Source organism: Amblyomma maculatum, chromosome 1 (assembly GCF_055883805.1).
Source record: "Amblyomma maculatum isolate TAMU_Amacu chromosome 1, ASM5588380v1, whole genome shotgun sequence".
In the NCBI taxonomy this organism is placed as follows: domain Eukaryota; kingdom Metazoa; phylum Arthropoda; class Arachnida; order Ixodida; family Ixodidae; genus Amblyomma; species Amblyomma maculatum.
In genome coordinates, this window is record NC_139344.1 from 238,445,079 (window position 1) to 238,569,822 (window position 124,744).

At 46.1% G+C, this 124,744-nt stretch overlaps 2 protein-coding genes and 1 pseudogene across 2 annotated transcripts; 2 read left to right on the forward strand and 1 right to left on the reverse strand.

The window, feature by feature from the left end:
* The first annotated feature begins 7,595 nt into the window (after positions 1-7,595).
* LOC146205998 (nuclear pore complex protein Nup50-like) lies at positions 7,596-8,759 on the forward strand. Its single transcript, XM_084608362.1, has one exon. The coding sequence runs from the start codon at positions 7,596-7,598 to the stop codon at positions 8,757-8,759; it is 1,164 nt and encodes a 387-aa protein (XP_084464488.1).
* Positions 8,760-26,645: 17,886 nt separating this feature from the next.
* LOC146205999 (vesicle-fusing ATPase 1-like) lies at positions 26,646-93,969 on the forward strand. The gene is made up of 21 exons (XM_084590637.1): positions 26,646-26,767; positions 27,015-27,214; positions 32,204-32,295; positions 34,871-34,967; positions 42,925-43,043; positions 60,083-60,170; positions 60,481-60,538; positions 65,266-65,324; positions 67,408-67,496; positions 67,610-67,752; positions 68,043-68,242; positions 68,322-68,396; positions 68,477-68,830; positions 69,230-69,325; positions 69,389-69,545; positions 71,281-71,414; positions 74,089-74,155; positions 74,293-74,372; positions 74,839-75,035; positions 80,646-80,697; positions 91,499-93,969. Exons 2-21 carry the CDS (start codon positions 27,197-27,199, stop codon positions 91,568-91,570), a joined length of 2,247 nt encoding a protein of 748 aa, XP_084446763.1. The 5' UTR covers positions 26,646-26,767; positions 27,015-27,196; the 3' UTR covers positions 91,571-93,969.
* LOC146206000 (uncharacterized) lies at positions 46,151-47,592 on the reverse strand (annotated as a pseudogene).
* Positions 93,970-124,744: the final 30,775 nt, after the last annotated feature.

Here is a 124,744-nt window from a genome sequence, read left to right on the forward strand (position 1 = left end):
TTAGCGACGAAGCCGAGTGGTCTTGTTTGTCGTAAAGTCGTGAATTCCCACGGAGGGGGGTCAGCCATTGGTGGTGTTCGAACTGCCACTTCGTTGTACAAGGATGCTATGGGCATAACGTACTTTCGCTTCATATCCCTTGTTGCCTCTCGTTGTTCAATTAATTCTGTCAACGTATTTATCTGTACAAACTCTTGGAGAATAAGGGATAGGGGTAAGTTTTGGTAAGGCCGTGATAGTGCGCATTGCGTTTCTATTTATTGTTTCCAATTTCGCCCACTGCCGCCTCGTGAGCCTTTGGAATTGGGCCTGGTATAGTATCCTAGGCTGTAACACTGATTGTACAAGACGTCTTGCCATGTCCGCTCGAGCTCCTCTTCCCCTAGATGAAATGCGTTTTATCAAGTTTAAGGAAGTCGCAGCTACTTTTTTCACCTTATGAAGCCATTGTGTTCCTTTGTCGGATTTGTGAATTTCTAGGCCAAGAACTCTCAACTCGTCCACCTCTTCCAATGCCTGATTTCCAATCTTTAGGGTGACTCTTTGCGTTGCCAATTGTTTTCTTCCATTCTTGTTGGCAACATGAATGTAACTGGACTTTTGAGGTGATAATTCCAGACCTGCATCTTGGACGTACTCATCTATGGTATTTAAAGCCTCTTGCAGATACCGATTCTGTTTCTCAAGTTGTTTATGAACAGACCAAATCGTGACATCATCTGCGTATATCATGAACCGCACTTCTGGTATTTTAGCTAATTTCCACGCCAATGGGATCAGTGCGATATACGCTTAATATACGCTACACAGCGATGTTCGTATCGCTTTTTCAGAGGTGGAAGACGCTGGGAAGACGAAGGAACATGTTCATTTGGCGGTGGAAATAGCTGCAGCATTTAATCTGGGAACGTAAGGAAATGGAAACACGCGCGTCGAGAGCGTAAGCACTGCATTCGACATAAGGAAGCAAGAAAATGTCGGGTCAAAATATCCCTCATGTATCTGCTGTAGGACACGCTGGGACGAAACACACGAGCGCTCACTGCCATAACATTTGAACACTCCACGCGTGTACGCTTTAAAGGGCAACTCCGGAGGTTTTTTTTTTTGAGATTCGAATATTCTTGTAACATTTTTACTCTTGGTTCTCCTCTCCGTCCTAACGCATTCTAAAAATTTGGGTGCCGTACGATCATCCGTTCGCGTGCAACACGACTTTAAAATATGCCATTTTCATGGCTTAAGCTGAAACTATTTCTGCGGGCAACACTGAGTTTCGGATACCGGCGTTACTGTCCACTTCCCGCGTGATTATGAAATTGTGAGGCTTATATTAAACTACCTCAGACATTTTATGCAGTGCGTCATTATTTCCATACTTTATTTTTACCATCCGACGCACGTACGAGTGTTTTTCTAATACTGAGTGTGACGTCACCATTTCGTCAACTGGGACGTCTTTTCTGGCCGTGAAAGCAGTTTCGGTTCCGATTTGCTGTTTTTCCTTTTTAAATATACTTTTAATTGGAATTTCGAAAAACGGTTTTTTGTGTTGGAGTCAGGACGTGCCGAGGAATGTAATTCAAGCAAAAACATTAAATGATGAAAAAAACACCGGAGTGGCCCTTTAAGAGGTGACGGTCGCTCCAAGAAGCGTGTATCTCCCTTGGCGAGAGCACACCGCGCGCGGGAAGGAGAGATGAAAAAAAGTAAGAGAAGGAGAAGGAGGCGACGCCGCTCCGAGCAAGGCCTATCTCCGCGCCCCAGTGCTCTGCCGGTCACCTGGTTTTTCCCCGCGGCACACCCCTCGTCGCCTCCACGTTTGCGGCGCGCCTCGGTGATGGACCGGGCTCGTGGCTACTTCGGCGGCCCACTGCAGCTCCTTCGGGGGCGCAGTCCTACTGGCCACTGCCAGTCTCCCGCGGACTTCATTGTTCGTGGGCCCTGACGCACCCGCGTCCCCTGTGAATGACGACCAACCCATGTCGCCCTGGATGGTTTTGATAGGGACGTGTTTGAGTATCTCGAGTGCCATTCGGCCGGCCTCCCTCTGGCGCATCTCCTAAAATTCTCTCGTACTCGCCGAGAGACATCACGGCATTGGTGAAGCTCAGGTCAGAGACCGCCACCATCTTCCAGAGTGCCCTTGTGACCTCGTAACGGTTATAGGTTCACAAGGCCCGTTGGCCTAACATGCATCTCGTGCGAGCGGCTTTTGCTCTGAGGAACCTCTCATGTGCCGTTAAATAATCTGCTCCCGCACTCAGTCGGATGCCAAGGTACTTGCTCACGTTAGTTTTTGACACTGCATTGCCCCTGAGATCCCACACTCGATCTGGTTGATGGTTGGGAGGCCTGCACATCATAGCCACACACTTGGCTGAGCTAAAGCGCAGACCAAGCCGTCTCATTTCCACACTGTATATGTCAAGCAAGCGCTGCAACTACTCGGGGGATCTTGTCAACAGTACGAAATCGTCGGCATATACTAAAGCTGGGATCCGATGAACTACCTACGCTGCTTCCTCGCTGTGCTCCAAGGTGTAGCCACATCCCAACTCTGCCAGCCTGTGTCTCACCCCACTCACATACAGCATGGACAGCAGTGGGGAGAGCGGGCATCCTTGCCGCAGGCCTTGATGCATCCCCATGGGCGCCGTCACCCCATTGTTTCACTCCACCACTGCTGATGTAGCTGCATAAATGGCCTGAAAGAGTTCGATATCTTGCGCCGCCAGCCCCATTTCCTGCAGCATGATCCACAGGAGGTCCCATTTTACACAGTCATACGCCTTTGGTATGTCCAGAAATGCCACATAAAAAGGTGAACTGTACCTCGTAGCCATTTCTATACACTGTGTAAGGACGAATAGATTGTCCTCTATCGGGCGACCGGTGCGGAAACGTATTTGCAGCTCCCCCAGGGCTCCTTGTTTCTCTGCCCAGGCTCTGGAGTCTGGCCTTGATGACCAACATTGCCACCCTGTACAGTACTGGAGTGACAGCAATGAGTCTGTAGTTTTTTTTTTTTTTCAAACACAAAAAAAAAAACCAACACAAGGAACATTGCAACAAGCATTTGGATCCCTAGCTCACAGGCTAGTTGGGATCCATGCACATAATGTTCAAAAGAAATTATTTAGTAGACAGCACAGACATTTGGCAAAATTTTAAAAGGAGTAAAAGAGCCACAACCTATTGTAATAGTACGACTTTAGCAGTGCAGAGAAGTTGGTATTTTGCTTTATTTCTATAGGGATTTCCTTTCATATTGTGGTCCCTACAAACAGAAGAGTTAGCCAGATCCCTCCTGTCCCCCGCACCCTTGCACTCAGGTTTCACCTTCACGATCTTCCAGTCATCTGGAATGTCTGCTTCTATCAGCACCAGTGCCAGCGGACCCCACAGGCGAGCCTGGACCAGAGGTCCCAAAGCCCTCACCATGCTCATGGGTATCCCGTCACATCCTGCGGCTATTCCCGCGTCTACCCTCTTCATGGCTCGCTCTTTCTCCTGATGAAGCCCAGCCTCTTCTGTGCCTGTTAGTGTGCCCCTGAACAGAGGACACTGATCGTGTTCAGTGGGAACTGTCATACCCTGTGCCTGTAGGGGGACCTGCAGCCATTCGTGAGGACGTTTGAGATGGCGATGGGGCCCCACCCTTTGAAACGGCCGATCACAGTCCGATGCTAGATCTGGCCCAAAAAGAGACGCAAAGGGGGAAAAAGAAGGTGGAATTATACACTGCGTGAGAAAGCGCTGCCAACAGCCCCAGGTTCACGAGCTGTCATCACATTCCACTTTCGCCCGTCACTACCAGATTTACACTAGCGGCGAGCGCACTGTGAAGACGCGAGAAGCGATCGCTCCGTTCTTCCATCATACTTTGCTCGGATCCGCCAGGGGATGGCGCGGCGCTGCAATTTGTGGTAAGATGGGCGCCGCGGTACAACATGTGGGGCACCGTGCAGAGTACAGAACACTATAAACCGCTTTACCAAGAGCAAACAGGAGAGGGGGAAAATACACTCTAATCAGATTCCTTGCGCCGGCCCATTGTTGCCAGTACCGAGTGGGCTGTGCATTCGCTCGCTTTATTCATAGTATAGCGGCCTTGCACCTCGGTATATTGTCGTTTGAGAAACCTAGATAGCTTCATTAGCGCCCCTTTTAGTGGTAATGTCATCGGGACAGCAATGCGTGATCGTGGACTGCACAAACAATCAAAGAAATCGCAAGATGATTGCCGAGAGCGTATGCGGGAAGCATGCATCGACAGTTCGAGTTCGGCTGTGATATATTTCTGCTTCACCGCTTTCCAGTCTATCCTGATTTATTTCGCCCATGAACGTTTTATGTAAGCCAGATAGACATAGCACCGATGATGAACTCACGAATATGAGGCCCATTTCACTTCCTCCGCCGTAGTAACCACGCGCGCCGGGCAGGCCGTGCCTCCCGCAAGCCCTCCGCGCCAACGATATACGGTGGATCTCTCCCGCCTGCGCAAGAGCGTGCTAAACTCTGTTCTTCAATCAAACAATAAGCCGACAGCAAAAAAAAAATCTTTCTTGCGGATTTCTGACCCATACTGTGTTATTGATAATTGCAATACAAATAAGTTACGTAACACATTGCCGCTGGTGCGGCGCGCGGCTCTCGTCTGCACGCTGGCTCCGCTGCTAATGCGTCACCGAAATATACATCTTTCTTTTACTGATACAATGGTATCGGCAGTAATGCAGTTCCATGAGAGACCATTTACTCTAGCGTTGAACAATTACAAATTGCGCCGTCGGATGTGCCTTCGATGCGAAACAATGTAGGCCTAGCGACGACTAGGGAGTAGCGCTCGACGAGAGCATGCCGTAATCCTCCACGCCAGCGGGCGGTGCCACTTTCGTAAACGCTGCTGTATGTGATACTAATTTGTCGTCTTCGTTCATGATGCAGTTTAGAGCGCACGTTTTTCGACGTTTTGCTCAACAACACGTCGTGCAAACGATGCTGCTGCGACGTACGGGACGGGGGTATGCGATGTTGCGCCGCGGGACGAACGCCAAGGCTGCATAAAAACGTCGACGGATGGTACTTTAGACACTACTTCTTTTATGTGCTGGTCTTGAACCGTGGTTTAACTTGAAAGTATACTTTGCTGAAGCAGGACAGCTCGATCGTATATCGAAATGGGTCGCTCTTCACGTTAAATCAATGCGGCTGTCACCCGTTAATAATTAGGGGGTATTATTAACGATGCGCCCTTAACGGTGCGCACACTCCCAGACACCCTTAGAGTGAGTGGGGGTAGCTGTGCCGGTCGCAAAGGAGATGCCCTCGACCTGCGTGGCAAGCTCAGCCGGAATTCAACTACCTTGTGGTGACAGAAGGGGGTGGTCGTTTGGTGCCCAGCGGTCGCCGGTTCAAACCAGAGAAAGGATCGGAGTCAGAAGTAACAAACAAAACACAATTTATGCACAGCAAGAGACGATACAAAGGAATACACAAGATCACTTGAAATACATAGACGAGAGGTTCACAGAATACAAACGCTAAGCATGCAATTACACAGGTATCCAATAACGTAGAGGCTTTACAACAGATGAAACACGAGAGAGTACATAAACAAACACCAAATTGTTCACCGGGCACTGTTGCAGTCCGACGCCTCAAGAGTCACGATGTGGCCGCCATACGAGACGAGCGCCGCTCCCTTGAAAGTCCGTGGGCTTGCCAGCAGCGGGTGATCCCCGGGAGTCCAGCCGAAGCACAGGCGAACACGTCGCAAACACTGACGAACTGTCTGACTGACTGACTCATCAGACGGCGCGGTCTCTTTAAATAGGGCGCGCCGCGTCTGTTTGTTAGCACGCGTCAAAGCTAGCGCGCACGCACACTTAGCTTCGCTGGTTATAGCGCTCTCTCTTCCTCCTGTCGAGCCGCGCGTCGCCATTGGCCAGGTCCCATAGAACATGCTGGAAATTTCTGGCTGATTCCAGTCCCCGGGCAATGGGAAAGAGGGTGACGGCAACGCGTACAAAGCTACGCGCTCTCCCGCGCGGGGAAGGGGCTTTTCTCTACATGCTTTCCACGCGACGCCGCGCGGGCCTCGCGCCGTGCCGACTTGATGAATATGTGCGCCGATTTCGTGACAGCGGCGATAACTGGAAAGCATCTTTCGTAGTAGCTGCCCGTACGGTTCATTCACTGTCAGTTTATGTATGCAGTTACCATTGAGACTATAAAATATAATTGAAAATACATGTATGGTGAAAGATCCAACCGATATACCTTCACTGCGGAAGTGGAACGCAGTCCTTCGCAGCACCGCGAAACAGCGCTTTTACACTGCCGCACCGCAGCATCAGCACGTACAGCACAGCCCAAGATGGCGTCAAGAGGAGCCGCAGCGGACTTTCCCAGTTTGGTTCATACGGGGCACCACCATCAAACTAAGATGGCTGCGCCCAGGCATCGAAACTAAAAAGGTCTATAAAAGGAGTAACTTGGATGGATGGATGGATGGATGGATGGATGGATGGATGGATGGATGGATGGATGGATGGAATATAGGAGCATCCCCTTTTAAACGGGGTGGTAGCAGTAGCTATCATGCTCATTTTTCTCCGTATATCTTAATTATTGATTTAAATTGGTTAACTAAACCATCATTCTATTTATTAAATTTTTGTTTTTACATTACTAGCATTATGTCACTTCTCTGCTTTTAAGCCACCAACTTGCAGTGCGACGCGCGCGCCCCTCGCGGCGGGAAGGAGATTTTCGTAGTTGCCCGTGCGCCCGGCCGTGCAGCGGAGACGCGGCGGATCTGCTATGCGTGGGGCACATTCGCCGTTCGTTCTTTCAATTCGCGGCATTCTATGGTCACAAATGTATTGCTAGATTTCAGTCCCTTGGTGCTGCTGTTGCACACATTTTCACTGGTCTGATAAAATATTTTCACGTCGCTGAATAAGCTTTACGAAGCGAAGCGACGCTAAGATTGGATCGCTGCCGTCCAACGAGCAGTGAGCTGGCAATCATGCTAGGGTATGGCCGCATCCAAATTTACCGCGAAGCATTTTTCCCGAAAGAGGACACACTACCTTCACCTGCATTAGCATCCTTTCTCGACCCGCAAAAAAAAAAAAATGTTTGAAGAAATTGGGCAACGCATAAGCATCAGCGCTATCTGCATGGCATGCCGATAAATAGAATGCACGTCTACTGGGACCGCCGTGCGCACCCAGTGGGCCGCGCTCGTGGATGCAGTTGTTCATTGCATAATTTTTATTTAGGCTGTCCTGTGGTAGTATATATCCCTGTCTACGATAGCTTTCATAAGCACCAGTGCAATGCAGAGAGTAATCAACGGGAATGGAGTGTTTTAATTGCGCATTTATTATTTCTTGCGCTTAGTTTCGCGAATTTGGCTTGGCAACTTTCTTTTTTTGCTTTTGTGGCATGCCATCGTGGTCTCGGAGCAAAAGAAGACGACAGCCCCAGCACGCCTGCCAAGCTCGCGCAGTTGCAGCTCGCGGCAACAGGACTGAATGCCGGCGAACTGCGCCGAGGAACACTTGGAAGACAGGTAGAGCATGGCTAAACGGCTGAAAGACAAGGAGCTGAACCGGGACAACTGGGAGGACGAAGAAGAGCACAAGGAGCGCGGCCAGTTTAAGACAGTGGACAAGAAGGAGCTGGGGCGCAGAGTGATTAAGACGACCAGGCGGGCAAACCCGAATGCCGCATCATCCAGCGCTTTTGGAGCTACACAGGCTGCGAAGTCAACTAGTTCCATGGCTTTTAGCACTGCACAAGCCATATCGCCAACTAGTTCCACCACCCTGGCCAATGGTTCGGCGACGACAACACCTCATAGCAAGGAGGCACAGAAAACTGGCTCTGTTTTCTTCAGAAAACTCTCGAGTTTAAATAAGTGCTTCATCAACTGGTGTGAGAAGCACTTCGACTCCAATTCATGCTGCGACTTCACACCTGTTTTCCAAGACTACAAACGGCATCTGGAAGACATTCTAAGTCGCTACGATTCCAAGTATGAATCCACAGCAAGTGTAAGCGCACCTCTTGCAATGAACTTCAATCCTTCAGTCCCAGGTACCACTGGCAACTTCTCGCCTTTTCAGCCAACAAAAGCTCATGCAAGCTCGGCCACTCAGTCTTCAGATTTCTCCAAGGTCGACGCTGGCTCTCGCGGTACGAGTGAGATCAAGACATTCTCGTTTGGCATTTTTACAGCAAGCTCAGGTACATCTGCCTTTCCGCTCTGGGCCATGCCTTCGTTCACATTGGCAGCGATGGCTCCTGCATCCACACAGAAGGACTCAAATGGCCCGTATGAGGAACGGTATGTACCACCAAAGAAGCAGATTACCACAGTTGAAGAAAAGGATGCAGTCTACACCAAAAGGTGTAAGCTGTTTCAAAAGAAGGATGGTAGCTACGCTGATAGAGGAGTCGGTATCCTTTATATCAAGCCTCAAAAGGATAAACACCAGCTGCTGATCAGGGCTGATACCAGGCTTGGTAACATCCTATTGAACATAATGCTGGCTCCCATGTTACCAGTATGTCGTCTGGGCAAGAACAATGTGGCTCTGGTGTGCATACTGAACCCGCCTGTTAATCCTGAAGCGGACGCTTCAAGCCCAACCACAATGCTGCTTCGGGTGCGCACCGCACAAGACGCGGATGAACTCAAGAGTGCCCTGGACCGTTACAAAGGCCAGGCGGCAAGCTGAGTGCAGCAGACCGAGTAGAACTTTTTTCTTTAGACCTACCGCTTCCCCGGATACAAACATTCATGCCAGGTGGCTATCTGCCTGGTCTGTTGCCTCACCATCGAAAGTATGTGCAAATGGCAAGCGCACTGTTGACTGCCATGCGAATAGCAAGTGCACCTTTCACTGGCTAATAAAAAAGGCCTGTGGTTCCTCCGGTGTGGTGTTACTCCGTCTCAGCTCGTTCCTTCTTTCCTTCCATACCTTTTCCTTCCACGCTTATTCCGCTACTTCCCTTCTCCTCCTGGGCGGTTTCCATTGTCCGTCCCCCAGTCTGACGTTTTAAAGCCATTCCATGCGCTTTATTCATTTAGTTGTGTTAATGACATTTCGATTCTACTGAGCTGTTCAAGCTCGAATTATGAGCTGTTTCTCATGCCATACTGCTCAATCGAGACAGTAGTAAAAAATAAGCAAAAAAATAAACGTCATTTTGTTTACTCATTCTTGGACGCTCTGAACAGATCTTGCATTCATTACACGCCATCCTGCTCCAAACAAGTGGTCGAGCGGCTGGCTGCCACCCGTTACCCTCCCCTGTCAAAACTTAATTTTGTGGCAGAGGACTTGAAAGTACCATTAAAGAGGCAATAAGGATCGTAAAAAAAAACACGAAAGAAAACTAGCATTCACATCGGGATTTGAGGCAGGACGTTCTTTCAACGAAAGAGAAAATTAGGCATGCTACAATTCTGACATGTGACAGAGAGGAAGACATGCATTTGTATTAGAAACTGTAGATCGCTTGTTGTGCCATGCTGTAAGGGAGTTTCCATTCTCATAGCTGTGTCGCTGTATCAGCAACGGCGGGCCATCTGCCATCCTTTCCTTTATTGTGAAGCAAAGTGGCAACCGCCTCACCAGAAAACAGCTAAAGCTCTTCAAAAGCCGTCTGCATAATATAAGTGCCTGCGGCATTTTCAGGTCCCGGTAGTCCCGTTCTCGAGTTTTCAGGCTTGTCGCTTTTTTTTAGGCTTTTTTTCTCTCCTTCGACAGCAGCTTCATTCATTCCTATTCGTCTCCCATACTTGTTCCATCCTTCTCGGCCGCTCGATTCCCAGCAGCTTTCTTTTTTTTTCTCTCAGCCACCCCAGTTTGGGGCGTTCGAAGTTGGCCTTTGTGAAGCTGTACTCCACTTGGAAGGAGGGGTGTTCACCACAAATGTGTTTGTATTTTTCTACATTGTTACCATGTTTTTTACGCCCCCCCCCCCCCCTCCCACCACCTTCGTTTTTTGCTCGGCCTTTTCCAACTGCGCGAGCTTCTCCTGTCGTCTTCCATTTCGCGTGTTTCCACTTCCAGCCTAGAAATAAACGCCCAGCGGACGGCCAGGGCTCGTCCCTGTCTATGTCTTGTGTCGTGTGGCTCTCGCCTTGTTTGTGCTTCGCTACATCGCTCCAGCTGGCTGAAACTGCCACCATTTCGCTGCGCAGGCCGTCTTTTTCAAGCGCGCGGCCGCGCGGGCCACTACGAAAATGTTCCGGCGCTCACTCGTGGCGCTGCCTGTTCGCCGCGAGTGCTGCCCCCTGGTTTTCAGCACGGGGCACGCATGCAAGCATTAGACCAAATGAGTGCCATGCCAGCGAGCAAATATGTGATAACAACTTTATTCTTCCACCAGATAAGGAGGCCCCCCAATCCCCGCCCCCGCCCCAGCACGTAGGGGACGTGAGCAGGGACCACCGCGATCAGAAGCAGGCAAACAGGTCTTGGTTCTTCGCGGCTTCTTCCACCAGGCGGATGGCTTGTTGCTGTGGAGCAGGGACCTCGCTCCGCAGGAGGGCTTCCCAAGCTTCTCTACAATTTATATTTGCTTTAGTCCCTGGGGAGCTAGCCCATTCCCAGATTATATGGTCGAGGGTCTCTCTCTTCCCACAGTGCTTGCATCTATCGTTTTTCCTATCGTCCATCTGGACATAATATGCCCAGACCGGGTTTGCAAAGTTCCCAGATTGCAGGCGCCGCCATGCGACTGACTCCCTATTGTTTAGACTTTTATCCGGTGGTGGCACCAGTCTTCTGCATAACCTGTAATTTTCAAGAATCTTCTGGACGAGCGTCTGCAAAATTATATATGGCCTGCAGATATCGACACGCTTGACGCGGCGAAGAATTCAGCCAATCGTCGTAGACTGCTCCCTTAGGCGCATTTGATGATGACATTCTTAGTAGAACGAACTGAAAAAGCGCTATGATCAAGCTGTCCCAAACTAGTTGTTTATACGTGTGCCGATCGAATTTGTACGCGACGCGAGAAATCGAGCTACGATTGTTGTTCACTCGTACTTATCCGTAGGTGTTCCGTGCCTTAGGAAAGTTAGTGGAAGGCAGTTGATACCAAAAAAAAAAAAATATCGCACAACAAAAACTGACGAGACTATATATAAATTGTCGACGGCACTTTCAATGCGTTTTGCGTAGATTGGAAATGCATCGAATCTCTGGCTCCGAGCGCTGGAGCACGAAGGAAATACATGAAATGATTCGCCACTGTGCTGACATGCGCTTCAGAACGGCTGCAGAATCGGTTTGCCGTTTTTTTTTTCTTTTTCGCGGTGTTACGATCATTTTGCTAACGGGTTTCCATAGCGTGAGCAGGGGGCGTCGGCTACTGGACCTCTTTGGCGCGTTGCATGGCTTTGTCGCTAGGTGCCGCATGGATTGCTGGAACAGAGTTATTTAGAAGCAGCTACTAAGAAGCCGGAAAAAAAAGGAAGAAGTAAGGAAGAATGAAAATCTCAGAGCGAAGGACACAGATAACCGAAAGCAAGAGCCAATAGTTGGGAGAGGGAGGGAGAAGGCCCAGGTGCTTATCGCCGGAGATTCTAACATGAGCAGGTGCAAGCGAGATATCTTGGAACGTGTAAAGGGTGATAAGCGAGTGTTAGTTGGAGCCTTCCCAGGGAGCACAATGAGGGCAGTGCTGAAAGAGAGTAAAAATAGGCTGTTGAAAAATTCCGCGGGGCTAAACGATGCCCTAATTGGTGACGCTGCAGGAGTGGTGGAAAGTTAAGCTAAGGGATTTGACGATATCAGGGCGATAACACAGCAAGCGCAGATAGTTGTATGCACAGTACCGGAGGTGCTAGGATCGAACGGAAAGCTGGAAAAGGACGTGGTCACAGTTAATCAGGACATAAGAAAGTTAAGCCTGGAGAAGTGTTTCGAAGTGGTTGAGGTAAACAGGGAGGTGCATAAAGCAGGTTTTGGTAGGGCTTTTCAGCGAGATGGCATTCATTTTAACACAAGGGTGGGAGCAGAGATCGGCTGGCGCCTGGCAGGCAGGGCTGTAGCTTTTTTAGGGGGTCCGCGAGGACTCCGTGCTCAGAGGTAGTTAGAAGTGAAGCAGAAGAAAGTGTAATAACGGAGGCTGAGCCCCAAAAAATGGCATGGAGGAGGTCGAGAAAGAAAAGTACAAAAAAGAAATTTAACACTAGGATCAGCTACATAAACATGCAAGGAGGTAGAAAAAGAGCGAAATGACTAGAGATAGAATAGCAGTTGAAGGATGACAAAATAGGTGTGTACGCTCTTTGCGAGACTCATCTCAGGGATCTGGAAGATCCGCCGTTGATAGAAGGCTACGTCTGGGAAGGGTGCAACAGAACGAGAACGAAAAAAAAAAGGTGGAGGGGTAGGTATGTTAATACACCAGGGAACAAATTGGCAAAGAATTAAATCATCTTGTAAAGAACATATCTGGGTATCAGGAACAATTGTCGGCATAAGGCCATGGCTAGGGGTAGTTTATTTAGGAACAGGACACCAATGCAGGCAAGAAAACAAGGATCTTGTTGAATGTCTCAGTGACGATATAAGCTAGTTTGGAGACGGGGCCAATACTATTCTGCTGGGGGACATTAACGGCCACATCGACGATCTGGATGGATACACGGATTGTAACGGGAAGCTAATGCTAGATTTCTGTGAGCGACACGATCTAGTTATAGTAAATAGAGAAACAAAATGTGAAGGCCAAATGACGTGGGAATTCCGCAACAGGCAGACGACCATTGACTACTGTCTAATGTCGCAGGAAATTTATAGAAAGGTCACAAAAATGGAAATAGACGAAGAAGGGGAGTGTAGTCTGGGAAGTGATCATAAACGTATTAGTCTGCAGATGGGGCCCTTGATGAAAAGAGAAATGGAACTTAGACAAAAAGCAAACGCAAAATTAAACGACGATCAAATAGCGCGGATAGCAGCAGACATAGAGGGAGCAATAGAGAAAAGCCCCATGGAAGACTGGGATTATGAGCAGGTATAGAACTACTCATAAGGAGGAAAATTAGGGAGGTTAAAGTAGCAAACCGCTGGAATGGAAAGAGGAAGCCACGGAGCTAGTGGAATAAGGAAATCAGGGAAGCTATTGAACAACGACGGGCTGCTTCAAAGGAACACCGAGTGGCAAAGAAAGCACAGGTATCTCAGGAGGAAATCGACAAAAAATGGGAATCATATCGACAAAAGGAACTTGAGGTACAGGCCCTCGTCCAAAGTAAAATAAGGCAGTCCACCGATCGCTGGATGGCTGACATACACGATGCCTATAGAGGCGGAACAAGAAAGTTCTGGAACCATATAAGCTGGCTAGGAAAGAAGAATCAAAGAAAGCAGGATCGGATTCAAGATAACGAGGGAAATTGTTTAAAGGGAGACAACGCAGTGAACTACATTACATCAATTATAGCCGAGTCATTTAAGAGCGACGATAGGGTAATCTCCGCAAATCAGGAAGCAACACAAGGTAGCAGAATACAAAGCAGCTTAGAACTGGCCAATCTAAACTGGAAAAAAAGCAGAAAAAATATTCCTAAAAACACATCTACAGGAACAAATGGAATTCCGATCAAGCTGATTAATGAACTTGGTCCAAAAAGTAAGGAAACGTTGTTAAAAGCTCTAGAAACAGTCATAACGAATAAACAAATTCCGGACAGCTGGTGGCAAAGTAAAATGAATTTGATTTATACAAGGAAAGGAGAAAGGATCGATACACAAAAACTCCTACAGGCCGATTACCATAACATATCTGTTATGTACAGGTTGTCCATGCAGGCGGTGAAATTAAAGGTGCAAGCATGGGTGGAAAGTAACAAGATACTCGGAGAACTTCAGAACGGCTTTAGAAATGGTAGGCGTTTAGATGATAGCCTGTTCGTGCTTACCCAATGCATCGAAATATCTAAAGTGGAAAATAGACCTTTGCATTTGGCCTTCCTGGACATAGACGGGGCGTACGACAACGTAAACAGGAAACTCCTGTGGAACATATTAAAAGAAGAAGGTATCGGTTATGAGATAAAAGGAAATATACCGGGATAACAAAGTAGAAATTACATGAGAAGGGATAAGAAGTACGGAAGATGTCAAAGTATGCAAAGGATTAAGACAAGGCTGTCCTCTATCACCGCTGCTGTTCATGCTTTATATGATAAACCTGGAACGGAGGATACAAGACATTAACCGAGTTTTTTTTTTTTTTCCTTGCGTTCTCGATGGTCGTTTGATGATTTCCCCTATCTTTCTCCCCATCCTTCTTTCCCTTTGGAAACTTCGCCTATATAAGATCACTCGTGGGTTTCAATAAATTCAGTTGTGAGTAGCGCCTTTGTCCCGTCCTCTGTCTTGTGGTGTGTTTATTTCGGCGCAGTTTTTCACAATAGAAATATGAACCAACTAGCCCAAGAAACGGTATTAAAGACAGTAACCTAGGTTTTAACCTGTCATATAGATTAGGTGGAAAGGCGGTAGAGCAGCGCCTCCCCGGTTTGATGTATGCAGACGATATTGTGCTGCTAGCTGAGAGCCTGGAAGAATTGCACACTCTAGTTAAGTTTTGCGGAGACGAAGGGGACGCTCTAGGCTTCAGTTTTAGCGCAGTTAAGTCGGGTCTGATGATTTTCAACGGCTCAACTGATCAGGGTCTTACAATACAAGGCCATGAAATACCCAGAGTAGCAGAATATAAATATCTGGGGGTATGGGTAAACGAAGGATTGGCATACATTGGAAAGCATGAGCAATCACCTAAGGCCAAAGGGCGAAGGAATGCCGGGATAATGAAGCATAGGGCATTGTGAGGATATAACAGGTATGGGGTTTTGAGGGGTATTTGGAAAGGAAATATGGTGCCCGGACTTACTTTTTACTTTCGGAAATGCGGTTTTGTGCCTAAAATCAGAGGTACAGTCGACATTAGAAATAAATCAGAGAGCCGTTGGACGATTAGCACTAGGTGCCCACGGCAAAACCACAAATGAGGCGGTACAGGTAGCTATGGGTTGGGCATCTTTCGAAGTACGGGAAGCTCAGAGTAAAATATTATATGAGGAACGCCTGAGGAAATTGGACAGTAACAGATGGGCAGCTAAAGTATTTAAATACCTGTACTTAAAAAGCGTTGACTCACAATGAAGGAAAAGAACTAGGAAACTAACTAGTAAGTATGCTAGTCACAAGGACGGAGAAATAAAGAGCATTAAGCAACAGGTGAAAAAATTCGATGGATAAGAAACAGAGTGTGGAATTATACCGAGAATGGAAAATGCAGATCAGGAAGGAAGCTTTCTTTGATAACTCAAGAGACAGTGCTCTACTTTTTGAAGCTAGATCAGGGTGCCTTAGAACACGCAGCTACAAAAAGAAATTTAACAATTAAGGTGGCACATGTGCTGTATGTGGTATCTCCAGTGAAACAATTGACCATATTATACTCGAATGTAATGGTATCCATCCGGAAGTTGATGCAGGCGCAGTCACTGTTCCTGAAGCTGTGGGGTTTAGAGATACCAGAGGCCGGGTAAATAAACCGGTGGTGGAAACTAGCAAAAAACGACTGGAAGATTGGTGGCTTAAAAGCAGAGAAGTGACATAATGTTAGTAGTTTAGAAACAAAAATTTAATAAATAGAATGACGGTTTAGTTAACCAATCTAAATCAATAATTAAGATATAGGGAGAAAAATGAGCATGATAGCTACTGCTACAACCCCGTTTCAAAGCTCTCCATCGAGACCGGCCGTGCGTGGCATGAAGGGAGGAAAAACTAGGAGGGAGCGTGACGTCACGCGGCCAATTTTTGCAACCATCCATCTGGCGGAAGAGGCCGCAACAAGCCAAAGGCTACTAAAAGGGGCTTTAAGGATTACCTCCTAGCCTTTAATCCGCGGGCGCACGACTCCCCGTCTTCCCCGGGGGCGGAGATGAGCACGCCCATTTCCGATGGAAATAAAAGTTGTGCAACCAACCAACCAACCAACCAACCAATTTGCAAGCCAAGCGCCGAGAAAGCCGTTCCCTCAACCGTTTTTTCGCTCTCCTAGTCTGTACCTATGTTTTGATGTCGGTACGTTTTAAACCGCGCGTCTGCCTCGGCGCGGGCACGCGGCTGTCTGCTGAGACGAGCATGGGTTATCGCGTCGATTCCCCGATGCTGCGCGCACGACCACGGCCGGTCTCCAGGGAGATCGCGCTTCTCTTCTCTTACGCCTCTGCAATGGGGTCTGTTTCCATCGCCCCACTGCTGCCGCTACAGCCGTTCATGCGCAAAGGAAACGCGCGCTCGCTCTTAGCTCCGCCCGCGTCAGTTGCAACCAGCAGGTCCTGACATATCGCCCCTTATGGTTCATACAAAGGCCGTAATCACCATCGAACATTTATCGTGTACGAGGAACAAAATACAGTCAACAATCCGCTCGCGCGCCTTCGTCAGTGCGGCCGTGCATGGTCGAATGAAGCTTCGGGTACAATTCAACATTTCTTGCTCCTAAGTTTTGTACAAAAATAAATTTACCAGGCTATGCAATGTGCCTTTGAATGTTGTAAGCAGGTGTAGCGCTACCTGACGTGAGTGCATGGTGAACTGTTGGGTGGAGATTCTGTCAACCGCTGCCGTTTTCGTTTAGGTCAAAAGAGGCACCGGCGAAAATTCATGGCGCGTCTCAGATTCAGAGTAAAGAACGAAAATTTACTCACGTTAAATTTCACTTGTCTAGTGGAGTGGGCTGTTCGAGCTTCGTTCAAAACATATCAGTTGGTTGAAAGACCGAAGATGTATATGTATCCTCGCGACTACTTTTAATCAAGGAAATGGGCAAAAACAGTTAAGCAGAATTGAAAAGAGCGGCAAACAATAAAAAAAATTATCCTTCAAAGTTACACATTGCACTACATATTCATCAAAATGCGACCTGCGTCTAGAAAGAAAATTCAGTCTCAAAATCTTCCTGCACGGCTTGTGCACATAAGGAGTTGGCCTCTCGTTAATATTCTCGAGGATATTGTCCTCGTAGAAGGGTGTAGTACCACCTGGGGCTGCTTCTTTCGCTATTTTCAAGAGTAGCGCAAGCGTCACACCCGAAGTTGATTAACTTAGTATATCCATCGACGTAAGGTAAACCGGAATATGTGACTGGGAAATGGGATGGTAGGAGATGCCATCACTTCCTTCAGTTCCTCGGTTACTGATTGTGGCATAGCAGAAATGATTTTTTGGGGAATCGACGCAAGGTGCCTTGATTTTGCTCTCAGAGGAAACGTCCGTCTTGACAATGTAGTTAAGTACCGCTAGCTGCTACGGCCCTCGCATCTAGCATATATGTTGTTCCCTTCCGCACATTAACCTTACTTTCCGAAGAGAGCCTCAATGGGTCGCTGTATAGGGCTTGAAATGAGTCTTCAGTGAGAGTGTCCTTTTTTTAACGCTTTAGAAGTTTCTTGCATACTTTCGATATAGCAGGTGAACTCATTTGTAAGCCCTGCATTGAGTATCACCTTCATCATTTATTGGCCTCTTTTTACCACTTCCAGCACAAGTGGAGTAATGAATATCAAACCATTTTGATTATTTTCATAATAAGCTTGATATTATGTAGAAATTTCATTAAAACAACGTTTATTTGCAAATTTAAAATAATGTTTACAATACCACACATTAGCTAATATATGAATTGTAATAACATTTAAAACTCAACCCTACAGCGTTTACTTTGACTGTTATACTAATACTTTATATCATGCAAGCATTTTGCAATACATTACATTTTTATGAATTATTTACATCTTCGGTGCTACATGGATGGTTTCGCATCTAGCGCTGAAAGACGGTTTTGCTGTTGCAGACGAGTTGCTGTCATGTTAGCCTTGAAGAAGCTTCGATATGATTACTGCTCTTTCAGTTTTTTTTTGTTCCCATTCTTGTACAGGCTTGGGAAAATTTCGGATTAAAATGGACAAAAATAGCTACTATGCCGCAATGTATGTCATGCTTGTCGAACGTTTGCTGAACGACAGTGTTTTTTATGTCCGTTCCCGTGTGTAGTACGTTGACGACATGCCACTGCAGCATCTACCTTCTGTGTTCTTTCATTTCGGGGCTGCACTCACCACGAAACTCGCGAGCGACAGCGCGAAACCAGGCAAAAGTCACCCGCCGCCGCTGAAGCAGACGCGGAGCGAACAGTGAGCAGGTCGCGCTCCTTGCGGCGGCGGAGAGCATAACTCAAGGAGAAACGTTCCCATTGTTCCCTCGGCGATTGAAAAGGCCGCTCTCCCTCTAGACCGGCCGTGGCACGACCATAGAGAAAGGGATTGGGTAAAGAGTGGACACTCGGCGAAGTCTGGCCCCAGGAAATGACGCATGAATGATAACGCTAGTAACAGCTTCACGCACGACGGAATGGATGGCGCTACCAGCATTTGTCGCGCCGCACGCGCGGGTGCTGCAGTGCCGGCAATGGTGCCGGCAAGTGCCGACAAGGCGGCACAGACCGAAGCAGACTGCGGGAGGGTAGGGCCGTCTACGCGGGCTGCGTGTTCGTGAGGTCTGACTGCGGCTTCCTCGGCCTTCGAAGCGGAACTACTGCAGTTTGTCAGGACGGCAAGGTGAGGAACGTTATTTTGGTTTAAAACGTTGCATTTCGAGCAGTTTATGCTGACCGCGCCGGCCGGTTCCTTGAATTGCACAGCTCGTGAACAGGCGCCGGTCGGCCAGTTCGTGATACCCCGGCAGCTTCCAGCAAAGGCAAGGTAATATATTTTTTCTATTGGCAAATTCTGCATTTCAAGCAGTTTAGCTGAGCACTCGTGGCGCGGTTGTGAAAAGGCTCGTTAATGGCGCAACAAGGGCTCGCCCGGTACTGCACAGTTAGATAAGAGCGAACCCACGCCTGAAGTTCTTTGCTTGGTTTGCCCAGTGGTTACTTTTGCGTGGTTTCTCGTTGAGTTTTACGTGTGTCACCCGTTAATAATTAGAGGGTATTATTAACGATGCGCCCTTAACAGTGCGCACACTCCCAGACACCCTTAGAGTGAGTGGGGGTAGTTGTTCCGGTCGCGAAGGAGATGCCCTCGACCTGCGTGGCAAGCTCAGCCGGAATTCAACTACCTTGTAGTGACAGAAGGGGGTGGCCGTTTGGTGCCCACCTGTCGCCGGTTCAAATCAGAGTAAGGATTGGAGTCAGAAGTAACAAACAAAACACAATTTATGCACAGCAAGAGACGATACAAAGGAATACACAAGAACACTTGAAATGCACAGACGAGAGGTTCACAGAATACAAACGCTAAGCATGCAACTACAGAGGTATTCAATAACACAGAGGCTTTACAACAGATCAAACACGAGAGAGTCACATAAACAAACACCAAATTATTCACCGGGCACTGTTGCAGTCCGACGCCTCGAGTCACGATGTGGCCGCCATGCAAGACGAGCGCCGCTCTCTCGCAGGTCCGTAGGCTTGCCAGCAGCGGGTGATCCCCGGGAGTCCAGTTGTCGCACTTGCAAACACGCCGCAACCACTGACTGACTGACTGACTACACAAGCGGCGCGGTCTCTTTAAATAGGGCGCGCCGCGTCTGTCTGTTAACACGCGCCAAAGCTAGCGCGCACACACACTTAGCTTGCTGGTTAGAGCGCTCTCCCTCCCGCCGAGCTGCGCGTCGTCATTGGCTAGGTCCCGTAGAATGTTTTAGAGACGTCTGGCGTTTTCGGGACTGATGAATCACCTTCATTGCCGGGTGGTGAGAAAGATGGCGACGCGTACAAGCTACGCGCTCTCTCGCGCGGGGGAGGAGGTTTTTCTCGAATCTTGTGGAAGGTACCATGCGGCGACGCGCGGGCCTCGCGCTGCGCCGGCTTAGTAAAAATGTGCGCCGATTTCGTGACAACGTGTTGGGGTGTTTTTTATGGCCTTCACCAGTGCGCAATCTCTTTTAGGTGATGTGTTGGCCGGGTGGAATCTGAACATCGAGAGTAGGCTAATGTGTTAAAGACGAGCGTTTCTGCGTTGTATGTATATATACGGGACCGTTATTGTTAAGACGGTAGAAAAAAAAAGTACCGCGCAAAGTCTGGAGAACCGGCAACTTTTGTGTCGAGGATCGTCATCTGCACCGAAAAACCCGCGTGGAATGCGCTTTAAAAAAAGGTAATAGGAAAGGAAACGCCGAGGTGCTTCTAAACAGCTTGATACTAAAGAAGTGGCCCGCCGATAATTCTGTCCTCTCCGTTTCTGAAAACGTGCATTCCACCCGCGCATTTATTTTCAGTGCACCTAACGCGCATTGTGGTATCCCCTGTGTTGTTGCCGCCAGGTATCAAATATTTTTATGGAATGAAACGCGTAGTCGGCTGTCAATGCAGCTTTTAAAACCAAAGACTAACATCGGGAAATGGAGCAATGCTTGGAAATTACTGGTAGGAATCTTCGCCGTGTAGCTTGATTTGTGTATTTTACGTGGGTATGCATGCGAGGTTCGATAAATAATTGGCCAATATTCGTAACTTTATTCCTTTACAGATTCCTTGTATTTAATGTTTACTCAGTGTCAGTAAAAAGTGTATCATGATGACATATATTTCTACTGTAAATTTTCCAGCTGGTGCCAGGATTCGGCAGTCTCTGTTGTGTGCCCTGATGAGACAATTGCTGCATACGTGCAAGAGGTCCGGACCAATATCCCGCATTCCAGGAGTCGATAGGTTTGAGCTTTCACTTTCGGCTAGCCATTTTACGTGATTTAATGTGCACATCAGGTATTTCTACGATATAATTGTTATTTAACATAAAATTGTGTTAATAGGCATGAAATAAATGTCCCAATTGTTTCCTGAAATGTTAATATCAGTACATATTTTCACATTTCAACGAATTGACCATTTGAGAATATTGCAAGCTAAGCTTAATTGGTTTCTATTTACCGTCCCAGAGAGACCCAGGCTATAAAGACGCGCATAATAGATGAACCATTCTTATATTTACACTGTTGAGCATTCTGGCAATGTATTTGAACGAGTGCTAGTTAAACTGTCATTGTAAAATGAATACAAGGCACTTTGTGACATGAGTCAATGTTTTCCAGCTTATTTCCGACTTACAGAATATTTGTGATTAGGAACCCTTCAAGTTTTCTGAAAAAGGTGATGCTTAGGATGAAAGACGTAACCATCTCCTGGAATTTGCTGCCAAGGTCATATCCAAAAACACATGATTGTATGGGGAAGGGTGCGCATTTCAGCTAAAAGCAATGTGTCTGTGGCATAATACCCAAGACTACTTGAAGTATATTTCTTTGAAATCTGTGTTTAAAATAAAATACATAGTATTGTGAGGGAGCCGCGAATATATTTTGAGCATTGTGTATATCTATTTTCTTGTGTATCATTTTCTATACTATGTATATATCTGCATGTAATGCTACATTTGTCTACCTATGTATTGTTTCTTGTGTAATTTTTTTTCTTTTTTATAATGTACACGTGGGCTGGTGTATCCTACGTTTTCTCTCTTCCTGGTTGCTTTCGTGCAGCAAACGGTCAGAATTGTATCTGTTTGTTATTGTATGGAGCAAAATAAATGTTCATTTCACAGAGCTCCTGGCATCTTTCCTACAATACCGCTGTTTGACAAAGGCTTTAACGCAGCTGCGTTGATGGCCAGTCAGCAGTAATTGTCACCTAATTTTATATTTCATCGCTTATAATAAATAGAAAAATAATACCACACCGTACAGAATAGAAATGTGCCAACAGGGCGCGGCAGTACGGCAAGCGCTTGCTAGCGTTCAAACTGCGCGCCGTGGCGCACGCGAGTTTCAGCATTCAAACTGCGCGCCTTGAACGAAAGCAGATGTGCGTCCAGCATTAGTCGCTTGGTGCGCTACAGTCAATTGGGCCGCTGGGCCCTATGGAAGTGTCCGTTCTTTACCCTATCCCTTTCTCTATGGCACGACCACTGATCTGTGGGCACGACAAACCCCGCTCGGCGCCGATTCGCGCATGCGCAATGCGCAGCGGTAGTAGATATATATCACCGCACGCTATCACGTGATCTAATTACGTGAGGCCGACTCGCTGCCTTTTATTTTTTATGACTAGGCTTCAAGAGTATTGCCGCGCGCTCCCTCCTAGTTTTTCCTTCCTCCATGGTGCGTGAGACTTGGCCAATATTCGGAGAGAGAGAAATAATAAATCAGAGAAAAGGGTTATTTTAGAGAGTGAGCGGGGATGTAGTGACCGTGCTGTGGCATGGCCGGACTCGAGGATGATGATAAGCTCTTTATTTACTCCCAAAGAAGGGGAACCAGCCGAAAGACTGGTTGCACTGCTTAGAGAAGGTCAGTAGGGATCCCTTGGGACTCTGCGGCCTCCAATGCGCGCAAAATGAGCTGGCGCTGTTGGGCGAGCTCGGTGGTACGCAGGAGGGACTCCCACGCATCCACTGTAGCTGTATTGTCTGCGTTGTGTCGTGTACATGTCCACACCATGTGAATGACTGTGGCCGGTTGTGAGCAGCGTTTGCAACTAGGTGCAATAAGATTTGGGAACATTTTGCTATATAGCCATGGGTTTGGAAATGTCCGTTTGTATTTTGCTCCAATGCACGGCCTCGCGCCGGGATTGTTCCCGGTGTGCAGGGGGTTATAGACACCGTTCGAGCCGATAATGCTGGAGGATGTCCGTGTATGTAACAAGGCGTAAATGAGTGCCTTGGGGAGTGTCAGAGGAAGCGACAGGCGGAGGAGGGTGCTCCGCCCGGTAGCTGAGTTCTCGGGCTAGAGCATGCGCCTGTGCGTTCCCGCTGAGCGCCTCATGGGCTGGGGCCCATATGAGAAGACGAGGTGTAGACGGTAAGGGGAGAGATCAGAGGATAGTGTGCGCCTGTCGGGATATACGACCTGCATCGAAGTTATGAATTGCCTGTCGGGAACCGCTAACGACTACTTTGGTGGAGGGGTCGGTCAGAGCTAACGCGATGGCAACCTCTTCCGCGGTGGTAACAGTTGCGGCGTTGAGGACGCTGCAGGCGTTGTGCCAGTTTCGGTGCAGTGCCAATGCAACCGCAACCATAGCGGGGCGAAGGGGGTGGTGGGAGGCATCTGTGTATGTAACGTCGGGGCGACCGGTAAAACGTTTGTGGAGTTGCCGGGCTCGGTCGGCTCTGCGCTCTGTATGATACTCTGGATGCATACGTTTGGGAAGCGGAGGTATACGAAGACTGAGTCTCTGCTCAGGCGTGAGGTCCATATACGTAGAAGTCGCCCTCGAGGGGTGATTCCTACCTGGCTCAGTACTGCACGGCCCGCATGTGTCAGTGAGAGGCGCTCATATTGGGAAGTTAGAGTCGCTTCAATCAGCTCGTCGACTGTGTTGGAGATACTGAGGGTCATCAGTTTGGTGGTGGAAGTGGACATGAGTAGACCCAATGCTGTCTTGTATGCCTTGCGTAGTGATGCATCCACTCGCTCCCGATCCGTTCGCGTGAGGCGAAGGTAAGGGGCAACGTAGGCAGTGCGCGTACAAACGAAGGCTTGTACGAGACGCAAAAGGTTGGATTCGCGCATGCCCTTATGATTGTTGGCGACTCTCTTGAGCACGGCTGATCTGGATTACAGATTGATCTATTCGCTGAAGAGTAGTGGCGTTTCCTCCATTATCTTGTAGATGAAGGCCCAGGATACGGATTCGGTCGGTACGGGGTATGGGGGTGCCCTGTACTTGCAGATTGAAGGATGCCGGAGGTGATCTGGGGAGTCTACTCGGGTTGGGACAATAATGTATTCAGACTTGGTAGCCGAGCAGGATAGGCCGGCTGTGGCCAGATCGATGGCTGTCTGCAGAGTCTCCTCGATCTGGCCGTCACTGCCGTGTGTAATCCACAGAGTGAGGTCGTCGGCGTATAGGCTGTGGTGCAAGTGGGGGATATCTGCCAAAAGATTGGGTAGTGCAATATTGAACAGGAGTGGGGAAAGCACTGAGCCTTGGGGTGTACCCCGGCTTCCAGGAGAGATGATAGAAGGATCTCCTGAGCTGGTGTCAAGTTGCACTGTGCGGTTCGTGAGAAAGTTGCGTATATATGCATACGTTCGTTGTCCCACCCCTAGGGTCTGGAGGTTCTGCAGAATGGCTTCGTGCCGGACATTGTCAAAGGCCTTCGCGACATCTAGACCAACTATGACTTTGGTGCCCAAAGTGCTGTGTGTCGGCACCTGATGCTTGAGCAAGAGCATGATGTCTGGGGCCGCAAGGTGTGGTCGAAAACCAAACATTGTGTCTGGAAGTAAGTGATGTTCTTCTAGGTAACGAAGAAGACGGGTCTGAATTACATGCTACAATAGTTTTCCCACGCAGGACGTGAGAGAAATGGGGCGGAGGTTCGAGAGAGTAGGTGGTTTGCCCGGCTTGGGGATGAGCACGAGGTTGGCGCATTTCCACTCTTGCGGGATGGCTCCCCGCTCCCAGCATGTTTGCAGAAAGTCTGTGAGCGCATGAATCGAGGCGTCGTCGAGGTTCCGAAGCATACGGTTAGATATCCGGTTCGGCCCTGCAGCTGAGTTTGTCTTGAGACGATTGAGCTCGGCTCGTACCTCCGGTAAAGTGATGGGAGCATCTAAACGGACGTTTCCCTTCCCCTGATAAGGAGGGAGAGCTTTCACCGGTCCTGGGCGGATGTAGGTGTCTACTAGCTCTTGTTTGAGGGCGTCTGAGGTGTCGGGAAATTGGTGGAAGATACGCTGGAGTTGCTGGCGAGCTTGGAACTTGCTCCCTTCAGGGTCCAGGAGGTGACGGAGTAGTTTCCAGGTGCTTCTGGTGTTAGGAGCCTTATCCACCTGGTCCCATATATTGTGCCAGTTTTGGCGTGTAAGCTCTATGGCATAGTTCTCGATGTTTGTATGGACTCGGGCGAGCCGTCGTCGAAGATTCCGATCCCACTTGCGAGTTTGCATCAGGGCCTCCAGCTTGCGCTTGCGGTCCCACAGTTGGGCATATATCTGTCGCAGTTTGGTACGGAGGCTTCCACAGCTACTTCATAAGTGACATCTGCAACTTGTTTGAGGATGTCGGCTGACCAAGCGGCGATGTCTGTGATAGGTTGGGAAGAGCCTTGCTCTTTTTGCTTGGCGCGAAAGCAGTCCCAGTTGACCACTTTAGCTGGTCGCGTACGTTGTCGAGTAGGCTCCTGAATAACAATCTCCAGAACGTAGTGGTCGCTTCCGAATGTTTCCCGAGTATTGCACCAGGTAGCTGCAATCCCCGGTCCCGTAAAGGCGAGATCCGGGGTTGTGTCCCGCGAGACGCCCGTTCTTCTCCAAGTGCGTTGTGAGATGGAGTGTGTGCCAATCGTCCCAAAGCAATCGGCCTCTAAGCGTGTCATAGTGGTAACCCCATGCTTGATGCGGAGCGTTGAAATCACCGAGAATAATTAAAGGTTGCCCTCGCGCTAGCTGCTGTACTCGGAGGAAAAGTGGCCCGAAGACGGCCTTGCGTGATCGGGGTGGGCTATAGACGTTGAGCACGAAAAGGCATTGCCTGGTCGCACGATAGGGTCGGGGGATAATTTCGAGAAGGACATGGTCTGGAAAAGTGGAGTCTAGCTCATTTAAAATAACCGTAAGGTTTCGCCTAACTAGAATAGCCACCTGGGAGTTTGCTCTTCCCGATGTGTATGTCCGATATCCACCCAATTTCGCGTGTTTCCCTGCTTCTTGAAGGGCAAATATTTCTGGGGGGTCGCTCGCGGTAAGGAAATGCTGAAGGACCGCGCTCTTGCGCGCGAACCCCCTGCAGTTCCATTGCCAGATGGTAGTGTTACCCGAGCGAGTCGCCATGATTAGGTTGGGAGAAGTTCGGAGTGGAGGTCGTTGGGCGATTTGGCGTCTGAACCGGGAGCGGGGTCTCGTCTTCATGTTTGCAGAGGGAGTCGATTGCATTACCAATTTCTAGTTGTAGAGCAAATTGAGAGCTGAGGGTGCGAAAGGAGTTCTCAATATGTTTCTCCAGCGATTGGATACGGCTTTGAAAGCAGACGCCCTGTGTTTCGAGGCGCGCTATCTGTGCGTGTACGTTTTCCGTTTGTGTATCGCTCGCGGCAAGAGCCCTACGTTTGTGGGCAGCACCAGCTGATTACAACACGCCAGCCGCTGGGACCGCCAATGTTCCGGCAGCAATCAACGCAGTTTCAGGGACAGCTCGGACTCCTTCCCACCCCTCGGGCCCAATGCCTCAAGGCTATCATCTCGGACGCCGTCCAGAACGCGGCCAGGTACGCCTGCAGTCGTCCAGCAGCAGCAGCAACCTGCTCCACCGGGGCAGCTTCAGGGCCCGGCTCCGCCAAGACCGCCACCGACTCCACCTCAAGCGGTGAGTACGCTAGGAGGGACTCCCACCTCTCACGCACTCGAACAAGCCATTACACACCTCACCGGCCGTCGTAACACAACTGGTTCAGTCGAAACTATCGAGAAACGCTTAGACGCTCCTCCTCCTACTTCCCCCGGACTCGAGGGAGAGCGCGCGAAGCGCTCTCTCTTGAGACCAGCCGACCGGCCGTGGCTGTGGTGCGAATGCGGCGCTATGGTCCTATGGTGGCTCCATCTGCGGGCGGTTCACGCAACGTGGTGGGAGTAGGAGCAGAGTAGGGATTAGTGGCTGCGGCTGCTGCGGTATGTGTATTGGTGGACGGGTGAGGATTTTTGCTTTTATTCTGAAATTTCGATTGTTGGTTAAAGTTGTTATGGCGTAAAATATAGCTTTAATCTGTACATGAGGTGAGCGCAAAGTGCTGAAGAAATTTGGTGCAATATTGGCTTGTGCCTACCTGCAAAGAACAGCATTCAGCAAATGTGTGCCGTTGCAAGTCTACGTTGCATGTTACTTGCGCACGCTGCTAATTACCATACCAGTGTTCATAGCGACGGCATTTTTGACAGGCGTCCCTGAAGGAAATCTGAAGCGTCTAAGCGCTGCGTGAGCCATAGCCACTCGCCGTTCTGCGTGTGCTGTACGGGCTCTGCTCGGCCACCACCGACTCAAGCCAGCGGATCTTTACATCTACTAAACCAGCCTAACTTTCGTGTGGGCAGCTGCATCCCCGCCACTTCACTTCAGCCCAATGATGTCAGCGACAAAAGTAAGATTGGCTTGCGGCCGCAACATCCACGTCACTGTCTAGTTAGTATTTAATGAAAATTCATTGCCAGCTGTCTCGGAAACCTGTTTCAGTGCGCTGGGCGCACATGTAGCCGGGACATAATTTGCTCGAAAGGTAGTTGACGCACGACAGTGAAAATATTCCTTGTACCCTGTGTTTTGCTTTGCGCACTGGATTGAAAACGTAACGCTCAAGCGATTGATTGGAACGGGGGGAGGGGTTGCAAGACCCTAGCCCACTGCTTGTCAGCGCATGACGTTGCTTCACGAGTAAAGTAACTTGATAATTGTGAACGTTCCGAAGTTCACAGTTTATGCCTCTGTTTGGCAGTAGCTTTCAGGAACTTGCAATTAGACTTGTCTTCAGGTACGTGTGGAAACTGGCAGATCGATACTGTCGGCAGCAGTTGACCCCTTGGAAAGCGGCACGCGGTAATCAAGCGAAATTGGTTTTGTTTACATTCACTTTGACATCTTTTGCTTGGTTATTCATGTGTACGTGTGATATATGTTGTAATAAATAAGCCAATGCGATGAAAATTTATCCGCGTTTTGCAAGGCCCAGGACGAAAAAGCGAGCGCAGCAGCTTTTGCATCGTGCTCCGCGGAATTCACTACTGACAGTATGCAGTTACAAGATCTCGTTGACGCTTTCATCGTTATTTCAGGAATGTAATAGCAGACTTTCTATTTATGCTTTCCAGTTAAGGACTGCAGTGCTCGAATTATACCATACTATAACTCATCGTTTGCTTAAATACCACATATTGAAATTAACTGGCACCTGTGGACCAGTTATCAGCTGTCATTCAATGAACTTAGCCATGTTAATGTGGAGACTCGGTTTATAAGAGCTTCGAGACGCCTGAATTGTGTTGAGGCAACCTAGTGTGTAAAGCTTTTGCTGACTTTACATTGATGCCAGCTCATCAAGCACTGGTGCCTTTTTAGGGCTTCTTTCGTGATGTATTTGTAGTATCAGCTTCAAAATTTTAAATAGTAGGAGTTTGCAATGTGCCCTGTTGAGATATTCAGTCTGTACTGCATTTTTATTGGCTATTGCTTGTTTTGCATAAAAGTTGCTTATTAAAACTTATGGGAATGATAATATTTATGTATAACACCTTTCATTTCATCAAATTGTATCCAGCATAATGACATTTTTACATGGGTTAGCTCCACTACGGCACTCCTTTTTTGGCGCATTGGACCAACCTCAACACCAGAAGTGTTTAATCAGATGGTGCCATCATCAGGTGGTTCAGCATTATCCCAGCACTTACTCACAATAGTGCAAACATTCTGAAGGCAATGCATGCTGATAGAAAAAGGAAGGAAATCCAAATCCACTTTATTTCCAACCTACAAGTTGGGGGTCCCCCAGGGAAAAAGCTGTCACAGACAGCTTGAGTGGCCCTGGGGGCCTACAGGCAGCATCTCGCAGTGGATTTTACAGCACAATCAAAAATGGATATGTACATGAGATCAAAAGCTAAAGAATTATACACACATCAGGTATCAGAAATGACTATGAGCATCGCAGTAATATTCATTGCCTCATCATAAAATTTGTTAATTCATGTCTAAATGTGTTAAGCGTGGCTGTAAAGTCAATGTAGGCTTTAAGTTTATTATAAAGTGATGGTATGCGGTAGTCAAGAGTGGCCCGGCCATAATTTGTTTGTGTATGTGGCACTGGTTTTAGTTCCCTACGTAAGCTGTAGGCATGCAAGGGACGGTGCGTATCATTGGAAAGGTTATGTTTATGCATATAGCGAGACAGTTTGTAATCATATAATTTAGTTGCTTTAAGCATATTATGTTTAGTAAACAAAGGATCAGTAGATAGCTGGCTAGGGTTTCCACAAAAGTTTTCAAGAATTCGTAGCACCTTTTTTGTAGTCGCTCAAGTTTATTATAGTTATGGATGGTTGTAACTCCCCAAACTAAAATGCAATATGAAAGACGAGAGCTGAAATTAGCAAAATATATTGCTTTTTTGAGCCTCACTGAAAGTAATTCTCTCAGCTTATAGAGAGAGCCAACTGTTTTACTTAATTCTACCGCCAGCTTACTAACATGCGTGTTCCACGACATGGTTTCCTCAAACCAGACGCCTAAAAATTTTTCTGAAGTTGCACGCTGGCAACACTGTACCTTGAAAGTTTAGGACTAGTTAAGGACACATGTCATCAAAAAGTTATGGTTAAGTGCTTTTCATGCCGAGAAATGCAGTTCCTTATGGTCAAATAAATTGACAGAGCGCTCAGCTACGTATCTTGATTTAATAATCTCTGCACCTTGATTGGGGTTGCAGGCATAGGTGTGCACAGAGGGGGTGCCAAGTTCGTCCCCATACCTTCACTCCGTCAGATCTGTACCTTAAAAATATGCAGGGTTATGGTCATGCACATTTTTTAACTATACTGGCGGCCGACGAGTCATGCTGTTGTGATCCAAGCTACCTTTTCCTCTAGCCGGGGATTCAACTAAGAAACCGTTGTGAGAACCGCATCGTCAAGTAATCTTCAATTCTGCATCCGTGACGAAGCTTGTTTTGTTTCTTGAGTGCAAAATATTTTGTATGCGTTGCTGTTCCATTACATCAGTACTAAATGTTTTATAGCCATTCCTCATCTTCGCGCTGTGTATTGGCTGTAGGTGCCTTGAGGATGGGGGGGGCATTGCGGTGAAACTTCCTCCTAATACAGAGCCCTGCGCACGCCTGTGGTTTCAGGCAATCAGTTCACAGGTCAAAGAAATACACCGACATATTCAAGCATGAGTCTCAAGGTGCCTAAAGCCCGGCATATTGTGACAGTGCTCTCTAAGCTTGCCATTAGATCAGTGCCTAGTTTGTCCAATGTTTGGTGTCGATGAAGTGATTACTCTTAGAGCGCCATTGGGAGACAGGACCCGAACCAAATGTTTTATTTTTCTACCTCTGAGGCAACCACGGAACCCGAGCGTTCTCGGCATATGGCTTCTGTCCCCTCTTTTTCCACCGCTCTCGACATCTAGAGAGAGTGCTATACAATTCGAAACACTGATCAAGACATGAGGGGTCATTGAAACTGGAGAGTGGGTATGAGCACCTCATTTGCTGGTTTTACGGGCTGTGTCATTTTTTTTTTAGGGGGGGGGGGGGGGGGGGCTATAAAGTGTTTTCTGTTTTGTTTCTGGTGCTGGTTGTGGTGTTATTTTTGTGTATTATTGGCTGGAAGCTCAGTAAACTGGAAGAAGTTCTGTGCCTTACACTTTTGTGTTTGCTTTTGGTGCTCCTGTTTTGGTAGTCCTGTTATTAATAGTGTTCTGCAACAAGGCCGTCTATATTCAATTTTTTTTGTGTGTGAAAGTGTGCATAAATAAGGGTGTGACTCTCTTAAAGTAGTAAGCATGCCAGCTTTTTGTTCGTTTTTTTTTAATAGTCTGTGAAACTTTTGTGTGCATAGATCACCACCTGAAATTTGCATAGGCATCTGCTATGTAATTTGCAGTTTCTTTATGTTGTTTCAGTTAAAGCTGCCAAACAGTGGCTATGATGTCACAGTTGTGTTACATAATGTGTTAACACAGCATCGAGATCTCATGAAATGCACCAAAAACATGATGCATTTATGCTTTTAATTCACTCCAACTTTTATGCTAGCCTGCCCCAGCAATATGAATGACAACTAATTATAAAGCAGCTATTATATCATAATTTTTCTATGCATCACATGGCCTCATTATTGTCTCAACTTGTCTGTGCTGTCATAGTTCATAGTTGCCATCAGGCTGCTGAAACCAAATATGAAACATGGAAGATTTAATAACAGTATATTATACAGCAGGCTTAGGGAAATTTCACATGATGATTCATGCTTAGTTGTGTCTTTTGCGTCAGTAAAAGAAAAAGATTGGTGTCCCTACTTCTTTAATTCTTGAGCAGATTTTAGAAAAATTCACCTGGTCTTGGCTAACACTTAGTTTTGGATGCAGAATAAATGAAATCGCTTCTTTGAATATTATAGAATAAATGCTGCATGTACTGCCAGTTCACGTCAGGAATTGATTAGAATTGGGACAAAAATGGCATTTCTATGTAAGCAGCTAGCCTCCTTTCTCCTGTGTATTTAGCTGATGAAGGTGGTGTTAAAAGCTGATGAGCACACTTTTTTTCTGCAGCCTCATGTATCAGTTTGACATTCAGAAGCAGCTTCACTTCACAAATAGACTTTGTAGGGCATAAGCTACTCATTGTTCTTTCATGGCAGTACGCAGAGGGGTTGCCATAGTCCTCATGGATATCATATTAACTGTTTGTGCTACGAAAATATTTGGGAGGTCCATATAAAAGTCCTGTAATACATATCAAGAACATGGATTAGACTTGTGCTGCAAGCTGAGTGCATGGTTCTGCAACCTTACAGTAGTGAATTAACATTTTTTCATCTGACTGTGCTAGTAAGTAAAGACAAAGCTTCAGTGTGTTAACTTTGTGCAAGGCATTTCATGAAAATATGGCTAGGCCTTTAAAATGCCTTCAGAATGACATCAGGAGAACTGCTGCATAGTGAATTATGAGGAATTTATGTTTTCCACTGTACACATTTTCATTGTGTACAAAAACTGTTGATACGGCCTCAATCTTAATACTTACTGGGCTCATAACTTCGTGTTTCTGTTAAGGCAATACATGGGGTTAAAGACTTGGTGGCTGTTGCAGAGGATAAAAGATACTTTATGTATGAGAAATCCACAGTGTGTGCACAAATCCACCACTTATTTCTTACACCCCATGGGCCTGCAAGGTGGGCGAAAATTCCAGGAAATTGTTTTTTCATTAGCATTTGCATTGTCATGAACTTGGGTTGTATTGCTCATGATTTACATTTTTTTTTCTTGTGAAGCGTAAAAGTTAGAATTGAGTTGTATAATTGTAAATATTATTGCACAGTAACCTTTTCTCTTTTTTCTTCTCATCTAGCAAATGAAGGTAGACCGTTGTCCCACTGAAGAGTTTTCACTGTCAAACTGTGCAGCTGTAAACCCAGTGGACTTCTCGGAAGACAAAGTCCGGTAATATGACAATCAGTGCATTTTTTTATAATTTAGCATGAGTTAGTATTTTCTGCATGTATTTTTTGGTTGTATCATTCTAAAGATTTCCTTTCACCTGCTGTAGTGGCTCAGTAGTGTCAGCGTGTTTGAATGCTGAGCCCGAGGACGTGGGTTCAACTTCAGCCGCCATGGCCACATTTCAGTGGAGGCAGGCGTTAGGTTTACAGTGCAGTCAGTGCATGTTAAAGAACGGTTAGAAATAATCCAGTGCCTTCCACTAGATGGACAGAATAAAAATTCCTCGAGTAAACCGAATTTGTGTACTCTGCTCGTATTTTTAATGTCATGCAAGCACAAGCTGCTTTTTTAGTCTCTCTCTTGGCATGTATTGATGTGAAAGGGGAGGTAGCAACAGTTATGCGTGTGCCAAGCACATGCCAATGCGACCATTGCATTCTAGTTTTTTCTGTTCAATAAATGCTGTGCATGGCTGCTGTGTGGCTGTCTAAATTTATAATAATGATTTTTTAAGTTGGCTGCGTGGTGGCACCCATCTCAAAATGCTGTGCTCACGTTGGTGAGTGTACACGCCTGTGATGCATGGAGTGTGAGGCATGACAGCTAGCAACTGGGCTAATGCACAACTCCCAGCATGAGGTCTGGTGAACTCTGTAGCCCGACTGCTCAGTCGGCCTCTTCCCAACAGAAAAACTAGTTCACTTTATGCAGGGTCCTGCACAGGAGCTGGCTAGGCTTGCCAGAGGTTAACCAGCTTATGTGTGAAATAGAATAGAACCTGCATTTTTTGGCAAATTGTAGTTAGGTTTTAGCCAATCCTCATTAGCTACATGTAGTTAACAGGACTTTGTGTCACATGAAGCAGATAGACCTTTAAGAGGTTAGTCAATGAAACATACCAAGTAGGCTTCACTTGCATACCAAGGAAGCCAACAGTCAACGAAACCAAAAAGAGCATAGGGGGAATGTTTCAGTTTCTTAATTTATGGTGTGGGTGGTCAGTGACAAATTAGTTTAGTAGTATAAGCAACTCCTGGCTGAAAGACGACTTCCATATGTTGCCTACAGTGCTCTGCTAACTGAGTTGTAGCAACTAACCCACCTCCTACTTTCGGGGGTATTTACGTTGTATGCAACATAACCTTTAGGATGTTCACCAGCATCATCCTTGTCAGTAGTGGCAGTCCCTGAACGTCACCATGAGTTTCATATGGAATGTGATCGAATATTGAAGGTGGCAGTTATGTTTCAGTCATAAATTGATTACACAACTAATTTACCATTGATTCACAGCATAAGATAATCAAATAGAAACTTGGGTTCCTTAATATGTATGTCATAATAAGTCCTCATTTTCCTATCCTTGTCTGCTCAACTAGACTTCACTGTTATGTGCTGTGTATGCTGCCTCCTACACTAGGCTATTTAGCTGCTGTTCTCCATTATTTGACACTAGCCGGTCAGCTGGCCAACTCTTGTGTGGCGTTAAAATTGCGCAATAAAGAATTGAAATTGATGTTAAAAACTGGAGGCATGAGGTAATAGCTTCCACGAATGTGTTGGCTTCAGGCATTTGTAAGCTAACCATGTAGGTCTGGAAGCCACTATACTCTTAGCTTCTACCCCACTGTCTACTAATCAGATGAAGTACTGAGCGTGTGCACTTGCTCACTCCAGTTCTACAGCTTCATGCTGTGATAACCTCCTTACTGAGTCAGCGAACTTTGCTCAAGTAATACTGTTAAAGATATGGGTAATATTATGCCACTGCGCATTTTTTTGCTTCAAATTTGCCTTGTTTTTTTTTTTTTCAGTTGTCGGGTCATATATGCTTTCCATGAATTGATAGCTTACTACCCAGTGTGTGTATGATTGAGATGAAAAGATGTTAGTGTGAACAAGTGAAGCAGCTCAGCTGGACTTTTTTTAATGTTGAACTAAAATTTGTAGTAAATATCTTCAGCAGATGATGTGTTACATGTTTACATGTTTTGATGTGTTACATGTTTTTGCCAATTCAGAGCTATAAACAAGCAGCAGACGGAACACAAATAAAAACACTCTCAGAACTCTGCCATAAAACATACTTCCCAGAGGGGTTACTTTGCATGAAGCAGAACAGCCAGCGCTCCAGTGCTCTCTCCAGCACCATGACTGATGTGCATGCTTGTTCCAATTTTCATTCTGCTTCCCCTTGGCTGCGCTGCACGGGGAAGCTGATGCTCACATAGTATTATTAAGACTCTGGAAGGCTGTATATATTAGTAGGGCCTTATTGTTGGTAAGTTGCTATTAATGGAATATTTTCACTAATTAACTGTCCCTTACATTCTTAATTGGTGATTTCACTTATGTTGTCATTAGGCAATATCCTTAGTCATATTGTTGGTAAATTTTCTTCAGCTACTTATGGCACTAAAATGCATTGCAAGGAAAAGGTCACAATCTCTTTGCACCATTCATGTGCAAGAGTTCTCAAAGAAGGGCATCTGAAGTGTGATGTTAGATGCTTTTACTGTTATGCTGGGTCCTTCATTATATGTTCACACATGGACATTTTTTGTTTCATCTGCAGGCATGTTGAAGTCACAACAACAAACCATAAGTTTGTGTTCACCATCAAGACCTCAGATAAGGTCAGACCAGGAAGTATGGGCTTTAGTTTGCCTATGGTGAGTAATTGCTTTAACTGTATCTTCTAGCTTCATTAAGGTAGAATATTATGGCTCTCTCTTAATGCTTTTAAACTGTGGTTGTTTTCAGAGCCACATGAGGCATAGACTTTAAGGTGACTGTTTACCGACTTAGTTGACTGTATTTTCTCTGTGGTAGTCTAAACCACCGTGCCCAAATGAATGAATATCCTGCTGCAGGGCTGACATATATGGTAAAATAATATAAAAGATAATTTTTCAATTTGGCAATGTCTCTGTTCTGTTGTGGTTGGTGCCTGTAAATCTCAACATTATGGAGACAGGACTGCCATGCTGCCTTGGTGGTAGGCAGTGACAATGATGACTGCTACAATAGCTGAGGTGAATATTTTTTATTAACTCTATGTACTCTAATGTGGAAAGATGGCTTTAAAGAAACCATCTGCAAAGACTGTTGGTATCTGTCATATGTGCCAGCAACCATTTTTTGTCAGTAGCGGTGCAGTTAATGGAAACATCACCGTCAGCATAGTGGCTGTCATTTTTTAAAAAACATTTTAAAGAATGATGAGAAAGCAGTTTTGAACCAGGCAGAAAATGGTGAAAGAAGAAATTGCAAGAGAAGAAATTTGAGGCACCTGAAGTGTCTGCCAACAAAAATAGCTGTGTATACTTTTCTCAGTCCTATTCATTCATTCATTCATTCTTTAAAAAAAAGAATATACAGTAGAACCCCGCTGATACGTTTTTCATGGGACCGTAAAAAAAAAACCGTAAGAGCCGGGAAACGTAAGAGCCGGGAAGTAGGACAAATTGAAAAATGACAGTAGTGGGCAACTGAATGCATTTATTGTCATGTTATCACTTGAAGAAGTCATGCAGCGTTGTCTGTCACATCTTTTTGCGTCCGGTGAGCACAACTCGCTTCTCCAAAAGTTGCAGTGCCATGTGGCTCTCGCGATCGTCGCAAAGTACTTTCTGAGAAGGTCCAATGCTGCCACAGCCGATGTAAACGTCGGTTCCGGCTGCGGCGCATCCTCCTCCTCCTCTTCCTCTTCGTCGCCACTGTTGTGCGCGTCTACACACTCGGCCACGATCTGGTCGATAGTCATCATCTCGGAGGTGGCAACAGCATCATCCACAGACATGTAATCGTTGTACACGATCCCGTTCGCGCCAACCGCTTCCATGGCCGTGTCCAGTTCGCAGTCCTCGGGGGTTCCGGGGTTGTCCACGGTTCCTGGTTCTGCTGCGCTGTCTGCGTCGCCGAAGCACTTCGCAAAGCAATTCCTGACCGTTGTGGCGGTGACAGCACTCCATGCCGTGGCCAGATAGTGCATGGCATCCAGGATCGTAATGCCAGTTGGCTGTTGCCCGCGGTCCACAGAGGCCAGGGATCGCTTCACGATGCATTTCCTGTAAAAATGCTTCACGTTTTTGATGATGCCAGCATCTAAGGGTTGAAGGTGGCTGGTCGTGTTGGCCGGAAGGTAAACCACCTTGATGTTCCGCAGCGACGTAGTGTCCTTAGGATGCGCGGAGCAGTTATCTAAAAAAAGGACGACTTTTCTGTCCTGACAGCCCATATTCGAGTCCATGTACGCGAGGAACTCGTCAAAAATTGCGCACGTCATCCAAGCCTTGCTGTTGTTCTTGTAGTGGCAGGGCAGGTAACGTATATTCTTTAGGCAACGTGGGTTTCGAAATTTGCCGATGACCCACGGCTTCATCATCTCGGAGCCATCCGAGTTGCAACACAACAAAACGGTGAGACGGTCTTTGCTGCATTTTCTGCCGTGGCAAGCCTCGCCTTTCAAGCTAAACGTCTTCGAGGGCTGTACTTTGAAAAAGAGGCCCGCTTCATTGGCCTCTTTTTCATCGCCCGCTTCATCGGCATTGAAAATGTCCCTAGGTTCGTAGCCTTCAATAATGCGCGCCACGGTCTCTTTCCAGCTGCCTACAGTAGCCACGTCCACGCTTGCGGCCTCCCCATTCACGGTTCGGTAGCAACTTCCGTGCCTTCGTTTAAATCGGTCGATCCAGCCGTTTGACGCACTGAAATCGACGATCCCGAGCTTGCCTGCTATCTCCAGTGCTTTTTCGCGTAAAATGGTGCCATCAAAATTAACACCTGCAGCTCTGGCTTGCTTGAACCATTTGTACACCGTCTCGTCAAGCTGCACGTGTTCCACACCGCGGGCTTGCTTGCTTTTGATGTCAAAGGACCAGGCATTTGCTTCGATCTCGTTTCTTTTCGAAACAATAGAGTTGAGAATGGATGGCGTAAGTCCCAGTTCCTTAGCGATGCACACCTGCTTCCGCGTTGGGTTTACATCCACAGTGCGGAGAATATTCAGTTTATCCTCCAAGGATAGCGCTTTGCGCTTTCTTGATGCCATCTTGCTGTATTTACGTGCTGAACGGTTGGCACGCGCCAGGTGGGCGATTGAGTGCGCTGGACGCGTGTGCACATGACCGCGGAACGAATTCACAGCCGGAAAATACACGCGGAAAGAGTCCTAAGCTCGGCAATCGTGAAGTCAGTCGCACACACACCAACCGCACAAAGGATGGAGCATGGAGTAATGAAAGACAGCAAGACGCAAAAAAAAAAGCGCAACTACTGCTGCTGATGATGATGACGCAGCCTGCCCAAGCGTCACTAGTGCCCTCTGTAGACACGACAGCAACGCTAGGCCAAGCCAGGCCAAGTCAATTCGCCGAAAAAGTAAACATGGCCGTCGCTGCTTGTTTTTCGGGTTGGCTTGGGGTGCGAGTTCACAACGTATCATGCGGGAACGTGTCCCAAGCTACGACGTAACAGCGGGGTTTCTAATACATGGAAGTCTATGAGAGTCATGCTGAGACTCGACCACAAGGACGTAGCAGCCGGGAAAACGCAGCACCCGGGAACGCAACAGCGTGGTTCTACTGTAATGTATCCACTCCAGGTGACATGGCTCGACTGCCATGGGCGCTACAAAGTTTGGACACTATGTAGTGCAGCTGTCGGCTCAGGCCTGACTTTCTTTTCCAATTGAAAATGCTAACACCTGTCAGAACTACAAGTTCTACCCATGTTATTGTCATCACAGGGAAAGATCTACAGAGATATTTCAATAATATTGTACCCTCCCCCGAGAGTACAATAACCCTTTGAGGCATGAAGGGCAGTAACAACAAATCATGGCCACCACACTAACAACAAACATTTTGAACCCTTGAACCTACTGCACAATCACCAGTAAATGAGCCCCGCAGGGGGAATCTGTTAAAGCAGATGTTTGTGCGTTCTGTGCGACACTACAAACCCTGAGCACCCACACTTAGCTGTGCAGGGCATTACCATGTCTGGGGAAAAGGGGATCCCGTTGGTTGGGCCCATGCCGAGTGTTTGGACCTTTAAGACCCCTCAGCGGAGGCAACACGTCACTTTGGCCCACGCATGTCATAGACTGCACCTCCGGGCTGACCCACCCAGGGGAAATCTGCAGTCGCCTTTTCCTGTCCTCCCCACCATCTTTCACTTTCCTATCTTCCTTATAACTGTCCTGTTGTCTCCTACCTTCTTCGTTTCTTCTTTCTTTCAGGCGGCTAGGGTTAACCTTGTGTGGCAAACCAACCTGAGTTTTGTCATAATCAGTTATAGTCACGGTGTATGGCTGGCGTTGGCAGGACTTATGTTCCTGCCACATCCTCTTGTTGGGCTCCATAGTGGGTGGCTGCCACCATGGCTGAAATTCAAACATTCTTTAATGGCTATCTTGCGTCTTTTGAATGGTCGCTCTCGGAAAGGGGGCGCACGATGAGACCATAAACTTTTTCAAGAAAAATGCCATGAACTTTCCACGTTTTCACGTGTTACACAGTGGACATGCTGAAAAAACTGCGAGACTGATCTCCCCTTTCATCGTCACAAAGAGCTTAACTCAAGCAATCTGAGATGGATACAAAGTAAAAAGCTGGCTAACGGCCACTTGGCTCTTCCATTAAGACCCAGTAACACTACTCCCGACAATAAAGTTATCTCTCTCTCTCTGGCCAACGGTGATCTCCTTCTCGAACTTCTCTACAACCACCAGTATGAGAAACTATCAGAAATTACATGTTTTGGGGAAATTCTATTAACTGTGACAGAGCATCGCTCGATGAATACTGTACGAGGAGTCATTTCCGACAATGACCTGAAGCATGTAACTGAAGAACTACTAGAAGAACTAAAAGATCAGAATGTGACCAATTTGTACACCGGAATAAAATCAGATGGAACAACACAGAAATTCTCACGAAACACATCGTCCTCACATTTTCATCCAGCATTTTGCCAGACTCTGTGGAAATAGGTACATTAAGCTCCAGCTTAGCCACTACATACCAAACTCTAGATGCTGCTTTAAATGCCAACGGTACGGCCACAGCTCTCGGAGCTGCCGGGGCCAAATGACATATGTGAAGTTTGCTTCACATGAACATGACTCGAAGAATTGTGATGTCCAACCATGTCTATGTATCAACTGTAAGGGAAATCATTTTGCTTACTCACGTACATGTCCATGATGGAATAAAGAAAGAGAGATTGTCACGATCAAAGTCAAAGAAAATCTAACTTATCGAGAAGCGCGGAAGCGAATTCCAGCAAAGAAACCTCACTACAACAGTCTACAAATGGCACCACAGCAGTCTTCAGCCCCTGTCCTGGTCGCACACACTGTGCCTGGATCAGGGTCACCTGTGCCCCCGGTAGCAGTAGCTAACGATGCTCCACCGCCTGATAAACAGGGCATGCGGACCTCCAGGTCCAGCGCATCTTCAGATGCGCTGGACACTAATCAAGGCAGTCCTACACTGTCGATATCAAAGACTGGGCTCCTTAGATAGACAAAAAAGAGAAGCCCCGAATCGAAGGGGCCTGAAAACAAAACCTAACCATGGCCCAACTCACCATATATAACACAATGGCTTTCATTCACTGGAATTGCAGGCGTTTTATACATAAGTGACGTAAAAGGCATACTAGCCACATACTCACCTGTAGCCTTGTGTTTTCAAGAAACAAACTTAGGATCCAAACTTAAGGACATACACAAAAACTACACAGTTTTCCACCGTGACTGAGAGCAGGCGGATAGACTCTCTTGTGGAATTGCTATAGTTGTAAAAAATGGAATAGCATCATGAGAATATGACCTTGAAACCAAACTAGAAGCTGTAGCGGCCATCATACACACATTCAAAACAATTACGCTCTGCTGTGTCTACTTACAGCCACATCTTAATGCCACAGTGCATGAACTAGAGAATCAATTGGACCTGCTACCAGAGCCATATTTATTACTAGGTGATTTTTATGCACACTCCAGTTTTTGGGGTAGTGACCGAACTGATACTAGAGGTCAAGTTATTGAGGATTTTATATTGTATAATAACACTTGTCTTCTAAACACCGGAAAATCCACCTATTGTTCCCCAGCTCAGGGAAAATGTACTGCATAGATTTATTTTTAGTTCACCCTCTGTTTTTATGCAGGTGTCCTAGACAATCCATATGGAAGCGACCATTTACCAGTACTGATCAACCTAACATCTTCACCTGAAATCATCCTAACAAAGCCACGAAACTGGAAACTACATTTAGCTGACTGGACAATATTCGAAGAAAAGGCCAGCCTTCACAGGGTATCCTGTGATGAGCTCACTATAGATGAAATTAATGAAGCTATCACAAACTGCATTATTACAGCAGTGCACCCCTCAATCTTCTTGACTGGCAAAACAATATCATGAAGTTCGGTACACGGCAGAATGTAAAGCAGCAAAAAAGAAACAAAACAGGGCCTGGGAAATTTTTCGGAGATATCCGACACAAGAAATCTGATCATGAAGGCAAAAACCAAAGCTCGATATACTATTCATTTCAAATCCGAAAAAGTTTCTAGCTCAACTCCATCGAAAGAAATGTGGCAGAAGGTTCAACAACTAAAGGGTAGCTTTTCACCATTCACAGTCCCCCTACTTACAGCTCCCGGTGTGCAGACAACTACTATAGAAGAACAGGCAAACATCTTGGGTGAATATTTTTCTGCAATATCTAGTTCACCACACTACACAAAATCCTTCCTAAAATACAAAAAGACAGCAGAGAAACCAAGACTACCGACAAATAGCAGTACAAATGAGGCCTTCAACAATCTATTTACACTCGAAGAGCTTCATGCAGTAGTTCTGCTGGTAAACGGACTCCCGCTGGCCCGGACGAAATTCATTATCAGACGCTAGCCCTCCTCTCCGAATCAGCCATAAAAGCACTAGTACTAAGTTTCTTTAACAAAGTCTGGGTGTCCGGAAACACGCATCTGACACACAATTTTACTTTCAGGAAAACAGATAAACCAAATTGTGAACACTGTGGCCATGAGCTTACAGTAAACCACATTTTATTCTCATGCAGAAAACTTGAAAAACTAAGGAAATATTTTAGACAGTTTTGCATTGAACATAAACCATTTCACCAACCTTGCTCCTAGGCAAGAATGCACTTGTCAGTATAGCCACTGTTTTAAGCTTTTTAGAAGAATCAACGCTTTTAAACAAGCTGTGATAACCTAACAATACCTGAATACTCCACCAAGAAAACAATGTACCCCATGCTTGGCGCATGATAGCCTTAGTTGCTTATGCACCATAAAACACAAAACAACACAACCAGTAAATGAGGATATATGAACAGTTAGGCCAACAGTGAAATGGTCATTATATCATGTGCAAGAATTGTGCTGGGTAAGGCAAGATGAATTGCAAGAACTACGGGATGGTAGTGTCTAAAATTGGCCAAAACCTGTAAAGGGCTGAAGGGAAGGTCATTAGAAAGGAGCATGTAAACAAGCTGGCGTTACAAGGAAGTGAACAGCCGCTGAGTGTCTTGCTCGAGAACGGATCTTTTACTTCAACTAAGGCAGACAAGCGTAGCTTAGATGATAAATGGCAGCCTTATCAAAACGAATGGAGTACGCATCTGAAGTAGGATAGGAGGTAAGGACACTAGAAAGCTCTCACATTACAGAGGACCTTAAGAAATGCCAGAACATGCTGCTATCATATCACAAAGGTGAGATGGAACTGACAGAACTTAGAAAATTGGCAGCCAGCGTTGTTAGAAGCCATATTTATGTAATGGGAGACAAAGATAGCCAATTCGGATTGACTTGTATGAAGTAGTTGAGGAATTGTGTTCTTATAGCCAGCAGTCAAGGGACTAATTCTTAAAATGGTGGTGCAGAAAGAAAAGGTAAATTTAGCTTTTAACTAAAGGTTGAGGAAAGTTTTTCAAATTATAAGAGCATGTGGCAAAGGAGGTGAAGGCAGAAGTATGATGCTCGAAACACTTGCAACCCTGTTCTTAAAGCCCTTTATGATATCAGACTTACAATATACATGAGAATGCTAACAGTTTACTAATGCATAAAATGGGGATACCTTAGACTTGAAAAAGCTTCAGACTTATTACTTACTGTCTGTTGCCAACAGGGCATTTGGTAGGCTTATAATTAATAGAATCAGAGCAGTGTCATGTTAGTACAAGCAACTGAGGGAGTAAGGCTGTTTCCGGGAATCGCACCCAACTCTAGGACTTTTTCATGTCATCAGTCACTTTACACGGGTATGTGCAGAATGTAAAAAGTCTCTGTATATCACCTTCATAGGTTACAATAAACACTCAGCCGAAAAATCTTCAGTTATGCAGAATTGTGTAACCAGAATGTGAAGGCTACATTTCGATATGCTAGGAAGCACACCAACATCAGTCCTCATTGGAGGGTTCAAAAAATAATAGATTGCATGTGAGTGCATTTAAAACTGCTTGCATTCTTGGTATGGTGTCGACTAAAATAGCCCCTGCCTTTTTTTAACCCTCTAGGGGCATGTGTTTCAAGGAATTGTGTGTGTTACAGGTGGTGTTTTTGCTCATCTTTTTCAGAGAAAATGGGCAGAGCTTTCAGTCAGTCAGATGGTCGATGTGCGGCCGTATGTGTTTGATCCAAACACTCAGTACATTGCAAAGATCACCCTTGAAGCTGACTTTCTTGAGAAGAAAAAGTAAGTACTGAATAGAGATGTCTAGTACTGATTCCTTTATTTGGGGGGGGGGGGGGGGGGGGAGCATAACCACATTTATTGGTTTAAATATTGCGAGCATGAGTGGAAGCCGCCACCCAGGTTACGTGCAGGGACGATAAAAAGACAACGCTGCATCTACCCGGTCCATTGTTTGAATTTCTTCTCCCCACGCCTGCACCTAGGTAGTGAAAAAAAGCACACTAAAGTCATCCCTGGTACAATATTGAATGACTCAAATGTGTTTTTGTTACCACCATGGTACAAGTGCTGCGCTGTGAGGAATTGGAATAGTGGAGCGCATGGGTGCCATGCTGTCCACGTTCTCCACTGGTCTGATTTCTTTTTGTGGGATAGTGTGTAAGTAGTACAACATTCTTGGCAGTCTATAAGAAGAGGTCCATGTCGCCACGGTGGTTCAGTGGTTATGGAGCTCGGCTGCTGAACCCAAGGTCACTGGATCAAATTCAGGCTGCGGCCGCTGCTTTTCGATGGAGGTGAAAAGCAAGCTGCCCCTGTACTGTGCCATATCAGTGCACGCTAAAGGATCCCAGGTGGTCAAAATTTCCAGAGCCCTCTACTACTGTATCCCTCATTGTCTGAGTCACTTTGGGACTATAAACCTCATAAACCAAACCAAACAAGAAGTGGAACAAGAAACAAGAACGCATACTTGTCCTCCAGCAAGCAGTGTCCTTTCTGCTGCAGTCATAGCCAGAAATACTTGTTGAGGTCATTGACTGGCTTGAAATGCAATGTAGGATCCGTGACATCGCAAGTAGCTTGTGCTGTTCCCGGGTGCTACCTAGTGAAAGCAGAACATCCCAAACAAACGCACTTGTGGTGCAGTATTGAGGAAAGTGGTAACATTGCAAGCATGATCCAAAGTAACGATGGAAAGAAGAGCTATGATGGTGAAGACCTGATGGAGCGCCTGCATGATTGGTGACAGCTCTGTTGGTAGCGTGGATGTCTGCACACTGGTGGGGTTGCCTGACGGTTGCAGGTTTCGTACAGCAAGGTTTCCTATAGTAACGCTGTACTCTAGCCTTAGTTCATTGTGTTCCGAGTTGATGTGATGTATGTAGGGTTTGCACAGTGTCAATGTCCAACTCGTTTGTAGGGATCTGCAGTTTGTGTTATGAGCTCAGTAATTTAACCGAGTTTAACACGCGTGACCCATCCCTTGGCATTATTTTTTGGGGTGTCGGTTACACTGCCATAAACTCTGCAATGTACATGGTTACTCAGAAGCCTTTGGGACCAAGAGTCAGCTTTTGAGTAGTATAGTTGGGCACTTACTGCACCCGCCAGAGGTTTTAAGCTTTGGAGGATGTCCTATATGTCCTATTACACTGAATTCCCTTTAAGATGAATTTGAAGAGACGAGGAGATTTGTTTATCACAAGTTCATATTACAGAAGCACCTTTAAAGGGTGTGTTCAGATAAGAACGAAAATTGAGGTCCCATTACCATTTTTTGTTTTCAATGAAATTTTTATGTGGTGGGCAAATGTCTCGACACAAAGGAATGAACCTTAGTTTTGCAAGATATGCAGTAGATTTCTCAGAAAAAAATGTATATTTGCCATTTCAAAAAGTTGCAAGTTAGGAGCCCGGTTGCATACACACTAAACATTTCTCGTGAATTATTTTTTTAGCGAATAAGTTTACGCAACTTTTACTAATAAAAACACTAAAAAGAAAGCATTTTGATTGAATATGTATTTTATTAAAAAATTGCGAACTTTGATTCAGGAGCAGTGCGCTTCCTGAAAGTCAGTTTCAGCCCTTTATTCTGGCATGATGCTCTTAAATTTTTCCGCTGAAACTTTTTGCCTGCAATATGGAAGTTATATTCTCTGTTTCAAGCAAAAATGCAGTTGTAAGACTGTAAAATTGTTTTCCATGGCGCTTCAAAATCTGCTGAGTTTCAAAAACGTCAAAAAACGAGCAAATTTGATTTGAATTTTAAAGAAAACATCCTCTTCGATTTTTTTTTTAATTTGTCAGAATAATCCCACATGCCTCGTAATTATAGGGCGCTGAAAAAGTGTTGCATTATATTTTTTGAAATTATAAAAATAAATACAAACTCAAGCTCATCATTGAATTCCTGGGAATTTCGTGGTTATACCCTTGGAAAGCTTAACTGCGAAAAGGTAAATAAATTCAGCGCAATGGAAATGAAAGCAGATTGCCTTTCGAACAGTTTACAAAGTCCTCATCAACCCCCTGGTTTATTTTTTGCGATTACAGTGTGTTACAATTGGAGCAAATTCGCTTTTTGGCATAATTTCTTAAGAACTGCTTAACGTCGCAAACGTGTCCGCACTGTGCAAGTTCTACATTGTATACGGCGTTTTGCTATGCAATAGATTATTTATTGATAGAGAATAACTGCAGTTTTAAAATCTTTTTTGAATCTGCGCAAATAACAGGAATCTAGGGGGATCTCGCCAAAAGTGTTAAATATAGCGTTTTTGTTTGCTATGCGTTCTAACCGATGCACGACCGCTCCAGCTTCCTGTCTCCTTCGCACATACAAGGTGGCCGTGTCTGAGATAGCTACTACGGCGATGGCCATAAGCGCTACCCACGGTTAGCGAAATCTGATATCTTCAGCGCTGTCGGTGACTGCTCACTCATATGGCAGTGTGCGCGACGACGGAACTGGAAGCAATCCTCTACCTCTCGCAAGTGTCTATCTTCCCCTCTTGCAATAAACATCAGTACCTACCTTTTCCACTCTTATGCTGAAAAAATAATTGTTAGAGTGAACCCAGCAGCTGTGTTAAAAGATTCCCCGATCACAGAGCTCCCATGCCCCCAACTTAACATTGAAGGAGTAGGTGACGTTTTGCGGCATCATTCTACCTCAAAAGCCGTCTGTTTTTCTACAAGCCCTTTTTTTATTAACGGTGGCGTTCCCTGTACACCTCATATAACTCGGGGTGCTGTGGTTCTGCAGGGCACTGCCACAGTAGAAAATTTCTTCTGAGGGGAACATTATATTTTCAAAATTCAAAAAGGGTTTAACTGGCGAGGCAAGTTACAGATATGATGTCACTTTGTGTGTAGATTCTAATTCAGAAAAATCCTGTAAGACAAAAAAAAAAATAGCAGTCATTGACATCGGTATTTGCATCAAATATTGTCCAGTGCAAAACCACAAACCAGATTGCAGTCTCTTCCAATCTGCATCTGCAGTGGGGGCCACATAAAAACTGTTGCCTTCAGTCGACTGCACATACTTCCTCATCTGAAGCTTCTGGACTCCAGGCACTTTCCTTGCTACTTTCCATTCTGCCTTCTTCTTTTCATGGAAATCTGTGAGCTCACTTTGTGCAAGCTCTAGAATATAGACGTTCTTAAGCGTTCCTTGAAGTGTGTCTATGAAGCTGCATGCCGTTTGTATGGCCTCATTCGCAGGCTTTCTCAAGTTGTGGTGCGTTGCTCGATGTTTAGCTAATCCACCGACGCCGTCGCAAGCCTTCTTGCCATAACCAGTGGCTGAAAACATCCATTTTATCTCTAGGCATTCATTGTGTTGTAGCTTATGAAACCGAAATTTATTCTTGGAAGTGAGCAGGAGCTCCATCGCTTACGTAGGTTACTTTGGTATAGACTGGTGCGTTGTCCTCAAGGTGGGCTTTGATCTTCGCCAGAGCCAAGCATGCATGTGCATGTGCATGGGACATGTCGTCGGAAATAACAGCGTAGTTTGATTTTCTGACGGGGCAACCCATGTAAAAACGGTAACTTGCTTTTTTTGCCAATGGTACGCTTGTACTGCGTTGGGAAGCACAACTGTCCAGTTCTCGGCAAAATCAAAATTCAAAACAATTTTCCCTTTCTCGCAGCCACGCTTTTCTTCGTGTATAGCTTTTGCTTGTACACATCGAACATGGTTGTGAGGAATCCATTTATTTGACATCCTTTGAAATCCTCTCATGAACGATGAGGCATTGGGTTTTCTTAACAAGTTCGCCAGAGGCCCAGTTAGCTATAAGCACCTCATCCAGCTATAAGCACCTCATCCTCATCGCTGATGCCAAATTTTCCGAAAGTGAAAATTTCATCTTGAGGCCACCGGTCACGATTTTTGAGGAAGCAAGATGTAGTAGGTTCCTGGCATACGCAGAGACTCTGTACATCTTCTGGAGAGAGGGAATTTACGAGGCACAACTGATAGTTCGCGCAACACGCACGAACACACACTTGCCACTGCGGAGCACACTTCACCCATTTAGGACGCAAGGATATGAATTTTGAGTCCAGCATTGGAGGTGGGGTGAGCTATCTTGCACAGGCGGTAAAATTCTCTCAATGACCGCGTCATGAAACGTTTTACTACCCATTCTTTCTGCCCGTTCTTCTGAATTCGCACATCTTTTTTGTCGGGACTTTGTCTGGAGCAATCGAGTTCATCCGTGGTGTAATATTCTAAAACCGCGGTTATGTCATCCTGCTGTAGCTTACACCTAGTGAATCTCTCAAAAGTAGACCACATGCCTTCCTGGTCTGCCATCTTCCTCGCTTTTTGAATTATGTACCTTGTTGCCTCAGGTACTATGACCTGTACATCTTTCACAGTCAGGGCGGATGGTAGTAGTGTCAGCAGCTGGCAACGTTCTTGAAATGATGAACGTCGGTTGTAGGCAGCACGAAGGTTGCTTTCCCAGCTACTACAATTCACACACTCATCTACTGGTACAACAGAAGTCCCGGGGACATTATATGCTGCCTGTATCTCTGATCCGATTTCCCTTACCACCACTCTTGTCACCTCTCGCTGCTTTCGCTTTGCATAGGAAAGTATAAGACGCTTCTTCACAGTGCTCGGTGGTTTAAAGGGTGAAATTTCGGAAGAAAGACCGACACTGGCTTTTCCACAATTTCCTGCTCTGGGCGGAATTCTTCGCCTACTTCCATTCCGTCTCTTTGCATGTTATCTATGTCTTCCTTGTAGCGGCGGTAGCAGTTCTGACAGATTACGTCTCTTTCTTCGGGAAGAAGGACTTTTCTGAGAGCCGCAACATCGAGATCCACTACACTGCGAAAATTTCGTCCACTTTCAATTTTCTTCTTGTGTCTCTGACTAGTCAGTGCAAAACATTCGCCTCGGATAGTTCTTCATGGTGCGAAACACTCGCCTCTTTTGAAGTGTCTTCCGAATAATAGCTGTTAGCAGACACAGGTCCCAGGGCACATTTTTTTGTCAGACTTCATTGGCCATGAACCGACAACACTGTCGTTGTATAAGCCGTATGCAGTACGTATGAGCTGATGGTCCAAGCACTCTCACGGAAGAAGCTCTACAGCGTGCAGAGAAGCCTGAGTGAAAAAGCGACATCATCGAATTAGAAGCCCGATAACATCCGCTCACAGGTAGATTGGGCTACGTGTTAGGCCATAGCTGAAACAGATATGTTAAGCGTTTGGAAACGAGGTATTTTGCAACTGAGAACGATGGGATCGAGCTTAACTCCCCACGCGGCGGCGGCAAAAGGGGTGCTGTCACAGCCGGGATCGCGCCGGGGGTTATACGCCATGCGCAGCGCCTATAGGGGCGCCACTGAAAGCCGCGTAGCGGCGGCCATCGGAACCCGAGGCGGGCTTCATGCGGCAAGCGTGGCCATAGTACGCATGTACGATCTGCCTTTGTGCGCGTCTCGCGGGAACTTCCGCGGCGGCAGTGTGCACAAGGGGATAGCCCTTTATAATAGTGGACATGTGTTTGATATCACGGCCGTCTGAAACTACATCGCCTCCATATGCATCAAGTGTCTCCTGCAGACTGGCGTCGACAAGGTTATGTAAGAAGTGGAGCTCATTTAGAGTGGCCCGCTTTCATTACAACGCCACGCTAATTCGTTCATTCCTTGACCTATGAACCAATGCTCTTTCTTTGCTTAATGGTACACGCTTGCTTCGTTTACATGCAATAAATTGCTACAGCAAAGTAGTCAGCGTCGTCGAAACTGCGAGCAGTTTCATGCCGGTGCTACCGCAGGAAAAGCCAGCGAGCTTGCAAACCAGCATTCTGAGCATCAGAAAAATAGCGCATATTGGGCTCTTGTAGCAATAGTTAAGATTTTTCATGCTTGCGCTTTAACACTGCCTGTGCAGGATGGAGTTCACCTATTCCATCGTCAAAAAGGCAGATCGCTTAGATAATTTCATGGGGGTGTGAGATATCAGCAGAGGCAATATCTGAAAAGCTGCATCACAGGTTAGCCAAGAGCATATTAGATTTAAATTTTACATCCTATTTTATATTGTAGTATCATCTTCATTTCATTTGTACAGTTGAATCCCGCCACAACGAATACCGCCACAGGCACATCCTCGAAGCACAAAAAGGTGACGCGGCCCCTCCATGAAGAGTTGGACAAAGCAGTGCATGCGTGGTTTGTGGAAGCACGAGCCAGCAACGTCCCCCTGTCCGGAAGCATCGTCCAGCAGAAAGCCTTGAACTATGCATGCCTACTTGGCATTGATGATTTTAAAGCCAGCATTGGCTGGCTAAACCGTTTCAAGGCCCGCCATAACATCGTTGGAAAAGTGTTGTGCGGCGAGTCAATGTCAGCAGACGTGGACGGAGCAGCTGCTTGGAAGGCGAGTAACATGGCCGGAATTTTAAGCAACTTCGCGCCTGCAGACATTTACAACGCCGACGAGACCGGGCTATTCTACGAGATGTTGCCGGCTAGGACGCTCGACTTCAAGGGGCAGCGCTGTCACGGCGGCAAACACAGCAAAAAACGCATCACAGTGCTGCTTTGCACAAACATGGATGGCTCGGACAAGCGTCCGCCGTTAGTCATAGGCAAAAGTGCCAAGCCGCGCTGTTTTAAGGGAACTCGTAGCCTACCTGTGCAGTACAAGGCGAACAACAAGTCATGGATGACCCGCGCTATTTTCACCGAGTGGATGATGGCATTCGACCGCGACATGAAGCGGCAGGGCCGTAAAGTTTGCTTGCTTTTGGACAATTGTTCAGCGCATCACTCCGACGAAGTCAAGCTCACTAACACGGAGCTGAGGTTTTTCCCTCCCAATTGCACGTCTGTCTTACAGCCTCTCGATCAGGGCGTGATTCTTAGCCTGAAGCGCGCTTACCGCGGGAGGTTAATTCAGCGGCTGCTTTTTAACACTGAAACCGGCCGAGACACGAAGGTGGACTTGTACGTGGCACTGCAGATTATGTCTGCTGCCTGGAGCACACTGGGGCGCTCAGTAATTGTGAACTGTTTCAGGCACGCCGGATTTGCCGAAGGTCGACCCGTACACTCTGCTGGCCTAACACCAGGCGTTACAGACGACGACGAAGAGGCGTCACCGGCTCCGGGGATCGCGGCCGCCTGGAAAACGCTGGGAGAAATAGGAACCGTGCCGCCTAATCTCGAGCTCGACGAATACATCGGCGCTGACGCTTGTGTTGTTGTTCACGAAGATGTGAGTGATGAGCAGATCATAAAAGCTGCCCGGAATGATAAGGACTCTTCCGATGAAGAAGACGACGACGTACAGGAAGCGCCGGCTGCGGCAACCGCCGTACAGGTGATGGACGCTTTTGATGTCATCAGGAATTTCGTTGCTGTCCGAGACGACGATGTTGCAATGGGTTTGCTGACCGAGTGCGAAAATCGTGTGACGGCGTTGCTCGCCGTGAAGCGTAAGCAAACCAAGCTTACAGATTTTTGGCATTAAACGCCTTTGCTGCTGCTTGGGCAATTCTTTCTGCGTTTCACGTCAAATTTTTGCGATAACGAAGTTCCGCGAGAACGAATTTTTTTTCGTGCACCGTGAATTTCGTTATAGCGGGATTCTATCACCCTCGCGCCCAACTGCAGAATTACAGCGCTCCCTATAACAAGCTCTAGAACCTTTAGACTGAATATCAAATGCAGCGACATGTTATGTTTTCGTAATCTTGCCAGCCAACAGGAACACTGGCTGCATATTGGAAAATGTCTGTTCAATAACCTGCTGCAGCGGCTCAGGCTACTGAGGAAGATCGAGTTATCAGGACCGAAGTTGACCGCGCCGCCAGCGTGTGAGTGAAGGGGAAACGCAAAATGCAACCGTGTACTGTGCAATGTCAATGCACACTAAAAATTGTCTGGCTAAGCATTTCATAAATCTAATGCGTATTATATATTCCCGGCAGCGGAGGCAGCCAAGTTTAAACAAGAAGTGTTCATGGAAGGTGCAATGACAAGCAGAAAACACTGAAAACGTAGTTATCGCTCAGCCCTGCCACACGGCAAATTTAATACCTTTTCCATTGAATGACGTTCATTCAAAGTGATATTTGTTTGCTGCTACACGAGAAAATATAATGGCATTCGATGAAAACGACATTAGGTATCGAATGTGTTCGTTATTCAATGACGTTAGGGAGAACTTTTAAAACAACAACAACATGAATTTTAATTCTCCGAACTGCACTCACTATGACACTGGTCGGAGAGCATCTCAATGCACAACCGCACTGCTCCGGAAACACTGAGTGTCTCTTCTACTTGAAGGGAGCACGCGCACGCGCACCCCTTTCGCGCGCCACCCACCGACCACAACACACGCGCACACAGCCGTACCCTGCGGGGAAGAATGGGTGATTCCAGTGCTTATACGTCCAACCCCCGGTGTCAGTGGGATGGCCCAGATGTCGTGCCGGGAAGACTGCAGTAGCGGAGGCGGCACCCGGAATATTCAACATCCTCCCCGCCGAATGAGCGCTAGCTCATTAATTTCTGGCTTCCAACGGGTACAAAAGTTTAATTGGGCGTCTTACTGTAGTGCCACCTGGCAAACGGATCATGCAGGAGCGCGTTCTTCCATCTCGCCCAGGAAACACTTCCGTAATGCGACCAGTCTTCCAAGTCTGTCGAGAGTGAAAATTGTCATGAAGCAGCACTAGGTCATTAACTTGTAGGTTACTTGAGGCTGTAGGTATGGAATGATGGTAGAACCTCAGTAAACGCAGGTATTCGGCTCTCCATCGTTTCCACAGGTTTACAGTCAGGCGCTGTTGGTATTTCCAACGACGAGTGAGCTCGCTAGTGTTGGCAGCTGTGGGATGTCCTCCACTGCAGGTTGGTAAGGCGGTCAGGCGCCTACCAACTAGAAAGTGTGCCGGCGTCTGTGGCTCCGGTTCTCCTGCATCAGAGGGAACCACGGTTAGGGGTCGCGTGTTAATCACAGCTTCTATATCCTCCAGAATGGTGCAGAGCTCTTCAAAGTTCACGTAGCTACATCCAAGCACTTTCTTTAGTGCGGTTTTTACAGATCGCACCATCCGCTCCCAAAAGCCTCCCCACCAAGCTGCCTTTTCCACAATGAATTTCCATTCAATCCCTTGATGAGGCAAATAGTCTTGAATATCTGAATTGCGCGACACATTCCATAGCTTCTTCAGTTCCGCTGTAGCCCGATAAAAGGTCTTTGCATTGTCAGAGTACACCGTGCCGCAGATACCGCGTCACGCTATGAAGCGGCGAAACGCCAAGAGGAAGCTATTCGTTGAGAGGTCGCTCACAATCTCTAGGTGTATTGCTCTGGTCACTGCGCAGGTCAGGAGCAAGATATAAGACTTTTTTATCTTGCCTTCTGTCTTCGTCAAAACGGGCCCCGCAAAGTCGAGACCTGTAACTGAAAAGGGAACTGATTCTGACACCCTGTCGTGTGGCAGTGACGCTACAGCCTCTGTGGCACTCTTGCGGTCCATTTTTCTGCATACCATACAACGGCCCAAGACTTTTTTCACGATCTGACGGCCTCGTATGATCCAAAACCTTTCGCGCAGTTGGGTCAGTGTGTCCAGGAATCCCGCATGTAGCAGTCGTTTGTGAGTGCTCTGGATCAAGAGATTGACGAAAGGGTGAGACGCAGGCAGAACGACTGGATGAGCAGTCTCATAGCTGAGGTTTGAGTGCTGTAGACGCCCTTTCAGCCGCAACAGTCCGGTGTCATCCAGAAACACGTTTAAACCTCTTAAGTTCTGAGGGTCCTTGAAAGTGACAGTCTTCGTATAAAATGCTGTTTACGTCGCCAAAAGCTTCTTGCTGAACCTCCTGGAGCAAACATTTCTGCGCCTGTTGGATTTCGAGTGCGCTGAGCGGGCTCTCAAGTCGATTTTTTTTTCGATCACAGTTGTGAACAAAGCACCGCACCCAAGCTGTGACTCGTTGTAGGCGATTCAGATTGCTGAAGCGCTTAATTTCCATCACCGGCAGAGGTGCTTGTACTGAAACATGGCTGACCGCTAGTTTTTTACTCTTCCTTTCTTCGTCGGTTCTCTTGGTCGAAATATCAGCCGGCGGGTTAGGTCAGGTTGTTGGGGACCCTTCAAGCCATTTGGGCCCTTTCCATCATTTTTCACACCTCTTGAGCGCGTCTGCAGAAATTCCCTGAGTTAGGATGTCTGCTGGGTTGCTGATCCCTGGGCTGTGTCTCCAGTCGCTTGGGTTTGTTTTCTCTTGGATCTCTCTGACTCTGTTGGCTACAAAAGGTTTCCACTGAACGGCTGATCCCTTCACCCAATATAGAGCAATCATGGAATCTGTCCACAGTGTGACCTTGTCAATATTCAGTGCTAAGGATTCCTTGAGGTATGTGACCATTCGAGCGCCGATCAAGGCACCGAGAAGCTCTAGCCGTGGTAGGGATAGTGTCTTGAGCGGTGCCACACGAGTTTTGGCCACGACAATGGAAACCGTTGTTTTCTTGTAGCTCTCCCATCTCAGGTATGCAACTGCTCCATAGGCTTGGGGGCTTGCGTCAGTGAATATGTGAAGTTCGGTTTTGCTGTTTGGTTGGTTATCATACCGACGACAGATGGAAATATCACTGAGGTGATGCATTGAATCAATCCAGTTTCCCCATTTCTCACTCACACTTTGCGGTAGTGGCTCATCCCAATCTAAACCAAGTACCCAAAGCTCTTGAAACAGCATTTTCGCTGTTATCGTCACTGGGCTCAGGAGACCGAGTGGATCGAAGATTCTCGCTGAGGCTTGGAGCACGAAGCGTTTAGTGTTCCTGTTGACAGTAAGAAGCTCCAGCGCCGTTTTCAGGGAATACTTCAGCTCGTCGTTTCCTCTGTCCCACTCAAGCCCCAACACTCTTGCTATGGCTGAAGTCGTCGTCGCAGTGTCAGCGCAGTCATTTCCAACACCGTCAGCATCGAACTGTTGTTGTAGGAGTTCGTTGTTAGAACTCCACTTTCGCAGTTTCATTCCTGCTGAGCTCATTATTTGCTTTGCCTCCTCATAAAATTTCGTGATTGGTTTGGGGTACTCATCCGAATGCGATCAACGAGGAAATGTGTTATCTCGGCACCAGAGACTCTGTAGGAAGATACACCCAAAATAAACTACAAACGTGCCACCTGCATTAAATAGTACTGTGCTCCTATAATAGTGCAGCTAGTCATGTTTGTGAAATATGCCGAATACTATAGAAAAAAAAAACTGGCACCCATCGCTGCCAGCCAGCCTGTAGCCACCGCACCCAGCGCGGGCGGAACAGGTCGCTCCTGCTGCCGTGGTCCGTTGGCACCGAGTCGCCGACACGGCGAATTTCTTTCACCACCTTCAGAAAAGCATGCTCTATTGATCTTGAATAATAAGCGCCTAATTTGATGAAGGAATAAAAAAAAATTATCTTTACTAACGATCGCTGTTATGTAACGAGATTTTGGAAGAAGTGAGAACTGCAATACAAGCAATTTTCTGCTTTTAGCAGCTGCCGCCGGTGTGACGCAGCTCATCCAATTTCGTTCTCTAGCGCCGCTGCTAAGGCGTCGCCGAAGTTGCACCTTCCGTTTACTGTAAGGCAATAGGCATAGCGACGACTAGGGCCTAGCACACGGCCAGAGCGCCGTCGTCGGCCGATTTCGCGGGCAGCATCGTTGCGGTAAGCTCGCGGTATCCGATATGGCAAGTGTTACGAATTTGCCATATGCCTTCTTGATGAGGCCAAGCTCGGGTATTTTTCGACTGCCTTAATACGCCGAGTGAACGATATGACGAAAACGTACGAGAGTCAACGGGGTTGTAGTATGCTGCGTCATATGGCGATACTCGAAGGTTCTATAAATGCGGCGTCGGACAGTACACTAGATACTGCCTATTTTACGTGTTGCTCTTGACACTTGCTTTAGTGCACAAAGTGTACACGTTGTTGAAACTCGTACACGTTTCGCAGTTGAGCGCAGACGTGCACACCTTCGTGCCCTTTTGTAAACAAATGCCGCTAACACTGCCACTACCTTCGTAATTGATAGTCCTAATCAACAGGCTGGTTATAAGGCATGCAAGACATGAATGTGAATTTAAAGGCTGCTTTCGTTTACAGCGCAGTCATCTTTGCAACATATGGAAGGCGCACCAACATTTGCATGTCAATCGCAGTTAGCATACTTTGGAAATGGCATTAGTTTTGGTCGTGTAGCAGCGAGTCGAAAAAATGACATGAACCGGAACAAATGTCATTCGTGCGATTGCTTGCTTTCTGTGTCGAAAAACCGCGATTCATGGCCGCCGTCGCTCTCGTGAAGCGTCACTGGAAACTTGTACAAACGTGTTCCTGGCAAGGTTTTATGTCTGTTCGAAAAACCAACTACGCAGCAATTCTTCCCGGTCATCGCTAAAGGTTGACAGCGGCGTTATATCTGTTAAACCACAACCAAAGACGAAAACACGACGCGCGCGCATTGAGGCTGACATGAACAGCGCCCGACCGAGCCCGCCTACGCTTTGCTGCTTTGGCGACAGGCGGCGTTGTCGGCGTTTTGCGCATCGCGTATACGCCTGCGGAGCGACTGCAGTCGTGAGCAGCGGCATCTCATTAAAGATACCTTGAGAGCAGCAACACGCGTCTTGAATACGTACCGTATTTACTCGCATAATGATCGCACTTTTTTTTTTAAAATACTGACGCAAATTTCGGGGTGCGATCATTACGCGGGGTAAATTTTCTACAAAAAATTTTTGAGCACCGAAAACGCAAACAAGTTGCAGGTCAGACGTCTTAGGACATATATCTCGATTACAACCAAAAATAAAAGCTGAGTAAGGCTTACCTTCGCAATAAACACGCGCATTAAGCATCACATGGAGTGCACAATGCCCATTTATTTTTTTTCGTCAGTACTCTAATCAAAGTCTGAATCCTCGCCATCACTGCTGCACGACTCATCGGAAACGGCAGTGTCGTCGCTGGGAGCATCTTCACAATCCCACAGGAAGTCATCTTCCGTTCCATCCAAAGCGTTAGATATGCCTGTCTTCTTAAAACTCTTAGCTACTACCTCGTCGGGGATACTGCTCCACGCTTCTGTGATCCACGAGCACAGCATCTCCACGGATGGCCTTCTAATCTTTCCGCTCGGCGTCAAATCATGCTGGCCCATCGCCATCCACTCAGCATAAAGTCGTCGAACGTTGTCCTTGAACGGTTTGTTCAAAGACACGTCGAGAGGCTGCAGCAGCGAAGTCAGGCCGCCAGGAATGACTGCAATGTCCGTGCGCAGCTCTTTCAGCTTGGCACGCACGCTGTCCACAAGGTGACCCCTAAAACGACGTCCGCCGCCTCAGGGAAAGTCCATCCCGTCGCATAAAGCGAGTCGTCCAACCGGAGCTAGCGCGGAAATCCTTTACGGCGATTCCCAGCTTCCTGGCAGTTGTGCGCGCCTGCGTCTGTATCATTTCTAATGACATTGCACAACCATCCTTGCGCAGGTCCCTCACATATTCTAGGACCGCCTCCTCAACACGAGGGAACTTGCCCGTTTTGGGTCCACGGAAAGCCCGCCGTGTCTTGTTAGTAGCCATCAGCTTCTCACGCTGCTTCTTCCAATAGCGTATCCTCATTTCGTCCACGCCGAAATGCCTACCAGCAGCGCGGTTGCCATGCTCCAGTGCATAGTCGACAGCCTTGAGCTTGAACGCGGCGGTGTAACTGGCATACCGCCCCATGGTGAAATGGCGTAAACTGGCACAAAAACACAAAGCACGCTACGACGCTACCGAATTGCAAAATGGTGAACGCCGCAAAGCATGGAATCATGGGAACTCCAACGTTACTAGACTAGGTTGGGAACTCGTCGGAATGCATTCGCTGCGGGATGACTGCAGATCAACCACCAGGCGGCTCCATGCTCGGGGTGCGATCATTACGCGGGGAATTTAAAAAATGGAATTTTGACCTCAAAATTCAGGGGTGCGATCATTACGCGAGTGCGATCATTATGCGAGTAAATACGGTATATAGACTACCACTAAAAGTCCAAGCTCTAAAATTACGAGCTAAGGTATGCTGCGAGTCAAACATGCCCCAGTGTCATGCAAGTTTTCAAAGCAAATATGAGTTTTTGTCTTATTTGCACTAGACAGCTACACCGCTGAATATGTAGAAATATACCTAGCCTTTTCTAGGTTGAAGTTTCATAGAAGACAATAGAAGACGAGCAAATTTTAAGAAATTCCAGTGAATAAAAACTAACTTAAATTTGTATTTATTTTTATAATTTCAAACAATATAATGCAGCACTTTTTCAGCGCATTATAATTACGAGACATGTGGGATCATTCTGATAAATTAAAAAAAAACTGAGATGTTTTTTTTTTAATTCAAATTAAATTTGCTCGTTTTTTGACATTTTTGAACCTCAGCATAGTTGGAAGTGCCATGGACAACAATTTTAGTCTTACAACTACATTTTTTGCTTGAAATAGAGAATATAACCTCCATATTGCAGGCAAAAAGTTTCAGCACAAAAATTTAGGAGCATCATGCAAGAATAAAGGGCTGAAAATTGACTTTTGGGAAGCACACTGCTTCTGAATCAAAGTTTGCAATTTTTTAACAAAACACATATTACATCAAAACGCTTTATTTTTAGTGTTTTTATTTGTAAAAGTTGCGTACATTTATTCATTACAAAATAATTAACCAGAAATGTTTAGTGTGTATGCAACCAGGCTCCAAACTTGTAACTTTTTTAAATGGCAAAAACGGTGTTTTCCACCTCTAGTGAAATACGATTTTTTCCCGAGAAATCTACTGCACATCTTGCAAAACTAAGGTTCATTCCTTTATGTCAAGACATTTTCCCACTCCATAGAAAAATTTAATTGAAAACAAAAAATGGTCATGGGACCTCAATTTTTTTTCTTATCTGAACACACCCTAAAAAAGGTATTTGGGCATGCTAGGTGTATCGAAAGATGTGCTGCATGAATGCAATCCATCAAATAGCCTTCCAGAGAGAGTATAATTACTAATACAGCTTTCATTTCACTGTGTACAAAGTAAGTTAAGAACTAAGAGCATTGAATCAGCTCACATTAATATACTTGAAAATGGCATAGTTTTTTTTTTTATTTGCTCACAGTCTCATCTTTTTCCAGGATGGTCTCTTGCGTCGACTGCTATATATATATATTTTTTATTTTTGCACTCCAACTTGCTTTGAGTCCTTGGAAAGTGCCTAGCAAAGTAGTCATTCACTCTCTTATCACACTCCTCCTGCAGCATAGCTTTTACCCACTAGACAAGAAGGCACACCACACGCCTTTCCATGTACCACAGGCAAAGTGTGTGGTGCCAAGAACTGGCCATCTTGCCACTGCGACAACATCAGCTGAAAAAATGGCCGTGGAGTTTTTAAACCCAAAGTCAATGAGCGGGTGCACTTTGCGTCTGCGCTCTGGGGGGCAGTGCCCACACTATTTTAATGCCCACTTGAATGTAATGAAACAGCTGGAATAAAAGCTACACAGCTTTCTTTTTGTAGTCTGCTTTTCTTTTCAGTCTTTCTGGTTGCACCGATAGAGGTATGATTCAGTGAAATCGGATTTCGGCTTGCTTAATTTGAATTCCCGATTTATTCAGCCTCAAGACGACATCATATGCATTAAGGGGCTCTGCTTACTTTGTAATCCACATGTTTCGGATAAAATGTTAGTCTCCTTTGAGTTCAATTTATAAAGAGTCTACTGTAGTTATTTATACTTTTCTGAATTGTGTTCCACCTTGGAATAGTTCATCCCGGATATATGGAACTTAAAGGAGATAGCAAAATAGTACGGTATATGAACAATTCAATATAAGAAACATACCAACAGATGAGCTGCTCTATAACTCGTGACGCATGTATATGGTGCATCATGCTAAAGGCGTGTTTCCTGCAGCGATGTGCTGCCCGTTGGCTCACCAGCAGCCACCGCTCACCGCAGATAAGGCATTCAGCTGAAGCATTAGCTCGCGCCTGGTGCCAAAAGAGAGGTGCACTAGCACAGCCACCTTAAATGAGCGTATGCTTCGAATAGTTGGTAGGGACAGACTGGAGCGTTGAAGCTTGTGCTCCTCGCGCTTCCAGTCTCTCGCAGCGTGGCGCACGGGCCGTTGGGGTAGACATCAAAACATTTGTGGATGCTGCTTTAGGTAAAGCCACCGCTTGTCATCAGAGGTCTAATTTTTTTTCTTCTACAGTATAAATTCAATAATAGCTGATAATAATAGCCACTGGACAGAACTCGGCTTCTTTGCATGAAAGCAGCGTCTCATTGAAAATGAGCAAACCTGACCGAGCGCTACTTCCATTCATACTCGATGTTTACATCGTCAAGTGGTTTTATAGCATAGCATCTACACGGCCTGCAGGTGTCCAAAGCTGACTAGCAGACCTGGCTCAGTGTGTGAAAGCGGTCATGGGGGTACTATTAGGAGAAGCGCCCCTTGCTGGGACACGGCGTGGCATTCAGTGTTCTGCTGGGCAGGAGTTCGATGAATGCGAACAACACTCCTATACTTTTGTGTGGGTTTCAAGGGCTTATACTGAGAGTTCGATATAAACAATATTTTGATATATTCGGTCTCAATATATTCGGGGTCGACCATATTCTCTAACACATTGGTCTGACACGAAGACATGTGATGTGTAGGAGTGTTTGTGGCAACATTCAAAGGAATTGTGAAGTCTCTTAATTAAGTCTCAATCCCAACAGCATTACAAAGGATCCATATGACACTGACAAGATGTCCACGGACTTTGTGCAGCAGTTTCCAAAGCAGGCTTTTACAGTTGGCCAAATAGTAAGTGCATTTATGGTTTCATTAATGTAGCTGGATAAATTTAGTATAAAAGTGAATACTAATTTCAGATTCCAACATTACTTTCTTGTCTTGGCAGCTGCTATACACGTAATCCTCATTTTGTGACTGACATTAGCACTCCCAGAGCGAAAGTCTGAAATGTTCTCCTCTAGTGTATGCCTACTGCTAATTGTTGAACAGGATTTAGTCAACAGTTGATTTGTGAATTTGTTTTGGGTATGATTTTAGTGCAGAGGGAGCTCATGTGTACTGATAATGCATATCATAACTTGTTGTTGTTTAATTGCAGCTGGCATACCAGTTTGCTGATAAGAAGCTTTTGAAGCTTGTGGTAAAAGAAATGGAAGGTAAGTACTGGTGACCTGTAATATAACACTTGTTCTTTATTGCAGCTGGCAGGTGCCTTTTCAGCTTAATATAGTCAAAGAAAAAAGCCACACAAGTTTCAAACTGGAGAATGCAGTGTCTTTTGAGGCTGCTGTGATGAGGTGCAGCATCCTATATTCTTAACCCTTTCGCTGCCACGAACGTACCGGTACATTTTCGCGGTTTCCCTCCACAGTGTCACCGACGTACCGGTACATTCTCTATCGTGCGTTCAAAACTTCGCGCCCGAGCACGAAGCTGGCATACTTAGGCAGGCTGCGCCATCTGTAATGTCTTTCTACAAGTTCTTAATTTCGCCCCGCATTGTGTTGGTATGTATATACTGAAGAGAATAAAGTGACTGCGTCCACCCCTGCCACCTTCTTTGCTGAGGGGCGCGGTCGCTCCGCACGCTACTCTATCGCGCTAAGCGATCATGCGGCACATGTGTTTCGCGATGCGTGCCAGCGGTTACGGGTTCAAGGGTTGTTCTGCCATCTGCCGCAGGTTTTTATTTTTATTCTGTTGGCATGTCTGCTATGACTCGTCACGTTCAGGGGCTCGCGCCGTTGCCTCTCCAATAGGCCGACACATGACTCGATCGCTGCTTTCGCTCTCGCTTGCCGTGCCCTTGCTTGCGACTAGCAGCAGCAAAGGAGGTTGCTTTAGCCTCTTTCTACCTCCCTCCGTAATCTTGGTTTCACAACATGCCATTTCTCTCCGTTGTGGGGGCCACTGGATGTGCGCCTTCCGTGCGTGTGGTTACTTTCGGATGGCTGTCTGCGCGAGACCGACTGCGGACTGGAGCGATGGCTCTTTTCATTATAAATACGAGCCAAGCTCAGAATAGGACTCTCAAGAAGTATCGAAGTTTTTTTCTTATATTATCCTCATTTATCTAATTTATAATCAGGCTGATGATGATGATGTTAATTAACAATACCTGCAGAACACTGAAATGCGCATATTCCGATGACTATGTTATTTGTATAGCAATCATAATAAAAAATAAATCAATATACTCGTTCCCTGAAACCAAGCCGACACTGGGGGTGCGTCACGGCCAGAAACGCCCGACAGCCAAAGGGTTAAGATTGCTTAAGGAGTATAACGTCATTGTCAAATACTCTGTTGTGTTGTGCATTGTGCACAATAATGGCAAAAACAAAGTTGGCATTTCGGTATGCAGGCCTTGCGACCGCTAGTAGCAATGTGTGAGGAAGTGACAGCATATAGGTAAAACTTCAAGTTGGGCTAGTTGGTAATTTCTTGTTGGAATCATTTTGTAATGGTAAAAACACGGACACAAAGGAAAGAGGGTGGGGAATGTGTGTGTGTGTGGGGGGTGGATGGTGAGACCATGTGTGAATGACGAGGCACCTGCGTGTGCTTAATGACTGTCATGTATATATATCATGTATTTGTACAGTAAAAACTAGTTGCAGTCTAGCGGGTGTCCCTTGTGTTTCGTGTTCTTTGTGTCCGTGTTTTTACCACTACAAAATAATTCCAACATATAGGTAACACTGTCTCATGACAATGGCTAGTAAATGTGCTCAATGAGAGCTGGATTTTTTAGTCCATTCAACAAGTAGTTTGCAGCACTGCTAAAGGTAAGCACTATCTAGGCCAATTAGTAATGGTGCCCACTAGATGATTGAGGAACCCTGCTCCTATTGTAGAGGGCAGCAGAGGAGTGTAGGAGCACAATTATATTTTGCACGCTGTGCTAGTCGGACCAAATTGCCCTTATAGTATTTTATATTGATGCAAGCTACTTGCAGAAGGGAGGGATTATTCGTGAGAGTTGCTAGATTGAGCTGTTATGCATTTTTACTTTTTTTTTGAATAGTTGTTAGGTTTGTATGTACATATATCCACAGCATGCTCTTTGATGGTTCTACACGTAGAGAGGATTAGTTTCAGATAAATCCCACTTTTTGTGTCCTTTCTGGGCTTTGTTTTTTTTTTTTTTTTTTTGTTTTTGTGCTAGGACATGCTGCCCGAAGCCTATGTTTTTGCTGATTTCTTGGGCTTTTTTTACCCTTCCTAATTTTTAGAATGACAATATTTATTTATTTATTTACATGACACCGCAGACCTCATTATGGTTCAAGCAGGATGTCCAAAAATTAAATAAAACAGTACGAGCAACGCCGAGTCAATTTCAAGAATAAAACTTAAAAACATGCTGGTTAGACAGAATACAAAACTGCAGGGCATTTGGAACATTACAAAATATTAGCAAAGATATTTTCCAAATTTCTTTACTTTGAAACATTTCGTCAGGTAATTAGTTCCGCTCTGTGATAGTTCACAGATAGTATCGATATTTATCCTGGTTAGGCTGAGTGGCGTATGGGGCCGCAGTGTAATTATACTCGTGTCTATTCAACAAATGGCATCTCCAAGGTCAAGAGGCATTTTTTTGTTAGCATTGCAATTTCTTCCTGGCTAGGACCGTGTACAGCCTTTGTTAAAATATACAGCCCATTGAATTTGCTCCTGGGTCATGCAGTCTAGCCAAGTTTGCATCATTACTACTTCATATCTCTTGAACATGTGAGGGGACTCTTGTGCTCATCCCTACGACACTTAGAACTTCTAAGGGTTCTAGAAATCTGTTACACTGCTCAGAAGCAAACCCTGTGGACTTTACATTTCCGACTAAAGCTGTACCATTAGTATCTTAGTGGGACTATGTGGTAAGCTCCTTATCATGCAGTGTGATGAGCTGTATGGAAGAGCATGTTTATGAATCACTGGCATTTTTATGGTATAGCATATAAGGAGCTGATCGGGGTGCAGAGCATTGACTCTTGTCACACCTTGCAGAGGAGATTAAATTTTAAAAAACTTCTCAGTTGAAAGCCGGATTTGAATCCACACCAGGATGAACAGATTAGTTCTGCTGGCTGGTGCTTGACACCACTCTGCCATTGCTGCAACCCCAAACGTTCTGCGTCTCTTGCTCTGTAATCTGGATGTGCTCATCTTTATCACAAACTTCCTGCATCCTTGCAAGTAAAACTGCCAGTCTCTTACACTCTGTCATTGCCTTCATAATGTTCCTTCCATTGACTGGCAGGGATTGGTATGTAAGGAAGCCACGGTATTGTTTGTAGCTATGAATGTGTGTTTTTCTGGCATGCTATCGCAAATCGGTCTGGACGGAGGGGGTGTCTAGTCGTCTGCTAATTTTTGTTCACAAATCTCTCCGAGAATGCTCTAAGGCTTATTGCTCATCATTTTGCAACAAGAAGGCATATAATGCAAGGTACACAGTTTCTGAAGAATCTGTGAGGTGTGGAGTATCTAGGGCCTGGAGTTAGATACAGTAGAATCTTTGATATGAACCTCATTGTGTCAGAAAAATATACTTAAAAACCCGAAATTCATGCAATCAAAAAACGAAAAGTAATGCCTATATGCTAAAGGTTTGGAAATGTATTTCTGAAAATCTTATTTGAGCTTACAGGACTTATTTACAGCTGTATGTCACCATGTAAACATTTCCCCAGTAACATTGTTTGGTGCTGCCTATTGACAGCTGGTGTTCAGCTCTGCACAAGCTCTTTGGTGATTTATACGAAACTTTGTACTCGGTAATTTATTTTCAAAAGGCATGGTTTATCCAGATTATTCCAACTTGCTCTGTGCAGCAAATGAAAGGCATTTACTGGTGAATACACGCTATAAATTCCTTGTTAAGCATTTTTTGCTTCAAAGCATTGTGTACTCTTCTTTAGCTAATTGTAGTTGCTTAGCTGCAGTGCTAAGTATTCAGGCAAATTTTTTAACGGTTGATTATTTGCAGGTTAATTGAAATCACTGATCTGTCATGTGACTCTTGGTGAAAGAATCAAGCAAAGCAGAAGTTTAGGCTTTTTCGGAGCTAATTCGTAATCGTGAAAAATGGTGCAAAATAAGGAAGACGACGACACACCTGCTGAAACACTCGTAGGTTATCACGTGTAGTGTCTGCTTCCTTTTGTGTCTGCTGCATTTTGCACTGTTTTACACCATGCTGAAAGAAACGAATGGATAGTCCAGCAATTGTTATGCAAGAGGCAAGAGATAGATTACCCGAGAAACCACTGTGAAGCACATTTTGAATTTTGGATGAAGTAGAGCTGTTTTATGTTGTTGCTTAAAGATTCTAGTTATCTTCCCTTAGAAGGAAACAGCGAAAACAGAGAAAAAAAAAGGGGCGGCACTGATTGTTCATCATTACACGACCTATAGACCATAAAAGGATGTGTACAGAAGGAAACAGCGAAAACAGAGAAAAAAAAGGGGCGGCACTGATTGTTCATGATTACACGACCTATAGACCATAAAAAGATGTGTACAGATATATAGATCAGTAAGCCTGGCTGCACTGCTGCGTGTATATTGGAGCTGGTGTTGAATGTGTCGGGGGTCACAAGCTGTGTGATTCCACGGTGCATAATTCAGGATGCTGTGTGAATGCTTTTACTAGATGTACTTTGATGCTAGGTAACAACAACCATAAAGCATATTTCATAAATGCTTCAATGAGCAAAATGTTTCATGGTGTATGCTTATTTTCATGTTAAGTAATTTCGCTATTAATTTATTTGAACCACTCATATGTATTTCCCTAGCCCTGCATTTCTGCTTGGCCAGAAAAACTGGCTTGACTAAAGACCACAACAATTATTTGGTCATTGTTTTCTGAATGCAGTTGCAAGCTTGGATTACCTGAGGGGTGACACTTCAAAGCCTCTGTCAAAACCCAAGACTGTAAGTTGTAAAGGCTACATTTAATATGCATGGTTGTTAAACACCCAAAAAGGTAAAAAAGTAAGCTTTTCTTCAATTTTTTCTGTTTACGTGCTCGATGTAAATAAATTGGCCACTGGTTAATTTGATTTACAACCTTTTTACACTATGGGCAAAAGGACCTTATGAGTTCGTTTCTTTCTGTCCTTGTCAGTTTATTATGTGCATTAGTCTGAACTCCTACTTTTGACTCACTCTGCTTATCAACAAGCTCACAACTCACTGATATCCCTTACCTTGGACAGCTCCCCAATCCCCAAAGTTTCTCAATTCCGCGTTCTTGGCATGCCTCTGCATGCCGCCAAAAATGTCCGGGCTCTCCATGCGGCTGTTGCTACCTGTCAGTCCGTCACCCATTTACTTTGCTGAGTTGTAAGACGGTCCTCTGGCCTGAGGGAAGCTCACGCCTGTCGACTGGCTCAGACGCTGGCTCTTAACAAATTCCTTTACTTTATACCATATCTTTTATTCACCCAGGGCCAGCTAGACACACTTGCAACAGCTCTTCATGGCCTTTATAAAGCTGCTCTTTGTCTTCCCATAACCACTTCCACTGATAAGCTTTATGCCACCGGGCTTTTTCATCCTCTTCGCAGTCTCCTTTCCCTTCACCATGACCGACAGATAGCTTGCCTGTCCGGCACAGTTCATCGACGCTGGCTTCTAAACCATGCTAACATTTCCCCCATCCAGTCAGTCCCTCTGCCAACTCCTTCCTCTCCAGAGGCCACAAACCTCCGTTTACTTCCTCTTCCAGCCAATATGTCGCCGGTCCTGCATGCTGGCCGCCGACATGCTGCTGCCTCTCATCGTAGTCCGCCCTTCAATACCCATTGAGTCGCTTACACGGATGTCTCTTATGTGGCTCCTCGCGGATTTCGAAGCCAGGCCCTCTTTCATCCTCGTCTATCTACCCCTGTCACACACACTAGCGGCCCCTTTCTCCACCCTCCGGATATTATCTCGCTTGAGGTCCTCTCCATCATTCATGCCATTCAAAGTTTCCATTCTCTCCCACCTGTGCCTCAGTATATTATATACACCGACTCTCAGGCTGCTATCTGTGCCATTCAATCTAAAAGTCTAACACATCATCTGTCCATGGAGCTCGAGGTTGCACTTGTTGCGCTGCAGCCCTGCCTCGTCCTCCTCCGATGGTTCCCTGGACACTTGGGGATTGACGGCAATGAGCTGGCGAACCAGCTCACCCGTGAAGCTCGTAACCTTGCACCATTCATCCCCTGGCCAAGATTTTTGGAGGGCGGGTCAAGACTGTTTCTTCGCGCCACCATCAGCGAATATTACAATGCTGCTCGCTTAGACCGCAAGCTCTACCCCGACCCTCATCCTAATCTTTCTGTTCGGGAGGCTTATATCCTTCGGCAAATACAGTTGAATACACTCATAACCCCTGCACGGCTATATCTCTACAAATTCTGTCGTGATCCATCATGCCCCAACTGACCTTCCCCTTATGCCAACCTTTCACACTGCCTATTTTCATATCTGGTTGCATTGCAATCGGGATTCTTTCCCACCTCCTCCCATACTATCTGGACCAGGGTGGACTGGCTTGGTGCTGAGGATGAAGAAGAACAGCGCCTGCTAGTCCAGCAGGCCATTGATGTATTAGGCGCCCAAGTGTTGCGCCTCAGTAAAGTCTTTTACTACTACTACTACCACTACTATTTACAGTATGGCAGACACAGATTATTGAGAGAAAACAATATGTTCCAGTTTAATGTGATGTGGTACAATCTTAATGCTTTGTTGATTTATGAGCCTGTAGTTTGTCATATATCCAGCCTCCCCTTGCAAGTCTCAAAGGGGTTATATAAGGGTTTTAAGCATGTGGAAAATGAGTTAAATGAAGCAACCATAGCTGTGCAAAGCATAAATGTACTCGCACAGAGCCCTTCCATTTTGTGACCAGGCCAAAATGTGTTCATTTTGTAAAACATGCACTTTATTTATGCATCTCTCTGCCTGCTCTTAAGCCAAAATGCATCATGCCTTCATTTTTTTCTTTTCTTTTTTTTTTCAGACACAGATTGGGTTGCTGTTGCCGGATGCTGCAGTTGTTTTTGAAAAGGCTGAAGGCTCCACGTTGAGCCTTACAGGTCACGCTAAAGGGTAAAAGTGCTTACATGCATTAACGTGTCATTCTTTATATTAATTGTAGCATACCTGTTTCTTCTATCATCATTTAACCTTTTGGTTACTGCTTCCTTTTCTCTTATTGCCAGAAAAATTGTTCGTCAGTCGATCATCAACCCAGACTGGGATTTCAATAAGATGGGCATTGGAGGGCTGGACAAAGAGTTCAGTGCTATATTCAGAAGGGCATTTGCATCGAGAGTGTTCCCACCTGAAGTTATTGAACAGCTTGGTAAGTTCAAGAAGGGATATGTATGTCATTAGTAGTGCTGATGGTAATAAGGGAACTAATCGCTCTGAAGTTGCAAAGATTCACATATTTAAGTGGCTCTCAGCTGTAATAGGACTGGCAAGGATGCAGAATAAGTGCGTTTTTTCTTCACCCAATCTGAAGTTACACGACTTTTCTTAATTTCTGCAGTTTTCGGATTGACCAAATCTGTTTGAGCTCTTTTAAGGCAGAATTCATGTTTTTTGCATTCTGTAGTACAGCTCACAGTCAAATATTGTGCTTGTTTCCAGATCTGAAGCATGTGCGTGGCATTCTTCTGTATGGGCCACCTGGTACAGGGAAGACTTTGATGGCTCGTCAGATTGGCAAGATGCTCAATGGACGAGAACCAAAGATAGTTAATGGGCCACAGATCTTGAACAAGTATGTTGGTGAGTCTGAAGCAAACATCCGCCGCCTCTTTGAGGATGCTGAAGAGGAAGAAAAGAAGGTGCCTTATCTGACTTTCCTCATAATAAGCTCGTTGTTTCACATTATACCGCCGTCTGTATTGCACTTTTTCTTTCCAGTTGGGTATCAACAGTGGCCTGCATATCATAATTTTTGATGAAATCGATGCAATATGCAAGCAAAGAGGCTCTGTGGTAAGCTTGGTTAAATTGCGGTTAATGTTGCTATCAACCCGCAGAGATATTTGCTGCATGGATGTCATGTCTGTGTGCAGGCAGGCAATACGGGTGTCCACGACACAGTGGTAAACCAGTTGCTGTCTAAAATTGATGGTGTGGAATCACTGAACAACATATTGGTGATTGGCATGACTAACCGGCGAGACATGATTGATGAAGCACTCACCAGACCGGGTCGACTTGAAGTGCAGATGGAGATTGGACTGCCTGATGAGGCAGGTCGTCTCCAAATTCTAAACATTCACACAGCACAGATGCGCAACCACCGCAAAATGGCTCCCGATGTGGACCTGGCTGAGCTGGCCCTCCTCACCAAGAACTTTTCAGGAGCTGAGCTCGAAGGCTTGGTACGAGCAGCACAGTCAACTGCCATGAACCGCCTTATCAAGGTGAGACTAGCATAGTTGCCTCTGAGGTCTACCTGTGACCGTGTATCTTTCCTGTTTGTTTCTGTTTTACTGCTGGATTGTGGTTGCATAGCATGACCAATAGGCAAACCTATTTGTGTTGATTTCATGCATTACTGTCTATTTATTAGTGGAACAGTTTGTGCCTAGGGGCAGTATGTAGATAGATAATCCATCAGCCTCAGTTTTATGCATGTCTTAAAGAATAGCAAGTAGAAATTAATCGCCTTCCCACTTGCGCTTACTTAGACATGGTAGCTCATCTGTCACCAATTGCCTGCTTAATGCTATCTGTTAAAGTATACCTGCTGCCAGAATATTTCTTTTACAGACTGGATGGTTGACAGTCTGAGTTCTGATGATATCATTTCTTTCATCCAGGCAGGAAGTAAAGTTGAACTTGACCCCGAGGCTGCCGAGAAGCTGCTTGTTACCCGAGCAGACTTCATGAATGCATTGGAGAATGATGTGAAGCCGGTAAGAGTCAAGTAAGGGAAGGTATTAGTTCTTTATTGTCCTAACTGCTGAATGGCATTTCAGGCATTTGGAACAAGTACGGAAGAAATTGAGCAGCTGGTATCCAAAGGTGTTACTACTTGGGGACCCCAGATCAGTGCAATACTGGAAGATGGTGACTTGTTCATACAGCAGGCCCGTTCTCCGGAGTCCAGAGGACTGGTCACAATACTGCTTGAAGGTAAGAACTGAATGCTACTACTTAAGCCGTATTCACACAGGGGATTCCGGCGAGGTTGGATGTGGAAAGGAGGTGCATGATGTCATGGGCCGGGCAAACTCTACCCCGCTCCCGAACTCTCACATTCACACGAGCGATGAACAGTCGCCGAAGAGAGACGTCTACTGTTTCAAGGTGCACGCAGCAGAACAGGAACTGAGAAGTACACAAGACAGCCGTTTCTGACCCACTAACTTTTCTTTGCCAGTTAGGGAAACAAAATTTTAATGAAAAAAAGTGTACACAAGATAAAATAAACTAGTCTGAAAGGGAATGGTGCCTGCTGAAGGAAAGTCTAATACAAAAGGCCCGGGTGAGGAAAATCTTATCTGCTCGCACCCTGCTGCGAGCTTATTTTTCTCTCTTGGGGACTCTGGGAGCATTTGTGTGGGCCGGCTGAGAGGACCCCCCCACCCCTGGGATGGCGGCCAGCGGCGAAAAACAGGAAGCTGCGATGCCCAGCAGCCTCTCGAAGGCGTGACGTCGGCACAGTCGCCCTCGCTAAGAAAGGAATTGCAGCACCTGTGTGAATACCACTTTAGTGACGGTCATTGTAAGATAATAAAGCCAGGTGTGTTGCAATAAAGAGTGGGAATCGAGACCCAATCTTGTTTGCATATCTTGTTTAGTTTGTGCACCATGTTTGTTAGTGCTAACCTCACAGGTTACTAGCAGGGCTGTTAGTACAGTGGTAGTTCTGATTACATGGTCTGTCTTTTGCTAACATTTTAGCAAACGGACAAACCCAGCATGAGTCGTACTAATAACGAATCGCAAGAGCAAGAAGCAAGCTATTTAATGTTTATTTCAGCGAAAATGAACTTGTATGACACTAGGCCACATTCATGGCATGTGGCATATTAACTCCTAATGACATGATGAACCTTCCAATGACAACGAGCCTTCCAGCAGAGAAAAGAAGTTTGAATTCAGCATGTCACCACTGTTTTTTCTTGCCTTCTTCCTTTGCCATTTTAAAATATAAATTTCCAACAAAACTGCCAGTGGAGCAGTAGTGTATGTCTAGTGCAAGATCCTTTGTGCATATTTTTGCCTTTGCTCTGCTTTGGTGATTATCTAAAGAATTGTCTGTAGCATGTTAGAAATTTATATAATTCACTTACTGCTTGCACCTTGTAATTGGGCAGTACTGTGTTGATCCAGTCTGAAGTTTGATTTGCTTTTATTATGATAACATTGGCAAAGTTTTAAACTATGTGCCAAACTTACCTGGCCTTTCATTTCGAACTTGTCTGCTTGTAGTCTTAGAGCTAGATCTTTCAGTTGCCTGGCATCTGTATCACCAATTGATCATGACTGATACAAAGGACAAAGCACAAAATTAAGTGGCCTACCTTGTTCCCGAGACCCAAAGTCAGGCTTTGTGCACATAAAACGCCTGGGTCTGGTTCTTGTGTTGCTCGTGCCTGGAGAGGCTGCATGTGTGTGGTGTATTTCGACACTATTTACTTCCTCAGTGTTTCACAGATTGTCTGGAAGTCATAGTGCCGGCAGTTCTTATATCTTGTCTCTTGATAGGTGTGAAAAATATTAAGTAGGTGCAATGGGGAGATTACTGCAATGGCATTAATGGAAATCTCATACGTTCTAGGAGAGATATGAAGTGGTGGTATTAAAAAAAGAAATGCAGCTTGATCTGTTGATGGCTTTGTAATAATGTTATATTCTTCTTCAGGGGCTCCGAATTCTGGCAAGACTGCACTGGCAGCCAAAATTGCTCTACGCTCAGAATTTCCGTTTATAAAGCTTTGCAGTCCTGATGCAATGGTCGGCTACACTGAGACTGCTAAATGTCAGATCATCAAAAAGGTAATCCATCTTGCATACCACTGAAATATAATATATATTTCAGTGGTATATATATATATATATATATATATATATATATATATATATATATATATATATATATATATAGTTATATATATATAGTTATATAACCTATTACAGTCACCTTTGTTTATTCTACGTAATCTGTATACAGATTGATTTGCATTAATGAATGAAATCAAAGCCTTCAAGGTGTTAACATATTTTGTGATGGTCAGTAGTTCTGTTCGGAAGGCGGCATTGTAGTACCTACTGCTTCGCTGGCCACTGATACTCAGGAGAAGCTTGGTTGGTGTTTTTAGCCACAAAGGGTAATTCTGCGAGTCACACTGCAGCTTCCACATCAGCTGTGGTTGTTTGGAGGCAGGCGGTGTCCATCAGGCACCATTTGTATATGCTTTCACAAACAGGTCTTATGCATGCTTTTTGAGTTTGACCACTGATTAGCTGCATTAAGGTGCAGTTTCTACAAGGCTGCACAGTTTTAATGAAATTGAGTATTAGGATATCCTCCCCTCCCCAAAATGCTCTTTCTCATTTCTACTTAACCGCAGTTTGGTTTGGTTCGGTAAAACTTTATTTCCCACAGTAGGGGTCCTGAAGGACACTCGGCTAGGCGTCAGGTGTAGAGGGCAGCTCCCACATCGGCACAGAGAGCCCGAAGCTCTCCGCCGCCGCGCGGGCCTCCTGGATAGTCCGAAGCTGATCGTGTAGCGAAGCACTTTTTAGCACTTTGTCCTAATGTTCCTTGTTCTTGGCGTAGGCGTCGCTCGATGCACAACCACACAGCATATGGTTCAAGTCTACATGGTCACTGCATCGTTCACACACATGTTGTTCGTCATAGTCTGGGTCGATGTTGCGCCAAGGGTTGGGGTATGAGTTCGTTTGGAGCAAGCGTAACGTGACCGACTGGCTGCGGGTTAATTTCTTAACCGAAAGGGGAAATGCTCATCTGCCTAAATAAAAGTGCTTAGTAAGCTCGTTGTACATGAATAATTGATCTCTGTACTCGATATGTGACCTAACCGCTGTGATTCTGCGTTTAACCTCTCTGATGGCTCAGTGGCTGCAGCATTTGGTTGCTTAGCCCAAGGTCGCAGGATTGAATTCTGGCTTCAGTGGCCACATTTTAATGGAGATACATAAAATGCAAAAATTAGGGGTACATTTCAGCAACATTTTTAACGATATGACGTGACGGTGTTAATGGTTCCCGGCCGCCAGCTCTTCTTGAAGGTTCTTGTTTGTGTACATACGCTTTGCTACTCATTTACTCACTCGTCTCCTAATTTTTGCCTCTTATTATCTCACACATACTTATAAGCATACATTCATCAGCTACCACATTATGTGAAAGTCTACCCGACGTAGATATAAAGCCCAGCTTTAATAAAGCCATACAAATTTGCCTGCGTGGCCTAGGAATAGTGTGTCTGACTCAAGATCTAAGGGACCAGGAGAGTTTAATTTCAATTTCACCAGCCTATCTCAAAGCAGAAGCCCAATTTGGCTGCTGCACCTACCAACTGTCATGCCATATGGTCTTGTGATGATGTCACATAGCCCTCCAACCAATCATTTCTTCGCCATGTCATTTGCCAGCTACCACCCGCCTTTGGTTTTCTAGCTCACAACATTGGATTTTTTGAAAAATGGGGCCTTTTACGTTATGTTAAAAATGCTTCTGTGTTGTTCAGTGCCGTGTCAGTGCACCTCAGAGAACCAGCTTAGAGGGTCAAAATCAACTGTGAGTCCTCCCATGCAACACTCATAGCCCATGTGCATCTTTGTGATTTTATACTCCATATGACGTACCATACATCTGCCCTCGACTAATATTACATTGTGTGTGCGTGTGTGTGTGTGTGTGTGTGTGTGTGCGCGTGCGTGCGCGCATGCTTGGAGTGGGCCTATATCAGTTGGTGGAGGCATCACAGTATGAACATAAAATTTACATTAACACTCTAGCACAACCAGCAGTGCTTGTAAATTAGGCTTTGATGATTCTGTATTCTGAATGATCCAGTATTAAACACAGAGCTCAAAATAAGTTCAGGTTTTCTTTACATTGCTAAACTTGTTAGTCATTGTTCCCTGCAGTACATCCACTAATTAGTTGCCAGCCACATTTTACACTTATTAGCAAGATACCTCTTGCTGTATATTTCATATGCGATTGATTTCTTACTGTCTTTCAACTGCAATAAGTGCTTGCTTCTGCAAAGAAGCATAGGTGTTGGTTGGAAATTTTGCATGGTTTAATTAAAGGAAGTAGAACCATTGTTGAAATAACATGAATTGATTGTTTCAGGTTTGAAAATTGAGCTTCTCACTAGCGTGTTCTTCATGATAAGACTAGCAGGCTAATTCCTGAATGCTTAAGCTGGTAAGGTGTGCCTAAAGTCGCCTGTAGTTACGTTCAGCGTGCCTAGGGTGTTTCAATGGCAGTAGTCACATAGTCATTCTAATGTGCCCTGAGAAGCTTTTGACTCTAAAATTTTTTCGTTTCAGTCCATGGAAGAAGCACAGTCTGTGATGTTTTTATTCTGTGGACTACTTTGAGCAGAAAGTTGCATTTGAGAATAAATAGCTCGTATTCAACACTTTAGGAGGGTAATTTAATGACACAGTGGGAACATTTGTTTTCTAGGTATTTGATGACGCCTACAAGTCACAGCAAAGCTGCATATTGGTTGACAATATTGAGCGCTTACTGGGTAAGTTACTGGAAAATTGTGTGTTGGAAAATCTGGTTTAAAACCGCTGTGCATGCCATATCGCTTCCTCGAGAGTACTAATAAAGTGTATAGTGAAGCACTTGCAGTCTTGGTGATGTTTCACTTTTTGTTCACAGACTATGGTCCAATTGGACCAAGGTATTCAAACCTGGTGCTACAGGCTCTATTAGTGCTCCTGCAGAAGGATCCTCCAAAGGTACTATTTTACAGCAACATAGGCTGGCTGCGGCTGCTGATGCTGTTCACTTAGAGCATTTAAAGGATGGTTTAAGGCTTTGCTACCGTTTGTGCAGTCTATTTAAAGCATGTTATGTGTGCAAAGTTCTCTCAATTAATGTTCTTGGAAATTGGGAAGTTACTGCGGCAAAAATTTTGACCATGGATTTTTGTGCAGCTTCTATTGAAGTGTTCAACATGGCATGTAGAATGCACTGTCGATGCTACTGCATGTGGGAGTGTTCTCCATTTTTTTGCATGGGCAGTGAGGTGGTTCATGCTTCAGCTGCTAGCAACATAAAAGTAAATTTTGCTGTAGTATAACAGCATAGTGTTGGAAACAAGCGCAGAGTCTTGTTTTTGCACTATGTAAGATCATCTGAGAGGTTCCAGCGCATTACAATTTACCTTACAATGCAGAGCATGTATGCATTATGCGATTCCAGGGCCGCAAGCTGCTGGTGCTGTGCACGAGCAGCCTGAAGGGAGTGCTGGATGAGATGGGTCTGAGTTCCTCCTTCACCGCTGTGTTGCGGGTGCCTAACCTGTCTCAGCCCCAGCATGTCCTGGCTGCACTTGAGGATGTCGACTGCTTCTCCAAGGCTGAGCTGGATCAGATTTCAAAGCATCTGGAAGGCCGCAGGCCAGTTTTTTTCTTTTCGCCTTTTTTTTTTATACAGTGTTTTGATGGTTGTTTTTGCTGAACTAATCTGAACATGTGGCCAATAATAGACAGATGAATGCACTGCTTGACATACTTCCAGGGCAGTAGTAGTAGTATTTTTAGGCCCTCAATTTCACACTTACTGTGTTATGACTTTCAGGCTCATTTATGGGTGGCATGAATTGTAACATTTACCTTGCATGTATGCAGTGGGTGCGTACTGGTTCGAACATTGCAAGTTGCCCGCAGTATTACCAGCCCAGCTGAAGTGGCTAAAATGCTTGACTACTGAAGGGGGGAGACCCGGCTTTTGTTCAGGCCATGGTGGCCACATTTCGATGAAGGTGGAACACAAAGCATTCATGTACTGTGCAATTTCAGTGCACGTTAAACAACCCCAGGTAGTTGAAACTACCGAAGCCCACCACTACGGCATCCCTCATACTCAGTGTTTCCTTGGGACGTTAAACCTCCTGTACCATACACGATATGCTGGGACTCAAAATGGGCCTCATATGTTTCTTTAGCATAGCCAAAAGTAAGCAGGAGTCCAGAATACATGAGGAATACCCTTACTAATTGACTACTTTAACGGTACTAAAGCCCTTTTAAAAGCAATTAATCAGTGTAGCATTTGGAAGTTAGTAGAGAGTTGCAGTGTATTCATGGAGTGTTGCATGTGATGGTGGAGAGTTTCATGTGCGCCAGGTGGTGGGGCTGTTAGTATGATGAGTGTTGAAGTTAGTTGCAGCTCTGCCAAGAAGTGCTGTCTTATATGGGTCTAGCAAGGTTTGATCCCAAGTGCTGCGAGGTGCCCACCAGTACAGGTACAAACTTTTTCCCTGGCTTGGCACTCAGCTTCTTTGCCATGAAATGATTTAAAAGGGGGTCTTTGACCTCAGCTTTGGCAACCAAAAAAGTACCTCTTACCTGGTGCTCTTCACACAAGGTATTGATGCTCAGTGGTTATAGATGTCAAAATTGTTGAGGCATGTCATTTATGGGGCTCACAAATTACTGTCCCTGAAAGTGGGCTTAGCAGCTGCGCAGTACATGCACTTGAACATATCCTCTCTTTTTCTCTGTGGACAGTTGTTGGTGGTCGCATCAGTCTGTATCATTAGTTTCCAGCAGTATACTTTGTGCAAGTTCTCAAGGAATATAGAATACAGTTCTATCTCGTTCCTTGAAAAAAAACTGTGCATTAAAAGAACGTAATGATATGAATGATATTAATTATTGCATCTGTTCCTTTCATATGCTTGCTTAAATGGGTTAAGTTAGGTGAGGTGGTTTTTTTTAATGTTTGCAGATTTGTGTCTTCAAAACTAATCCTGCGTGGTCTGGCCGTACAGCAAAGCAGACACAATACAGTCGAACCCGGATATATCAAACTCGAAGGGGATCGCAAAATAGTTCGATATATCGATAATTCGATATACAGAAATCGGCATGTGACGGTACTTACGATGCGAAAAAACGATACCGTATTTGTCGCGTAATCAACCCACTCGCATAATGAACCCACCCTCCACTTTGGCACCCGAGAATTTGAATAAAAAAAAAAAAAGCGTTAAGGCCAGCTCGCTCACATGCAAGCGACTGAGCGATCTCAGCGACGAGTGGCAGCGACAGAGCGAAAATTTTCAAACTTGGAACTGCGTCCCTCTTGCCGCTCGAGCCACCGCAGCAGCTCAAAACAAGGTTTCTGTGTCGCCGCGGCGCAGAAATCGCGAGCATTTTCGCTTGCATGTCGATGGCGCGCGTCAGTCCGTTTCGGTCGTCTCATCCACAGCTCATTGGCAGCGTGCCAAGATGCTGCGCAGCGATAACGTCGGGGCGCGTTTATCTTTTGATAGCTCCTGCGGTGGCGGGGAGCGAACTTGGCAGAGTGCCCGTGATGGCTTGATTGCGCAAGCCTGGTTCGATTTATCATGCCGCGCTTGGGGCGGGCGTCATGATCGCAGCAGCTGACCGCGTGCTTTCGCTGATTCATACATGCAAGGATAAACGATAAAAAAAAAAAAAAAAAAAAGCCCTGCCGCTTCTTAACGTCCGCAACCGCCATATCTTACGCTACACCGCGCGTACAGCTCAACGATAAAAAAGGATGACTCTCGAAAAAAAAAAAAAATAAAAGAGAGAGAGAAAAAAAAAAAGAACTGCCGCTTCTTAAAATCCGCAGGTGCCATAGCCACGTCCGCCGCCGCGCCGCCGCACGCAGAGGGTTCGCAACACACGCTGGAGAAAGCGTCCGACGTCTGTCTGAAAACGGGCTGAGCTGGCTTGGCGCATGCGTTGCGCGTGCTGAAGGAGAGAGATAGCTCAGCAAAAGAATGGGCACACCCACGCACATGGCTTGCAAACGTCATGTGTTGGCGTGTGGGAAACGACAACTGCAGATGCGCGCGCCTTTGGGGAATGGGCGCGGCGCTGCCCAGACCAGCCGTCGCCGAACTGTCTCCTCTCATTCCTTCCGTTCCGCGCGTGGCTTGAAAACGTCACGCGGCAAACGGCCAAGGGTAATGCGATCGTCTTTGGGGAAGTTACACTTTCCAGTGCGTGGTGCGAAGTTCGATATATCGAACAACCGGTGAAATTGAGTTCGATATATGACACGGCTTTCCTATACTTTTACATGGGATTTTCAAGGGGATATTTTGTGAGTTCGATATAACCAAAATTCGATATATCCGGGTTCGATATAACCGGGTTCGACTGTATGTGTTATAGACCTTAAAGGAGTATAGACACCAATTTTTGAAGTGTCAGAAGGAATACGGTTGCTTTCTTGGTTATACAGAGATGCTCCCCAAGTAATCCCAACCTCTCATTTTGCCACGAACATATTTTAATTTGATTTTAAATACTAGCCAGGCAAAGACTCCATTTTTCAAAGCCCATCGACAGTGACATCTTTGTGATGAAAATGTGTACATAGGTAAACAACATGACATCATCAAACAACTATGACATGGAGTCAGCAGAGCAAAGACCAGTGACGACACAAGATACTTCACCATGTCTGCCCTGTCTGTATCGACTGGGTACCCCAGAGAAAGCTCTGCGTTTCTGCTTGCTTGATTCGATGACTTTTCACACTGTCTTCGTTGCTGCATGTTACAATTACTTCACTTCGCGTCGATTTCGCGGTCAGCGTGTTTTTCAAGCGTAATGCTTTGGTATACTTTGTAAGTGCACACGGACACACAGATCGGACTCCGAAAAGGGGAAGCACAATTTGACGCCGCACTCATGCAATTTGAACCTGGTGTACATTAAGGCTGCCTGCTGTACTCTGGTCCCAAGAGCATTCCTGCACAAGCTCACAGCTTTCAGTTACGGCGCCGCACGCTGGCGCTCCGGGAGACGTGAACTGTGCTGCCACTCCCTGCCTGCCCTAGACGTTACTGGGCCTAGCTGGTTTCACATCGAAGCTGCAGCGGATGGCGCTTTGGAATGGGTTAACACTGTAATAAATGTTGGACTTTCGGGCTGCATTACTGGGAAGCCTATCACATAAAAGATACGTCCTTGATTCGCAAGACGCCTTCAGCAGCGGAGCTAGCTTACGCCAGTCGAGTCACACCGGACAGCAGCAGCAAAGTGGATGTGGACAAAAAGCTTGCTTGTATTGCTGTAATCACTCTACCAGCACCTCAGTATTGGTCAAACAATCCTCCCAATTTATTCGTCATTCATGGTCCTTTGTATGAAGTTGTTATGCACGTGAATAAACAGTGATCCGCGAGAGATTACCGATAGCGGAGGCTATCGGAGCCGATCGTGGCAGCCACAGCTTTGCATGCCCAAATTGCCTTGACAGCGCCAGATGGCGCCACATGCTTTGCCGGCGTCACTCAGGCCTTCCGCGTCAGGAGCAATCAGCGCGTGAGCATGGGCAGGATGGAGTCTCGCTAGTCTCGGTGGCTGATGTCTGATCGGACCATGCTTTTTTTTTTTTACTACCAAATTATTTTTTTTTTTTCGGACGCCAGCTTGGAGCTCACAGTGCCAGCAAACCGGGCTGAAAGAGCAGCATCTTTATAGAAATCAGTATATTTATTCAACGTGTCTAACCAGCGGATAATTTCCTGCACGCCAACAGCCAAGCTTTCATGGCTGCTGTTGGTTCCTGCTTTTTCACTTGAGTCGCTGGCGAGCGGGTTGAAATCAAACTGCTCGGCAGTGTCGATAACATCTGTGCCTTCAAGCAAAACAGGGTCGCAGAACTAATTATGCTACGCTGAAACACTGCTCGACGACGACATTTTCTTGCACGTGCGATCGCAAGCAGACGAAAAACGCTACCCGTATGCGTCATTAGATTGTGTGTGTCTGTCGGTAGTCTTGCCAGCAGGAGGCGCTCATGTGGTGCGCGCTCGCATCTTTGACGTCATCACGCGCTCCATGCTCGGAGAGCTCAAAACCGAAACTGGTCCTGATAAATCCCCTGATTATTATATATTTGAGGCGTGCTAGGGGCTTTTTAGGTCGCAGCCCCTGTTTTGGGTCATGGTGGAAAGCAAAAATCGTGAAATAGAAAATGTATGTGTCTATACTCCTTTAATGATTAGATAGTGAAGCAACTAAGATTATATTCAAGTACGCCACTGCGGTGGTGAAGTAGTTGGGGCGCTTGACTGCTGTGCCCAAGCATGAGGAATTGAATCCCGGCTGCGGGAGCAGCTTTTCGATGGAGGCGAAAAGCTAGGCGCCCTAGTGCTGGGCAATGTCAGGGCATGTTAAGAAACCCCAGGTGCTTGGTATTTCCGGAGCCCTCCACTACGGCATCTCCATAGCCTGAGTCACTTAGGGATATTAAACCCCATAAACCAAACCTAACTATTCAAGTTTTTCTTCCTAATCTTAAGGGGCAGTGCTATATATTTAAATTGAAGGCCATCAGCATCAAAGGTGTATTACCATTTTAAACTTTCTTATTCTGCATTCTGACTCAAGGTATTGAACATAAAAAATATGCATCTGAAAGCTTGGCAAGTTGGCTTTCACGCATTTCACATTCATGAAGTCACGTCTCATTATTTGTGCATGAAATATGAACATCGTTTGTGTTTTGGTAATGAAGTTAGTATGATTTTGGCAGCAATATCACACGCAGTGATGCCATTTTATAATGTGCAATGCATAAAATCATATTCAATTAACTGTCATATTCATATCTTTAATGTTCAATATTTAGAGGCACATTTAAAAAGGGGGTTTGCCTTTGATCTTGGTGGCCTTCAATTTTGCTATAACAATATTGCTAAAAAATAAAAATGTGAGAATTAGGTAATCCTCTGCTCATTATGCTCATCATGGACATAACATCTGCCTTGCTGTACAATCCACCTGAACAGATTGCATCGACATATCTCTTGAAAGTTTTCAAACAAAAATATACAAGCAGTAAAAGAAAATCACCTGGTAGATAGAATAGCCACTCTTTAGAAGCAGTTGGGAGGCCTGAAACTAAACTATTTGTGCCAGTTTCTAAAATCGTAACGTCTCATTTGCTATTTTAGATGGCATGAGTACTCATAGCTCACATACACCACTTTCTTTCTTTCTTTTTTTATATACCAGGATCTGGATTGGAATCAAAAAGCTTCTGGCCTATGTTGACATGGCTCGACAGGTAAGTCATCATTTTGGCAGTACCCTAGGTTGCATAAATGGTTTGTCAGCTTGTTTGATTGCGAGAAGCTTAAATTTTATTCAGTAGGCTAGTACCTGCTTTCTGGCTCATAATCTGTTTTTCTGTAACTGCTCATTACATGAGAGGTTGAGAGGTCGCTGTTGTGCTATGTTTTCTGCAGCTGATAAAGGTGCCGAAGACTAGCACTTTAAGTGCCCGATTCCACATCGTTATGTTAAAGTTCCCGGAACATGTAAGCATCAAATGCTTTTAGCGCCCATTGTCTCGGACCTTGAGGTGACGTCAAGGCAAAAATGGAGAGCCATTATCTCTCGTATTCAACAGTGCCTGGAACGAAATTTAATGAGACAAGTTCTTTGGCTGTCTAAGGCTTCCCCTAGAATGGTGCCATGGTGCCACACACAAGCGAAGAACACCGCCTCACGCCAGTGGTCGAAGTGGCAGCAGTTCGAAGCGCGTCCAGGTATTTGGAATGAAGTCTGCCGCTATGGTGCTCTAATGTGGCATCAGCTCTATTTAAACACAATGAGTGAGCACTTGTATGCGGTGCTTCTTTTACATTCTTGTCAGGCTGGCATCGCTTCTTGGCTGTGTACGCTTCTGCAGCATTCTGCATTTCACTGCTGGTGTCACAGCTGCTTGACTCTTTCCCTACCGTGGAAGGTTTCAGTAGGTTTTTTTTTTCTGTAAAAACTATCATGTCTAAAATTTTATACAATACACGAAAATAAAGCTAAATAGATTCGTTTTTTAGGCATACAACTATTAATATGAAGTTGTGGGTTGTAACACACAATTTCCCAAAAACCAGCTTTTAGAAAAAAATTGAACAAAATTTGACGAAATACACTTGTAAATTAAACAACAAAAATTTTTAAATATATTTGAGATATACAAAATGCAAAGCATTATATTGGCCACTCTCTGCTTCAGTTACCCAACTACACGCTAGATGGCGTAGCGGGTCCGTGAGCGACACGGAAAGGTTTAAAATTTGCTTGCGAAGTCATCGTTAAGGTACAGGAGTGCTGCCGCTGATATTCGGGGCTGCTTTCCGTCATCAGCGGGGTCGGAACTGAATTCTGATGATAACTGGCAGCATTTTCAGAGTCTCTTCTGCTTATGTCATCAATAAAATCGATCGTAGATAGTGCGTAGTCAGATTTGCGACGTTTCGGAGCGCGCATCGTCGACGCGGATGCCTCCATTCTCGCATGCGACTGAGACGCTGCCACATGTTCGGAGTGCACCCAAAAATAGGTGCTTCGCAGGAAAAATGTAAACGGCATCAAAATCAAACCTTCAGTTACCCGACTACACACTAGATATTATAGCGTGTCCGTGAGCGACGCAGAAGGGTTCAAAATCGGCGCGCAAAGTCATCGTTAGGCTAACGATGCCCAATGGGCGTGGTAGGGAAAGATTCAAGCCGGACAGTGGAACCTGAGGAAAGGAGAGGTAGAAAGCTTGTCGTGGAAAGCGACTGCTCGCCCCTGCAGGCAACGAGCTGTGCCCGTAACCTTTTCATGCTTGTTTATTCTCGATTATGGGAGCGGCAGTAATTATTTCACACATTGAATTTTCACATTGAATTTTGCTTTCCTGAGTCATTGAATGCACATTTCTTTAGTATACCAGTGCTGAAAAGAAGTGGGAGCAATAACTGCACTCTGTAAAAAATAAGGTGAAGTGGTTTGCTGTGTCAAATCCAAAAAAGCAGTTTAAGTCAAAGCATGCATACTTTTGGCATGTTTCACACTTGCATATATACCAAAACAAGGACATGCACTGCCATTGATGTAGGAGCAGCTGTAGTTTCATCATTCCATTGCTTTACATGAAGGTATCACTGCTCTTTTACATGAACTTCCCTCAGGTCAAACAATGCAGTGACGATAATGGAAGTGATTAATTGTATCTCATTTGAGAAGCATAAAAGTTGCACATTTGGTAACAGCTAAACAACGGGTCTAAAGGGATACACAGTATCAGTTTCACAGCATCATGTCACTTTGTTGGCTTTTATGTTCCTTTGTGTTGTGGGGTTGTAATAGGGAGATAAATACGTTTTCCCTGCTTAGTCGCGGCTGACAGTCAAACCCTCCGACCCCACCCAGTGATCGCGTGCACTACCGAGCGCACGTCGACCACTGTGGGCCGTGCTTTTGGGAACAAAGGAACAACACGTGCTGCCAACAAACAGGCATTTATTGCGGCAATAACAACAACACCAGCTAGCAATAAAACACACTTATGAATACAGGTCGTCTGACTCACCAGCAGGGCTACGGGCGAACGTTCGCCCACGCTAGGGCAGGGGATAAACTCCGAGGCCGGACAAGACGGGTAAGCGGGATAAGTCCCAGGAGGCTTCACCTCGCCGGTGACAGCGTATGCCGCGAGGAGATGTCCGCTCGCGTCCAGGTCCCGATGCCGAAGGAAGTTGGCTTTGTCCGCGGTGACAAGATCAGGGGTGGCGCTTGTGCTGCCGCGATGCTGGCGCCATCTCTCGATAGCTAATGTTAACCACCAATGTTGGTGCCATTCCGCGATAGCGAGAGTAACTACCGCGGGGGAAAGCCGACTTTAAAGGGGACGATGGGAGACCGTTCCCCACATCCCCCCAACCTTAAATTGACCCACGCTCCTGTAAGTACATCTGAGGCAGGAGCTTTCAGAGAAGGTAGCAGTGACGACGTCCTCGCAGACTTCCGCGGTGCGCCGTCGTTAGCGTGAAGGTCTCTGCAGGATGGCTGGCATGTCACGTGGGCTGCAGTGTCTGCAGGTCGGTACGCAGCGGAGCCCGGTCGAAAGCTGTGGCCGGGAGTCCGTAGAGGGGGCGTCGCTGTCTGGAAGGTAGATGCAGACGGTGCCAGAGAGAGTACCGAGCCAGGTTCTGGTACTGTGCAACATCAGGGATTGCGGGAAGTGGACCACGTGTCCACAGGGCCCGCGAGTCCGGCTGGAAGCTGCAGGCCAGGATAGCCGCAGCCAGATGTGACTGTTGGCTGGTCTCGCCGTGGCTTCCACGGGTGGATGTGCCAAACAGGATACAGGCAGCTCCGTCGCAGCAGGCGGCAGCGAGACGATGTGCAGAGGCCAGTAAGCCTGGGTGGCTCCGGTGAACCTGCATAACCAGAACGCTTTCCACATGCCTTTAAAAAAAGTCATGGGAGGGAGCACTGGCGTCCGCACGGGCCTCGTGACTTCGTACAAAGCTCGCTAGCAAAACGTGTCATGCAGCTGTAAAATGCAAAGTTCAAGTGAACAAAGCCCTTTCTTGAGTTGAACGAGACTGCTCAGTTCGTGCGAGGATACCAAAAATCAAGTGGGCAGCAATGTACTCCCGCTTTACAACACCACGGCTCTTTCTTCTGGCGTGGTGCAGGCAGCTACGAAAGCCTTAGGCCTAACGACCATTATGACAAAGATAGTCTTCAAAAAAAAAAAAAAAAAAAGAAAAAAAAAATAGAAGAAAACAATTCGGAAAAAGGTTACGCGCACACAGCCGCAAGGAGACATTCGGTCCGTTCGTTTCACCTGCACTACGTGAACTGGTTCACGTGGTGCTGCACTTCACCATTCGTTTCAGCGATGCAAGATGGCGCCCTCTGCACCATGCCGTTCGTTTCAAAAAGTCCAGACGTCGTGCAGGTTGAGTTCATGAAAAGTTCAGCAAAACTGTGCACCTCCTTAACGGTCAGTGCCGAAATGGTGCAGCTGCAGCTGCCGCATGAAAGCAGACGACAGCTTGCGCAACCATGGCTTGCATGTTGTGATAAACAGTGAAGCGACCCTATTCCACTCGTCAACGAGAACGGTGCCTGTGTTTGCCTAAGAAACGACGACGCGTACTTCAAACCATGTCTACCAAGTAAGCACATGCATGCGTTATATGGTTCATGCTGTCTTCAATTGGATCGAAGTTAGTTTGCGCTTCGTGCCAGCTGCCACATGGTGCGCGCATACACATACATCGATCGAGGCTGGTTTGTGTCAACGCTTGCGATGTGCTGTTTGAAAATTGATCTTATTCGGCATGTTGGCGCTGGTTGATGTGAGTGGCTATATAATTCACAGATAGCTGACCACATGCAGTCGGCTTTTGTACATATATGCATCGCATATTCATGAATGAATGAATTCTATCGCCTGTGTATATGCCGCTCGATCAACGGCGCTAATCATCCCAAACATGAAGATTTTCGAGTATATCACATCGCATATCGTCTTGTGCAAATGCACATGCACCTTTTGCGGCAGCCGGCGATCGAAGCGCACATGGTCATGATTGAAATATACAATCAGCATGCATCACACCGCATGCGTGTATCTACTTCTTGAGTATGCGTAGCCGATACCTTGGCGAACTCGATCATGTTCTCGTTGACAAGTGCCGTTTATTACAAAGCACAGGCCAAAAGCATCGCGGCTGGATAATGTCAAAACTTTGTTGTCATGTGCTATTTGAAAATTCATTAAGTTAACTGGAACGTTGGCGTCGGCTGACGCGATGTTGCACACAGCCGGTCGCAGCTTGTTGGCGATGCCAAGGCTAGCAGACGGCTCGGCCTGCACTCTACCATTCATTTGTAAGTAGCTGGTGCTGATGCTGCACCTGAACTGCTGGAACAGGTGCTGCACGCTTGCGGCACCGCCGCAGAACTTAACGGAACTGGTGCAAAGAGTGCAGCTGAATCGAACAGACCTATCAGCACAATGGGTTGGTCCTACTCCGCTCACCGTACGAAGCGGATTTGCGATCGGCGCCCACCGTCCCGGACTGTGTCTGAACGCCCGGTGCCGAGCTGCAATACCAGCAAGCTCATCGTGGCACCCGTGGCCCTAGGCCACTCGGCTCCCAGAGCCCGCGACTCCCGGAGCCGCAAAAGAGACAGATGAGAAAATATGTACAGAAAACTCGGACCACCCACGCGACGTCCATACTCACTCGCTACAGGCTTGGCGACTAGGCGGGCGCTAAGCCTCGCACTCCCTCGATGTGGTTTTCAAACTGAAGAAACGGGCACAAAAAAAAATGTGCTGAGCATGTCGAAAAGTTCAAACATGCTGCAGCAAAATTCACCTCACACTCAATAAAGCATGCCGCAGGGCCTAGCGATCAAAATTCACTCTAGGCCTAGCACTTGTCATATCCGGACAAAGAACGTCCCTTGCCACGAACAAACAATCGTCCAGTGTTTTAAGAGCGGCCCCACGTTGGGTGCAAGATGTGGGGTTGTAATAGGGGGATAAATACGTTTTCCCCGTTTAGTCGCGGCTGACAGTCAAACCATCCGACCCCACCGAGTGATCGCGTGCGCTACCGAGCGCACGCCGACCACTGCGGGTTGTGCTCTTGGGAACAAAGGAACAACACGTGCTGCCAACAAACAGGCATTTATTGCTGCAATAACAACAACGCCAGCTAGCAATAAAACACACTAAATGAATACAGGTCGTCTGACTCACCAGCAGGGCTATGGGCGAATGTTAATCTCCGAGGCCGGACATGACGGGCAAGCGGGATAAGTCCCATGAGGCTTCACCTCGCCGGTGACAGCGTGTGCTGCGAGGAGACGTCCGCTCGCGTCCAGGTTCCGATGCCGAAGGGAGTTGTCTTTGTCCGCGGTGACAAGATCAGGGCTGGCGCTTGTGCTGCCGCGATGCTGGCGCCATCTCTCAATAGGTAATGTTAACCATCAATGTTGGCGCCATTCCGCGATAGCTAGAGTAACTACCGTGGGGGAAAGCCGACTTTAAAGGGGACGATGCGAGACCGTTTCCCACAGTGTAGGAGTTTACAATTTTAATTTCTCCTTTAATTTGTCGTGCCATGCCCGGTTCTGTCAATAGATGCCAAGCTCTTATTTCCAACTTAACCTTGTAGTACAATTTAGCCAATGATCTGTCCCTCTAAACTATACATAAAAGGACACTTTTAGTGAGTGCAGTATTTTGTCTTTACTTTAAATAATTCATCGAATCTTGAAATGAGAAACCAATGTTCACCAGAGGTCTCACCTGAAGAAGCATAATTTTTTCTTTGCAGTAGAAAGCAGCAGGCTTAGCTTTTGGGTGCAGAGGAACTGCTTGGTAGCAGTCTGCTTTTCTTGTTGAGGTTGCTGTAGTGCATTGCCATGCTATTTTCTTCATTCATTGGTGTTTCTACAACTTTCAGATAGTATTCCTAGCAGAGCAGTGATGCTTTTTTTCTGATTCATTTTGATAAAATTAATCTGCATATGAAATAGGCTATTCTTACCCTAGTCTTGTTCAATGTGTAACTGTAGAAAACAAGAAAGTGGCTGTCCAAGTGAAGAATAAAGTTTAGATTTTGGGGCTGGTGGATAAGTTCCTTACTTGAAATTTGCCGCTGTAAAAATTTTTGCAAATAAAGCCAGGGGTGCAAGTGCTGCTCTATTTGCTCCATCCTGCTCCAAAACTGCTCCAAACCGGCTGCTGCAGTATTTTACTACTGTCAAATTTAGTTCAACACAGGAATAATGGCGGTGCACCAGTGGCAGAGGGATAATGTATCTTGCACTGGGCTTGATGCAAATAGAAATGCACTGTGCATACCACATAGCACCTCCTCTCAGCCGTTTGAATAAGCTGGTGGAGAGAGGAGAGAAAGCAGCAAGTGAAGCAGATAGCGCAATCTACTGCGAGCCATTGGGAAGCTTGTCCGGCTGTAAAAATTACACGAGTTGTTCTAATGGTTTTGCTGTGAAAAGAAGCAGGCACTTCACCACCAAGCCTCTTTGTCAGCGACAAGCGTGTCAGGTTTACATCTGGCAAAAGCGGGCTTGAAGTGCTATGGGGTGGTGTGCTGAAGGTGCCAATCACTAGAAACCTTCTCAAGGGTGTTGGAAAGTCATACAACGCCTGTCACCGAAATGTTGAAACTGAAGCCCCAGTGTTGCTCAAGCAAAAACATGAGGGGCTACTGACAGGAGGCAGTGAAGTAAAGAAGCTGAAGGATGAAAAGGCTACCTTTTTGGTGCCGTTTATTCTCTCTGAAGGCACTACTGACTACTGCTCAGGAATATATGAGCACAGGCATAGGATATGCACAAGGTAGAGAGTGGAAATGTCGTACCCACTGATGTGAACTCGTCTAGCACATCATAGTAGTAGGCTCCACATTTGAATCAGTCAAGTTAAAATAGGCAAAAGCTTTTGGTCAAACTTGGTGTTCAGTTATGATGTGCACCAGCAAGCATTCGGTTTTCTGCTAGTTGGTTCCAAATTTTTCCTTAGGTTATCCTGTGTTGTTTTAAGCACCTTTACGTGCTTTAGCTATTTGTCTTGTCTTGTCATAGATGCATGCACAGGCGGAAGAGCATTAAGCATTAGATAGTCAGGAGTAGAAAAATGCAATTACCGGAGGCATTTGATCTTAGAAGCGTGCTCGAAAACATTATTATAATGTTCCAAAACTGACTTTATTGCTCCTGAGCTGCTTCAAAATGCTTGAGCCTGCTTCCACCCCTGTGAAATGCACCAAGTGTAAAACTGACTATTTTTTGTGTGTGTGTGTGCCTGTTGAACTTCACAAGTTTGAACTTGGTTTAGTAACTTTGCTTTGTGCATGATACAGTCAAATCTCGATATAACGAATCCCGCGGGACCGCGAAAAATCTGCGATTATAAGCCAGTGGTCAAACCTAGGTATGAAAATGACGTACCTTGGCAGTAGGCACGTGTGTAGACAGGCAAAACCTCAAGTGAAAAGGTTGCACTAATTCCAAAGCTGATTTATTTGAAGAAATCCATTATTTTCTTCTGCCGCGTGCAGCAAACACGACCGCGCACTACATTACACTGATTACACCACTACAGCACATACACCTTCCGCTTTCCGTAACACCTCATCGCGTGCGTGATTGCACTGAGCGATGAAAGTACGGACTTTGTCCATGTGCAAAAAGAAAAAAAAAAAAGAAACATCGGATGACCCCATCTTCATTGCTCCCTGACCTTTGAAAATCTTGTCTCGGTCTTTCATAATGATCGCGGCAGTCGATGGGGCAATGCTAGCTGTCTGTAGAGGCCGAATCGCTTTTCCCTGCGTCGATTTCTTGCAGTGAAAGCAGCTGCGTTCATATCTTCTTGGCACTTCGCTGGCTAATATCATCGCCAATCTCGCACAAACTTCGCAATAAGATAATCAGCGGCAAAAAAAAAAAAAAAAGAAAATACCGTCCCGCACGCACGAACGCACGAACGACCGAGTCGCGTACGGCACACAACACAGGAAGAAAAAAAACGCAGGCAGCTAGGCCTGCTGGCTACTGCGTAATAAACCATAGCTTCATGGTGGCGCTAGGAGCTGGTCCTAGATGTCCTGATGATGATAGCTACAGCCCATGGACCATACACACAAAAACGGCGGTTTCTATTTCGTTTCACGGGAGAGTTGCAAGCTGCGGTGCTGTTAATTTTAGCCAAATTCGTAATACTGATGTTCCAAAATTATAGAACAAGAAATAAAATACGTTTGTTATTCTGAAATATACGCTATTTTGAAATTCGTAATTCTGAAATAGTTTTACATTGAAAACATGGCAAATCTGCCGGGGATTCTTAAAAAATTTGTTAATTTGAAAAGTTCTTTAATGTGGTGTTCGTAGTAACGAGATTTCACTGTATTTTGCATACATTGTGAATGATGGCTGATGGCAGCTTGACATTCCAGATGGTGTGTGCTGTAATTAGGTTATATATTTTCTAGTTTTAATTGATAGACAATGATAAACAGCCACTGTTAAAAGAGTATACACACCAAATTTTGGCTGCATTCTTCTCTTTGTTGATGATATGCAAGGCATTGCTGTGTGTTAATCACCATGTGGTTTTTGCCTATTGCAGTGAAACCTCGTTATAACGAACAGTTAAAAAATCGGAAAATAGTTCGCTCTATCCATAATTCGTAATATAAAATTTCGTAGAAAATACATGCAAGAGCAGCAAAATTCAATCGGAGAAGGCACAGCAACTCTGAGGGTGCCTACTTGGGTCACGTCCATTTATTTATGTACAAAGAACTGCGTTATCACGGCCTGCTTTTTTGTGTTGATCGCATTCCGTATCACGCCCTGTTCCACAGTTTGCAAACACTCAACAAGAGCAAACCCACTGCTCTCAATAGCATTGCAGTGGCGGCGCATTGAATCCAATGCAGCAAGCGCCTCTTGGGAAGTCTGAATCTTCTCATCGTCTACAGGGTCAGCCTGAGCTTCGTCTGAGGGATGTTCAGAAACTTCCACAGCGATTTCGGCGTCCGTCAGTACAGCCGTGGTCGCCGCGATGTCGTAACCGCCTACAAAGTCCTTTACAGTCATTGTTGCGGGCATTTCACCAACAAAACACTAAAATCGCTTCAGGCTCATCGAGCTCGCGGAGCTCTGCTTCTGCTTCGTCGGGATTGTCCCCATCGTCAATTGATGCACGGGCCTCTGCTGGAACAAAACCTGCGTGCCGAAAGCAGTTGGCAATCGTTTCGCCTTTCATTCTGTCCCATGCCACTTTAATGCTCCCAGCAAGTTGATCTTCAAGTCCTGCTTCATAAGAAGCGTCACGAGAAGAGTGTCAATCAGTCTCCTCTTGTAAACTGCCTTGAAAGCCCTGATTTTATCTTGAGCTTGGTCTTTAACGTCAGTGCTGCTCTTTTTTTCACGTTCACCGCCATCACAGCACTGCGCACACCTGTGCACCACACTCGACACGAAGGCCACGCCGCGATGCCGCTGCTAACACTGAAACCAAAAGACGCAAAAACCAAAAAGGCAAAAGCAACATTCGAACGCGCCGCTGCCGGTGCTGCTGAAGCGGCGCTGTCAGCGATTGTGAAATGCGAACGATTTTTTATAGCCTCCGAGATCACTTCTGAGAGCACAAACAGGCACGCAGGGGTGATCTCGGAGGCCATGGATTTCCTTGTCTGTCAACTCCCAATGCCGTCGTGGCATCTGTGGTGCTGTCAGCGCCTGCGAGGTAGTCTTGAACGTTTGCTGCGCCGCACAACACACATGTAGTGCAACGAAGCCTGCCTCCTGCTATTAAAGTGAGGTAGTGCTTGGCGTCGCGAAGTTCGTAATATCCGTTTTATGCCGAACCGCGTTCACTATGGGAAGTTAAAATACATGTGTTTGACAAAATAATTTCAGAAGAGTTCGATATATTCAATAATTCGTTGTATGTGTGTTCGTTATATCGAGGTTTGACTGTAGTATTTGGCGTCGCGAAGTTCGTAATATCCGTTTTATGCCGAACCGCGTTCGCTATGGGAAGTTAAAAATACATGTGTTTGACAAAAGTATTTTAGAAGAGTTTGATATATTCAATAATTTGTTATATGCATGTTCGTTCCAACTCGAGACACCGTTTCTAAATGTTTTTTTTTTTACGTCACTGTAATGTTTAATGTGGAGTTGATAAATTTAATCCGGATAGAAAATGTTGGTGAGCATTTAGTCACTCCGGCTTCTATTGGGGATGTAATTTGCTGTGCTTGTATCTCAAAAGGATTGGCACAAATCTTTTCTGGATTTTTGTGAAAGGAAAAATTTGCTGCTGAAGTTTGGTTGCTGAAGTAAAGCTGCAAAGAAACAAAATTTTATTTGCTACAGCTAGCTTGCTGACTGAGAAAGGCTCTGCCAAATTGCCACTGATGTTTCTTCTTTACAACAGCATGCATTGAATATTGCGCAAAAATAGCATAGAAAAGACGGGTGAGTACTAAGGTAAGGCTCTGATAAACTTTTGTTGCCCCCAGACGGCTTCCCAGTACAGAGTGATGAAGTTCATCTGCAAGCTTGAAGAAGAAGGAGCGCTCGAGTTGAAATAAACGAAGACCTTTTCCAAGCAATGGACGCACTCCTGGCTGTCTCTCCACTCCTCAGTGTGCCCTGTTTTGTTACGTCCTTTTGTAGCAACCGTTTACTTCACCCTAATTTCTATAAAGTTTTACACCTCACAGCTGCTCGGAGGGGAACCTCTTGTAATTGTTGCCTTGATTGGCATTCACTATATTTGTATCTGTATGTGTATGAATAGGGGATTCTACAGCAGATTGGGGCATCTGCCATGATTTATTTGTACATTTCCTTTTTATACAGCCTTTATTTTTTTCCAACTGTTTAGAAGTTTTTCTGAACTGAAGCAGAGCAAAGCATTGTTATTTATGTTGTTTTGAGTTAGTGATGTTTTAAAGTGCACTTTCTCTACAAGTTGCATCTTTTTGGTATTGTCTTTTGTGATATAATATAGGTAAAAGGCTTGTACTGTCTCAAGGCAGTTGTCCCTGTTTTAACCTTCAGTTCAGTTGTAGTGAGTGATTGGGAAAAGGCTGACTTTTCCTTGCCTGTGTGTTTCATCTGTCCAGACAATCTGACTGGACAATCTGAGAAGATATTAATATAATTTTGATATCCTTTCATGCAAAGTTCACTGAAGTGTACGTGAGTTTTATTGAACTGCTGTAGGACATGCTATACTGCAAAATGTGTAATCTACATGCAGACGTTGTTTAATATTTAATTGAGTCATGGCTGTGGTTGTTTGATTCTTTCATGTAGCATTTGCTGGAGCATCGAAATCTGGTATACTAAAATAGTGAATGGCTGTTAGATATATTATTACTATGTCGACTGAACATAAGTCAAACTATGTTTTGCTGCTTTGCATTTTATTAGGGTTTTCAGCCTTTTTTTTTCTAATTTTCCAGAGAAATTATATTTGAAGTTAGTTAAGGTAATTGTTGTGCGTGTGCTTCAGTGCAGTTACATTCCTCATTTACTTGTGATGTCAAAGCCAAAGCATCATAAGTTGTTGAAAATTGCAGTCAACTTGTGTCTGTGTATATTATTGAATACCAATGTCATCCCCCCCCCCCCCTTTTCTTTTTTTTTTTTTCATGAAAGAAACCTCAGATGATGAAATACTAGTTGCAGTGTTGTCTGTGATGGTAGTGTTGTGCTACTACAGAGACTTTGCTTGCTCTTCTTTCACAATTTTAATTTGTACATTTTCTAGTCCTTGTGCAAGATCTTAGGGCTAGCCTTTCTGTTTCCCTCAAGCAATGGTTTTTTAGTGACTGCCTTGTCTCTTTCTTTTATCACATCGATAGCAAAGGCTTCCACTGCGGACTTTAATGCAATACCACCTTAAACAAGCTGTGCTTATGCATCTTCTTATAATATTGTTTTTTCAGAGTAAATCTCTGCTTTGATTTGTTACATATAATCTCAATTTCTGGCTGTTGCGATCATGGGGATGCACCTTGATTTTTTTTCTTATACTTGAACAGTGAAGGCCAGCAAGAATGTTCGTTTGCTAATTAATATATATATGAATATTTTGTTACAGGTCTGGAATATAAATGTACGGTAATTTTTGAAAGTGAGAAATCCTTTAATAGTTCATGCAGCTAAAGAGAAAGAAGCTTTGCTTGCTGATCAGTTAAATTATCTTGTGCATGCTTGATGTTCCAGCTGGGCACTTTAGACATGCTTGGCACATATGAACTGATATTGGTGTGCGTAGATTAGTTTCTTTTCTTCTTGGGTATCAATGTTCACTTTAAAATGAAGCTTGTGTACACGTAATCCAAGCATGTTTGCACACAAAAGTTATTCTTCACTTATACCAGCAGAGAGGGGACCAGAGCCACTTGATATTATTGGTTAAGAAGGTGTGTTCTGAATTCATAGTCTTATTTTTAAGGTGAAATTTGTTTACTACTTCATTCAGTGTTTCTGGAATAGTGGAAATCAGTTGCCTTTCTTCAATGAGAAGCTGTTACACGAGGGATTAAATTGCAAGCTTTAAGTGTTCAAAGCATATTTGCTTGTGGTGGTTCTGGTGCCTGTTAATAATAGCTTGTTGTAGTAACATAGCTAGAAGCCAAACTTTCTCGAAATGTATCACTGTGCCTCCAAGCAAGTAGCAGAAAGCTTGTGTGAAGTAGTTCAAGTGTCAGCTCTGCTACAAACATTCGTCCTTGTAGTTATTTCAGTGCTGTCACCGGTTCTTGCTCTGACCTATCTTGTTCTTATCAACACAAAAATATGTAATCTTGAATCTGTCATCGACCTACACGTAGTATGCATTGTTGGCAGTAATAGACCCGAAATGACTTTTTTTGTGTGTGTGGCTGCCCAAGATATGCTTTCAGTGATTATTCAGAGGTCTGTCACAAGCTCTTGTTAAACTGTTGCCAGTAAATCTCATGAGGTTGCTGAATGTTGTGTATATGATTATTTCAGTAGCAAATATTTTGGTTTTGTATGTTTGGAGCAAGTAATTTAACTTGCTTCATTTCATGTTTACAAGCCTGGTGTTGATCGTAAGTAGAAGCAGCGTGATAAACAGGGACAGAAAAGGAACACACAAATGTCAGAACTGGAAGACTTTGATTGGCTGGTGTTGATGATGTGTGTTATCGCTACAGTCTTTTGATGTGTATTACGAGCCATTAAAATTGCCATTAATCCTTTAACTCCCAAATTAACTCATAAAAATGTTCCAGGATCAGCATATTTTTTAAAGTATCATTTTTATCTGTATAATAATAACAATAACAATAATGTCATTATGGTCATGAAAATGTATTACTTCACTGGTTCGGGATAAGAAGTAAATTAAAAAGAAAAAGGAGAAAAAGCTGCTCTTGAGGGGGTCATGGTGCATGCGGATACTTTCGGTTGTCTGCTTTCTCTCATGCATGAATATCGCATACGCAGTCAGAATAGTGGTCTGAAACATAATCTAGATTGTCAGCAACACCGCTATTAGAACTGTGCCGAAAACTTTGCTCTCAGGGCATTGCAATCAGCGGCATTCTTCTCATTGTCATTAGGCATTGTCAGGCCTAGAACACATGCTAAAAGTGCTAAACGCGGTTTTGCATGTACAGTGGTGAGTAGCCTTGTCTAGAGCGTGCCAATGGCACTCTGCGGAGCAAGTTAGCGCCATCTAACGTTAAGCTCTGTGTTTGAGTTTTGTGTCCCGTGTGCATGTGGGGCAAATCAAAGGGGTGCCAGCTCATCGCTTCCTTGTCCAGCCACCACCTTGTTAGTAGTACCTTTCGCCTGCATTTGTGAGGCTATGATGATCGCTAGGGCGTTGCGATGCCGCTGTGTTTCTCGAGTGTAATGGGACAGTCAGGCAAGCAAGTGTGAGTGATAGGGGATTAACACTCGTTCCTGCATGCTTAATGCCCACCGCCCCTGCAATTTCGCTTGGAGGAAGTAAAGTTTCTAGATTGGTACTGTACGTATGCCAAATGTGGTGTCCCTTGTAGCTGATAACCCAGTACAAAGACACGCCATTAAACAATACGCCTGCAATGCATGGTGCATGGTGGTAACCTTATGCAGAGAATAAAAAAACAGATACCAAACAACCAAACCGAATTCTCGCTCTTATCCTGGTGCGTTTTTGAAATGCACGATCATCCGCTAACACTTGCACTTGCTTTTGAACAGTGTGATTGCTCGATATCACTTGCACTTGCTTGTGTAGCTGCTTCGTGATTCGTTCAAAATGCGTTTGTTTTCCGGTCGCTGTTGCATATTAATCACATACCTGCCGGCATGAAGCACAAGCACTGAGTGCAAATGAGGCCGAGAACCCATACTCGGGAACTGCTTTATTTCGGCCATGCATGCGCATGGGACGCATAACTCAAATCCAGGTCTTAGCGGTAAAAAAACGTGCTCTTAAATATTTGCTGTTTTGGGCTGCACATTTTCACCAAGTTTCATTGACATCTGCCAAGTAGAAACATTACAATTATTTTTTTTTTTTGAGAGATAGAATGCACTCACCACCGAAAGCGCCTATGAATGCTGACTTTAAGACGCATCCTCATAACGGGCAGGAAACTGAACGCGGAATGTATTCCCAAGTTAGAATGCTTGTTTTTCGTGCTCTCTAGCTAAAAAGGGCCTGCTGTCGGGAGTACAGCAGACAACTAAAAAGAAAAACAGAAAGAACATGCAAATTTTGGATCGTGGAAATCCACCGAAACCGAAGAGAAGCTTGGATTGAGTAAAATGCCGCACGTAACCTTAGAACGCTGTTTTCTCACCACTGAGAGCCCGGGTAACCAAAGTACTCGATAAGCTGCAGAGATATGGAGCCCGGACGAAGAGGCACGCCCAGCAAATGAATGAAAAAACATTTTTATATACATGGAGGGTATGGCAGCGCTCCTAAGGGGCCACCCCTTACAATTTATAGGGGGGCTCCCTCTTAAGGGAGCCCATTGGCGTCGGCCGCGGCCAAAGCCCGCTCGACCAAGGCTCGTTGCGCCGTCAGGCCAGAGCAGCCGAGCAGGACCACCTCCCATATTCTCCCAGGTAGGGTTCTATAGGGGGGATAGATTGGGGGTATTTTGACATGCCCACACCATGTGGAAAATGTCCGAGGACTTTTCCTCAGAGTGCTGGCATTTCCTCATGCATGTGGGGTCAAACTATTTTAGTACTGCCGGGCACAAATGCATCAAAATGTGTTGTTGGGCGAGTTGGTGACTGATCATGGTAGAAGAAAATAGCGCAGGAGACGGGACAAGGAAGAAAACACGAGCACCGACTAACAACTGAATGTGTTTAAAGCGTGGACGTATGAGTACACTGAGCGAGATGCGCAGGAAGGAAACCATAACGTCAACACGAAAAATTGCCATGCTCATCGCTAATTGAGTTAAGATAGGCAAGCTCCCGTTGAAAGTCGAGCTAGTTGGTCAGACGACATGATGCACCACGCAGCATTGTCCTTGTTTATGTGTATGTGTGTATTGTGTGCCTCTACTGTGTTTCGTCGCCTACGCTGCTGGCATATAGGCAAGCTCGGGGTGCGACAACGAAACAGGAGATATGCTTGCGCATGAAGCCCGCTCTGCGGGCGATGATAAGAGCTTCAAAGATTTTCCTTATACGTTTTTCAGGGTAGCATTTTAGAATAGTGCACTGTTCAAAAAGCGGAACGCGATTTACAATGCAGCGCCAAGTTGACGTTGAGTTGAGGCCCTTCTTCTTTTTCCTTCCTGCGCATCTGTCGCCCAGTGTATTCATACGCTCACGCTTTGAATACATTCAGTTGTTAGTCGGAGCTCGTGTTGTCTACTTCCAATTGTTCTCCTGCGCTGTTTTTTTCTACCATAGGCACAGTAAAGTTTTGATGTAAAGGCGAAGGACTCCTCCGCCTTTGTGAGGCCCTTGCAGGAGATTGAATGGCTGGGTTGGTAGAACTGAATTTTTTTTTTTTTTTAAGTTGAAGAGGTATTGGGTTCGGAGTCCAGATCGGTGGGGGATGAGCTTGGTACTCCGAAAGTGAGCGCGTGGGCGGCGGCGTCGGTCGTTTCGTTTCCCTCGAGGCCAGTGTGAGCTGGAGAATCGTTCGAAGCGCAGGGGCACCGAAATTATAATGGCTGTTTCGCATTTTTTTTCTGGCGAGGTACGATATGTGCCCCTGCATGATATTGTGGCAATCACCCCTTGAGTCTGTGGTGATGACCCGTGAATCCTGATCTGCGGAGGCTAGCGCGATGGCAAGGAACCAAAGAAAGCATTTCACGAGCGCAGTCAAGGGCGCTGGGCAGCTGTAAATCTGAAATAAAAAAGAAAAGGCAACTCGAAGCAATCGCCACAGAGCAGTTTCGTGGCCCAACGTATGCACCAAGCCACCTTGATTTATTAATTTAGGTCCTAAATTTGAATAGCATGTTCTGAAATCTATGGACTCAATTTTCTCAGTTTGCACATTTTGCAAAAGAAAAAACTACCATTTACAATCTGTTTAGGCGAACGCTGCTTTCAGGGTGGTTTCTAGACTAAAATTTTGTTGGGAATAAGATAAGGTACTTTTTGTATTCCTATAAGAAGAAAAAAAGTCAATATTAGTATATAATGACACCAGAAAAATGAAATTCGTTTTTAAAGTGCTCAGATGTTTACAAAAATGTCATAAAGAACCCGAAATTGGCCTTACCCCGCACAATTAACTACCTAGAATCGAAGTAAAATGGTTTGTACATCTTCGAGATTTTTGAAATAATAGTTTTCTTAAGCTAATAATTACTCATGACAGCTACAGCTTTTATTCTCTTTGTGATAACAGTTCAAAAGTTGACCCTTTAGCCCCGCATCCCCCTTAATAACGGCAGTCGGCGGAGACCAATTTAATGCCCACTCTGGCCGACATCAGATCTTAGCAACCATGCACCCGCACCCATGTCAACGAAATGAGCATGTTTTAAATAGGGACAGATCATAAAGTTTAATTAATTTTACAACGGGTGCCTTACGTTTTTCCTAGCACTGTCAATAACACTTGCTGAATTGCATTTTTTATTCTTCCTTTGTTCCCCTGAAAAATAATTTGTTCTCGACTCCTTCACGTGCTATCTGAATGTAACTGCTCCACGCAGAAACAATCCTGCGACATCGGCGGCTGTAACTTTACATTATATTCCAGTGATCGCATTGTAGAACTTCTGCGATCGGCAAGTAAGTTTTCAAACGTCCAGAAGTTCACAGTTTCAGAAAACGGTCGCAATAGTTTATTTACTATTCGAGAACATCAACTTCACTCACTTCTGCTGCTGCCAGACTACCCAAAATGCCGTCCGATATTGCTGTTTGGTTTCAAGTTAACAAAAAGCTGAAATTTTTTCAGAGCGTAAGTCCTGACCATGCAGTTACACCAACGAATAGGTGCTGATAATGTATGAGCGTTCAGTTTTAGAGCGCAGCTCTTCGGCACCCATTCCTGCGTTTCGCGTCGTCGTCGCCGTCGGCGTTGTCCCTCGTAACCAGCTCCGCAGCCGGGGCAGTGCGCTTTCCTGCCGCCACCGTTCGCCGCTGCGTGTACCCCCCCTCTTCCGCCCCTTTCTGCGTGGCGGCGACGGTGTTCTTCGGTTGCCGAAGCGCCGGCTCGGCATCAGCGGATCATGGTGCGTGCATCCCAAGCTGAAACGCAGAGCCACGTTGACTTGACTGGCTAGCGGCGTCAGCGGCATCAATCAGGATCGCTGCTATTTCTTCGCCGCTCAATGTTCCTACGGGTCCACGCGCTGCCTCTCTCGACCTCCCGATTACTTAATTGCTCTCTTCGCTCCTTCTCCAATGCCACCTACCCCTGTGCGGCAATCAGAGCGCCGGATTGGTGGCGGCGGATCTCGATATGCGCATCGCCCGAACCGAAACTCATACCTCAATCTAATGAACAGCTGAAAAAGATGATGAGCTGCGCTCAAATTTCGCATTAGGAAGTAACGTAATTGTGGTCAGATTTTTTAAAATACTAATTACGCATGTTTAAGTTGGCGAAGCGCTGGCTGCGGGCGATGATGATCTCTAACTTGACGTCGACTAGAACCAAGGCCTGCGTCTATGCCGACCATCGTGCGTTTGATGCGACACCTAGACCAAGTGACCATTGTGCTGTCGACGTGACACTACCAAGGCCGGGTGATGAATACGTCGCATCTGTGATAGCAAGAAGGTCGAGCGCCAGCTGGTCGATGAAGGGCAGTTCCAAGAAATGGCTTTTACGATAATGACGACATGACATGTACCATGCGTGCCCTAGCTGCGGGCGATGATCTCATACTTGGCGTCCACTCCAATTCAAACCGGGTGCATATGCCGACCATCGCGTTTTTGATGTGACACCACCAAATAAGGTAATTAATGGGTCGCAATTGTGCCATAGACAAAAGGGTCGAGTGCTAACATGGTCGACGAGGGCAGCTCCAAGAAATGGCTTTCATGATGACGACGACGGGACTTACCCTATGTTATGTACCACCATGCGCTGGTTGTGGGCGACGATGATCTCATGCTTGGCGTAGGCTCCAACCCAGACCAGGTGTCTGCCAGCATTGTCGATGAACATCCAAGTGGCTTTCGTGATTAACCACTGACCACCATATATATACTCTAACTGTGGACAACAATGATGTGCTTAGTGTCTAATGCAAATAAGACCAATTTCCCATGCTGACCAACTTGCTCTTCAGATGATGCCGAGAGAAGGTTATTTGAGTGCCGAAATTGCATCAGGTGGTGGGCAGCGAGTCCTGTCTCAAGATGGATGAGTCGGGTGATAAGTGTACGCAACAACCAGCGGCACGATGTGGTCGTATGCAACGTGAACCACGTCGCGCTGAATGCGGATGGCCATCGCGTTGCGCCCAGCTTCGACTCCTCGTGGATGTGATGTTCGCAATGACGCTGCTTGGCGAAAAATTTGCGCCTTGGTGTTATGTGGTAGTGGTGAACCAGCAACTCGAAGAACAGTACACCGGACACTGTTGCATTGGCGACGAGAACACCTGTTGCGGTTTCATGCCGAACCCGTGTCGCGTCGAAGAGGTCTAGCAACTTTGCCCTTAAGAAATGAGCGCTGAACGCAAGGGAGGAACTCCAGGGTGACTACGGCTGTCGTTGCTCAAAGCAACAATACCCGCCCGGTATCGCAGCAGCATAGGTCGAAAAACAACTTGCTGCTGATGGGATCACTTGCTCGCATGTCATGGCGGGTTCCAGGACTTCCAGGTCGTCGTTTCAGAACTTCCAGGTTCCAGGTCTTCGCAGTAATGCGGTAAAACGACGGCAATACACTTTAAGAAGACCACTGGCGTCATGGGGTTTTGTTCACGGTATGACAATCGGAAACGTCAGCGCGTTGCGCTTGGTTGGCAGATGAGCGCGCTTTCTTTCGGTATAGTCCTGGGCACTGAAGTTGGTAGAAATCAATGTCTGGAGGCCGGTAGCGTTTCGCGCTATCAGCGTAACTTTTGTAAATCACTATATAGAGCCGAGCACCATTCATGGTTACCCGAGCTGAATGGTGTGAGAGAGAGGAATGAGCTTCTTACACTTTCAGCTTCTTCTATTGCCCTGTAGCCCAATATGTTCTTTTTGCGTCTGGTTTAAGAGGATGAGATCTATTTGCTGTGCTACAGTCGCTAGCATGAGAATATTTACCTGTGCGTTGAAAAAAACATGAAAAGGTGACCAAGCTGGTAAATGCAGAAACCTCAAATTCAGGAGTTGCAGCTTTTGGTCTTTATATCTTTTTCGTCTCCTTTCCCTATCGCCGCTTCAATGAACATATGGCCGGCAAAAGGGTACCAAACACGAACTGGTGCTCGACCTGCTAATAGCCTCGTTTGTTTATGTCTGCGGAAAGGTGCACAATCGCTGCATAAACGCGATAAAGCTGTACGCCCTCTGTCGTCTCTCTCCTGCTATGCACATAACGCACGCTTTAGGCTGATACTTTTTCGTATCCCTATCCACGGTCTCTGCTGAAGGATCGCCACCTTCTGAAAATATTGCAAGTCTTGTCGAGGAAAGAGCATGCAGCGTACACTGTGACCGCCAATAGGGGAGAAAAACGATTTTCACCTTGTCGGGACTCAAAACACCCTGCGCAAGTGCAGAGCTACCACTACTTTTTTTTTTTATTTCCGTTGCGCCGTTCCCTTTCAATATTGTGCGTATAATTTCGAAGTCTTTTGCCAGCTGAAGCGACTATACAGTGTTTATAAAGTGAACTCCGCTGAAACTTGGTGGTGATTTGCTCGTCAACGTTCAGCAGCAGAAAGGGAAACAAAGATCTCATCAGGGCTATTATGATAGCCTACCTCAGAAACGTAGAATGGGGCGAGGTATATGAAGCAATGTGTATGTTTTTTTCGAGCGTGGTAGTAATGAGGCATTTCCATTCCAAGGGGTGGTGTCCATATGAACTACAATGTATTGTAAGCCACCAAATTAAAGACAAAATCTAACGGTTTAGGAACTCAGCAAAAAGGTTAAATGTGCTGTTAGGTTACCGTTCATTTCTAGCTGGCTTGTCAGTTAAAACTAGAAAAGCGTCGTCGAACCTAAAACCCTTTACACGTAATAGATGCGCTAAGCGCTGGGCCCTGTGGAGATCGCAGTGTGCTAGAAAATTATAAATATCCGCCCATGGGCTTTCCGATCATGCATTGACAGCCACATGATAGCGCTGACGCCATGTGTTACGGCCGGATTTGAAAGTCATTCCTTGAATATGGTTAATTTCAAGATTCAGTTCGAGACCTCACCTAAGACTTGTTCGGGTTTTGTTTCGGGCTCCCAGAAAAAAAGAAAACGCGGCTTACTCGTCTTCACAGTTTCGCGCATTATATTAGTGCAGTTGCACCATCATTAACTTGAAGACTCAATGGAAACGGCATCTGTAGCTAAAGATTATACGCTGCAGTGGTCACATTAGCCGGCGGTTCGTTTAGCATCGAGGTTGCTGGAGCAGGTTGGTATAGTGACTGTCCAAAGGTATGTTTTGTGTCGACCGCAACTCATTTAATGCATTTTTATTATCTCATCGGCTATCGAGTGATTCGCACAATTACTACAGCCATAAGTTGCAATATTTAGGTGACTATGCTCTTTCTCTTCTTCGAAATGGCTGCTCTTGCGCCATTTTTAGGCGCTCTTTTTTCATAAATGTTAATTCGTCAGTTGTTTCGCTTTCCGAAACGATCATGACAATCTCTCTGCTGCACGTTGAGTACCTTACAACACAAAACATTTGCAGGCACAATATTACGTGCCATTCATACGGATCGCATTCCTGAAGAACTGCAGGATGATCTACACAGAGCTCTCACCAAACTACGTCCGAACACTGTCACACTGAGGTGGATTCCTGGTCACGCTGGAATCCCAGGCAATGAGGTAGTGCATCGCCTCGCCCGCGAATTTCAATACCAGGAGCCTGGGATTCCCTGGCCTTATCCGCTCACGTGGGACCACTACTCTTCACTACAAAAAAGAAATCAATATTCACTATGACTACATCAGAGAGACTCTTCGTACACTTCCTCCTCCTGATAAATCTCTCTCTATCACGAAAATACGCAATATTAGACGCATACAACTGAATACACTTCTTACTCCAGCCCGATTGTTTCTATACAGAATCAGACATTCGCCCGCATGCCCAAATTGTTCTGAACACAATGCGAACTTAGAACATTTCATGTTTTCATGTCCTGTCGCAATTCAATCACCTTACTTTCCATACCCTCCTCTCCCAACGTGGCGGGCTTGGTTAGCCTCTGACCAGCTGAACGATAAGTTGGCCTTGCTGACCCCTGCCCAGGACATTTTTGTCGCTTAGTAATGCGTTAAATAAAGTTGTTTCCTCCTCCTCCTCGTCCTATTTTACTACAGCGAGCTGACACTCCTCTTCCTTAAGAGACATCTACGTGTTGTGACTACCAATTTTCTACCCGAATACTGGTCGCACATAACAATACCTGCACTAATTGCACTTTCTTTTCCTTCGTGAGAAGGGAGCGACATGGTAGCACGGGCCCGCACCTAACAAGAGGTTTCGAAGGCTGATCTTGAAGCAACCAGGTGTAACGATCGAGTAAGTTCGACAATAAAAGTATATATTTGAATAAAAAGTACCGGCTCAAACTAGACCGCATCCAATCAATGGTACTGTTTGATGGCACCTTAGAAAAAAAAAAAGGTCGTGCTAACTGCTCACGGGACTGCGAGCGCGAGGAGGCGGGGTGGAACAGCCCAGGAATCACTATAAGTGAAGACTCAGTCACTAATGTCTTATGGGGAATTCGTTTTATTACAAATAAACATGCGACCACTATTATGCATAGTGATCGCCTTGCAACCACAACGAAGATGAGGCAAGCACTCGCCGTCGGTACGAACGAGTGCTTGCACCTCATTAAGGCGAGCGTTCTAGAAGCTCCCTACGGACATCCTCCTTTTGGCCTGTGATGTCCACAGCAAGGACGATGACACTGCCACGTTCCAAGATACGCGGTGCCGACGGATCCCTGTGCATATTCAGCAGCCCCAAAGTAAGATGGTCAAAAGAGCTGCGCGCGCACCGATGTTTCAGCCGAAGGTTTAGCGGCTAGACGGGTAAGTCGACGGTCAGCGCGTCAGAAAACCAGCTCCAAGAAGTGACTTTCACGATGACGGCGTGACTTGCATACCACCAGGAGCTGGGCGCGCACAACGATGGTCTTGCGCCTGGCCTCGTCTCCTACCCCGTCCAGCTGTGTGCGACAACCAATGGGCTGTATAGGTGGTATCAAGGCGCGGTGGCGTAAGCGCCGCGAGCTCGTTAGGGAATGGACCGCAGGTTCTGCCGTCAGCCGGAAAAGTCGGGCGATAGAGTAGTTGACAACGAGCCGCAGGAGGCAGTCAGGTTTACCGTGAAGATGGTGCAGGCCGTACGCAGTTGAAGCCACCATGCGCAGGGTTCGGATGACGTTGCGCAAAGTGCCGTCTTGAAATCCGATGAAATTTTCATCCCAAAGACCATGATCTTTGTCGTCAGGGGTAGCAGCTTCACACTGACTGAGCTGGGCGAAGACGTGGCGGCTTGATGTCAGGTCACCACGATATTTCATTACGTCGATCAGCTCCACAACGTTATCTTTTGAGCCGGCTAGTACATCACCTAGCTGAATTGCACGGCGAGGTCGCGCCACATCTGGGAGATCCAGCCATTCGCCCTCCAGTAGCTCAGCGCACAGCACAAAGCGGAGGCTCGGTGGCGAACGTGCGTTTTGTTGATCCGACGTGAAGCGGTTCTCCATAGCAGCAGGGGCCACGACAGCACCTTCCAGGAAACCAGGAATGATCATCGTGAGTTCGCTGCTCTTGCTTAGACCGGTGCACTGAGCTCCAGCGGTAAGGATCCAGGAACCCTCTGAAGCGCCGGCGTTTCCTTGTTCACAGAACGTCACCGCCATCGGTTTCCGTTCACAAGGGACGTGAAACGTCATGAGGAGACCTTCCGCTGAGAGTCAAGCACAGGGCAGCTGTCGGTAGGCGTTGCCGAGGATTGAATCTGGGAACGTCTGGAGGCCTAGGGCTGAACAAAATTCGAACACGCGTGAGCAGAGTAGTGCGTGGGAGCAGAACGTGCCTATTCGTCGTTTTCTTCCTCGCGTTGTCAAGGAGCGTTCGCGAATAGGGTTTAGTTTCTTCGTAATCACCAGCCAGGAAACCTATACTCATCTTTTTTACGAACCTGTAAACGCCCTCACTACTTTTTTTTTTTCTGGGGGGGGGGGGGGGGCGCACAGGGCAGAATATGAGGAGACAAACACCGGCTACCTGTATGTAATCAAGCTCTGGGTGCTTACCAGTCTCTGCAGGTTGCGCGCTGAACATTGCGCTAGGGCAATATATATCAACCGCCCTGGAACGCCGTGTAGCGCGAACATATTGTCACGAAGAACATGATTATTTGAAATATGCAGTTTAAATTACGAATAACTTTGTGCAGAATAAATGCTTATCAGAAGCCCTTCCGTCAGCGTGAAAGAGGTCGAAGTCTTCTCGTATAAGGCTCCTGAGACACCAATGGACAAAAGGGAGGAACCTCAACCCCCCCTTTTCAATATGTTTGTGATTGGACTTGGGAATTACTAAAGGATGCATGTGTCTTGTGTAGAAACGGGACATGGGTCCGAAGGACCGGTCCTTTCAGCGCTGGTTGTTTATACCCTGATGTGAGATATTCTGAACACTATGCGAACTTGGAACATTTCAAGTTTTCATGTCCTGTCGCAATTCAATCACCTTACTTTAAACAACCTCCTCCCCTAACGTGGCGGGTTCGGTTAGCCTCTGACCACTGAAAGATCATTCGGCCTTGGTGACCCTGGCCCGGGACATTCTTGTCGCTTAGTAATGCGTTAAATAAAGTTGTTTCCTCCTCCTCCTCGTCCTATTTTACTACAGCGAGCTGACACTCCTCTTCCTTAAGAGACATCTACGTGTTGTGACTACCAATTTTCTATCCGAATACTGGCCGCACATAAGAATACATGCACTAATTTTACCTTTTTTTTTTCTTCGTGAGAAGGGAGCGGCATGGTAGCACGGACCGGCGCCTAACAAGGGGTTTCGAAGGCTGGTCTTGAAGCAACCAGGTGTAACGATCGAGTAAGTTCGACAATAAAAGTATATATATTTGAATAAAAAGTACCGGCTCAAACTAGACCGCATTCAATCAATGGTACTGTTTGATGGCACCTTAGAAAAAAAAAAAAAAAAAGGTCGTGCTAACTGCTAACGGGACTGCGAGCGCGAGGAGGCGGGGTGGAACAGCCCAGGAATCACTATAAGTGAAGACTCAGTCACTAATGTCTTATGGGGAATTAGTTTTATTACAAATAAACATGCGACCACTATTGTGCATAGTGATCGCCTTGCAACCACAACGAAGATGAGGCAAGAACTCGCCGTGGGCACGAACGAGTGCTTGCACCTCATTAAGGCGAGCGTTCTATAAGCTCCTTACGGACATCCTCCTTTTGGCCTGTGATGTCCACAGCAAGGACGATGACACTCCCACGTTCCAAGATACGGTGCACGACGGATCCCTGTGAATATCCAGCAGCCCCAAGGTCCGATGGTCAAAAGAGCTGCGCGCGCACCGATGTTTCAGCCGAAGGTTTACCGGCTAGACGGGGAAGTCGACGGGCAGCGCGTCAGAAAACCAGCTCCAAGAAGTGGCTTTCACGATGACGGCGTGACTTGCATACCACCAGGAGCTGGGCGCGGACAACGATGGTCTTGTGCCTGGCCTCGTCTCTTACCCCGTCCAGCTGTGCGTGACAACCAGTGGGCTCTGGCATCAAGGCGCGGTGGCGTAAGCGCCGCGGGCTTGTCAGGGAATGAACCGCAGATTCTGCCGTCAGCCGGAAACGTCGGGCGACAGAGTAGTTGACAACGAGCCGCACGAGGCAGTCAGATTTACCGTGATCATGGTGCAGGCCGTACGCAGTTGAAGCCAGCATGCGCAGGGTTCGGATTACGTTGTGCAAAGTGCCGACTTGAAATCTGATAAAATTTTCATCTCGGAGACCATGGTCTTTGTCATCAGGGATAGCAGCTTCACACTGACGGAGCTGGGCGCAGACGTGGCGGCTTGATGTCAGGTCACCACGATATTTCATTAGGTCGATCAGCTCCACAACGTTATCTTTTGAGCCGGCTAGTACATCACCTAGTAGAATTGCACGGCGAGGTCGCGCCACATCCGGGAGATCCAGCCATTCGCCTTCCAGTAGCTTAGCGTACAGCACAAAGCGGAGGCTCGGTGGCGAAAGTGCGTTTTGTTGATCCGACGTGAAGCAGTTCTCTATAGCAGCAGGGGCCACAACAGCACCTTCCAGGAAACCAGGAACGATCATCGTGAGTTCGCTGCTGTTGCTTAGGCCTGTACTCCGAGCTCCAGCGGTAAGGATCCAGGAACCCTCTGAAGCGCCGGCGTTTCCTTGTTCACAGAACGTCACCGCCATCGGTATCCGTCCACAAGGGACGTGAACGGTCATAAGGAGACCTTCCGCTGGGAGTCAAGCACAGGGCGTTGTCGGTAGGCGTCGCCGAGGATTGAATCGAGTAACGTCTGGAGGCCTAGGGCTGAGCAAAATTCGAACACGCGCGAGCCGAGTGGTGCGTGGGAGTAGAACGTGCCTATTCATCGTTTTCTTCCTCGCGTTATCAAGGAGCGTTCGCGAATAGGGTTTAGTGTTTCTTCGTAATCACTAGCCAGGTAACCTATACTCATCTGTTTTACGAACCCGTAAACGCCCTCACTGGTTTTCTTTTTTTTTTTGGGGGGGGGGGGGGGGGGGGTACAGAGCAGAAGATGAGGAGCCAAGCACCGGCTACCTGTATGTAATCTAGCTCTGGGTGCTACCAGTCTCTGCAGGTTGCGCGCTCAACATTGCGCTAGGGCAATATATATCAACCGCCTGGATTGCTTTGGGCGTTAAACCCCACAAACCAACCATATATCAACCGCCCTGGAACGCCGTGTAGCGCGAACATATTGTCGCGAAGAACATGATTATTTGAAATATGCAGCTTAAATTACGAATAACTTTGCGCAGAATAAATGCTTATCAGAAGCCCTTCCGTCAGCGTGAAAGATTTCGAACTCTTCTCGTATAAGGCTCTAGAGGCACCACTGGACAAAAGGGAATAACCTCAACCCCCTTTTTCAATCCGTTTGTGATTGGACTTGGAAATTACTAAAGAATGCAAGTGTCTTTTGTAGAAACGGGACATGTGCCCGAAGGATCGGTCCTTTCAGCGCTGGTTTTTTATACCCTTATGGGACATATTCTTGTCCACCGAGACATCTAAGTCTATGCCTATTTCCGCCTCCGGTGAAGATTTTAACTGCCTTAATTGTTGAGAGTGTATATGAACGCTATGTGGCTTGTCCGGTATTGCGCTTCTCGTATTTGCAACGTCTCGCCCCCCCCTTCCGCATCGCTTTACTTTTCGCAAATGCATCACTGTGACCCAATCACACAAGATGAGCGAGTAGAGTACTTGGGTGTGATGTACGACTCAGTGTTAAAATGAGGACACACTTTTGGGTGATTTTTTTAGGACGCAAAAATTTAATATGCGCTGCGAGAATCGTTGTTTTCATATATGGCTTATGAAGGATAGATTTGTTGTGCTCTCTTAAGCTTCAGACTCTGTCTTCTTTTTTTTTTTTTTTTTTTTTTTAAAGAGGTGCCCTCTGCGTTTTTGCCTTGGGTTGTTCACCTCTGTTTCAAATGCTGTCCGCCGCTCGGAAACGCGCTTACCAGACTTCAGTTTCTGCTTCCAACTTCAGACTATGCGAACTCTGTTTCGGGCATTTGCGACTGTTCCTGACGCAGCTACACCGATTTTTTAATTTTTTTTTTTGTGTCACATTCATGTCTACTTTTGGTGGGCAGCGGTGGCGTAGTGGTAGAGCATCCGCCTCGCATGCAAGAAGACCGTGGCTCGAATCCCGGTGACGCACAATTCTCCACCGGATTTGAAAAAAAAAAAAAAAAGAAATAAAAAAGAAACGCGTGTCGATAGAGGAGGACGTATAAGTACCGTGCGCTATCCAATTGCGACACTGGGGAAGAATTGCATAAAACAGGTTTGGGGTGCGACCCGATGCCAGTGAACACCTCCGGCAATGCACTCCCTCAACAGGACAGGAGTTGGCCATCCTGGTGCAGTAAGTGGCCAGAACCTCCCATGGTTAGTCTTGCAAAACCCCGGCCCTCAATCACCAGCGGCTGCGGAACAGCTGACCACGCGTCGGCGGTCAGACTTGCGACGCAGCAGGAGGTGCTAAGAAATAGTGGCTCCGAGGGCAGGCAGCCATTGGAAAACTGACCCTGGCAACGTGTAATACTGGAACCTTAGCTAATGAGGCTAGTTTAGCAGTGCTGTTAGAGGAACTAGAGCGTATGAAATGGGATATCATATGGTTTAGTGAGGTGAGGAGGCCAAATGAGGCATATACTGTACTGAAGGGCAGGCATGTACTGTGTTAGAGGTTTACCGGACAGACGAGAACTAGGAGTAGGTTTCCTTATCAATACGGATATAGCGGGTGATATAGATTAATTTTATAGCATTAATGAGAGGTAGCCTGTATCGTAATTAAGCTAAATAAGAGGTATAAGCTGAAGGTTGTGCAAGCATACGCACTTACATGTAGTTATGAAGACCAGGTAGTGGAAAGCTTCTATGAAGATGTAGAATCGGCAATGGGGAAAGTAAAGACACATTATACTGTACTGATGGGCGACTTCAATGCCAAGGTAGAGAAAAAGCAGGCAGGAGACCACGCAGTGGGCAACTATGGCATTGAAATAAGAAATAGCAAGGGGGAGTTACTGGTTGAGTTTGCTGAACACAATAATTTACGAATCATGAATACCTTCTTCAGCAAACGAAAAAAAAAAAAAAAAAAAAACGAAAGTGGATATGGAGAAGCACTAACGAGGAGACCAAAAATGAAATTGATTTCATACTGTGTTCTAAATCCGGCATTATGCAGGATGTTGTGGTAAACGGAAAGGTGCGATGCAGGGACGGTAAGGTCTCGAATTAATATGGATTTGAAAAGGGAGCGTAACAGATTAGTGAGGAAGAAGTCAATCAACGAATTAGCGATACGGGGAAAAAAGGATGCGGAAAAGGTGACGGTGTGGGTCCGAAGACGATATACTTGGAGCGAATGGCCGACGCGGGGAGATATGCGGGTGGGGGGTGATGATGGTGGTGTGCAGAGTTATTTGTAAAAAGAATAAATTGCCCACGATTACGTTACTTCCTAATGCGAAATTTGAGCGCAGCTTATCAGATGTTTCAGCTTTTCGACAGATTGAGGCAAAGATTGCGAGCAAGACACGTATGTAGAATTACAGATTTTTTTTTTTTTTATTTTTTCACACGTATTCCATCAAGAAACACTCTACTAACAGTTCTTGGCTGTCGTGAAAGAAGCTTTGTAGTTGGAGAAAAGAAGAGAGCAATTGAATTATCGGAAGGTTCCGGGAAGCAGTGCGTAGACCAATAAGAACGTTGCGCGACGCTACAGTCACGTTGTCTTGACTCGCTAGCGGCGGCAGCGGCATCATTCAGTCGCTACTAGCGCTGCCTCCGGCAACCCCCCCTCTTCATTTCCTCGTGTTCTCCAGTTACTGCGCGCGCGCCGGCTCGAACTGGGGGGATGAAAGGGGGGCGGAGCTGGTTGGCCGACGCGGTCGACACCGACGACGACGACGACGCGAAACCCAGGAACGGGCGCCAAAGAGCTGCGCTCTAAAATAGAAGAGCTCAGGCTCTCGCTGCAGAATACAGATACTCAGTGCTAACCGAGGAAGCCGACCTTAGCTTAGAAGCAATGAATAATAATTTCAGAGATATCATTACTTAGTGCGCGGTAGAAGTAGGCGGTAGAATTGTTAAGAGAGGATACCGGTATACTGTCTAAGGAGACGAAAGATTTGATTATGAAGCGCCAAAGTAGGAAAACCTCCAATTCAATCGACCGGATAGAACTGGCAGAGATATCAAAGAAAATCAATAGACACTAGGTGGCCGACATAAGAAAGTATAATATCGGGAAAATTGAGCATGCTCTAAAGAACGGTAGTAACCTGAAAGCGGTAGAGAGAAAATTAGGAGTAGCCAAAAATCAGATGCATGCACTGAGGGACAAGGCGGGCAATGTCATTACTAACATGGACAAAATAATCAAGGTAGCCGAGGAGTTCTATACGGACCTCCACATATGACCACAAGCCATAAGAAGAGACCCGAACGATCCTACATCACTCCACTGACCAGATGTGCCGAACAAAGACCCCACGACCGAAGACACCGCCACACTTCAAGACATCCTCCTATGCCATGCGGTGCGTGCCTTGGCCTCCGCCATCGAGTCGTGGCAACGTGGGGCCCGAGAGTGTCCTGGGCCAAGGTTCATCGGGAATCATAGTAGTCAGGGCAAGAATGAAATTGGCTGTAATAAAGAGCATGCAGATGTCCCGCCAGAAACGAAGGACGAGGTTAAGAAAGCATTGGAATCCATGAAAAGGGGGGAAAGAAGCTGGGGAGGATCAGGTAACTACAGGACTGATGAAGGACGGAGGGGATATTGTGCTAGAAAAACGGGCCACTCTGTATACGCAATGCTTGAACCTCGAAAGTACCGAAATCATGGAAGAACGCTAACGTTATCTTAATTTATGAGAAAGGCGACGCTAAGGACTTGAAAAATTATAGACAAATCAGCTTACTATAAGTTACGTACAGGGTCATCCACTTCTAGCTATAACACGGCCACTCCTTTCAAAACAACATTGCGTCCGACGCAGGCGCATATCGATGCAAAGCGATGCGAACACATAGGGAGCCAGACATGCTGCTTCACATAGCCTGCCACTTAACTTTATTGCATTGTTGGGTCGGGCGCAATGGCTCTTTGAAAGCAGCGACCGTGTTATAGCTAGAAGTGGATGAGGCTGTGCAAGATATTTACCAAAGTAATCGCATATAGGATCAGGACAACCTTAAACTTTAATCAGGCAAAGGATCAAACAAGATTTCGGAAAGGGTACTGCTCTGCCATGGATATGTCCACACTATAAACCGGGTAATAGAAACGTGCTCGGAATATAACCAGCCCCTATACATAGCATTCATTGACGATGAGAAAGCATTCGATTCGGTCGAAACCTCAGCGGTCATGCAGGCATTCAGAGATCAGGGTGTAGGTGAGCCATATATGAAAGTACTGGAAGTAACAATATCTATATTGGCTGCACAGCAACAATAGTTCTGCATAAAGAAAGTGATAAATTTCTAATGAAGAAAGGTGTTAGGCAAGGAGACACAATCTTCTCAGTGCTATTTACAGCCTGCTTAGAGAGTGTATTTAAAGGCATAGAATGGGAGCATTTAAGCATCAGGATCGATGGAGAATATCTCAGTAATCTGCGATTCGCTGATGACATCGCCTTGTTAAGTAACTCAGGGGACCAATTGCAACTAATCATAAATGATAGACCGGAGATGCAGAAAGGTAGGCCTGAAGATTAAAATGCAGAAGTCTAAGGTCATGCTAAACAGTCTGGGAAAGGAACAGCAGCTTAAAATAGGTAGCGAAGCATTGGAAGTGGTAGATGAATATGTCTATTTAGGATAGTTAGTGACCGCAGATCCCGACCACGAAAGGGAAATAACTAGGAGAATACGATTTTGATGGAGCGCATAATTGGAAGGTACTCAAACGTTATGACAAGCAGCTTACCGGTATCACTCGAGGAAAGTGTATGACAGTTGGATCCTACCAGTACTGACCTATGGGGCTAAAACATGCAGCTTAACGAAAAGGGTTCTACTTAAGTTGAGGACAACGCAGAGGGCCATGGAATGGAAAATGGTAGTGTAACGTTAATAAGAAGCGTTCAGAGTGGGTCAGGGAAATAACTCAAGTTACTGATATTCTAGTCGAAATTAAGAACAAGAAATGAGCATGGACAGGGGATGTAGTTCAAAGAGAGGATAATCGATGGTCTCTAAGGGTAACCAATTGGATCCCGAGGGAAGGTAAGCGTAGCAGGGGGCGGCAGAAAATTAGGTGGGTGGATGAGATTGAGACATTCGCAGGGGTCAAGTGGATGCAGCTAGCACAGGACCTAGTTAATTAGAAGAAAATGGGAGAAGCCTTCGCCCTGCAGCGGGTATAGTCCGGCTGATGATGATGATGTCTACTTTTTACACTCTGCGGCCAAGGTATAATCTTCCTCGAATTATGCTTATGGAGTACTGCTGTCGAAAATGTCTGGCTCACTTAGTTCCTTACAAAGGGTTAGCTATATGCGAGGCCTAATCCTGACATTGAATCGGCCGCCATTTTCCATCAAAAGAAAAAAACTTTTTGCTCCCACCACTACCGTGTAAAAGAGCTCCTGCACGAATATCTGTCAAGTTTTCCGACCCTTACTTTTGTTTCCCCTGATACATGCCATCATGGAGAAAAGGCGGAAATCAGCAGACATTCCGAAATGCTTTCTTAGAGTTATTCTGTCTTGAACCCGGAATGCTAGTATTCATATCTGAATTTCTGGGCACATTGGTTTGACCATGTACCATATTCCCGGATCTTTATCTCAAATATTTGAGCTCGCTGGCAGCTTCTTTTCTTTAACAGCTAGAGAAATGGCCTTAAGAGTCAATCAATTGCCTTTCCCCTCCCAAGACATGTAGAAGAAGCACAAATTATGTGGGCAACCATTTATTCAAGTGCTGATTTCTGGGTAAATTCAGTCTTTAACGTACCTGTTGCATCATTCATATTAAACTCTATCCTGTTGAGAGTAGTCACCCTCGATATGCTCTACTGGGTGGCTTGTTATGAACGGCAACAATATCTTCACTCTCTGATCCACGAGCCTCGCCGTGCCACAACGGGATGCTAGCTTTTAGCGTTCCCATGATGTTTTCGTGCATGCAGTCACGGCGGTGCAGATCATCTGTGACGGTCTTGCGCGGTGGTGAGGTTGAATATCTAGGTCACTATAGCGTTATCTGCCGACGGTTTGCGCCTCAGAGGTGAACTTCTCTGGAGGCCCTCCTCTCTCAATTGGTGAGTCTCGCTTTCTGTTCCACTTCTCCTCTTATGCAAACGTCGGGTGGGCATGCCTTCAAACCGGTGCGCAAAGCTTTCCATCGTTGCATCTTTGAAACAGACCTTCCAAATCTCTTGTAAAATTACTGTTTTCTTTTTCCACTTCTTGTAGCGGTTTACTATCTCTAAAAATATTATTGCACTCTTGTCCAGCTTCCTCAGCCATCTATCCAGTGCCACTGGACCTAAGTGAGCACCGGTATTCCGTCTCTGCTCCAAATCCTTAACAACCTCCCAGCACATAGTATGCACCATTCCAACAGAGTCCGACAGCAACGACACCCCGTTAACCGAGTAAAAATCAACAACGCGTTTACGGAAAGGTGACATCCGCTGGAATGCCAAAAGAGCATTTATTTCGATCATTCTAGATTTGAGCTCCCCATAAACCTATACGCACACGGGCTTAATCATTTTTTTAAATATTTTTATACAGACTTAGTTACAAAGGCACAAATGAAAAAACAATCTGCGTCATCATGTAAGGGCAGGGAGCCGCTGACGGAGTGTTGTCAAGTCAGTTGCAAGTGAATTGAGATTGCCGATCACCAGCAAGGCTTCCATGCGTCATGCCAATAAGCTCATTTCGAAAAAAAATTTTATAGAGCTTCCAGCTCTATAATACCTATTGACAGCACGTCGGTTGCGGTTTAATGCAGGACTGCGCGCACGTAAATATAACAAAACCTCACAAATCGTTCGCATTCTGTACCCTCTTAGCAATCCCACTTGGCATTTAAAATGTTTATAGTACGGTAGACACTTTTTTTCTGATTTTTTTTTTTTTTTTTTTCATTTGGCATCACGCTTATTCCTTTCTGGATCTCTCGATGCCGGTTCATTCCCCCCTGGAAGTGTTTGCGGAATTATGACTCTTCTGCAATCATTGGAATGCTCCGCAGGAGGATGTCTTCGTGTATGTTTATACCTCCACCTTCCAGACACAGGAAAGCATGTGTGACCTGGCGGTCGGGAGTGGTTTACGAAATTATTTTGCCACGTAGAAAGTTATACTTCGGGAAAATGGGCAGATGTATCAATGTGCGCCTAAGAGAGCCCAAGAACAAAGTTAGGGGGTGGGGACATTTGGTTATAAATTTCAGAGCGTGTGAGAGCGCTCCACCTTGCCGTACACTTTATGAAGGTACAGTTGTCTTCTATTATCACCTCGACCACCTAACAAGAGAGATCGTTGAAGCTTCCGAGATTGTGCGAACTCGAACTGAATGCGTCAGCGGCCCATGTACAAAATGCAACATAGAAAAAACTTGAATTTTTGACGTGACCATTTGATGCTGGAGTGGGCCGTGTGTGTAGATGACGTTTTCATCGTTTTTCTTTATTTTGCATAAAGAAGAGATGTGCATACATATGCTCTTGATAATGCAATATAAAGTCAGATGAGTGTTAATTTTTGTCCGCATCTTGCCTCTCGTGCTGTCTTCGTTTGTGCGCTAGGATTTATATTTATGTAATCTGCTGAAGTTGCTGAGCTTATCATTTAGGAATCTCCTAGTCTCTCAAATATGCATATATCTCCTAAGTTGACAACGGAATTGGACGAAACATCCCATCTGCGCATAGAACATGGGTATTTTGTTGCTTTATCGATGGATTTTAGCGGCAGCAAGTGAAGACGGTGCTCACTCAAGTTGTTTTTGAAGCGAAAGTTCGCAACGGCCCTCTTCATAAGTTTCAAATCAGGCCTCAATTATAAGAGGAACAGTTTGTTAGTTTAGGGGTGGCAACAACGGCAGAAGTGGGAGTTCGACGACGGTGTATATTTATCCAGGAATTGCAAAGCATTGTCAGTCGGTAGCTTGATGCTAACATCTAGTGGTTTCAAACCCTCATTAATAGAGGCACAAGGTCCCGCTCACCGCTAGTCAAGTTGCTAGCAGCTAAAACAAGGAAAAAATATAAGAGCAGGAGTTACATTATCTCATTTTTATTATCTCATCGGCTACGGCTGATTCGCACAATCACTACAGGCATAAGTTGCAATATTTAAGTGACTATGCTCTTTCTCTTCTTCGAAATGGCTGCTCTGACGCCATTTTTAGGCGTTCTCTTTTCATAAAGATTAATTCGTGAGTTCTTTCCGAAACGATCATGACAATCTCTCTGCTGCACGTTGAGTACCTTACAACACGAAACTTTTGCAAGCACAATATTACCCCCCATTCATACGCGTAGCCGCATTCCCGAAGAACTGCACGATGATCTACATAAAGCTCTCACCAAACTACGTCCCAACACTGTCCCAACGCGCCTAGGATTGCCTGGCCTTATGCACCCACGTGGGACACTACTCTTCACTAAAAAAAAAAAAAAAAAAAAAAAAAAAAAAAAAAAAAAAACAAAGAAAAAAAAAGAGAAAAAACATTGAATATTCAATATGACAACCTTAGAGAAACTCTCCGTACACTTCCTCCTCCTGATAAATCTCTCTCTACAACGCAAATACGCATTCTTAGACGCATACAACTGAATACACTTCTTACTCCTGCCCGATCGTTTCTATACAGAATCAGACATTCCCTCGCATGCCCAAATTGTTCTGAACACTATGCGAACGTAGAACATTGCATGTTTTCATGCCCTGTCACAATTCAATCACCTTACTTTCCACACCCTCCTCCCCCAACGTGGCGGGCTTGGTTAGCCTCTGACCAGCTGAAAGATCAGTCGGCCTTGCTGACCCTGGCCCAGGACATTCTTGTCGCTTAGTAATGCGTTAAATAAAGGTGTTTCCTCCTCCTCCAATTTTACTACAGTGAGCTGGCACTCCTCTTCCCAATTTTCTACCCGAATACTGGTCGCACATAAGAATACATGCACTAATTTCACCTTTTTTATTCTTCGTGAGAAGGGAGCGACATGCTAGCACGAACCTGCGCCTAACAAGGGGTTTCGAAGGCTGGTCTTGAAGCAACCAGATGTAACGAGTACGTTCGACAATAAAAGTATATGTATTTGTTAAAAAAGTACTGGCTCAAACTAGACCGCATCCAATCGATGCTACTGTTTGATGGCACCTTAGAAAGAAAAAAAGAATGGTCGTGCTAACTGCTCACGGGACTGCGAGCGCGAAGAGGCGGGGTGGAACAGCCCAGGAATCACTATAAGTGAAGACTCAGTCACTAATGACTTATGGGGAATTAGTTTTATTACAAATGAACATGCGATCACTATTATGCATAGTGATCGCCTTGCAACCACAACGAAGATGAGGCAAGCACTCGCCGTGGGTACGAACGAGTCCTTGCACCTCATTAAGGCGAGCGTTCTAGAAGCTCCCTACGGACATCCTCCTTTTGGTCTGTGATGTCCACAGCGAGGACGATGACACTCCCACGTTCCAAGATACGGTGCACGACGGATCCCTGCGCATATCCAGCAGCCCCAAAGTCAGATGGTGAAAAGCGCTGCGCGCGCCCCGATGTTTCAGCCGAAGGTTTAGCGGCTAGACGGGGAAGTGGACGGGCAGCGCGTCAGAAAACCAGCTCCAAGAAGCGGCTTTCACGATGACGGCGTGACTTGCATACCACCAGGAGCTGGGCGCTGACAACGATGGTCTTGTGCCTGGCCTCGTCTCCTACCCCGTCCAGCTGTGCGTGACTACCAATGGGCTGTATAGGTGGCATCAAGGCGTGGTGGCGTAAGCGACGCGAGATCGTCAGCGAATGAATCGCAGGTTCTGCCGTCAGCCGGAAAAGTCGGGCGACAGAGTTGTTGACAACGAGCCGCACGAGGCAGTCAGGTCTACCGTGATGATGCTGCAGGCCGTACGCAGGTGAAGCCAGCATGCGCAGGGTTCGGATGACGTTGCGTAAAGTGCCTACTTGTAATCCGATGAAATTTTCATCCCGAAGACCATGATATTTGTCGTCAGGGGTAGCAGGTTCACACTGACGGAGCTGGGCGAAGACGTGGCGGCTTGATGTCAGGTCACCACGATATTTCATTAGGTTGATCAGCTCCACAACGTTATCTTTTGAGCCGGCTAGTACATCACCTAGTAGAATTGCACGGCGAGGTCACGCCACATCTGGTATATCCAGCCATTCGCCCTCCAGTAGCTCAGCGCACAGCGCAAAGCGGAGGTTAAGTGGCGAACGTGCGTTTTGTTGATCCGACGTTAAGCAGTTCTCCATAGCAGCAGGGGCCACAACAGCACCTTCCAGGAAACCAGGAACGATCATCGTCAGTTCGCTGCTCTTGCTTAGACCGGTGCAATGAGCTCCAGCGGTAAGGATCCAGGAACCCTCTGATGCGTCGGCGTTTCCTTGTTGACAGAACGTTACCGCCATCGGTTTCCGTACTCAAGGGTCGTGAAACGTCATGAGGAGACCTTCCGCTGATAATCAAGCACAGGGCGGCTGTCGGTAGGCGTCGCCGAGGATTGAATCGAGTAACGTCTGGAAGCCTACGGCTGAGCAAAATTCGAACACGCGCGAGCCGGGTGGTGCGTGGTAGTAGAACGTGCCTATTCATGTTTTCTTCCCCGCATTATCAAGGAGCGTTCGCGAATAGGGTTTAGTTCCTTCGTAATCACCAGCCAGGTAACCAACCAATACTCATCTGTTTTACGAACCCGTAAACGCCCTGACTGCTTTTTTTTTTCGGGGGGGGGGGGGGGGGGGGGTGTACTGACCAGAAGATGAGGAGCCAAGCACCGCGGCTAGCTGTATGTAATCAAGCTCTGGGTGATACCAGCCTCTGCAGGTTGCGCGCTGAACATTACGCTAGGGCAATATATATAAATCGCCCTGAAACGCCGTGTAGCGCGGACACATTGTCGCGAAGAACATGATTATTTGAAATATGCAGCTTAAATTACGAATAACTTTGCGCAGAATAAATGCTTATCAGAAGCCCTTCCGGCAGCGTGAAAGATTTCGAACTCTTCTCGTATAAGGTTCTAGAGGCACCACTGGACAAAAGGGAATAACCTCAACCCCCTTTTTCAATCCGTTTGTGATTGGACTTGGGAATTACTAAAGAATGCATGTGTCTTTTGTAGAAACGGGACATGTGCCCGTAGGATCGGTCCTTTCAGCGCTGGTGTTTTATACCCTTATGTGACATATTCTTGTCCACCGAGACATCTAAGTCTATGCCTATTTCCGCCTCCGGTGAAGATATTAACTGCCCCAATTGTTGAGAGCTTATATGAACGCTTTCTGGCTTGTCAGGTATTGCGCTTCTCGTATTTGCAACGTCTCGCCCCCCCTTCCGCATCGCTTTACTTTTCGCAAATGCATCACTGTGACCCAATCACACAAGATCAGCGAGTAGAGTACTTGGGTGTGATGTACGACTCAGTGTTAAAACGAGGACACACTTTTGGGTGATTTTTGTAGGATGCAAAAATTTAGTATGCGCTGCGAGAATCGTTGTTTTCGTATATGGTTTATGAAGGATAGATTTATTGTGCTCTCTTCCCCGGTTTTCGAAGGCTTAAGCTTCAGACTCTGTCTTTTTCTTTTTTTAAAGAGGAGCCCTCTGCGTCTTTGCCTTTGGTTGTTCATCTCTGTTTTAAATGCTGTCCGCCGCTCGGAAACGCGCTTACCAGACTTCAGTTTCTGCTTCCAACTTCAGACTATGCGAACTCTGTTTCGGGCATTTGCGACTATTCCTGACGCAGCTACATCGATTTTTTAATTTTTTTTTTGTGTCACATTCATGTCACTTTTGGTGGGCAGCGGTGGCGTAGTGGTAGAGCATCCGCCTCGCATGCAAGAAGACCGTGGCTCGAATCCCGGTGACGCACAATTCTCCACCGGATTTGAAAAAAAAAAAAAAAGAAATAAAAAAGAAACGCGTGTCGATAGAGGAGGACGTATAAGTACCGTGCGCTATCCAATTGCGACACTGGGGAAGAATTGCATAAAACAGGTTTGGGGTGCGACCCGATGCCAGTGAACACCTCCGGCAATGCACTCCCTCAACAGGACAGGAGTTGGCCATCCTGGTGCAGTAAGTGGCCACAACCTCCCATGGTTAGTCCTGCAAAACCCCGGCCCTCAGTCGCCAGCGGCTGCGGAACAACTGACCACGGCGGCGGTCAGACTTGCGACGCAGCAGGGGGTGCTAAGAATTAGTGAGTCCGAGGGCAGGCAGCCGTTGGAAACCTGACCCTGGCAACGTGTAATACTAGAACCTTAGCTAATGAGCTGATGAGGCTAGTTTAGCAGTGCTCTAAGAGGAACTAGAGGGTATGAAATGGGATATCATATGGTTTAGTGAGGTGAGGAGGCCAAATGAGGCATATACTGTACTGAAGGGCGGGCATGTACTGTGTTATAGAGCTTTATCGGACAGACGAGAACTAGGAGTAGGTTTCCTTATCAATACGGATATAGCTGGTGATATAGATGAATTTTATAGCATTAATGAGAGGGTAGCCTGTATCGTAATTAAGCTAAACAAGAGGTATAAGAGGAAGGTTTTGCAAGCATACGCACCTACATGTAGTTATGATGACCAGGTAGTGGAAAGCTTATGAAGATGTAGAATCGGCAATTGGCAAAGTAAAGATACATTATACTGAACTGATGGGCGACTTCAATGCCAAGGTAGGGAAAAAGCAGGCAGGAGACCACGCAGTGGTCAACTATGGCTTTGGAATAAGAAATCGCAGGGGGCAGTTACTAGTTGAGTTTGCTGAACATAATAATTTTCGAATCATGGATACCTTCTTCAGCAAACGAAAAAAAAAAAAAACGAAAGTGGATATGGAGAAGCACTAACGAGGAGACCAAAAATGAAATTGATTTCATACTGTGTTCTAAATCCGGCATTATGCAGGATGTTGTGGTAAACGGAAAGGTGCGATGCAGGGACGGTAAGGTCTCGAATTAATATGGATTTGAAAAGGGAGCGGAACAGATTAGTGAGGAAGAAGTCAATCAACGAATTAGCGATACGGGGAAAAAAGGATGCGGAAAAGGTGACGGTGTGGGTCCGAAGACGATATACTTGGAGCGAATGGCCGACGCGGGGAGATATGCGAGTGGGGGGTGATGATGGTGGTGTGCAAAGTGATTTGTAAAAACAATAAATTGCCCATGATTACGTTACTTCCTAATGCGAAATTTGAGCGCAGCTTATCAGATGTTTCAGCTTTTCGATAGATTGAGGCAAAGATTGCGAGCAAGACACGTATGTAGAATTAAACTTTTTTTTTTAATTTTTCACATGTTTTCCATCAAGAAACACTCCACTAACAGTTATTGGCTGTCATGAAAGAAGCTTTGTGGTAGGAGAAAATAAGAGAGCAATTGAATTATCGGAAGGTTCCGGGAAGCAGCGCGTAGGCCCATAAGAACGTTGCGCGACGCTACGGAGTGACGTTGTCTTGACTCGCTAGCGGCGGCAGCGGCATAGTTCAGTCGCTGCTAGCGCTGCCTCCGGCCCCCCCCCCCCCCCCCCCCCTCTTCATTTCCTCGTGTTCTCCAGTTGCGTTCGCCGCTCAGTGTACCCCCCTCCCCTCTTCCTACGAGGTTGGTTGCCGTAGCGCCGGCTCGAACTGGGGGGATGAAAGGGGGGCGGAGCTGGTTGGCCGACGCGGTCGACGCCGACGACGACAACGACGCGAAACCCAGGAACGGGCACCAAAGAGCTGCGCTCTAAAATAGAATAGTTCAGGCTCTCGCTGCAGAACATAGATACTCAGTGCTAACCGAGGAAGCCGACCTTAGCTTAGAAGCGATGAATAATAATTTCAGAGATATCATTACTTAGAGCGCGGTAGAAGTAGGCGGTAGAATTGTTAGAGAGGATACCGGTAAACTGTCTAAGGAGACGAAAGATTTGATTATGAAACGCCAAAGTAGGAAAACCTCCAATTCAATCGACCGGATAGAACTGGGAGAGATATCAAAGTAAATCAATAGACACTAGGTGGCCGACATAAGAAAGTATAATATCGGGAAAATTGAGCATGCTCTAAAGAACGGTAGTAACCTGAAAGCGGTAGAGAGAAAATTAGGAGTAGCCGAAAATCAGATGCATGCGCTGAGGGACAAGGCGGGCAATGCCATTACTAACACGGACGAAATAATCAAGGTAGCGGAGGAGTTCTATACGGACCTCCACATATGACCACAAGCCATAAGAAGAGACCCGAACGATCCTACGTCACCCCACTGACCAGATGTGCCGACCAAAGACCCCACGACCGAAGACACCGCCACACTTCAAGACATCCTCCTATGCCATGCGGTGCGTGCCTTGGCCTCCGCCATCGAGTCGTGGCAACGTGGGGCCCGAGAGTGCCCTGGGCCAAGGCTCATCGGGAATCATAGTAGTCAGGGCAAGAATGAAATTGGCTGTAATGAAGAGCATGCAGATGTCCCGCCAGTAACGAAGGACGAGGTTAATAAAGCATTGGAATCCATGAAAAGGGGGAAAGCAGCTGTGGAGGATCAGGTAACTATAGGTTTGTTAAAGCACGGAGAAAAACGGGCCGCTCTGTATACGCAATGCTTGAAGACCTCCAATGTACCGGAATCATGGAAGAACGCTCTGTGACTGACAGCCTGTGACTCTGTGACTGACAGCCAGCGGTCGGTATGGTTTTAGCTGGGGCCCATACTGAGGGGTTGCAGACTCCCGGGGAGTTTCCAGCCTACTCCCTTGACATTGCGTGCATGCCATGCACACGTTAGCCCGTTGCCGATTTCAGTGGCAGGTCCAGAGTGTTTCTGGGCGGGGTGCGTGGGATCCGTAAAATTGAGTTCAGTATTCCAGTCGGTCGGCAGGCCAAGGTTACACCCTGCCCACTCCCAAGGGAACGGCGGCGTAGCTGCGGAGTAAGCAAGAAAATGCGGCTAGCTGATTTCAGATGTCGGACTCTTTCAGTATCCAGATTGATCGGCAGGCCAAGGAAACGACCTTCCCGCTGCCAAGGGAACAGCGGAGTAGCTGCGGAGTACGCAAGGACACGCAGTTAGATAACCTCTGATGCTGAACAAAACAAAGATTCGGTGCGGTCGGTAGGCGAAGGGAACGCCCTCCCGCTGCTTAGCTGCGGAGTACAATTAGGAAATGAATCAAGCTGACTCTGTTTGTTAGTTTTAAACTTCCTCTCGCCCGAAAAGCACTACCCAGCCGCAAACGCGTTGGTATTCGTTGCTGAAGAGAACGAGGCCTCGACGGAAGCCTGGTGGCTGATGAGAACCTAGCCTTTGTTCTGGCGAACTTGCCTTTGACTTGAAAGAGAAAAAGGCGGTGGAGAAAAGCTAAAACTAGTAAAATCGAAACTTGGGAAAATACTGGTGCAACAAAGCTGTGGAAGCGTCTAGTACGGAAAAGTCTAAAAGTATCACTTCGATAGGTGGCGGGATGGAGCAGGAGCAGGAAGAGTGCTAAACCACCTTGTACTGGGGCGTCCCGCGATCGTCTGCTCCTGCAAAGGACCTTTGTCCTATGAAGTCAAACTCCTCGATGGTACGTTGTGGTGTAGGCATATCGACCACCTCAGGAAGAGGGACTATAACCTACCCGATTTCCCTCGTCATGCACCTGAGCTCGAAATTCCTGAGCTGCACTCTGAGCCAGAAGAGCCAGATGCCGACTCACCAGGACCCGGGCATAGCCGCTCCGACTCAAAAAACGCAGATTCCTCCGACGGAATGCCTCCGGCAACCGGCACCGTTCTTCGACGCTCCGCCCATAAAAGGAAGTTTCCTTCACACCTGCGAGACTACTACGTCTAGCAAAGGGGGAGGAGTGTTGTGTATCATGGTACTGCCGCTTAAACTGTGTATCGCACTGCAGCCGCTCCAAGCGCCGCTTCCCGTATAGTACTTTCTGTATGGCCTGAGCACCTCATCCCCGCATCCATGCGGCTCTTCGGTCCTAGCATGTACGAAACTAAGCGTGGACACTGAACTCTCTTCACTCCCTCCATCTCTCTATCTCGACTATCTGCCCCGCTTGTACGCTTTCGCTGGAATAAACAGTTTTGCCCTAAACTCCGACTGCAGAACACATCACCCGGTCAGACAGCAAGAACCTCTGCCATGACACCGGCTCATCTGAGATTACCTAAAAGTATGGAGTGCATATGATATACGTAGGGTTGGTTGATTGAATAGGGTTGGCTGATAATGTGATTGATTCCTTGATTGATTAAAGAGTAGTGATTGGTGACTATAGGAATGAAATCAGCATGCGGACGAATAATCTTGTGTCTGTGTCAGTTCGAACATTTGTGATGGAACATGTGGCTGGTACTACTGCGGCAACGTCGCCTGGCATTGTACCAGATACGTGTTATAGCCTGGGTTCTTCGTTTGGTGGTGCTTGACTACCAAGGAGACTTAGTAAGGTGGAAAACGCTCGTTAAGAGGCAGATAGATGGTTGAAGTGAAGGCGGGATGCCGAGGCACAGGCATTAGAAGTCAGGCAATCAGCGCCCTCGCTCTACTCTTAAGGCGAAGCTCAAGCCTCCTCAATTTCGGCCAGGGTTACTCTGGTTTGACTTTGAAATATTTTACCTTGAGGTTATCAGAAGGTCAAATACCCGACACATGAAACTGGAATTTACTCAACGCAAAAGCCCAGTTTGAATGGCTTGTTCTATGCAAGCATTTTAGGTTTTCTAGAATAAGCCATTTAAACTAAATCAACTTCAGAAAAAATTATAGGGACGCTTAATTCATTCCCTTGAAGTCCTGAGCTGCCCTTTCTCGCCTACTACTGCTAAGGAGGCGACGGTAGGTAATCTACTAGAAGCCTGCCTTACACATCGGCCGTCACACAAGCTATACTTTGCTCTGGCCAACCCCATGACACAATTTTTTTGACACGTGGCCCCCACCTGCTTTTATACGTCTAGGTCACTTATGCCGAAGGGCACCAGGTGCGTGAAAAATCGTCTTCGATCGGCTTGGAACAGCATTTCCTCGCTATATTTTTGCCCTGCAGCCAGATGTGCTCCTTTCGCTTTAATTTTTAGGCGGCT

Excerpts from the sequence above, each read along its gene's own strand:
- LOC146205998 (XM_084608362.1), top strand. The coding sequence starts at position 7,596 with ATGGCTAAACGGCTGAAAGACAAGGAGCTGAACCGGGACAACTGGGAG.
- LOC146205999 (XM_084590637.1), top strand. Across the intron at positions 67,753-68,042 it reads TGAAGTTATTGAACAGCTTG|ATCTGAAGCATGTGCGTGGC; the intron begins GTAAGTTCAAGA and ends GCTTGTTTCCAG. Across the intron at positions 69,326-69,388 it reads TGGAGAATGATGTGAAGCCG|GCATTTGGAACAAGTACGGA; the intron begins GTAAGAGTCAAG and ends ATGGCATTTCAG.